This window comes from Siphateles boraxobius, unplaced genomic scaffold (genome assembly GCF_051911475.1).
Source record: "Siphateles boraxobius isolate OS27281-9 unplaced genomic scaffold, OSU_SipBor_1 8, whole genome shotgun sequence".
Classification (NCBI taxonomy): Eukaryota; Metazoa; Chordata; class Actinopteri; order Cypriniformes; family Leuciscidae; genus Siphateles; species Siphateles boraxobius.
Genome location: NW_027509208.1, coordinates 30,051,935 through 30,196,113, shown reverse-complemented (window position 1 = coordinate 30,196,113; position 144,179 = coordinate 30,051,935). Strand labels below are relative to the sequence as shown.

At 40.3% G+C, this 144,179-nt stretch overlaps 3 protein-coding genes across 4 annotated transcripts; 1 reads left to right on the top strand and 2 right to left on the bottom strand.

Annotated features, from left to right (window-relative positions):
• The first annotated feature begins 33,166 nt into the window (after window positions 1-33,166).
• LOC143728779 (prospero homeobox protein 1-like) lies at window positions 33,167-99,563 on the top strand. 2 transcript variants are annotated; one of them, XM_077219618.1, is made up of 5 exons: window positions 33,167-33,376; window positions 38,989-40,854; window positions 45,530-45,637; window positions 45,706-45,900; window positions 98,295-99,563. In XM_077219618.1, the coding sequence occupies exons 2-5, from the start codon at window positions 39,052-39,054 to the stop codon at window positions 98,478-98,480; spliced, it is 2,292 nt and encodes a 763-aa protein (XP_077075733.1). In that variant the 5' UTR covers window positions 33,167-33,376; window positions 38,989-39,051; the 3' UTR covers window positions 98,481-99,563. The 2 variants fall into 2 exon arrangements, with proteins under 2 accessions (XP_077075733.1, XP_077075732.1); XM_077219617.1 differs by having other exon boundaries at window positions 33,236-33,376; window positions 38,986-40,854.
• An 11,132-nt stretch (window positions 99,564-110,695) lies between these two features.
• Window positions 110,696-111,599, bottom strand: LOC143729381 (uncharacterized). The gene is made up of 3 exons (XM_077220611.1): window positions 111,345-111,599; window positions 111,076-111,230; window positions 110,696-110,960 (listed from the first exon to the last, which is right to left on the bottom strand). The coding sequence occupies exons 1-3, from the start codon at window positions 111,597-111,599 to the stop codon at window positions 110,696-110,698; spliced, it is 675 nt and encodes a 224-aa protein (XP_077076726.1).
• Window positions 111,600-111,611: 12 nt separating this feature from the next.
• LOC143729380 (uncharacterized) lies at window positions 111,612-113,926 on the bottom strand. Its single transcript, XM_077220610.1, has 4 exons — window positions 113,445-113,926; window positions 112,400-112,683; window positions 111,959-112,293; window positions 111,612-111,764 (listed from the first exon to the last, which is right to left on the bottom strand). Exons 1-4 carry the CDS (start codon window positions 113,903-113,905, stop codon window positions 111,612-111,614), a joined length of 1,233 nt encoding a protein of 410 aa, XP_077076725.1. The 5' UTR covers window positions 113,906-113,926.
• Window positions 113,927-144,179: the final 30,253 nt, after the last annotated feature.

Genomic DNA, 144,179 nt, shown 5'->3' with positions numbered 1-144,179 from the left:
TACATACTAAAGTATTTTAATTATTTTGATTGCTAATGATTTATGATTGCTTTTAAACGTAAAAATATAAAAATATAATTCTTTGTGTCTTTGAAAAATAATTGAGGTGATCACATGTGTGGATGATTCTTAAATTTCCAGGACCTAAATAAGTAAATTTAAGTCTGCTTTTTAAAACAACGGAGGATGGTTAGTTTGTGACAACAGCAGGAAACTGCATATTCGTGCAGTGTGTGCACGGCAAAAGATTAAAATAGATTTTAAGCTTGTGACTTTTAAATGCACATCAATCCGATGACTTAGCATTCATGTAAAAACTATGTTCAGATTCATCAATCAGAATGATTTCATTCTGATCAAAACAAAAAAGATCCATGTAAAGTGGCTACTGACAGCGCCGACGCAGATATAAATGTTCACTGTGATCTTACTTGACAAAGGTTTAAGACAAATTGTTGTCATTTAGGAAAATATTGCGTGGGTATTTGATCAAGATCAAAATCTTTCAACAACTGCAGCTCTAATTTCTGATAATATGTGGCTCTGTATATTTCTGATATGTAGAGATAGAGAAACATTAATGCAACGTGCTGTTGATATTTATGCTACACCATGATGCACTACGCTACTTCTGACGTCACAAGTTGCGCTATATATGCAAGTAGACTGCGAATGGCCGTTTGGCCGGAAGCTAGTTATTTTACTTTATAAAGTTTTAAATCTGGATATTTTTCTTACACAAACTCACCCGGAGCCGGATGGAGTTTGTTTATGATGGATGGATGCACTTTTTGGAGCTTCAATCTGATGGTTGCAATCCACTGCCATTATAAAGCTCGGAAGCGTCAGGGTGTTTATTAATATAACTCTGATTGTATTCGTCTGAAAGAAGAAAGTCATATACACTTAGGATGCCTTGAGGGTGAGTAAATCATGGGCTAATTTTCATTTTTAAAGTGAACTACTCTAAGTAAATTATGTAAATTCTAATGTTTTAAATTTTATTAAATTAAGTAAATTCAAAACACCTCACACATAACAAAAGGTCAATGGATCCATACCAGAAGTGACAGTGCAGTGTAGCAGATAAAGAACAATCATCCACCGCATTGCCAGAAATCATCTGGATCCTTGGTCAATCTGGAATGGGGTGGAGTGGAGTGGGCTGATAAGTCCTTAAAAAGAGTGATTTAATTTGTACCGTTACTTTAAACAATATTAAACAAATCGTATTTAAATTTTACAAACATTTGCCATTATAAAACATTCAGACAACATGAACAAATGGTCCCCAATAGCTCCCTAGGTGCAGCAGAAAAAACAGCTGCCCACTGCTCCCGGTGTGTGTTCAATACTCACTGTTGTGTGTGTTTGTGTGTGTGTGTGTGTGTGTGTGTGTGCACTTGAATGGGTGAAATGAAGAGCACAAATTCCGAGTATGGGGACCACATACTTGGCTACGTCACATCATTTCACACAATTGTAGCTTTAAAAAAGCTAATTGGTACACCAAAATCAAACAAACAATTACAATTAATAATTTTACCAGTAGCCACATTTATCCTGTATTGACACGTCTGAGGATCTTTCCCTTGATGTTCTTCAGTGAACTAAATAAAGGACTGATGATGGTGACATGTTCTCCTTTGTCACTTTATAGGAAGAAAGACAAAAGGATAAAAAGTTACTCAGATTTGTCACTGGTAGAGGAAATTACTTTTGATGATGAGAATGATACTTTTAACTAAATAATATATTAATCCCAATGTGAGGTTTAGAAGCAATTGTTAAAATTGACTTGAATTAAAATTAATTCTTGAAAACTTGAAGGGTGTTGGTTTATTTGTATAGGTTGTATAGTATTTACAGTCATTACGTTCCTGTGTATAGTGCGTGAATGACGGGATGTTGGGCAGATATTGTGTTTTGCGGTAGGTGGTATGCCATACGGAACCGTTGCCACTGAAACTGCATATTAACGCACCAGTGGGGCTCGACAGCCTTAGTCAAACGGGTTGGCGCGTATGGTTGGGTTGCGGAGAGATTGTGGTTAGGTCTCAGCAGCAAGAGGGAAGTAGAGGTCAGTAAGCTGGGCTGAGTTGAGTGGGGGACGGAGGGGGGTGACTCTGGGACGCCAGAGTCACTGTCGAGCCCTCTTGAGGTGTCGTGGGCTAGTCGACGAAACACTGAGGACGGAAGGTGCCCACTTGAAGACCCTAGAGATGTTCCCTACTCCGCTCAATCCAGAGGGTTGTTATGGGGGGACCGCACTGCGGTTGCAGCCGTTGTGTGTGCTGAAGCGCAAATACACTATTAACACCAGACAGAAGGAGATTCACGTCACCAGATGGAAAGAAGCGTAAATGGATGGAGAAGCATATGTTACTGTAAAGCTACGTCTCAGTTGGTGCTTATCTTGGCGAAAGCCGAGTACAAATCAGCATGAAGTTTTAACATCTACTCTCGTGTAATGGAAATCACGACTAACATCTTACTGAAGTTGATAATAATGGTGGATTTGTCTCTCTGTTGGGTGCCTGTTTTCGCCAAAAAATCTTCTTCCAGTGCTTGATTATATATATATATACTCAGAAACTGGTATCTACAAAAACATAAGAGATTTAGACCAATAATATTTCTTAACTCTTCTGTAGATTCCAGTGTTTCAGAGTGTAAATGACTGTTTTATCAGTCACTTTACTCATTCGGATGCTTCTTCCCTAGTAAAAAATAAAGTAAATAACAAACCTATGCAAAAATATATTTAAAACACATTTATTTTATACTTATTATACTTCAAATACATTAACATGTTTATTGACACATCACCTAAGACTTATATTGAATTTATAATTAAACTTTATTTGGAGCATTTCTTTAGTACACAATGCACATTTTTTTTTTATATTAAGACAAATATTTTTTTAAATAGGCCTATCACTGTTAATAAAGAGTAGCCTACCTAAAGTATACTTGCAATAGTTTCACTTTAGTAATCAAATACACTTAATCTCAGCACTACTTCCAGATAACTAGAGTGCATTAAGTACATTTGTTGTTCTTATTGACTTTAAGTATATAATTTAGGATACCAAAGTACAATTGCAGGGTATTTATATTAAGTACATAAATATGTAAATGTCTTTGTAGTAAACTTAGCATAAAATAAATGTTTCAAATATATTTTAGTATTTTTCTTCACCAGGGTTTTCATGTGTTTGAATTTTAAACTAGCTGACAACATTGACATCAGATGCTACAACACTAAATATGTGCTAATAGGCTAATCGCGATTAGCATCTTACTATAATCAAAGGTGTGCTTTGATGAAGCACACCTTTAACGTTACTGTCAATGGTGTACACACACACACACACAGCTGCATGTTGTAGTAAGTTATGTCCGTTATAAAACTCTCGTGTGTAGCTGCTACACAGAACATTTCTGGGAAATTAATGAACTCCATTAACACAAAATTTGTTTATCTGTATTATATATTCTACCTTGAACTATATTAACACTCTCATCCACTTATTGTAATACCTAATCGTTTAAATAGGAATTGATCTATGTTTGTCTAAAATTATAGTGAAAAATGTTTATCTTACCTGATATGCCAATATGTTTGCAGGACCTCACACATCCAGTCCGAGTCCGACCTTCCTCTGTGTTCACATTTCAGCTTCTGTTCTCCTCCGTTTACATTTCACAACGCAAATTATTTCAAAATAAGAATTTTACAGCATAAGGATTAAGGAAAGACTGGGTAATCTTGCCGAGCAGTAGCTCACACACGTCGTCATCAACTCAAACGTATTTTCAAAAATGACCAGTAAAAAGGCGCGCACAGTTGTCATTGGCCAGTTACGTAGATGACAGTCAGATTAACCAATCATGACCAAAGAAGGTGAAACAACCAATATCAATTGTTTCAGCGTGGTAATGGAAAAGTTTACTTTTCTTCTTTTCTTTCTATTTTTTTTTTATTTTTTAAGAAATGTGTGTTTAGTTTTATATGCAGACTATGTTATTTGATTAGTTGGTCAAATAGTGTTTTGATGACAGTGTGTGAATAAAAATGCAATCCTGCACTTTAGGCACACACAAAATTGTATATCCAAACAAAATCACACAGAGCAAAAAAGTTTCTGCTGCACTTCTCTCTTGAGATTGAAATTATATCCATTATTATTATTATTGTTAATAATATGATTATATTTTCACATAAATTTAGATTTTTGAAGTGGTGTTTTGAGCAAAATATCATACAATGCTAAAATAATAACAAAATAATAATTAGAAATAATAATAATTCAAAGGTTATTTATTTCTTGAAGGCATGACATTGAAAAAGATATTAAGCATTAAACGTTATATTAAACGTTACACCGTGTCAACGTTAAAAAAACCCAACTGACATTATTTCAACCATATTTTAACTTTGAGGGTCAGTCATGTGCCAACTACGACTGAAAAGAAAAGTCTGTACTGTTGACCTCAAAAGAAAACTGAACACAAAACACAATATGCTAAATGAATGAAACTGCACTTTATTCTGTATTCCTGTAGGCTATATGCTGCAAATATGATTACTTGTGCTATTTCATCATCTGAACTGATGTGTCCCTTTTAATAATCAAACCCTAACCCTAACCCTAACTCCAATATTCAAAATCTCTAGAATTACATTGTCACTAACCGACTGACCAGAAAACTCTGGAGTATCTCCATTGAATAAGGGCATATGGCTGTTGTGGGGTTTGATTTCTTCTACCCATCTCTAAGCCATTATATTTCCATTATTTTGATAGATAATTAGCTTCTGTAACCCGTTCTTCATATTGTACAGTGACCATTTTCTGGATATTTTGAACCATTTGTATAGATTTTAAAATAACTATATGGAGATAAGCATTTTGCAGTAACTGACAAAATCAGACAACTAAAAGTTGACACTGAATATTTAATGTCAATGACTAGGGTTGGAACTAATGTCTGCTGAACACCAACACTCCAGGACTGGATTTGAAGAGCCATGGCCTATACTGTACCCACATACACTATATTGCCAAAAGTATTGGGACACCCGTCCAAAACAGTGAATTCTGGTGTTTCAGTCACTTCCATGGCCACAGTTGTATAAAATCAAGCACCTCGGCATGCAGACGCTTCTACAAACATTTGTGAAAGAATAGGTTGCTTTGAGGAGCTCAGTGAATTCAAGCATAGTACCAGGTTTCCTCCTGTGTAATAAGTCCATTTGTGAAATTTCCTCACTACTTGTTTTAATGATTGTACAGAGATGTTATTTACAAGTGTATAGTTTATGATGTAATTTACAGATGCACAATTTATATTTATAACATAATTCATTATTATATTCACAATTATACTTGTATGTATTTCCCCATTCAGGACCCATATAGAGATTACCTATGTGGGTACTACCTTGGGCCAATGTAGGCAGCCTATATGGGACTGATTGTGTTTGTCCTTGTCTGACCCATATGGTTTATCAAAGTGGGGCCCATTTGTTTTTCCCATTCATAACCCATATAGAGATTACCTATGTGGGTACTACCTTGGGCCAATGTAGACAGCCTATATGGGACTGATTGTGTTTGGCCATGTCTGACCCATATGGTTTATCAAAGTGGGCCCCATATGTTTTCCCACTCATAACCCATATAGAGATTACCTATGTGGTTACTACCTTGGGCCCATGTAGACAGCCTATATGGGACTGATTGTGTTTGCCCATGTCTGACCCATATGGTTTGTTCAAGCGGGCCCCATATATTTTTCCCATTCATAACCCATATAAAGATTACCTATGTGGGTACTAGCTTGAAGGCAGCCTATTATGGGACTGATTGTGTTTGCCCATGTCTGAACCATATTGTTTATCAAAGTGGGCCCCATATGTTTTCCCCATTTATAACCCATGTAGAGATTACCTATGTGGGTACTACCTTGGGCCCATGTAGACAGCCTATATGGGACTGATTGTGTTTGCCCATGTATGACCCATATGGTTTGGCCAATCGGGCCCCATATGTATTTCCCCATTCAGATCCCATATATAGATTACCTATGTGGCTACCACCTTGGGCTCATGTAGACAGCCTATATAGGACTGATTGTGTTTGCCCATGTCTGAGCCATACGGTTTATCAAAGTGGGACCCATACGTTATTCCCATTCATAAGCCATATAGAGATTACATGTGTGGTTGATACCTTGGGCCCATGTAGGTAGCCTATATGGGACTAATTGTGTTTGCCCTTGTCTGACCCATATAGTTTATCAAAGTGGGCCCCATATTTTTTTCCAAGTTATAACCCATATAGAGATTACCTATGTGGGTACCACCTTGGGGTCATGTAGGCAGCCTATATGGGACTGATTGTGTTTGCCCATGTCTGACCCATATTGTTTATCAAAGTGGGCCCCATATGTTTTTCCAAGTCATAATCCATATAGACATTACCTGTGGGTACTACCTTGGGCCCATGTATGCAGCCTATATGGGAGTGATTGTGTTTGCCCATGTCTGACCCATATGGTTTATCAAAGTGGGCACCATATGTTTCCCCCATTCATAACCCATATATAGATTACCTATGTGGGTACTACCTTGGGCCCACGTAGGCAGCCTATATGGAACTGAATGTGTTTGCCCATGTTTGCCCCATATGGTTTGGCCAAGCGGGCCCCATATGTATTTCCCCATTCAGAACCTATATATAGATTTATACCTATGTGGCTACCACCTTGGGCCCATGTAGGCAGCCTATATGGGACTGATAGTGTTTGCCAATGTCTGACCCATATGGTTTGGTCAAGAGGGCCACGTATGTTTTCCCCATTCATAACCCATATAGAGATTACCTATCTGGGTACTAGCTTGGGCCCATGTAGGTAGCCTATATGGGACTGATTGTGTTTGCCAATATCTAACCCATTTGATGAACCCAAATGGGCCCCACTTGTGTTGCCCATTTTGAGCCCATGCACTCATTTCCCATTAGTGACCCAACTAGGACCCATATAGGGAGCCCACCTGTTTTTGCCCATGTGGGACCTTCTTAGCTGACCCAAGTGGGCCCCAGATAAGAATAAACCATGTGGGGCCCACAAATACATGTTGGCTGGGTTATAATCTACCAACTAGATAATGGCTCATTTTTCATGTTACCACCATGAATGAAACTAAGAATTGTGCATCTTTAGAGTGAATTTGACCTAACGTTGCTATAATTAAAAAATGGTTAGACTAAAAACATGAATGAAGTGAGTGATAATCATGTTTTTTTTAAAATCATGAAATAACATTTGAATGTCTGAGGTCCCCTTATGAAAAGAAAATATATTTCCCTATAAATGAATGATTAATATATAAAATGGTTTAACAGCTCACAGGCATAAATGGTTTAAAATATACAGAATAATATATGGTGTTAATATATTACAATATATTGAATAATACATAAGGAATTTTCATATAGTAAAAAATATATAATGTATGTAAATTTTATATTCATTAATACACTTCATCATACAGGGATTAAAGTTATCATAATTTCCGTCAATATCAGGGTTCCCCCCTGTCCTTGTGTCTTAAATTCACTTTTCATAATTTTAAGGCCGTAAATATGCTTATTTCTCAAATAGTGTAATAAATGTCTTAATTTTAGTTTGAATGGGAAGGACGAGGTGTTCACTCTGCTGAGGGGGATGTGGTAAAGCCTGGAGTGGAGCAAAAGCCCGTTCCTCTCTGCACTCTAAGCGTGCTGTCATCACTCCGCTCCCGATCCACTACGGGTTTTCCAGTCCCACTCGCGGGAAAAACTGCTCCATGTTTACACAACTTTAAAAGTTATTCTAATATGTTTATTTTTGTATATCACAAACGTCTGAATATATAATACTATATGTAACGGTTTGGAAAGTATTCTACACGTTTAATAAATGTTCCAGCTGCCCTTGCTTGCACAAGTAAACAGCAGACCTGGCAAAGCGCACCCAGGAAAAAAGGGAAAGAAAGTTACAGAAAACAACTTCTACAAACAATTTTTAATTTCCAACCGTTAATAATAATAAATAAAAGTGCATGACGTGCAAATCGGATAACAATCAAGTGCAATATAAACATGTTTTGTCAGGGCATCACTCCCGAACCCCGGCATCAAGACTCAATTTCAATATCTGCTTCCTCCTTTACACGTGTCTGGCGTGATTTAACTTCTCCCCAGTTGTTCCATGAAAACACGGAAAGCTGTTAAGTGATAAATAGGGTTGTTTCTTCTTTGGGTTGAAAGATAAAAAGGTACGCAACAGGACGGACCGCCTTTAGTCTCCACATTTGTCCTCCGACTGCAACTGCTAGCGATTTCACCGGAAAAGAGTTTACCCTACTTCCGGTCTTGGCGGCCATTTTTGTGAAATAGGCCTATGCCGTTGAAACGCTGCTGTTATTTTTATCTTGATTGCAAGTCCGCTTTGTTCAGCCTTCATAGGGACGAGAGAGTTAGGGATCAATGGTTAAAATTTATTTTTAACTTGGTCCCTGATAATTATGACCCAAATCTCACTCTCTGTGCTGCACATGTTATGGAGGAAAGCTTCCACAATCGTGGCGAGTTCGATGCAGGATTCGCACATCGGCTTGTCCTGAAAGATGGAGCAGTTCCAACTTTAAAAACAGAAGCTTTTGTTTACGAGCCACAACCTGTAAGTATGATTTATTTTTCGTTGATGTGTTTTCCTGTAATAGTTCGTATTGTTAATTGTAGTTTGTAGCAAGGAGGTAAACAGATGACAACGCTGTTTGGCTCTGCTGGTTTGTTAAATGCTCATTCATACTTAACGTTATCTAACAAACACCTAACGTTACAAACTTTTTTTAATCTCAACAGTAAACTTGGAATTAGTGTAAATTATTCTTTGATTAGAGCTTTTATGTTTATCTACATGCTTGTTTATCTACAGGCATGCTAAAATGTTTCTGTGTTTGATTTGGCAGCCGATGTTTAGTGTTCGTTTTGGGTTAATAGTTCTGTAGAGAGATATTTGTCTACAATTGTTCTAAAAATACAAAAGTAACGGTGGCATACAGTCAGAAACGATCACTATAGATCCGCAGTCTTTACTCAAAAAAATCCCTTTGAGGACTGTTGTATAATTTGTTAGAACGATTATATGAAATTCTTGTTTATGTAGCTTCTTTTTTTTGTAATTCTATAATAATTAGTACAATTAAATAACAGCATATCTAAGAAGTAATGAGAGAACAACAAAAAACAAACCATTCTGAAACGTCGTTTAACAGCCGTTCTTGAACAGGTTCTGCTCGATCATCTTCACTAACTTTTCCCCGGGTCCGATTGGTTTTATTGCCATTGTTTATAATACACCAAAGCACAAACTAACATAGCAAACTACCTGTAAAGGTACGGGGCGTGACGTTTCCGGGAGACGTGCACTAGACGGTTAGCGAATCACAACACGCTGGGCCAGCTAACCAATCTGAGCCCATTGCGTAGTTTTGAGGGACTGGCTTCACAGAACCAGAAAACCATCAGACCGTTTTTACAAGGAGGGGAAGAGCAGTGTAGAATAAAGGTTAAATATATGAAAAATAATGTAACTTTTAAAAAACGAAGCATGAAAACATGTTACAGTGCACCCCACAAACACAATCAAGCCTTCGAAAAAATGCGTTTTACCAACCCTTTAAAATTTTTTTGAGATTTTGACTGGAAACAACAAGACAAAAAGGCTAAAATCATTTTTTTTGCGGTGCAGTACATTCATTCATTGCGCATTTTTCTATATAACATCGGAGATAGCACATTAGTAAGGCCACTGTATCAGAGCGGGAAGGAAAGTGTGCCTCGCTCTCACGCATTTTCTGAGAGTTTTTGTGTTGTTTCCTTGACACAAACCCGTGAGATCCATCAAAGAGGAATTTCACAGGATTGCAGGTTAGTGGTGGAGAAGTCGGTTTAAATGAGGATAATCTGATAAATGACATTCACTTGATAGCATCTTGCTGCGACCTCTGTAAGTAACCTAATAATTAGAATTTCCTTTTAGGATTTCCAGTGTGGTCGGATGTAATGATGACACACATAATCCCATCATCACACCTTCCGAAAATGAACCAGATAACTGAATGGGAGGATGCCAGATAGAAGGATAGATATATGCCGTAACCACCACAGCTGTTAAATACACACATTTTTCACAATTTATTTGGTCATCTTAATGTCCTTCGAATACAAAAGCAACAGTCATTCTTTTTCCTGTTGGATTTGAATATTCTTCCAGTATTGTGTATCTCCCCTTCATCTATCAGAGATGGTGCAGGTCCAGCCTATGCCTTCTTGCTGTTGGCCCAGTAGAAGTCAAATGTTAATTTCATTATTATAATTACAAAATGTAACAGGGTGGATTAGAGAACATTTAATTATGTTAAAAGAGCATTATACAACATGGAAATGTGCGGCACGTTGAAATAGACACTGAATTATATTTAATTTAATATGTCAAATGTCTGTAAAGTCCTACAGCCATGAACCTTTTATGCTTAAAGATTTAACTGACTGAATTATGCTTTTATTGTTAATTTTTAGTCACATTCTTTTTTCTTTTTGCCTGTGGGATACCATGAAAATGAGTATTAGTTCAATAACTTACCTTTCTGTCAGTTTTCACCAGATAATATAACAGTGATTGAGAATTATACTTGTGAATTAACTCGAAAGTATGCAGATGTCTTTTTGTCAGGTGCTGTTGCCATGGTGAATCATCATTTCGGAGCACCATTGATCATGGCTTTTCATAATCATGGTGCATGCGGTTAACTCAGGGTCAACCTCTTTAGTATATTAAACTAACTCAATTCAGCTATTCTAAAACCGAAAACTCAAGAGTTTCTCATTTGAGAGTAAATCACCTCAGAGTTGTTTGAATCTTCTTATTGAAACAGGCCCCTGATCAACTTCCTCTTGACTTTTTCTTAAAATAACAAATGTGCTTTATAAACTCACAACTACAGCAGACAGAGAAAAACTTATAGTAAGAAGTCAAGAGCTTAAATCAACTAATGCAAATACTGATCTACATCATGGTGACTACAAACTTTAATATATTCAATAAAACATCATCAACTAAATATCTGTTAATTCTCAACAAGAACTTTTGTACATGTATGACATAAATAATGTTAAACTGGTTTGTAAACTGTTTTCACACTCTGTGGCTGGAAGTCAGTTGTAGTCCTTGTGTTGCCTTTCAGTGATTGTGCTTATCAGGTGTTCATCTGTGTCTGAATTCACTCACTTCTTTTCATTCACTCTGTCAAGTGGACTATATCAGTGAACTAATGTGAGGAATAGTGAATGAGGGTATAGGGTGTGATTTGGAACACAGCCTCTGAGTGTCGCCTTTGAGCGCTGTTAATTCACAGTACTATATTTCTGTAGGCAACTTTCTCAAAAATGACAAAATATCACCCATGAGAGATATCAACCGCATCAACGGGTGAAATGGAGCCTTAAAAAAGATGCTCTCCACCAGTGCTTTGCTCTTTTAGCTGCATTGTAAAAAAAAAAAAGAGTATTATTTGACAGTAAATTACAGTAGTCAGAAATTGAGTCTTTTTTTTTTTTTTTTTTTTTTTACAAATTTCTGTTTATTAACAGATTTATGCTGACATCACAGTAATTTACTGCTCTTGTTTTACTGCGAATTTACATTATAAACTTGTCTTTAACCATGCCATTGTAAGAAATTATATTTAGTACTATAATTGTTTTGAAGTCACCATAATGGTGATTTGTTTTCATAGTCAAATTTCTGATCTTAGAATGTGACAAATAAAAACATTTGTTATAACAATGACAAGCTCAAATAATAAAATAAGCCAATTGGCTGATTTTAAGTTAGTTAAACTATTCTATTATTAGAGTTAATTCGTCATAAAGATTTACCAATATTTTATTTCAAATTCATAATTCTTTATAGATAAAGTAAGGCTGCATGCTCTGTAAAGCAGCTGCTACGTTATTATAGCTAATGCATTTTTAAATATGGATCTTTTTCTTACAAAATCCCACCGCTTCGCTCCAGAATGCCTTTATTTACTGGATTCTTTTTTATCATGGATAGATGAATTTTTGGGGGGGCTTCAAAATCTCACCCCCCATTTATTACCATTATAAAGCTTGGAAGAGCCAGGATAATTTTAAATATATCTAGTAAGATAGTCATGTACACCTTGGATGGCTTGAGGGTGAGTAAATCAGGGGATAATTTTCATTTTTGGTTGAACCATCCCTTTTAACACTTCTAAAACCAAAGAGATGCACATACATTTCAGGAAAGAGCCCAAACGCCTTGCTACTATTACTTTTTTTTTTTTTTTTGCTTTGTTTGTTTAGCACAGTACAGAGTTGACAAGAAACTATGTAGGAGAGAGAGGGGATTGGAAAGTACTCAAACTCAGGTCACCTGTGATGTGCCGGAGAGTTGACCACAAGGCTATTATTTCACCCATAAATTCTGAACAGCCATTAAAATCTCATGACATATGTTCTTTATCTAATGTCCCAGATTTGGAACATTTCCTTTGCAGGGCCACAATTAAAATCTCGCATTGACCATTACAGTGGGTCTGGCACACGACAGGAAATGGGTGTTTGCATCCTCCACTTAAAGACAGACTTTCCTCCATTATGACATCACAGGGAACAGGAAGTCATTGGAATGGAAAAAAAACCCCTCTTTAAAGCCCTGAGCAGAGGACAGCCGTGAACCACACAATATACAAACAGATGCCAGGTGCCCGAGGAAAGACTGAGAGATGACTGAAAGGGAAGGAGACGCGACCTGCCCCAGTTCAGAGCGCTGACGGTGGGCCACATGCTTCGTTCAGGGCCTCTGGAGTGCTGCAAAAAGCAGGATGTTTTGGTTTATTTAGAGCTTAATGTGGGTGTTTCCGACAAGGTGTGCAGTGCCCTCCTCACTACAAAGAAATAGACTAATGAGAACGAAGACTGGTGGCACGGGGCTAAAGTGAGGTAGAATCGGACCTGTGCTACTGTTATGCCTAAAAGTGAAACAGAATACATTTGAGACACATTTGTTTAAACTGGTACATATAAAACATATGACAAAAAAAGCATTTATCTGATTCCTTTTATAAAGAATATAGCTTAGGTCTGTACTCAGTCTGTTTTGCAGCCTCTGGACACTATTTTTAATTTTATATAAAAGTACATCAAAAACAAATGTTGAACTTAGTTACATATTGCTTAAAGTCCAGTGAATTAAAAATAGACAAAAAAGAAAAAACGTTTCAGATGCACTTTTTCATATATATATATATATATATCAAATGTGTTTTATATCTATCTATCTATCTATCTATCTATCTATAAACACAAATAAGTTGGCAAAACAAAAAAATTTAGGTAATCAGTTACATAAAAACTTTTAAGTTAAGAAATTTTAAGTTTAAGTAAGCAGAACTGGCTGATTTTTATTTTCTACTCATAAATTTTAACTACTCTTAACTTGAAATATTTGAGTAAGCTAATTCATACATTTAACTTAAAATGATCATGTAATCTTAAAGGTTAGGGTGTTTCTAAAACGCCAAATTTGTTTAAACTTTTTTTATATATACCAATACATATCTAAAATGTAAGTACTCTGGGTTTCGCAGGACTTGAGTCCTATCAGGTACAGTACGCTAATTGTATGTACTGTACCATGTATGGGAGGGGGGGATTTTTTGGTGGTATAAATATATTTATTCTGAAGCAATATTTTCAGATTTTACATACTTAAATCTTATTTGTGATATTTACACCAGAGTGTTATTTATTTTTATAAAGATAATTTTTATTACCTTATTAAATGTATGCATCATCTTTCATGTCAAATTTCTTACATTTGATCAATAAATTATAATAATAATAAGACACTATAGGGCTGTTACCCATCAAATTAAATAATTTGCACTGCAAAATTCAAACTGGAATAAATAATGTTATGAGATTGATGTTTAAAATAAATGTTTGAATATACAAATAAAAAAAATATGCAACACTTAAACATGAAACTAAACTGCCAATTGGTGGCGGCAAGTGACTGCCTTAATTAGTGAATCATTGAGTCATTCATACAAAAGATTTGTTCAAAACGCTGAATCATTCAGTAACAAAACACGCGCTGCTGTTGCTTTCCTTTGGAAATATTTTCGTCGGTGAAATGGAACAAAAGCAAAACGACGTTGTTCCCAGAAATACACTACCCATTATCAATCGCTGTTTACATTGAATGTAATATAAAATCACAATCATTCTTGCGTTTCGATGCTTCTCGATGCAGGTCTGGGATGGTTATTTTTTGTCACTATAGTTAAGCTACTTGTCCGGTCAGGCAAGTAAAATTATCTTTTAGGCCTACTTGCACTTTCAAAAATTCCCCTTGTCATTCCCCTTCCCCTTGTCCCCGGACAAGCGTTAATGTCGAGCCCTGAGTTCATTCATGGTTTTTTGTGGTGCTATAAAGCGGAACAGGTGATCGGTGCTACAGTCACTGTAATTTCTTGAACAAGAACATGTGGACATCAAAACATGTAAAAAGATGGCCGTCAACGGGTTTCGCCTCCGGAGTTTCATCGGATTTCGCCTCCGACGCGCGTAAATTTCGCTTCAAACTTTTGTTTTTTACGCGTGTCAATTTCGCTCTTGAAATGTAATGGATTCAAAGTGGTCAAGCGTATAACTAGACGAGTTAGGCGCGAATTTGACGCGCTATTCGCGTCCGGTGTGAATGCAGCATAATGGTGCGTTCACACCGGATGCGAATAGAGCGTCTAGCGCGAGTGATTTCAATGTTAAGTCAATGCAAAGACGCGTTAAGCACGTAAAAAATTCCTGCGGCGTGAATGAGGCGTAGAGCGCGGCGCGGTACACGCGAATTCGCCTCATTCGCGCGTCAAGTTCACGCGAATGGCGCGAATAGCACGAATTGAGCGTCTGGGGCGTTCCGCGAGAATGATTTATTTAGTGCTTTTTGTGCATTCACGCATTTGACGCGAATTCTGAACTTCAGAAAAATCTGAACTTCTGCGTCAAATTCGCGCCGCGTTAACCAATCAGGAGCCAGCTTGCAGCTGTCACGTGGTGAAGTAAATATTTTACAACATAAAAACTTGATTTTAATATATGAGACATTAATTTTGTATGATATTTATTCCATATCTAATCTAGATGATATGACACATTATTATTATTCTAATGTAAAGAGAACCAACATACTTTAGTGCAAGAACATTGTTAATCGTGTCTGTGTTGTGTGAGGGGAAAAAACACAGGACAGTTTAATCACTTTTGTAGTAGCCTAGGCTGGCTCCATTTATCCTCAAAACAAAAATAAATTACAGATTAGGTGGGTGAGGGCGAGGGTGATCCTCGCTCCGATGCGGGACAGAATCAATCTGGGCGCGGGACAGGCGGAAGTACCGCTGAAAGCGGCCGTCATCCAGGCACAGCTCCTGGAGCAAATGGTGAAACTCGCCGAACTGGGTTCGCCTCCGAAGGGTCTGGTGGACCCAAATACGGCGATGATGATACCTACGCCACTGCTCCCATCTGCTCTCCAGAGCAAATACAGAGCGATGACTCTCTGAATAAATGACCCATCAACAACAGACATCTTGTAAAAAGATGGCCGCCAACGGGGTTCGAAACTTTTGAAACTTTCGCCTAAATTTTGCTTCTAACTTTTGTTTTTACGCGCGTCAGTTTCACTCTTGTCACGCGAATTAACACAAAGTGGTCAAGCGTCACACTAGACGCGGTAGACGAATTTGACGCGCTATTCGCGTCCGGTGTGAACGCACAGTTAGAGCGCCAAAAAAAGATCACAACAGCTCGAAAGACTTTACTCCCCCGATTGGCCCAGAGAAATGTCAATTATAAGAATTATCCAATAATGTTTTCGCCGAAAAGCGACAAGTTTGCAGGTCTGAGGTAAAAAAAAAACACAATATATTGACCCGCTTAGTGTTTTCTGTCATGCGCCGTGCACGTTTGCGATGACTAAGATGCACACAAACGTTGTTTTAGGGAGATAACCAAGGTACAGCTATGAAATATGACAAGACCAGAGTGTTAAGTCCAGTTAATTCATTAATTCATCCTGATCGCGCAATTCCAACTCCTGACGCGCTCGCTACGGTGGTTTTGATGAAACAAGATGGTTTTTTTACTGCCATGGGCGTAGCTCGTACCAAGGGCATGGTGAGCTGGAACCTGCTTACGTCACCTGCCACCGCTTACGTCGAGATCTTACTGCAGAACCGCATACGTCATTGCAGTGTGAGGACTACAGCGCGAGCCTAACAGTCTGATGCCGGAAGTGGGCTCGGCAAGGCATTGCGCTACTTTGGTGTTTTTGGAACGTTTTACCAACAATTTTTTTCATAGACCATACACAACAATTATATGATGAAATGTGAAATATGACGGGAAAAAGGAAACTCTCAGTTCCTGTGCTTCAGAGTGTATAACTCCAACCTACCCAAACTTATCCCTGTTGTGTGTTTAAATGTTTAATTGGATGCCTTCATATATATGAAATATTATTATAACAAAATACAAATACACAAATATATATATATATATATATATATATATATATATATATATATATATATATATATATATATATATATATATATATATAATTGTTTGTGTTTTGTGAGCTTAAGTTTCAGTGTGCATTGTTTGTGTAACCTTTAGAGAGGGAACGAGTATTGCGTAAGTTTAGCTTACGCTACGGGAAAGATTCATCTTCTCGAGATACTGAAGCCAAAAAATTATCCTTAATTTTGTATACCTTGTCAACGCAGTGCAGCAGCTAGCAGACCTAGAGCAGGCCATCTCGCGTGCTCATTGGCTGCCCTGCGGGCAACTGTTGCAGCCTACCAGTGAGCCCGGCGTGACGTCACGCCCAATGAAGGGCGTCACAGCCCGCCAAATAGGCGTGGCTTAGCGTATAAAATAGGGGCTGTAGGCTGAATTCTCTGGTTTTTCGACGACTGAAGCGAAGTCGCTCGTGGCGCGAGCACGGCCGGTTACGCAATACTCGTTCCCTCTCTAGAGAGAACCGAGGTTACGTTAGTAACCGAGTATCGTTCTCATACGAGAGGTTCTCTCGTATTGCGAAAGTTTAGCTTACGCTACGGGAACACTTTGTCAACGCCGTGCGCGCCAAGCATCCACATGAGACCCTGAGCTTGAGGGGAACCCCATAAGTGGAAAAAATAAGGTGGCCAGCCACGCGGGCCATCACTTGTACATAAGCACACATAGGGAATACAGAGCAGCGTGCCGGTCTGTATAGTCATATGGCACATACCCTACTTAGTCCAGCTCAACCAGGAGAGCTGAGTCATGAAAGTGATCTGAGCAGGAGATCTGGGCAGAATACACCTCTTTTTCAGACTGACAACAGTTTAGCCTGCAAGGCAGGAACTTCTAGGTTATAAAACCTGACAAAGGTAGATGGGGAGCTCCAGCCCGCCGCTACACATATGTCATGGATAGAAATTCCACTGGACCATGCCCACGACGAGGCCACGCCTCTCGTGGAATGAGCCCTGATGCCCAGAGGGCATTGCAGACCTTTTGACGCGTAAGCTGCCGCTATAGCGTCCACTATCCATCTGGACAGGCTCTGTTTCGAGGAGGCGAGACCCTTGGCGCGCCCACCAAACGAAACGAAAAGCTGTTCCGAACGCCTGAAGGAGGCGGAGCGCGCAATGTAAAATCTCAGCGCTCTGACAGGGCAGAGGAGATTCACATCACTTTCGCTGTCAGATGCTGGGAGAGCTGACAGCGAAATAACTTGCGCTCTGAATGGAGTGCCCATCACTTTAGGGACATAACCATTTCTAGGTCTGAGGATGACTTTAGAGTCATTTGGTCCGAACTCAAGACACGACGCGCTGACAGACAGCGCGTGCAGATCCCCTACACGTTTTACTGACGACAGTGCAGTCAGAAAAACGGTTTTTAGTGATAGATATTTCAACCCCACAGAGTCTAGTGGTTCAAATGGAAAAGCTTTCAGGGCCTCGAGGACCAATGAAAGATCCCACATGGGAACCGACGGCGGGCGCGGCGGATTCATCCTTCTAGCTCCTCTAAGGAAGCGGATGACCAACTCATGTCTTCCCAGTGACTGGCCGTGCGTCGATTCCGCGAACGCTGCCACGGCCGCCACTTATACTTTGAGCATGGATGGGGACCTTCCCTTATCCAACAGCTCTTGTAGGAAGGTGAGCAGCTGCGCCACCCCGCATGTCCGCGGGTCCAGACCTCTGTCGGTGCACCATCCAGAGAACACCGACCATTTAGACACGTAGAGCCTTCTCGTGGAAGGGGCTCTAGACTGCGTGATCCTGTTCATCACTCCTTCTGGCAGGGCAACCAGTACCCGTTGATCAACCATGCATGCAGAGACCAGCGCTCTGGATGGGGATGCCAGATCGTGCCGCGAGCCTGAGAGAGGAGATCTGCCCTCACCGGAATCGGCCATGGAGCTGTATGTGACAGCCGTGCCAGTTCCGGGAACCAAGTCTGATTCTCCCAACGCGGGGCTATGAGGAGCACCGAGTGGCGCGTTTCCCTGATCCTCTTGATCACCTGTGGCAACAGAGAGACCGGAGGGAAAGCATATAGCGGGAGGCTGGGCCAAACCTGGGCCAGCGCGTCCTCGTCCTTCGAGAAGAACGTCGGGCATTGAGCGTTATCTTTTGACGCAAACAGGTCGACTTCCGCTCTGCCGAATAGGCGCCACAGTTTCTGGACCGTTTGGGGGTGCAGGGACTATTCCCCTGGGGGAACATTGTCCCTGGACAGTTTGTCTGGGCCGTCGTTCAAATGGCCAGGCACATGCGCCGCCCTCAGCGAGCGCAGGTTCATCTGTGACCAAATAAGGAGGCGTTCCGTCAGATTGCAGAGATTTCTGGATCTGACACTGCCCTGACAGTTTACATAGGATACCACAGATGTGTTGTCCGAGCGGACAAGAACATGCTGGTCCTGTATGAACGGGAGGAAGCACTTCAGCGCGTTCTCGACCGCTATCATTTCCAGACAGTTTATGTGAAAACCCTTCTCCCGGTCTGCCCTTGAACAGCGCGCCCCAACCCGAGTTGGACGCGTCTGTCGAGATGACCTTCCGATAAGAGATGCTTCCCATCATTACTCCCTGCTGGTACCAGTCGGCCACTAACCAGGGCTGCAGAGCTGTTATGCAGGTCTGAGTCACTCTGATTTTCTGGCCGCCAGACACCCAGGCTCGGCGAGGCGCGCGAGCGTTCAACCAGCGTTGGAGCGGGCGCATGCGCAGTAGGCCCAGCTGGAGCACCGCTGCAGCTGATGCCATACAGCCCAATATCCTTTGAAAAGTTTTCAAAGGGAGAAAGCTGCCCTTCTGGAAAGATGCGGCTAGGTGGCGAACACGGCGCGCGCGCTGTGTCGATAAACGAGCCGTCATGGTCACCGAGTCCAGTTCTATTCCTAAAAAGGAAATTGACTGGCTGGGCAGTAATGAGCTCTTGGTCCAGTTGACCGTGAGACCCAAGCTTTCCAGATGACTGAGAAGCACTGTTCTGTGAGATAGTAGTTCTGTCTCTGACTGTGCCAATATCAGCCAATCGTCCAGATAGTTCATTATGCGCAGCCCCTGACTTCTCAGGGGGGCGAGCGCCGCGTCCATGCACTTTGTAAATGTACGGGGTGCCAGGGACAGGCCGAACAGCAGGACGGTGTATTTATATGCCTGACCGTCGAAGGCGAATCTCAAAAATTGCCTGTGACGGGGTACTATCTGAATCTGAAAATAGGCATCCTTCAGATCTAGAGAAATAAACCAGTCCCTCGGGCGAACGTGCGCGAGGATTTTCCTGGTCGTAAGCATTTTGAACGGTCTTTTTGCAAGCACTTTGTTCAAATATCTCAGATCTAGGATAGGTCTGAAGGCTCCGTCCTTCTTGGGTACGAGAAAATATCGTCTGTAAAAGCCTGACTCGCTCAGAGAAGGCGGTACCTTTTCTATAGCCCCTTTGCACAGCAGCTTTGCTATTTCTGCGTGAAGTAGGTGTGCTACTTCCGCATTCACTATCGTCGCGGTCCGGGCTTGAAAGCGCGGGGGACGAATGAATTGAAGTGTATAGCCCTGCTTTATTGTGCTCAACACCCATTCTGAAATCCCTGGGATAGTTTCCCAGGCAGCTATGTGAGCCGCTAGGGGGCGAATGGCCTCCGGGTTCAGACCGCCGCCATTTGCGGGCTTGTGAAACTGAACCGGAGCCGAGAGCGCGGCGCGCGCGCTCTCGGTTCTGGGCAATGGGCGCTCGCTGACAGCCGAAACCGGCTGACTTATGTGAGATGTCCCGATCATAAGGGATGGGGAACATACTTTTACCACACTTTGACGCGCGAGCAGCGCTCTGGGCGGAAGAGCTCTCTGTAAGCGTGAGCGCGCGCACGCGGGCACGAGACTTACAACTGTATCTGACGCCTCGATCATAATAGATGGGGAGCGCTTTATTAACGCCCTGTGTATTGTGATAACACTTAAACGCGCAGGCTTGGCCCGGGGGGAGGTTTGTGTTAGCAAGCGTGAGCGCTCTCTGGCGGGCACGAGACTTACGTTCATAACCTGCTTCTTTGATCGTGTAACAGAGCGGGCAGATAGTGGGCACAGACCTGTGGACACATTTCTTACATTCAACACTCGAGCGGCTTTTCTGCGCTTTATGAGAGTGTGCTCTGTGAGTGACACGGGATTTGGGGTGCTTATTTGTAGGGGTGAACACTTGGGCGTGGGCACATTCACTACACTTAAAACACTGACGGCGTGAGCCGGACCAGACATTATACTCTTTTTGAGATTTCGGGACACGCGCGTCTTTTCTCTCTCGCTGTTAGGAGGGCTTCGCGTGCTCGGACTTCAGCGTGATTCTTTGCCGAGGCCCTCTGGGGGGCAGCGGGTTGTGACGGCTGTCTGAGCGCGATCTAGGGCGGCCGCCCTGACGTCGCTGCGAAGGCTGAGGCTGAGGCTGTGCTGGACGCTGGGTGCTGGTTCGCACAGGAGGCTGGCTTTGTCTCTCGCGAGAGCGGCCTGTGGCGGAACTCGAGCGTCGCGGCAGGAAGAGGTTCATGGCCTGCGTGGTCTTTTGTACCACAGAGAAGCGGTCAACAATCCCGTTCACCGCTGGAACGAAGAGACCGGTGGGGGAAAGCGGCGCGTTCAGAAAGGTGGCTCGCTCAGTTTCCCTCATATCCGCAAGCGTTAACCAGAGGTGCCTCTCCGTCACGGTCAACGCAGCCATGGCTCGTCCGATGGCTTGGGCTGCGGCTTTGGTGGCGCGGAGAGAGAGATCCGTCGCGCTTCTCAAATCCGTAACCGCAGCTGGGTCCCGGCCCTTCTCATCCCATTCACGGAGGAGGTCGGCTTGCAGGATCTGAAGCACAGCCATCGAGTGTAGAGCAGACGCGGCCTGGCCGGAAGCGGCATAAGCGCGGCCGACCAAGGCGGAAGTGGCTCTGCAGGCTTTAGACGGGAGCGCTGACCGTGACCGCCATCTCGCGGAGGGCGGGCAAAGGTGCGCTGCGACCGCCTCTTCCACAGGGGGAATCGCTGTGTACCCTTTCTCGGCGGCGCCGTCCACTCGGGAGAGCGACGCGGAGGCCTGTGACTGAAGTCTAGCAAAAAACGGTGTATTCCATGACTTCGTCAGCTCCACATGAAGTTCCGGCAGGAATGGAGCGGGCCTAGTTTCTGAAACTGCGCGGCGGCGACTTTGAAGGAAGCAGCCGTCGAGCCTGTTCGGCGCGGGTTCCTTCGGCAGCGACCACTCGAGCCCGAGACGGTCAACAGCTTGCGTCAGCAGGCGCATAATTCCGCGTCAGCTCCAGCGCGGGTACGGGTGGATTCCTGGATTGACGAGGAGGCGGAGTGAAGCGACCATTCCTCGCTGTCTGATGCCAGGATAGAGCAGTAGTCTTTTGTGACGTGTCCCTCGGACTCATCCTCCGAAGCGACGGCAGTGAGGCTCGCAAGCGGCAGCTGCGCGTCGGTGAGGAGGAGAGGTGGGGAAGGCGAGAGCGAGGCTCGAGGGAGGTTCTCCGGCGAGCGCGTCGCTGTGGCCACAGGTTCCGGCTGTCTCAGGGAACGGCGCTTCTTTCTGCGCGGTCCCACAGGGGGCGGAGTGACTGCTGTGGTGTTGAAAGCTTCGAGTCGAGCCCGCAGGGTCGACAGCGGAAGCTCCTCACAGAGCTCGCAGCCCCCGGACGCGAGGGCGAGCTCTGCGTGTTCCAGGCCCAGGCAGAGAGCGCAGATCAGGTGGCGGTCTCCGGCGCTGAGCGGGGCTTTACACGAGCCACAGGAAGTGCGAGGCATCTTTAAAAAGACGCTCGCTGCTCTTTTAGAATAATATGCAAAAAAGGATACGTCGCCGGATAGCGTAGCTCGCACGGATGGCTGAAGGTGGCGAAGACGGCCGGCTTCCTCAGCGCTGTCCTAGGCTGGCTGTTCGCTGTTCGACGGCGGCGGTGGCTTCTCTCAAATCCAGCGATGCGAAGAGCTCGCTGAAGAGTCGAAAAATCAGAGAATTCAGCCTACAGCCCCTATTTTATACGCTAAGCCACGCCTATTTGGCGGGCTGTGACGCTATAAAGGCGCGGGCGCCCTTCATTGGGCGTGACGTCACGCCGGGCTCACTGGTAGGCTGCAGCAGTTGCCCGCAGGGTAGCCAATGAGCACGCGAGATGGCCTGCTCTAGGTCTGCTAGCTGCTGCACTGCGTTGACAAGGTATACAAAATTAAGGATAATTTTTTGGCTTCAGTATCTCGAGAAGATGAATCTTTCCCGTAGCGTAAGCTAAACTTACGCAATACGAGAGAACCTCTCGTAAGAGAACCATCTAATTCCAAAGGCCTACCTTGAAATGCAATGTATGTCACTTTTTATAAAAGTATCTGCCAAATGCATACATGTAAAGTAATATCTATTGCCACTGTAAATTAAAAAATAACTCCAGATGTTCATTCCTCCATGAACAACAGCCTTTTTAAAGTGGAATTTAATGTGATTATTCAATTTGTCCCATCTTGTCAGTTTAAAAATACTGCTATCACAAAAAGGGCAGTGAGTATTTCTGCAGCATGTCGTGCATTGCTCCAAAGTTGGTAGTGCTGAACCTCTCTGAATCGTTATTTGCTGCTATAGGTGAAATAAAATACAATTAATGCAATTCTCATGGTCAGAAAATTTAACAAATGCTGTAAAATACAACGCCAACAACAAATTAAATCACAAATCATTAATATGTAACCTAACAAAGTGATACAATCCAACTGTAAAATAACAATACATGATCAAGTGCCTCTGTCACAATTCTCACTTAGTCACATTTATTATAGCACTTTTTACAATACAGATTGTTTCAAAGCAGCTTTACAGGGATAATAGGAAAATAGTGCAACAAAGTTTGTCTCTGCAGATCTAGAATAAAATAGTGTCGTACAGCTTAAGTAAGTTCAGTGTTGATTTATTTATGTTGTAAAAAAGTTATTAATTCAGTTAATTAATCTATATAGCCATTCTGGAGAAAACAGTGATGTCATCATCCAGCTCAGTTCAGTTCTCTATAAGGGTGTCAATGACAAATTTAGTTAGTTAGTTAAGTTTTAATTGGGTCAACTTCAAAGGAAAAGGGAAAAAAGAAAAACAATTTACAAACAAACATGTTCAAAAGATCAATCGTATTGTTGAATATTAACTTACAAAATACTTAGAGCCGTTTTGTAAACGTAGGCTATAACGTTAAGTAGCCTACCGTAATTCCTCAAATAAAAACCGGGGCCTTTATTTACCTGAACTGCGGAATGTAACCGGCTTTTATTTGAAGCAGGCTTTTATAAGAGGCAGGCCTTTATTTCTAATTCCATCTTTTTCATTAATAATAGAATTGGACCGATAGACGATGCAATCATCTATCGCGATGGCTGACAGACATCACTATGTTGAGACTGCATCGCGATCCCCCCGCCCGCCCTGTTTCCATGGTGACGCGTCATGCTTGACACGCACGTGATTCACCACAGCCAAATAGCGCTGTATGGCAGATGCAGCAATTTTTCTAAATATTAACAAACTTGCTTAAACTTCCAAACTCCGATTCTCAAATACATGTAAGAGAGTTTGTTGTGTCGTTTACAAACCTTTAACGTTATAAATTGTCTTGATCTGTAACGTGAGATGTTTGTTTGGCCCGCAGTTCAGAGATTCCTGTCTGCTGGATTTATTACAGCACGTGAATTCATCAGTTTCTCACGACATACATTAAAGTAAGTGGCCGGTGAACTGGGAGAAGAACGAGTAAACTTAATAGTTACTTGCACTGTGATATGAATAAAACACCTCGGCAAATATAGGCTATTTGAATGAATTGTTATTGACGCTTCCATAGACACTATTGTGTATTTTACAAACTATAAATGTATTGTTCTTCTATAAATGATATGTATATAAATGTCTGAAACTTAAAATAAGCATGATGTGGTTAAAAACACTGAATAGTTCTGATATACGGTCAGGGCCGGTGTTCTGACGATTCATGCTACCCATCGAGATGTGCTACTTACTGGTTATGCGCATGTGCAGACTAATTTTTCTTCTGCTTACCACGCCCAAAAATCTATGCATCCTTGCTGTGGAGACTTGTAGGAAACTTTGACAGGTCAAAGATTAATATTTGATGATAATTTTTTACTTTTCACACCGTTTTAAAAAATAAAAACAGTACAGTATACTGCACTCTTAACTTCGAATTTTATTAATGTCATTTTCACTTGTTATATCAAAAGTGATAATTGCTAGTTCATTTAAAACATCAAAATATGCTCCCCATACACCTACCCTGATTTAAATGAAATAACGATGTCATAATATTTTGAGATTTACACAATTATGGAAACAATAGGGAATTAATCAAGATTCTCTGTGATCGATTCGCGCTCGGGTAGCATTTTTTTGCGAAGGCAGCACAAATCGACAGACTCTGCTATCGATTCGCGCTACGGTAGCATTTTTCGACAAGGCAGCACACATCGTCAGAACACCTGTTCTAGCCCTTTGGTTGCCCTAGGCGAGATAGATTTTTGCCCCCCACCCCCCCATTTTAGCATTGTGATGGGCTACAATACTACAAAGAACGTTCAAGGATATTTCAATCATCCTACATAGTTGCATTGTACAAATACATTTTATTTGACCATGTAACTTGTAGTAGATAAATGACCATTACCACCACTACTATTATTACTAATCTAGGCTGCTACAAGGCTACGGGGGTTGAAAATTTTGTGCATTTTAATTTTAAATTCATCAATCTGGTGCACTTTGAGAGTTCAAAATTAAAAGCTCCAACCCGTATTCAGTGTTCAAATTAAACAAATAAAAATTCAAACCTCTTTTAGTTAGTGTCTGTCTACATTACAAAATAATAGTTATAATATTAATCCCATGATAATACCCATATATTGTAAAACAACGCACTGAAAAATAAAGGAAACTTTCATAAGTTTTTTACTAATTCCTATATATTAAAGGAGTATTTTTCTATACTTCACATTACAGATGTGATTGGGCCAGCCCAGTGTCAATCAAGAAAACAACCAATGGGCCGCTGATCTACACGTTTCATGCGGTGTCAGAAAAAAAGCTAACGCTGACTTTTTTTTGACCAATGCATTACACCAGCACTAACCCAGCGCCGCCGATTAAGCAAAACAAAACAAAACAAAATGAATGGGCTATTTCTATTTTAGCCCCAGGCCGCTTTTTTGCTTTATCCATCTTTTTGAGGGTGCCTACTCCTCATAAATCTTATGAGGGCGCCTACTCCGCTACACATACCGGTATACCCACTTTTTGCGCCACTGCCAGGCTTATGTGCCGGCCCGGCCCGGGGCTGAGCCCCTGAGAGCCCCGGCCCAATTTAACCACTGGCTGTGAGCTTGATGATATAGTCTACATACCTCTGCTTTGGGCCCGTTTTTCTTCCTCCTCCTTCCTTCGTTTTCGGAAAGCCGATCCCGATGGCTTGGATGTTCTTTTCATAATAAAAGATTATATAATATATGATCATTTATAGCCTACAACCGCCAAGGGGCGTTTAAAGCGCATTTAAAGCGCTAAAACCAGCTGTCAGATGTTTTCGCGCCACTCCCGGTTGCTGAGCAACGCGCGTGAGTTTGACAGCTGCCTGTCAGAGTGACTCAGTCGTTTTTTAGGATTGTATAATCTAGTAAAAGAAATGGACAAATACAAGCAGTGTGTGGACAGTGCACAGTAAAAGTGTACAGCGTGTGCACAGCTTTCATAATACGATACATACATTTAATTTTTTTTTTTTTAACTCTGCAATTTTGCGCCCCGTCCAGCAGATGGCGCGCGGTATGACATGTATACGGTATGACAAGCGCTGAAAGTCCGTCTTTAGCTCAGCGTGAAAGCACAGTTTGAATGTGGCAGTTATGTCGCGTCAGAGCGGGCCGAAATCAATGATGAGATATAGAGGAAAATATCTAGTGGAAAATGAGTATGTTACGTTATGTAATTATATGAAAGGCACAGGAGATTGCCTATCAACACTAAATTTTCCCCGGCCTTAATTTGAGACCGGCCTTTATTTGTCTGTGTTGACCCCGCCCCCGGCCACTATCAGAGGCCCGGCGTTTAATTGACTACCGGTTTTTATTTTAGGAATTGTTGCATCAATCAAAGATAGAACAACTTTCTGCTTCGCCATAGTTAAACATGAACTCCGCCCACCTCCGGCATCAGACTGTTAGGCTGGAGCTGTCGTCCTCACACTGCTATGACGTATGGTTCTGCGGTTCTGCAGTTGGTTATTATTGCTCACGTCACCTGCCACCCCAAACATCCAATAGGAGAATTCAAGTCCAGTAGCCACCGTTCAACCTGAAGAGGGCAGCACTCAGACGTTTTTACACCATATATTGTAGAATTAAAACACTTTATACCCACATGTCATAAAAGTTACTCGAATCAATGAACAGCTCTAATAAAGCCCCATTCTTACAGATCATTAACTAAAAAAAGTTGGTTTAGGGTTCAGTTACCCTTTAATCTCTCACTTAACATTAATCTCGCATAAAAACTTAATATAAAAAAAACTTATATAACACTTAATTTTAGCATTTAATCTCCCTTTTGAGTGTCAAGGCAAAGCATGCTGGGAAATAGAAACCAGTTTCTGTTAAATTTAAGTTTGTCTAAATTAAAAGGAACAAGTAATTATATGACAAATAAATTATACTTATAATGTGTCAGTTTTGTGAACTCAAAAGTAAAAGTACTAAAAATATCATAAAAGTTAATTTGATTGAACTAATTTGTTTTATTTAAGTTTATACCCTACTTAAACTATTTAATTACAGTGATCTATCTATCTATCTATCTATCTATCTATCTATCTATCTATCTATCTATCTATCTATCTATCTATCTATCTAATCATAATAAATCTGTATTACAAAAAAAAACAGCTTGACTTCTTAGTTTCTATATTCAGCATGCGAAGAGTGACTAATATTTACTTAATGGAAAAGAGCCATCTAAACAGTCTGCATGAACTCTCCTTTTGTGAAGATGGAAAGTCATGCAGGTTACAGATTACAAATTTGACATTTTTGACCGAACTAACCATGTATTCATAGCAGTGTTATTTTGGAGCTAATCTATTTTCCAGAGTCTAATCTTGATGTGTAACTGTCAAAAAGTTTTATATTTGTAGATTTTGGCAAAGCTTGAATTGATTCTCACCTGTGGTTGTTATTGTTAAGATATTGTTTTACTTTCTTGCATAGACAGCAAAATGAAAGAGAGACAATTTAACCCTGAGGCACCATGAGGTCAACTATAATTACTGCATGTGTACTACAAACGCACCGCTCTTATCTATGTTATTCCACAGTCTCATATCATTTAAAGCTGGAGTAGCCTACTGTTTGAAGTAGACTGTCAGGTGACCTTCTGTCACACAATCAGAAGGTCAATAGAGAACATCAAGCACAGGAGTAGGGCACTCGTAACATGAAAAAAAATAAACAGGAGATAGATAGATAGATATATATATAGATAGATAGATAGATAGATAGATAGATAGATAGATAGATAGATAGATAGATAGATAGATAGATAGATACCCATCATTACAGAACATATTGTGTTATATATTACAATATATTGAATAATTCTTAAGGAATTGCCCCTTTGTGTGTATTGAAAAATATATTTTCAATATATTTACACAGTAAAATGTAATTAGATGAAAACAGAAAACTATTGCCTTATATTTGCTAATACAAAGACATAATTAGTGGTATTTTATAATCATCATAAAACATCCTAAGCCACTGATCTCATCCCAATATTTATCACTGATCAAAAGTGTTAGATCATTAAATGCATTTAACAATTGTATTATACACACTGTGACACTATAATAACAGCGCTGTTGTGGTAATAAGATACTTTTATTAACACATTGCACACTAAATGTTTTTAATATGCCATGTTTAAACACATGAATCTCACCAATAGTGGCATCTTTCATGCTGTAATGTATGTTGAGAAACCATAGATGAGTTTTATAACATAATAACATCAATACAAACCCAACAGATAATCCAAAGATTTGTTTAGCCATGATGACTATGTTGAATGACAGAGAAACCTTATGCTAAAAAGTCAAGAGCCTAACTAAAGCAAACACTGATAACCACAATGGTGAGTGCAATCTTTATTATTTTCAATAATCATCAACATCTTAACCTCTGTTAATTCTCAATAAGAACTTCTGTAGACGTATGACAGAAATCAAGTCAAACTGTTATTAATAAGTGAGGCATGTAATGCTGTTTTTGTTGATTAACCCTCCTCTGCAGAGATCTTGAGAGATCTGTTAGTGTGTAAGGTTCTGTTGGGATTTAAAGGGTTTCTGTTGTCTGAGTTTTGTGGGTCACCATTGTGTTGAAGAATAGAGTCTGTGCTTCAGTCCAGCAGAAGACCAAGAAACACTGATGTTATTGACATGGGTGATGAATTTTGAACAGGGAGGAACTTGAAATTGAACCCTGGTTTCCCGCGGAAAGTGCTTCCGGCGGGGGACCGATGAGATTGCCGGTTCTGGGTGTATGCAGAGAATGTCTAATAAGGGGAGAACTTTCCCTCGCGGTAAACTTCCAGCTTCTGAACTGGTTGCAGTTCCACTCTGGTTCCATATGAGGTCGCTCACAGGACGAGTGCAGAATGAATGGAGGTCTAATGGAGCTATACCCCTTAAAATCCACTTTTTTCCGGATATACATTTTTGTCTAGTAATTTGAATGTTGTATTCGAAAGTATATTCAAAGAAATTACTCATTGCTGGGTGTTAGATTTTTAGAGTCACTTATTTGCTTTAAAAAGTATTTTAAAATGTCAATGACGTCATACACATCGTACCACCAGAGATACTGCTTTACGGCAATCCTTCAGTCACTTTGGTGCTTTCGCGCTTTGCACTTTCTTTTCTCTCGAGGCATCGACAACACAGCTGACACAGGTAAATACACGTGCTAGAAGAGTTTTTATTTTGTTGTTTTTAAACACCACACCGAAAATACACACACACACATTCGGATGTCACAATGCCATCAAGCAGTATCTCAGGTCGTAATCAGTCCTTCACTGACTAATCAGCGTTCATTAGCAGAATGCTAGCATGTAATGGGCAACAACAACTCAACCTGTAAGAAATCAAAAGGATATAAGTACTCGTTCATTCAACTTTCGACTTATAACCATGTTGAACTTGCAAAACCTACAATCAAATCTGAGATTTCTCAACGGCAATCGGGTGAAAGAGACAAATTTAGCCGTCTAGCTCCATAGACTCCCATTCATTTTGCACTCAGGGTGATCGCCCCCCAATGGAACTTTGGTGGAACTACAACCTGTACAACCACAGCTAAAAGCTGTGAAAGCCCGTTGATGTGGTTGAAAATACTCATCTCTCTCTCTGTTTGAATACAGTTGCAGAAGACGCTAAAAGCTGTGAAAGCCCGTTGATGTGGTTGAAAATACTCATCTCTCTCTCTGTTTGAATCCAGTTGCAGAAGGCGCTAAAAGCTGTGAAAGCCTGTTGATGTGGTTGAAAATACTCATCTCTCTCTCTGTTTGAATCCAGTTGCAGAAGACTCTAAAACCTGTGAAAGCCCGTTGATGTGGTTGAAAATACTCATCTCTCTCTTTGTTTGAATACAGTTGCAGAAGATGCTAAAAGCTGTGAAAGTCCATTGATGTGGTTGAAAATTCTCATCTCTCTCTCTGTTTGAATCCAGTTGCAGAAAACGCTAAAAGCTGTGAAATCCCGTTGATTTGGTTGAAAATACTCACCTTCCTTCTCTCTGCCTGAGTCCTGCGAAGAGCCGCTAAAGCTGTGAAGTGTACTCACCTTCCTTCTCTCGGCCTGAGTCCAGTGAAGAGCCGCTAAAGCTGCAGAGTGTACTCAACTTCCTTCTCTCTGCCTGAGTCCTGCGAAGAGCCTGCTAAACCTGTGAAGTGTACTCACCTTCCTTCTCTCTGCCTGAGTCCAGTGAAGAGCGTGCTAAAGCTGTGAAGTGTACTCCCCTTCCTTCTCTCTGCCTGAGTCCTGCGAAGACCCCGCTAAAGCTGTGAAGTGTACTCACATCCCTTCTCTCTGCCTGAGTCCAGTGAAGAGCCGCTAAAGCTGCAGAGTGTACTCAACTTCCTTCTCTCTGCCTGAGTCCTGCAAAGAAACCGCTAAAGCTGTGAAGTGTACTCACCTTCCTTCTCTCTGCCTGAGTCCTGCGAAGACCTCGCTAAAGCTGTGAAGTGTACTCACCTCCCTTCTCTCTACCTGACTCCAGTGAAGAGCCGCTAAAGCTGCGAAGTGTACTCACCTCCCTTCTCTCTGCCTGAGTCCTGCGAAGAGCCTGCTAAAGCTGTGAAGTGTACTCACCTTCCTTCTGTCTGCTTGAGTCTGCGAAGAGCCCGCTAAAGCTGTGAAGTGTACTCCCCTTCCTTCTCTCTGCCTGAGTCCTGCGAAGACCCCGCTAAAGCTGTGAAGTGTACTCACCTTCCTTCTGTCTGCTTGAGTCCAGTGAAGAGCCGCTAAAGCTGTGAAGTGTACTCCCCTTCCTTCTGTCTGCTTGAGTCCAGTGAAGAGCCGCTAAAGCTGTGAAGTGTACTCACCTTCCTTCTCTCTGCCTGAGTCCTTCGAAGACCTCGCTAAAGCTGTGAAGTGTACTCCCCTCCCTTCTCTCTACCTGAGTCCAGTGAAGAGCCTGCTAAAGCTGCGAATTGTACTCACCTCCCTTCTCTATACCTGAATCCAGGGAAGAGCCTGCTAAAGCTGTGAAGTGTACTCCCCTCCCTTCTCTCTACCTGAGTACAGTGAAGAGCCTGCTAAAGCTGCGAAGTGTACTCTTACATCTTTGTATTTACAACTTTGAGTAAAACATCCTTGATAAGTTTAAGGCAATAGTTTTCCATGTTTTTACATTGTAAATATACAGTATTGTAAATACTTAATTTTTAATATATTTTTCAAAATATGAAAAGTGAGAATTCCTTATGTATTATTCAATATGTAAGGGATAATGTACATCCAGCCAGTTGTTATCTGAGTATAAACCCCCGACAGGGTGATGAGGACATTGATGCGAAGCATTGATAGATAGATAGATAGATAGATAGATAGATAGATAGATAGATAGATAGATAGATAGATAGATAGATAGATAGATAGATAGATAGATAGATATGACATACATACATACATACATACATACATACATACATACATACATACATACATACATACATACATACATACATGCATGCATACATACATGCATGCATAGATACATAGATACATGCATAGATACATAGATACATATAGCCTGCCTACTTAGATAGATAGAATCACAGTGACTGTACTTTGACAGGGTCACTATAATCCTGAGTAATCAATGCTATGTGACCCTCTCAGATTAGTGGCCTGCATGTCATTGCACTCCAGTAGTGTTTGCTAGTTGGCCATTAAGTGTGCTGCACATCAGACTCTCTGTTTTTCTCTCTCACACAGTATTTTCTCATGTAATGATAGTGTTTTCTCGTGTAATGAGAAAAGTGATAGGGCCGGGGTGGCTGGTAGCCTCCCTTGGGGCAAATCTGGCATGATTACCAGCTGTTTGTTCCAAAGGCCTTTTCTCCATGTTCAAAATGACCTAATGATCTATATTTAAAATAAATATTTTTCCTCTATGAACACAGTTATTCTGTCTGATTATACAAGCTTTTCATAACAGAACTTGGATTTGTCAGAACTTGATATGATTATTCTGAGCAATCATTTTGAACCTGGAACTTAATTTATTTTTAAATAGTTAATTTGTATGATATGGAATAATTACACATCGCTAGCAAAACAACATGAAGAAAAAAAGATGACAATAAAAGATCAGCAAGGACAAATATGATTGCCTGTTAGTCTGAACACTCATGTGGAGTTTAATTTCAAAGGTGTGTCCTTTAAAAAAAAAAATCAATTTAAAGTTGTGTTTTGATTATCTTGACATGTAGCCTACTGTGAAATGTTATCATCCCTCATATTTTTGTCTTTCACCAGATAAAGATTTTAGATTAAAGATCAATTATTTTATTCATGAACACACCATGGTGCAGATAAATAGTAGAGGAACTTGATAAGGGAGCAGTTTACCATGCATGGAATGTATGGTCTTATAAGCTGTTATGCCTTACATGTTCTTTAAGTCATGATAAATCAGTAAATCATTAACTTGTCTTAAACTCATTAACATAGGTTAAGTAATTTCAAAGTTTTAGATCAGCTTACTAGATTCAACTCATTTTTAAAAAGTTAGTTATTTCAGGTGAAATGACTTATTTAGTCAATTGAATACAAAATTGGAATATCCCGCTGGGTTCATTGCTCTTATTGGTAGGTTCGGGGTTACATCACACTGATTTAATGACGCGGAGTCTCTGTTTGCTTCATCCGTGTCTATAAGCGCTTCTATAGCTGGAGGAGAGCTTGCACAACTCTTCCGTCATTATCGCTCATTTTCTGCTTCAACCATATCTTCGCCCTACTAGAAGATTTGATATCATATTCTGTTTGCCATCTCACAAACCACAGCACCTTTTTCTCCAGTCATATGCAAGGTAAGTGACCTTTTTGTCCTGTATGACAATGAATGAGTTGCAATCTACTGACGTTCACATTTTTGTTGAGAGTCCTCTGAAAGCACGCACCGTCTTCTCTCACTTCATACTTTTAAACTGATTTTTCTTTTGGATTTTTACGCGATTGTTGTTTTCTTTTTTACAAGCTCTGTTTATTTTAAAGATATTTCAAGTTTGGGATGCTGAAAATTGTAGGCTAAATTATATTTCTTTTCTTATTTTCTTTTTTCTTTTTTTTAGAGTTTGGAAACGTAATAGCATATACGCGCAATGTTTGTGTCTATTTGACCAGAGGTTTAGTAGCCTAATACTTTTTCTCGTTGTCCTCATCTGCGGAATTTAAAGAGAGCAGTTTGATGTTTCATCAGAAACATTTGATTTTGATATGGTTGTAGTTTTGCTCATTTGGAAACATGCGGTGTAGGCTATTTAAGATGAATTGTTCTGTATTTATATGAATTGATAATGTGACAACGGTGTAAAATTAACTCATACACATAAACAATGATAGGTCAATGAAGTGAAGATTTTTTTCTAATAGATCAAATCCCTCATGTATTATTTTATTGAAAAGGGCTTTAAAGCAGTTTTGGACGTGAATTCCCTAGGCTATGAACATGTTTTTAAGTAAAAAAGTTCATTCTTAAGAGGAAAGCCTTTTGGCATAATGTTTCATTATTATTTCTTAAATTATTATTTTTTTTAAAAAGGTAACAGTTTATTTTGATAGTCCACTTTAGACATTCAACTAACCATAAGTAACTTTGCATCATGTCAACTGTCATTAGAGTATTAGACTGTCTGCTTAATATCTGCTAACACTTTATTTTGTTGGTCCCCCAACTGATAGTCTACTCACTATAAGTAACTTAGCAACTACAAGTCAACTTGTTCTCCTAACCCGAACCCTCACCTAACCATAACTCTGGGAGTACACTTCCTCAGATCACAGATAGAATTAAGTTGACAAAACTTAAATAGATTAAGTAAGAAGAACTTGATGTAATTAAGGTATGCTTACTTAAAGGACAATTTCGGTATTTTACACTTAAAGCCCTGTTTTAAGATCGTTTCTGATGAAATAGAATGGTTAAGATTGAAATTTGGACAAATGCTGCTGTCCCGAGAATTTTCGGTTTCTGTATTAGCACAGGTTGCTACCACAGAAAACCGACCGGCTTTAAGTGTAAAATACCGAACTTACAATTTAATTAAATTAAGGCAACGAGTTTGCACAATTTAATTAAATAAACTGAACTAATTCGTTTTTACGGTGTAATACTCTAATTACAGTTAGTTGTAATGTAGTTGAAAAGTTACTTATAGTTGGTAGAATGTCTATGACTATCGAAATAAAGTGTAACCTTTACAAATTATTAAGCTGTGTACACTCACACATATTTAAGGAATAATTGACGACAGGCCGTTGAATTCTTAGAAAAATAATGCACACCCGAGGGGGATGCATTATTTTTCTATTATACTACAGGGCTGTTAAATTCTTGATTCTGATTGGTTGAGAACGTTCTAAGGTGTGCAATTATTTTCAGGGAAACGCACGGCTAAAGTAGTTTCAGGCAGGTTTGACTGCATTACAGTTCCATATCACTGCGCGTAGTTAACTGTAATAACCGAAAATAGGATACAATTCATAACAAGAAAAAACATGCAGCCCCAGGCATGCGCTTGATCTGCAATTTTCGATGTCTAACTTCACAATCAATGGACACACACATACAGTTTAATTTTAATAAATAAAGTACATAGGCCTATCTATAAAAAATATGAAATTAAACTGAATATATATATAAATTGATAGTCCTGCTGCACGGGTTTTCGTAATTATTCCAGATAATATAACAAATAAATAATTATTGATATGCCTAGGTTCTTGTTAAAAGGGCTTTGTGTGTTTCATTCATTAGGTTATCTACTGTCAATAATAGAAAAAAAGAATGAACGAATTAATTAAAACGAATTGAATTAATAAATAAATAAAAATATTGATCCTCGAGGCACATGCTTTTCTGTCTCATTATTGCAATAATTATAATATGCCAATTTGCTGCTCAAGAAACATATTATTAGCATTTTATTATTTATCATTGAGCTTCAAATCATCTTATTAGAATGATTTCTGAAGGATCATGTGACACTGAAGACTGGAGTAATGATGCTGAAAATTCAGCTTTACCAACACAGAAATAAACTGGATTGTAAAATATTTTCAAATAGAAAAGTTATTTTAAATTGTACAAATATTTCACAATATTACTGTTTTTTTCTGTATTTTGGATGAAATAAATTAAGCCTTGGTGAGCATAAGAGACTTAAAACATAAAAAAAAAATATCCACAAAGCATTGACAAGGGAGGACATAGTGAACAGAAACAGAGAGAACTTACATACTGGTGATAATGAGGGGCACACAACTGAACCAAATGACAAATCAATTAACATCCAGGACAACAAACTAAGGGAATTGGTGCAAACTGAAAATCAAGTCCAAACAGTTTTAGTGTGAATATATATATATATATATATATATATATATATACACTCACCTAAAGGATTATTAGGAACACCTGTTCAATTTCTCATTAATGCAATTATCTAATCAACCAATCACATGGCAGTTGCTTCAATGCATTTAGGGGTGTGGTCCTGGTTAAGACAATCTCCTGAACTCCAAACTGAATGTCAGAATGGGAAAGAAAGGTGATTTAGGCAATTTTGAGCGTGACATGGTTGTTGGTGCCAGACGGGCCGGTCTGAGTATTTCACAATCTGCTCAGTTACTGGGATTTTCATGCACAACCATTTCTAGGGTTTACAAAGAATGGTGTGAAAAGGGAAAAACATCCAGTATGCGGCAGTCCTGTGGGAGAGAAAATGCCTTGTTGATGCTAGAGGTCAGAGGGGAATGGGCCGACTGATTCAAGCTGATAAGAGCAACTTTGACTGAAATAACCACTCGTTACAACCGAGGTATGCAGCAAGACCCCACCGGGTACCACTCATCTCCACTACAAATAGGAAAAAGAGGCTACAATTTGCAAGAGCTCACCAAAATTGGACAGTTGAAGACTGAAAAAATGTTGCCTGGTCTGATGAGTATCGATTTCTGTTGAGACATAAAGATGGTAGAGTCAGAATATGGCGTAAACAGAATGAGAACATGGATCCATCATGCCTTGTTACCACTGTGCAGGCTGGTGGTGCTGGTGTAATGGTGTGGGGGATGTTTTCTTGGCACACTTTAGGCCCCTTATTACCATTGGTCATTGTATAAATGCCAAGGCCTACCTGAGCATTGTTTCTGACCATGTCCATCCCTTTATGGCCACCATATAACCATCCTCTGATGGCTACTTCCAGCAGGATAATGCACCATGTCACAAAGCTCAAATAATTTCAAATTGGTTTCTTAAACATGACAATGAGTTCACTGTACTAAAATGGCCCCCACAGTCACCAGATCTCAACCCAATAGAGCATCTATGGGATTTGGTGGAACGGGAGCTTCGTGCCCTGGATGTGCATCCAACAAATCTCCATCAACTGCAAGATGCTATCCTATCAATATGGGCCAACATTTCTAAAGAATGCTTTCAGCACCTTGTTGAATCAATGCCACGTAGAATTAAGGCAGTTCTGAAGGCGAAAGGGGGTCAAACACAGCATTAGTATGGTGTTCCTAATAATCCTTTAGGTGAGTGTATATATATAAAACTTTATTTCTTTTGAAATCAAATAACAGTGATTTCTTGTTTCATCAATTGGAAGAAATTAGATTAATATAAATGTTCCAAGTGCCCAACCATGTGGAACAAAAACTAACACTAAAACGTTTTAGGAAAATCTACATAGATTTATGAAGTTTATGTTAAAATTTTACAGTTATATTGACAATTGAAAATTCAGATGACTTTGGGAAATGAGTGCAACTAGAGAAAGATAACTGCAGAAGTGGAAGAAAAATAGGTGGCCAAATCGGAAGATTGAAGTCACATTTACTCTGGCTAAACAAAGCACAAAGTACAGAAAGATGATGACGAGGGAAAAAACTGTACTGTTGTACTGGCCTGGCCTAGCCTGTAATGCTAACTCCTAATTATTGCTAAATGTATACATTCTCTTCCCTTCCTAATAGTGTTTATATTAAAGGGGTCATATAATGCCATTTTCATACAAGTTGATTTGATTCTTTAGGGTCTAAATGAAAAGATTGTAATATACTTTAATTAAAAATTTTTGTTAGTATTATAAGAAAACACAAATTTTACCTTGTCAAAAACAGCTCTATTTTCAGCACGCTATTTCAGTGCATATGCCTTTAAATGATAATGAGCTTCGCTCACTCCGCCCCTCTGTTCTACGGGCGTTCATAACAGCGTTATGACCACACCGCACGTGGAGTGTTTCCTTGACAACAGTTGAGGGTATAAGAAAAAAATGGCAGCGGGAGTCTCTGAGGACGACACATCTGTGCCACCGTGTCAGTTTGAACCGGAGTCGGAACAAGATGACGGCCCGAAGAAGTTCAACCATTAAGGCTCGAACATGACCTTTCTGAATGGTTGGTTATTATATTGTCACTTTGATCTATCTTTGTGTACTGGCAGGGTAGAGTAACTTAGTGAGATGTACGAACGCTATGTGTTTACTGATGTAAGTTATACGCACTCAGTTTGTAATAACACGATAACCATAACGTGTTGTTCATTATAAACGTGGGATTATGAATTATATTGAGAACGTCGTACATAGAAAACATGCCGTATGTACCCTGAGTGTAAACCTTAGCCGCATTCATTGTGAAGCGATTTGCAAAGATTAATATAAAGGTTAATAAAATTTTACACTTACTTTTTCTGGAGGTTCAGCAGGGAGACATGAATAGTTGGTAACGATTCTTTTTTCAGGAGCAGCTTCTTATCAAAATCAGCTTTATAAGTTACTTCCTTTGTTAATAAAGCATCTGGTGAGAAAAGATTTGCGAATCGCGCAAACATGAAAGCATTGACGTTGCTCGTGTGGAATATTCCCTTCGAAAACAAAACTCAGCCACTGTGTCTTCAGCGGTTCGGATTTAGGAACATCAAAATTACTGCTGTGTTCGTTATTACACCCAAGAACAGAACACCACAATCGCTTAGACGCCATACTGCTCCAGCGTATCAACAATGACGGACTATGATGACTGACAGCAGGCTCAGGGCAGGGATCTGTTGAAACGCTGCTGCATTCAGTGACGTCACAAAATCGAACGGCTCAATTTGAGGCAGGGGAAAACATATAAGGAGATTAAAACAAAAAGACTAGATAGATTTTTATCATTATATGATGGTTGTGTACAGGCACTACCAACACACATTTCAGCACAAACAACTTGAAAAAGTGCATACCATTATATGACCCCTTTAAATATAATGAGCCATATTATATATTTTTTCAAATATTTGTTTTTGAATTTTTTATATTTGGACATTTTATCGCACAAACAATAAATTAAGAATATTCTAGTTTTATGATTCCACTACAAAAAAAAAAAAATGTTTGTCTCACTTGTTCTGTTTTTCTGTCAGTAGGTGGCTGTGATAATGGTTTGATAGTTCAGGCTTGTGGGAAATGGGTCAACGGCAGTACCATATATGCCAGCCCATGACACAGAGTTCCATCTAAATCTACAGACCAAGAGAAGACGAGTGGTCATTGGGGTGAAGAGGATTAGCTCAGCAGCCACATCAACACATACAGCTTCTGCTGTCACCACTGTCACTCGTGCAGCCAAATCTTCTGTCAACTTTGATGCCATGAACTCCCATCATAGTAGGAAGCAGGATGTGCTTGAATGCCAAGGGGCTCATCTCAAGCATCGGGACTCAGGTGAGGCTAAGTCAAATGTTCTCCGCAAACTGCTTAAAAGGGCCAGCTCATATGAAGACAACATGATACCCTTTTCTGGTGCTACTATCATCACCAAGCTACTGAACAGCAATAAGGCAACGAGAGGAACAGGAGGCAGGGAGCCAATGTTACCCAGGAAAGCAGAACCTGAAACACCACAGGAGGACACTTGCAGCAGCTCATCCCAGGGTAGTGCTAAAGAGTGTCACTCACCATTTGGACATATCGCAGGGACTCACTTGGACTCGGAGCGGCTAGATGAAGAGCACCTTCAGGCCAAGCGTGCACGTGTCGAGAACATAATTCGTGGAATGAACCACTCACCAAAGGCGATGACACCCTCTATTCCCAGTGAAAAAGATTGTGAACGGGATAGAGAGGGAGAAAACGAGGTTCCTGCTCAGTTCTTCAGCCCACGAGAAGGCTATCGTGAGAACAAGAGGAAACAAAAATTACCTCAGCAGCAGCAGCAGACCTTTCAGCAGCTGGTTTCCACACATAACGAGCAGAAGGTTGAAGAACGCAAGCAGTTGAAACTACAGCTGGAAGACCTGCAGAAACAGCTGAGACAGCTTCAGGAGAAATTTTTCCAGATCTATGACAGCACAGATTCTGAAGCAGATGGAGGGAATCTCTCAGAAGACAGTGCACGATCTGATGCAATGCTTGGTCATGGCGGTATCGGTGAACACCTCATTCAAAGTTATGTGGCTGATCGAACTGATAATGTAATGGCGGACTTGGATCCGGAATGCGTTCCAGATGAGGCAAGGGTCCTGGTCAGTGAACAAGTATTTCTAGATGGAGAGATGGCCAAACGGGAGAGTTCTTTGAGGAGCAAAGGTCTGATGTCTATGCACGAAGTAGGCAAGCATCTGGCAGAAACCCTGAAGCAGGAGCTAAACTCTGCCATGTCTCAAGTGATAGACACCGTGGTGAATGTTTTTTCAAAACCTCCACGGCCACTGTTACAAGTATTCCCATCACTTCCAGCAACCCAGGACCACTTTGTTTTTAACGGGGACAACTTCCACACTGCTAATCAGAGGCTGAAGTCTTTTGGTGATGTTATCTTTCCCAGCCCATTTGACTCCTTTGTTGGAGTCCCTCTTCCTAGTGCCAATGACCAGACGGAGGCACTACCACTGGTGGTACAAAAGTCTGTATCTGAACAACACCAGTCCACAGATCTTGGAGCTCAAAGTGGCCACCCACATCCCTGCCTACACACTTCTTCTCTTTCTGGAAACACAGGCGTAATCTCCTCATCATTCCGTCATCCATTTCCGCTTCCTCTCATGGGTTACTCCTTTCAGAGCACTCTTGGTGCTTCATCAAAAGGATACTCTAGTAAAGAATCTCCTGATTTGATGGATCTGTCAAGGGAGACCACCAGCTTACGGAAAAGAATGACTTCCAGTCACCATCTAATGCATAACCGTTCCTGCTCACCAGTTTACTCAGAAAGCACTGCTGAAGGGCTTTCACTCATCAAGTCTGAATGTAGGGAACTCATTCCAGACATCTCGCCCCTTTCAGAGAGTATAATATCCTTTTCATAGTAGTGAAAGCTAATTTCTTTGGTGATTTAGATTGTACCAATCACTTTTTCTCATGCTTCTATTGTTTACAAGTGTAACCATAGTATTTCATTTAGTGTAAAGGACCATCTGCCCCAAATACCTTTCTAGTTCAAGACAATTTTAAAGCAGTTAGTTTTGAAATCAACATGTTAGGTCTTGAAGTCAACATTACATAACAATTGACTTTAGTGAATATGTATGTCTTAAACAATCAAAATGTACTTACTCACTCCATCTCTGAAATTACTATGCTTTTTGCCTGATGTCAGCCATGTTAATGTTAATCAGTAGCCAAGTAGCATAGAAGTAAATGTACTTTTCTTTTCATGGATATTTTGGTTTTTTGAACAATAGAAAGAATGGCTTCAGATTTGGGTGTAGAATTTTGGGATTGGATTGTGTCCAAATGGGACAATGCAGTTGAATGAGCTGATAATGAGCTGATGAGTTGAATCAGGTGTGTTTGATTAGGGAGACAAAGAAAACGTGCAGTGTTGGGGGTCCTTCAGGAGCAGGGTTGAGAAACACTGACTTAGGCCCTGTTTACACGAGAACGCTCGCGGTTGAAAACGTAAAAATATTTATCAGATGTGCCTTTCGTTTACACAGCGACGGCGTTTTAGGGGCTTAAAAATGCAAAAAAGTGAAACCACCCTCCAGAGTGGAAATCTTAAAAACGCTCCCCCGTCGCGTTCCCGTCTAAAGGGTAAAAACGCAAATCTGCTCACGGTGGCTCTCGTCACGTACGTGTTTGCGTCACGGGCATGCGCCAGTACAGGTAAATAACAACCAAAATGTCGGATTATTTCCTTACGTCGGACCTTCAAGTTGCCCTAGCAGCTCTGATAAATGTTCATGAGTCTTTTTGCTGTTCGCTTCACCAAGTTATGATTTTGCGCTACTAGGGAGAGAAGTAGAAGGAAGGTTGTATGCAGGCGCACGGACTTGGTGTTGTTGTGTGGCAGTGCTTCAACTTGCCACCTAGCCACCTGAAGTGCATACTACATTGAATTTCACACACTTTTGTGTCACCATATGCACGCATATCCCCCCCCCCCCCCCATAACGCTCGTCTAAACGCAGAATAAAAAGTGATAACGCAACGCCACTTTTGCGTTTTCTCTTTAGATCGTTTCCGTGTAAACATAGCCTTAGACAATGTACTTCATGTGGTAATATCTACAATAACTGGTTTTGTTGAAATGAAATAATGATTTAAGATTACTGATTATAACTAAATTCAACCAACCTGAAAAAAACAACAACAAGGTTTACCGTAAAGTTTTACTGAAGAATAACTGTCAGTAGATATAACCTGATTCTCCAGCTAGGTCAAATTACTTAATAAGTTTGATATAATATTTTTTGTTTTATATGATGTAAGTCTTTTTCCACCTTGATGTAAATACACTCAGAAAATAATTAATTAACCTTACTCAATTTAATTGAAATCATCCTTACACACAATTTATTTTAGTTAGTTACAAATAAACCAGTTTAGTTGGGTCTATACAATTTAGTTGGTTTAGGTCACATTAATTTACACACATTTTTTTAATGTTGGTTATAACTAACTTGTAAAAATCATTTGTAAAATTGATTTCTAAAATGTAATTTTCCAGTAATTATTGTTATTTATTAACATGATCAATACATTTGAACACCAAATAGAAGTAGATAGGTATAAGTAGTATCAACGTAACGATTGTTTGAGTGTCCACAGCCTAAGCAGCAGCGTTGCTCTGCAGCACAATGGTGACCACAACATTCAATAACAGAAACTCCTCTAAATGTCCAACTGAACATTAAACATTAACATAAACTACCAACATCTTTCCCTTTACTGAAAAACACATACAATAACCCTTTTAAAAAAATGAAGCCCTACGTTTACTCTCCGAATGTTGTTCCTTGCAAAGCATGTTGGGAACTACAGATCCACCAGGGCTGCATTTCTTAAAAGCATTGTGAGCTAAGTTGATCGTAGAGACCATTGGTGGCAAAGGCTTTACGATCTACGATCAAAGGCAGTGAATCTGCAGTTCCCAGTATGCTTTGCAAGGTACTGCATTAGGAGAGTACATTTAGGTATTAAGTGTTATTTTATGTGTTTTTCAGTAAAGGGAAAGATGTTGGTAGTTTATGTTAATGCTTATATTTCAGTTGGACATTTAGAGGAATTTCTGTTATTGAATGTTGTGGTCACCATTGTGCTGCAAAGTAGCGCTGTCAAATGTGATTTTCACTATGATGCAACTTGTGTATAGAAACTTTTAATCATGATTATTTCATAAGCAAATTATGTTTATCAGCAAGGAGCAGTTAAACACAACCCTTTTCATCTTCTTTGTCCTTCAGAGTAGATATCCTATAGCAGACATGAGTCATGATTTTATTGCTCTATGTAGGTGTGTTGCAGGTGTACATCTTGAGCTGCATTGGAAGTTGTATTTTGGGTCAATGTAACTCAATTAAGTTAAAAAAAGCATTCCCTTATGTTACTTTACATGATCCTGACTAAATTAGTTTACAAAAAAAAAATTATAGGTTGAAACACCTCCTTAAAGAAACAACTGCACATGTTCACTTTTATTATTGATAAAGTTGTGGGGCAGCTCTGACAAGTTTCTGTGTGAGTGTGAGTGTGTGCGTGAGAGAGAGAGAGAGCAAGAGAAAGATATATTGTGCTTTACATAGGTAATTAAAAAGTTATTTTGTCTAAAAAATGGATATAGTTTGCCATTTTTTTATTCTATTGTTTGTCATATTTATTTGCTTGGCTGATGTCTTTGTGGTTTTGGTTCTAGCAGCCTCTTTGAAATAACTGAAGTAACTTGGCAAAGTGATATGGATCTGTGAGGTTGACAGATTTGGAACCACTTCATAGCTGTGCGTTTACTGAAAAATATTTGCACGCCTTAGAATGTCTGTCAACCAATCAGAATCAAGTATTCAACAGCATTTATTTATATACACTGTAAAAAGTGAACATGTACAGACGTTGCTTTAAGGAAGAATTTCTACCTGATTCAAATTTTGTTGTTGTAACCTATACTTCAATCAGGCCTTAGTAAAGGGAATGCTGTTTTAACTTAATTGAGTTACATTGATCCGGCACACAATTTCCAATAAAGCTCAGAATGGACACATTCAACACATACGCATCTGCTGCTCTGATGATCGGCCAATTTTGCTTCAGTAAGAAATTATGATTTAATACAATACACATTCAGTTACATCAAAGTTAAAATCGCAATTGACAGCGCTACTCTTCAGCATAATGGTAACCACAACATGGTAGCTCACAATGCTTTTGATTCAAAACAGAGGTCTGGGACTGGGACATGTACAAATTAATTTTGCAGGCTCAAACTGTGACTTTGAAATTTAGTTTGCCCAATTATACAGATTAATTAGGTGGATTGGATTGGTAATATTAAGTTCTGAATCAGATAAACGTAAACAACATGGATTTGCTTGCTGTTGGCTTTTTTTTGAAAGCTCCTCTGTTTGTCCACTGTTCTATTGGCAGAGGTTGAGGTTTTTTTGTTTAACAGTCACACAAAATGCTTTGCGCTGATGTCAGAGCTCAGAGAGGCCTTAAAGGAGGCAGCTCGGCCCTCTTTTTCTGTAGAATTTGTCCAGTCAGCAATTTCGTTGTCTGGCAGAGGTCAGTGCAGGACAACAGCAGGAGTGTCACACGCAGTACAGTTTGAACTTTCAATGTGTTCTTATCTTGATTATTGGTGGATGCTGAAAGTATGGAGGGAAATCTGCAGTGTTGGCAGAAAGATCAGACAGTTAGCCAGACTGTTTGTTTCCCTTCAAACATCTAACATGGTAGACCTTGGTAGATTTATAATATATTTAATAACATCATGCATCGGAAATTTTCATTAGTAAATAAAATAAAAAACTTTGATTTGAACTTAATTTAGGTTACTATTTACGTCTTAAAACATGTTTTGAATCAGTGTGCCTTAGTTCCCAGTTAATAAATGTTAACTTTACAAACATACAATAACTTAATAATTTATTAATAGTAATAAATTATTAATTAAAATTTAACTGGAATGTACTTACTCGCTCAGACTCTGAAATTCAACAAATTTCAATAATGAGTATAAAAAAGCCTTAGCCCGATTCACTACTGCAATCTGTACTTCACAGTCCTCTTCTATATGTACACACAATGCACTAGCAATTACAATAAATGGGTAATAACCTATACTTGATTGGGTAAGTTTAACCGTAATCTTCATTTATTTTTAAGAGTTTCGGGTCAGATTATTGTCACCTATGGAAAACATTCCTATGCCATGCCCAAAAGATCCTCCCAAAGCCCTTACCGCTATATTTGTGTTCTGTCCCTGGTAAAATGAAGGTTACAAACACATTTGAAGGTGATATGCAAATACTATATTTATCTCTTTGGCTTCTGGAGGTTTGGGTTCAGGGCATAGGGAAAGACGTTGCTCGCTTTGCCTGTAAAATGAGTTTCTGATGTAAAATATGTTGGTGTGGTGTTTTTCATGTTTTACTGAACGTGACGAGCCGACACCTTGAGTGATGAGACGATAATGTCAAGCAAATCTTGTGCCTTAGCATTCGGCTTATTTTCCTTCACTGCTGGTCTCACATCCAGGAGGGCTTGTCCCCAAGTCACCTGAAGAAGGCTAAACTGATGTTCTTCTACACCAGGTACCCAAGCTCCAGCATGCTCAAGATGTACTTCTCAGATGTGAAGGTGAGTGCAGACGGATAGATTCTTTAAAAGCTAATGTAACTCATTATTTAACATTATGTGTGTCTTAGTTTAACAGGTGCATCACATCTCAGCTGATAAAGTGGTTCAGTAACTTCAGAGAGTTCTACTACATCCAGATTGAGAAGTTTGCCCGACAGGCCATAAATGACGGTGTGGTGGCAGCGGTTGACATCAGTGTGAGCTGTGATTCGGCGCTCTACAAAGTGCTGAACATGCACTACAATAAGGCCAACGATTTTGAGGTATGTGCCCACTTACAAACACATACACAGGCTCATCACAATGATGATCATTGTGATGTTTATAAACTCTTTCCCCGCCAGCGTTTAAAAAAAATTGTCGCCAGCCAGCGCCAGCATTTTTGATCATTTTCACACAATTTTCATGGCCCCCAGAATAATTGCTTATGCATATCTGAACATGCAATATATCAACATAAACATTTAACAGAACCTCTGCATTTAAACTAAAAACATTTTATTCTCGTTTCATTCATTCTTTTTATATCAACACTTGAATGTGGGTGATTTGAAAGATAAAAAAATCTTCTTTTGGTCTAAGACTTCATCCAGAAAACATAGATGGAGTAGATCGAGTCCATCAACACCCCCAAAACTTGCATAGTCCTATAGCTTGTCCTGGGTCGACATTTCATTGGGTAACGTTAGGCAGTTCTGATTTGTATGCTGTTTAATGTTAGATGATTGTATTATTTTACATGCGTAAGCAATGCTTCAAACGCTTGTTTCTGCTTCTTCTTCGCCTGTGTTATGATCAGGAGATTCTGTCCTCTTTCAGAAGATGCATAATAGTGCCTCCTACCATAACAGTGAAAACATGGATTACCGTAAAAAAGTTTGGTCTACTTTTGTAATGTTGAGAGTCAAATAAGGAAAATAATTATTCAAATAAAATTTCCTGAAGAGTGTAATGTGGCTTTGTTGTGCTTTTAAAACATTGCTTCAAAATGCAATTTTGTGCTCAAATTCGCACGCTTGCACATTTTGTGCAGTTTTGATTTGCAATTGCAATATACTGAATGGATTTATTGTATCAAAAAAGTGTATTTTATCTTGAATCGCTCAACCCCTTCTAAGTGTATATAAAAAAAATATTTGTTTTGTTCTCATACATCTCACTCATAAAGACACAGACGCTATTTAGGGATTTATGGACACAGCCCTTCAATAGAGTAAAAAAATAACTTTTTATTACACAAAACTAAAGTCTTCATAAGAAATGATCCAATACAAACCCAGCAGGCACAGGATATAGACTACAACGTCGGCCAGACGTTGGATTTTGGTTGAAAATGAAAGTCGGGTTGACGTCTAAATCCAATGTTTGTTTTACGTCAGGCTCCAACGTTGGGCAGTCGTTGAATTTTGGTTGGAATAAACCAAACAAAAAGGTGAAATGCATGGCCGTACACTTATTACCAGCTTCACTTAAAACTAACCAGATTTACTTTTTTTAATTTCAATTTGAATGAAATCAATAGTTGTATTTTAAAGTCACCATGATGGTGGTGAGCATTTGCTTTAGTTGTGCTCTTGACCCTTAACTCTTTAATATAAAAGTTTCTCTGGCTGCTATAATTGTGTGTTTACAAAGCACAATGGTTGTAGCTAAAAAAAGTCATGAGATCAGGTGATGTTGGCTGTTTATTGCTGATGATGATATCATCATGTAATTTCCTGAATCCCTGATCTTTTTCAGTGTCTAATGCATTGATTAAATGGGACTTGTGGTTTTAATATTGCTTTATTCATAATAGAAATCATTTGATTCTACAGCATATCTAGCAGTGTTGTTTATCATAGAATATACTTGTTTTTTAAAAACGATATAGTGCACAAAAACCTTTAATCTATGGCATTACTTAGACGCACACAGACATCAAGAAACAGTGTATGAATCTCAACAATGGTGACAATCAAACAAAATATCCAGATATTCAGATCAACTCAAAAAATCCTGCATAATTTATTAATGCCGCAGTGCATGCTGGGAGATATGGGTGAGTTTTGATTGGTGGTACCCAGCATGCACTGCAGCATGAAGCATTTAATTTAATGTCACCATTGTTGAGAATCATCCACTGATTCTTGATGTCTAAGTAATAATGTTGAAGAAAATGTTTAATGCACTAAATGTTTTTACAATCCTTTTATATTATTTGATATAACGTTGCTTTCATACTGTAAAATAAAATGGGTTCTGTTTTAAAACAACATTAAAAACACAAGTACAAAGTTTTCAAAACTTTCAGGCAATTATATGATGATGACTTCATCATCAATAAACATCCATCATCACCTAATCTAATTTTCTCTAGGCTTTTTTGCCACAATTAATGTGCTTCATAAAAACACACAATTATAGCAGCCAGAGAATATTTACACTAAAGAGTCAAGGGCCAAGAGTCCAACTAAAGCAAACACTTATGAAACACTAAATGAAATAAAGTGAGTCTGGTTAGTAATATGTAAAGCTGGTAATGCTGTTTGAGATGTTCACTCTTCCTCTGCTGAGATCTTCACAGATTTAATGCGCTGCCATACATGTCACATTTTTTTGCAGTGTTTATTCCAACCAAAATTCAACATCTCTGTGACGTTGAAGCTTGACGTCAAACAAACGTGGGGTTTAGACGTCAACCTGATTTTCATTTTCAACCAAAATATGACGTCTGACTGACGTTGGATTAGTTGGAGTCCAATGTCTGCCTGACGTCACATTGACGTACTGTGCCTGCTGGGAAAAGGAGCGAAACATGTAACCGGAGCTTTTGGACTCATATTGCCAACATAATTAGCTTTTTTATAAAAAAACAATGGAAAGTCTTTGCTGGAGAATGCAGAAGACGTAATTTGTGGAGCAGAAGTGCTGCGAAAGGGTTTGTTTGAGTGTGTTTATAGGGGAAGGTGACCTGCCAATGCTGAGTGTTCCTATGGCAGGAGTCCTGCCATGACTCCTGGAGTCATGTGATAGAAATCTACCCTCTTCTTCTCACTGTAACAAAATTTCTCCATCTATCATGCTCTTTTGTCAACTTAGAGTAGGCACATATCAAGTATATCATATTAAAGATACAATATATAAAATGATCTCAGTGACCTGTTGATGCGCCCACACACACACACACACACACACAAACACACGCACACAAACACACACACACACACACACACACACACACACACACACACACACACACACACACACACACACACACACACACACACACACACACACACATACACACACACACACACACACACACACACACACACACACACACACACACACACACACACACACACACACACACACACACGCACACACACACACACACACACACTGTTCTGGTTCCAGGAACTGCATCAATACTGTTATTTACATAAATAAATAAGGACTTTGCAAATAGTGCAGAGATCAGTGTACAAATCTACTGTTAGCTCCGTCGCATGCTTCATGTGTGTGTATATGTGTGAAGACATGGAAGGGAACATGTTTTGCATGTTAAGGATTTTCTCAGTAGGTGTCTAAGAGATGTGACGGTTGATTAACTTTGCTTAGGGAAAGTGTGCCAAGCCATGCAAATGTCACACACAAATCAACCGCCTTGACTTTTACCTTTGCACGTGTGTGTGTGTGTGGTTATGAGTCTGTGTTTATCCACTGAAATGGAAAATCATGCTACTTGTGAACTTGAATCTTACATCATCAACTGAAACCAGACCCATGCCATACTATCAGCACACACTCGAGGATGCATACGAAATCACATACTCTCTTGAGTTGGTACTTATTTTGAATAAGTACTTACATTGCAAGTGCTAAGAAAGAATGTTTCTATTTAGAATGAATGTGTGTAGTATAAATGTAATGCCATGTTGTCACTGTCATATGACCTACCAGCATCAGTTGTGTTGCTCCACAGTCATTCACAAATCCTCTCCCATTGCCTCATGGGATATTAAATTGTCCATCGTATGCACACTTCAGAATCATGCCGGAAGTTGTAGGTCATCCGGATACTTTTGCCTATAAAGTACTGTGAATTCAGACATACTTCTTTTGTCACATAGTGTTTTTCACCTACTATATAGTGGGGAAGAATGTGATTTCTGATGCAGCCTTACACGTCTACAGATCCGCAGCTTTGGGAATCTATTTTCTGACTTATGCTAATGTGATTTGTTGTCTCACTCACATATTTGTCTGGCTTGCTGATGGCATGACTTACACAAACAGCATATAGTGTTGATTCATATTTATCGCTTAAAACTAATTTTTGATCACCAAAATCTCATATTTGAAATGTTTTCCCTTGGTTTTTTTTTTTCATGCCTTAAAATAGCTTGAATGTAACTCTACACCCTTGGCTCAGTTAGTATATGTGGTTCTATGAATATGCAAATGAGCCCCGCCTCTACTCACTCACAGCAGCTCAGAGATCTACTTGTTGACAATCACACGTTGATCTAATTGGTTACATGGTAGTTTGTGATGTCAGAAACACCAGCGATTTCAAACCGTGTTTTTGAGACTGTCTTTGGTTCACTGGAGTTTTAAGGAGAAAACACTTTGCACATGGTTTGATTTAAAGCATATTAAAGGGACAATGTGTAGTTTTTCAGGTATTTTATTATCTAAAACCAATATTTTTATTCATAAATATCTCCTCAATGGTGTACAAATACCTCTGCCAATTATCTGGCTTATCCTTGTAAACAAAGAATTTATTATCTTTATATACATGTGATGGGTAGGTCCACAAAGACTTCCATGTCATTCCGCCATCTTGAAAAACTATAATAGCAGAGAGGGTCAAAAAGTACTAGGCCAATGCGTTTCCACAACACGTTTTCGTTCAGAACCAGCGTCACGTAACTGAAAGCAGCAGAAACGGAGGAGCAGAGCAGTGAGAGGCGCTTGTCACTGCCCCGGCAAGTTTAAAAGGCTGCATTGCACTGTTATTGTTCATACTGTAACATTCGTTTGTTCGTTGTGTCAAGTTGCAGTTTGTTTGAAATAACAAACCTGTTCACCCGAAGGAAAACTCGACGAAGTGCTATTAGAAGACATCCCTTCAAAGCTTGTTGGTACATAACAGCTGCCGTAAATGCAACAGGCATTTGAAAAAGCGAGGTTCTGGAGAGCACAATTTGTTTAAATGCAAAATACAATTTCACCGCTAGATGGGAGATATTCCTACACAATGTCCCTTTAAAAACACCACATACAGGGTGGCCGCGGGTCCTTAAAAAGTCTTAATATGTCTTAAATAAAGTTTTCCTAATAAAAGGCCTTAAAAAGTATTAAAATGTCTTAAATTCAGATTCTATGGGTCTTAAATATTTCTGGTGAAATTACCGCTAAAATTTCTCCAGTCTGACGGACAAAATGTCCGTCAAATAACCAGTGAAGCATCGAATCGTGAGAATGATTCTGATTTTATTACATAAACAGCGATTGATAATGATAATGCAGGACTCGACATTAATGCTTGTCCGCTTGTCCGGGACAAGTGGATTTTTTGAAGGGACAAGTAAATTTTACTTGCCCGACCGGACAAGTAGCCTGATGAGAACATTAACAAAAACAAAAATAACTAGGGAATGACTAAACCGAGAGAATGATTCTGATTTTATTACATTTATTGTAAGTTGCGATCGATTGTGGATAATAAATGCATTACTGACGGTAAGGTTGCGCTGTTGACGCTCACGCAGATCTCGAGGAGAAATCTACACAAATGAGCGCAACACACACACACTCATTTAACAACATACAGCCAATAATAAATCTAAATGTGCAGTTTTATATGTTTAACATATGTGGAGCAAACTCAATTATTTTTCCTGAATACCATTACGATTGAAAATGTGACATTGATTTCCTACAACAGTTCAATAAACAGTTAAAATTAAGTCACTTACATTTTAGATGCAATATTGGCTGTTTTTGTTCTGTTTCAGCAGCAAAAATAGTTCCAAACAAAAATCACAGCAGAACCACGGCGCATCTCACAGGAACACTCAACCTGTTTTCATTACTGAATGATTCAGCATTTTGAACGAATCAGTGTCACATTGTTGGGTTTGTGTACCCCTGATGTCCACTAGATGTCCTCCTTTCCCACGGTGTCCTTCACTTATGAACTACATTTCCCACGATCCTTTGTCTCATCATTGCACTCAGCTGTTCCTTATCACAGATCATTGCACTCAGCCCATTCCCCATTATCATTGTCGATTCCCTGTGTATATAACCCTGTCTGTTTCAGTATGTGTCACGGAGTCCTTGTATGTATCACGCTACTTCTGTCATCCAGTTTCCTTGATTCTTGTTTTGTTCCTGTTCCTGTTCATGTTGGATTGCCTTTTGGATTTTGACCCTTGCTTTGGACTGGTTTACGATTTTGGATTATCCCTAATAAAACTGCTGCTTTTGGATTTAACCCCTGTTTCCTGTGTGTGGATCGTGACAGAAGGACTCCGTCACACCCTAAATCCAGCGGTATGTTTTCAAACTTCTCTTCCCCAGCCACTGAGCGGGAGAGGAGAGATTATTTTCAGGGAACCCGCCTAGTCATTTTCCCTGGGACCCGGGGAGGTCGCAGAGGAGGAGGTGGTCGAGAAGAAGTTCAACACCACTCTCCACCCTGGCCCCCCTTCGACCCTGGGCCAGTGAGGGACAGCTCAGAGCCAACATCTCACCGTCACGGACGGAAAAGGGGGAGGAAACGCATGTCTGCCCAGTCAGAGACTGTTCCCGTTCCGTCTGCCCAGTCAGAGACTGTTCACGTCACGTCTGCCCAGTCAGAGACTGTTCATGTCACGTCTGCCCAGTCAGAGACTTTTCACGTTCCGTCTGCCCAGTCAGAGACTGTTCACGTTCCGTCTGCCCAGTCAGAGACTGTTCACGTCATGTCTGCCCAGTCAGAGACTGTTCATGTTCTGTCTGCCCAGTCAGAGACTGTTCACGTTCCGTCTGCCTTCATGGACCTGGACTATCTGGAGCGTCTGGCTCTGATCCTGGACATGCCCGTGTCTCCTGTTCCAGAGCCGGAGCCAGTGTCTGCCGTTCCAGAGCCGGAGGCTGAGCCAGTACCCGCTCCAGAGCCGGAGGCAGAGCCAGTGCCGTCTGCCTTCATGGACCTGGACTATCTGGAGCGTCTGGCTCGGATCCTGGACATGCCCGTGTCTGCTGTTTCAGAGCCGGAGCCAGTGTCTGCCGTTCCAGAGCCGGAGGCAGAGCCAGTACCTGTTCCAGAGCCGGAGGCAGAGCCAGTGCCGTCTGACATCATGGACCTGGACAATCTGGAGTGTCTGGCTCGGATCCTGGACATGCCCGTGTCTGCTGTTTCAGAGCCGGAGCCAGTGTCTCCTGTTCCAGGGCCGGAGCCAGTGTCTGTTCCAGGGCCGGAGCCATTGCCCGTTCCAGAGCCGGAGGCAGAGCCATTGCCCGTTCCAGAGCCGGAGGCAGAGCCATTGCCCGTTCCAGAGCCGGAGGCAGAGCCAATGCCCGTTCCAGAGCCGGAGGCAGAGCCAATGCCCGTTCCAGAGCCGGAGGCAGAGCCAATGCCCGTTCCAGAGCCGGAGGCAGAGCCAATGCCCGTTCCAGAGCCGGAGGCAGAGCCAATGCCCGTTCCAGAGCCGGAGGCAGAGCCAATGCCCGTTCCAGAGCCGGAGGCAGAGCCAATGCCCGTTCCAGAGCCGGAGGCAGAGCCAATGCCCGTTCCAGAGCCGGAGGCAGAGCCAATGCCCGTTCCAGAGCCAGAGGCATAGCCAGTGCCCGTTCCAGAGCTGTAGCCGATGTCTGTTCCAGAGCCAGTGCTTGTTCCAGAGCCAATGCCCGTTCCGGAGCCAGAGGCATAGCCAGTGCCTGTTCCAGAGCTGGAGCCGATGTCTGTTCCAGAGTCAGTGCTTGTTCCAGCGCCAGAGCCAGTGTTTGTTTCTGTTCTTGTGACTGTTACAGTTCTTGTGTCTGTTCCTGAGCCAGTGTCTGTTCCTGAGCCGGTGTCTGCTGTTCCTGAGCCGGTGTCTGCTGTTCCTGAGCCGGTGTCTGCTGTTCCTGAGCCGGTGTCTGCTGTTCCTGAGCCGGTGTCTGCTGTACCTGAGCCGGTGTCTGCTGTACCTGAGCCGGTGTCTGCTGTACCTGAGCCGGTGTCTGCTGTACCTGAGCCGGTGTCTGCTGTACCTGAGCCGGTGTCTGCTGTACCTGAGCCGGTGTCTGCTGTACCTGAGCCGGTGTCTGCTGTACCTGAGCCGGTGTCTGCTGTACCTGAGCCGGTGTCTGCTGTACCTGAGCCGGTGTCTGCTGTACCTGAGCTGGTGTCTGCTGTCTGCTGTACCTGGGCCGCCCGAGGGGTCTGCTCCGCCCTGGCCGCCCGAGGGGTCTGCTCCGCCCTGGCCGCCCGAGGGGTCTGCTCCGCCCTGGCCGCCCGAGGGGTCTGCTCCGCCCTGGCCGCCCGAGGGGTCTGCTCCGCCCTGGCCGCCCGAGGGGTCTGCTCCGCCCTGGCCGCCCGAGGGGTCTGCTCCGCCCTGGCCGCCCGAGGGGTCGTCACCGCCCTGGCCTCCCGAGAGGTCTTATTCGCCCTGGCCGCCCGATGGACTTTGCGTCTCGCCCTGGCCTCCCGATGAATTGTGTGTTTCGCCCTGGCCTCCCGATGGACTTTGTGTTTCCCACTGGATGCCCGATAGATTTTTTGTTTTGCCCTGGTCCCCGGTTAAACCCTCACCCCTTGTTCCTGTCTCCCTTCATGGACCTGGCCCACCTTCCCTCCCCCTGATCCTCCACCGTTCCACCTCCCTCCTGAACCTCTTGTATTGTGTTGTGGTTTCTGTGTTTTTTGTTGTTGTCGTGGCCGCTCCGTAGAGGGGGGGGGGGGGGTTATGTCACAGTGTTGGGTTTGTGTTTCCCTGATGTCCACTAGATGTTTTCCTTTCCCACGGTGTCCTTCACTTATGAACTACATTTCCCACGATCCTTTGTCTCATCATTGCACTCAGCTGTTTCTTATCACTGATCATTGCACTCAGCCCATTCCCCATTATCATTGTCGATTCCCTGGGTATATAACCCGGTCTGTTTGTGTCACGGAGTCCTTGTATGGAGTATCCACGGAGTATGTATCACGCTACTTCTGTCATCCAGTTTCCTTGATTCTTGTTTTGTTCCTGTTCATGTTGGATTGCCTTTTGGATTTTGACCCTTGCTTTGGACTGGTTTACGATTTTGGATTATCCCTAATAAAACTACTACTTTTGGATTTAACCCCTGTTTCCAGTGTGTGGATCGTGACAATCGGTTGAGTCAAAGATTCAATGACCCATTCATAAACATCTGTCTCATTCTTGAATGAATCAGCCATTTGAACGAATCGTTTGAATTAATCTATGACTCACTCATTAAGACGGTCGCCTGCCACCACCTACTGGCGGTTTAGTGTTATGTTTAAAACATAGGTTTAAAAGTAGTATCATTCTTGTTTCTTATTTGTATATTTAAATCGATTTCATAACATTATTTTATGCAATTGTAATTTTTCAGTGTAAATTATTTAATTTGATCAGCCATACCTAGGGTAACATCCCTATATTGTCTTATTATTCTAAATAATTTAATTTAGTGATCAAATTTAGGAATTTAAAATTTGCCCTTTAAAGGTGCAGATATTACAATATGCCGATTTAAATATCAAAGCTGATTGAACACTGATGAGAATATTGCTTCAGAATAAATTAACACAAAAAAAATAAAATCCTGACAAAGCAACTTTTTTACTCGGACAAGTGAATTGTCAAAAGGACAAGCACATGAAAAGGCTTAATGTCGAGCTTTGCATGTATTTCTGCAGCGCTGTTGAGACTCAGGCTGCCTGTCTCTGTGAGAGATTTTAAAGTGAGAAATCAAAACTAATGTGCATAACAGCACACAAAAAAACTCAAAGAAGAAACATACTGAGGTAAAAATTAAAAATGTGGATTTTTTTATTTTTATCATATGATATAGTTAAGTAACATGACAGGAGCTATTTTGCTGAATATTCTTACGATTGCAAATGTTACATTGATTTTAGTTCAATAAACAAGTAGTTAATATTAAATTACTTCAATTGCTTAGGTTAAACATTAAATATTACATATACGTATGTAATATAATGTGAACTTCCATCACATGTTTGGTCTTAAATTTCATTCAAAGTGGCATTAAAAAGGTCTTAAAAAGTCTTAAATTTAACTTGTAGACACCCTGCACATAGGCATATAAAAATTAAACGCTTGATATTAATTGTTTAATTACTGTCTTTTCCAATTGTTCATGTTTTCTTTGTTGTTTTTATCAGGATGGGTCATTAATACCCTAGAAATTCACACTACAGAGAAAATGTAAATTTTACAGTGTTTATTTACTGCAAACATTGTGCAATGAAGAGATTTGGAACAAAACAACTGACCTATGCACAAAGCCTTTTAATGTGGCGTTTATACGACACGGTTTTCAAATAAAATCGGAAAACTTTTTTTGCGTTTTGGCCATTCATTTATGCGACAACAGCGTTTTGAAAACGCAATTGAAGATGGAGGAATAAATATATATTTAAATGCTTTTGCATTCACTCACAAAATGTTTGCGTTCCCCTGTGAAACTTTTTTATTCTCGGGGGAACACAAAACATTTTGTGAGCAAATGCAAAACATTTGCGAGACAAAAAAAAAACGGACATATAACTTTTACTCCCATCTCATATCTTTTTTTACATAATCATGCCCCTTTAGGGCCACCGCACTTGTATGAATAAATAATAATAAGGAACAAGACCTCATTAATAGACCCTTTTCACATTTCCAGGGGTCTCAGAAGTGGAAGTCGTCATAGTTGGGTACATTTAAATGGTGAAAGGGAGATGACAGCAACTTTGTGTATTCCAATTTGCTTCTATAGCAAGAAATAAAAACCAGTGATAGTGTTTCCACAGTCTTCTGAAAGAGGGGAAAAATATAGAGAGTCAGAAGTGAGAATGACTCCCTCAGCCGTTGAATTAGACACACTCACGCAAATATATATATATATATATATATATATATAATTATAATTATAATTATAATTATAATTTTAATTTTTTTTAGAATGAAAATATGAAATATTTTTATTATTTAATATGATACTAGGGACAGTTCACACAAAAAAAGATACAATTCTGTCATCATTTACTCACCTGGCTGTAGAAAGGAGGAGATGGTAATAGATACAATGGAACGGGGAGTATTGTGCATATTGTGTCTACACTTTGTTTGTTAACGAGAGGATTCACAAGCACTCAGAACTCAGCACTGAAAAAAAACTATGATTCCCCTGCAGTATAGCTGCAGACCCCCAGTTAAAGGTTATATCAGCGATTGTGGGTGAAGTCACTTCTGTTTGTGTTTGAATCGAGATCCCAAACAAACCAAGTTTGCTCGCCCCTCCCTCAACGAATTCCAATTCGTCAGAATCAACTCGCTCACTAGCATGCCAATCTCAAACACTAAATCCCTACAATCTGATATTCGCTAGAGCTATCCGAGTTTAGTCGAGCTTCACTCATATTTTTTAATGAATTATATTTCCACACACAGTTCACATACAAAAAAGTCAGCAGTTACGAGCGCAAAAACAAACAACACCCGCCCCTGTTGGTTACTGGTTAGAACACTGTTTATTTTGATTTTGAGTGGTGGTTGTACCCATTTGTTTTTGTGTGCAGATCTCAGAGCCTAGGCTGCCTACAGAGACGCGTTTTTTTGACAGCCTGCTTATGGGGCGGGCAGCTAGTGGATCGTTAGGAAAGATTAGATGAATGTGATCATTTTTGTTTGGGCCTGAAATCGCTGATACAACCTTTAAAGAGCCTTGGTTTCTGGGTGAAATATACCTTTAAGTTATAGGTTTTATCATAGTCACAATGTGGTAAAACATATCTAGCAGTTATTGAAAAGTGTCAAGCTTGCTGACCTTCCTTTTTCAGTGTTTGTTCCGTTTTCAGTGATGAATTGTGCTGAATTCAGGATTCAGATTTCTAAAGTGATATCAATGTGTTCTTTTAATTGTTCTACACTTTTATCTGAGGGTGAAACACAGTCTTTGGGATATCCACACCTCTGACCTTGAGCAATCAAGGTCTCTGTGGTGCAATGAAAAACAACACGTTTCAGTTTCAGAGGTGTGATTGAGTTTAGCCATGCTCCAAGATCCCTTAGGATCCTCATTTGAACACAGTCTCAGTCATTGCTAGAGATGATCACATATCACCACGTATATATGAGGACCATACTGTATACTCATCCAACAGAGGACTGATAAAGACATTTTGGATCTACTTCAGTGTACCTTTGCATGTTTTTGTGGAAACATTTTAATAATAATAATAATAATTCATCACATTTATATAGCGCTTTTCTGGACACTCAAAGCGCTTCACATAGAAGGGGGAATCTCCTCAACCACCACCAATGTGCAGCATCCACCTGGATGATGCGACGGCAGCCATATTGCGCCAGAACGCCCACCACACACCAGCTTACTGGTGGAGAGGAGACAGAGTGATGAAGCCAATTGGTATATATATACATGGGGATGATTAGGAGGCCATGATGGACAGAGGCCACTGGGCAAATTTGGCCAGGATGCCGGGGTTACACCCCTACTCTTTCGAAAGACATCCTGGGATTTTTTGTGACCACAGAGAGTCAGGACCTTGGTTTAACGTCTCATCCGAAGGACAGTGCTCAATTGACAGCATAGTGTCCCCATTACCATACTGGGGCGTTAGGACCCACACAGACCACAGGGTGAGCACCCCCTGCTGGCCTCACTAACACCTCTTCCAGCAGCAACCTGGTTTTCTCAGAAGGTCTCCCATCCAGGTACTAACCAGGCTCAGCCCTGCTTAGCTTTAGTGGGCAACCAGTCTTGGGCTACAGGGTGATATGGCTGCTGGCATATCGTATTTTATTACGATAGTCTACAAACTATAAGGAACTTTCAACTTGATTGTCTGCTTAATATCTGCTAACTATTTATTACGATGATCCTCCAACAGACATCCTACTGACTATATAAGTTACTTTGCATGTACCTACATATAATCTTTTTCTACTAATCCTAACCCCTAACCTAATAGTCTACTAATACTCTATTGAGAGTTAGTTGACATGCAGTTGCAAGTTATTGAATTAGTTGACATGCAGTTGCAAAATTACTTTTAGTTAAAGTGTAACCGTTTTTACTTCTCTTTCCATCTTCTTCCGCCTATCTGGGGCCGGGTTGCGGGGGCAGAAATCTAAGCAGAGACGCCCAGACTTCCCTCTCCCTAGACACTTCCTCCAATACCGAGGCGTTCCCAGGCCAGCCGGGGATAATCTTATAAACATAATCCCTCCAGCGTGTCCTAGGTCTTTCTTGTGGTCTCCTCCCTGTGGGATGTGCCCGGAACACCTCCCACCACCTCAGCTGGCTCCTTTCGATGTGGAGGAGCAGTGGCACTACTCTGAGCTCCTCCTGAATTACCGAGGTCCCCACCCTATCTCTAAGGGAGCGCCCAGCCTCCCTGCGGAGAAAGCTCATTTCGGCCACCTGTATCCGGGATCTTGTCCTTTCGGTCATGACCCACAGCTCATGACCATAGGTGTCAGTAGGAACGTAGATCGACCGGTAAATCGAGAGCTTCCTCTCCAGTACCCTGGCATAGACTTTCCTGGGTAGGCTGAGAAGTACCGAACTCCTCCCAGGCCCGATTTTTTGCCTCCACAACCACCCGGGCTGCAGTCCGCTTGGCCTGCCGGTACTCGTCAGCTGCCTTAGGAGTTCCACAAGCCAGCCAGGCCTGATAGGACTCCTTCTTCAGCTTGACGGCATCCCTTACTTCCGGTGTCCACCACCGGGTTCGGGGATTGCCACCTCGACAGGCACCGGAGACCTTACGGCCACAGCTCCGAATGGCCGCGTTGACAATGGAAGTGGAGAACATGGTCCACTCGGACTCAATAACTCCAGACTCCCTCTGGATCCGGTCAAATCTCTGCTGGAGGTCAGAGTTGAAGATCTCTCTGACAGAGGACTTGGCCAAACATTCCCAACCGACTCTCACAGTACGTTTGGGTCTGCCGAGTCTGTCCAGCTTCCTCCCCCACAATCGGATCCAACTCACCACCAGGTGGTGATCAGTTGACAGAGACCCCCCTCTCTTCACCCGAGTGTCCAAGACACATGGCCAGAGGTCGGATGAAACAACTACAAAGTCAATCATCGACCTCCGGCCTAGGGCGTCCTGGAGCCACGTGCACTGATGGACACCCTTATGCTTGAACATGGTGTTCGTTATGGACAAGCTGTGACTATAACAGAAGTCCAATAATATAACACCCCTGGGGTTCAGATCAGGGGGGCTTTTCCTCCCAATCACACCCCTCTAGGTGTCACTGTCGCTCCCCACATGGGCGTTGAAGTCCCCCAGTAGATGGACTGGGGACCAGTCCAAGCACTTTCCAGCACCCCTCCCACAGACTCCAAGAGGGCAGGGTACTCTGCACTGCCGTTCGGTCTGTAGGCACAGACGACGGTGATAGACCTGTCCCCAACCCGAAGGCGCAGGGAAGTGACCCTCTCGTTCACCGGGGTGAAATCCAACAAATGGCGGCTGAGCTGGGTGGCTATAACCAAACCCACACCAGCCCACCGCCTCTCACCATGGGCAACTCCAGAGTGGTAGAGAGTCCAACGTCTCTCAAGGAGTGTGGCTCCAGAGCCCAAGCTGTGCGTGGAGGTGATCCCGCACAGGCCTGGCTCCAGGGTGGGGCCCCGGGCAATGCCGGGCAACGCTGGGCATGGCGGGCAACGTCTCGGTCCTTGATTTTTTATTCTTCATAATGGGCTTTTGAACCGCTCTTAGTCTGACGCATCACCTAGGACCTGTTTGCCTTGGGAGACCCTACCAGGGGCATATAGCCCCGGACAACATTGCTCTTAGGATAATTCAGGTACTCAAACCCCTCCACCACGATAAGGTGGCAGTTCAAGGAGAGACTTCTCTTTCCACTTTTCTCATGTTCTCACCTATGAGAACAGTCACTTAAAACCCTAACGCTCGAAATAATTAATTGTTTTGAGTTGGGCCAACTTACATTATTAAAATTAGTTCAATTAAGTATTAGTGTATTTAGATTTCTTTTTCTTTTGAGTTACCATTACGGTGATGAGTGGAGCATGAGCTTGGTTTGAGAACAGTGTTTGATAAATTATTTAAACTGCTTTAGTGATTCATCAAGTGCTATGCTATGCAAAAGTTATCAAAGTATTGTATCACCAATTAGCAAGGTAGTATTTTTTGATTTGGCTTGTTAAAGCTAACCAAGTTTCCACTACTAAAAATATTTAAGTTGAGATTTCATGTTAATTTTAAGTTTTGTAGGAATTAGCTTACTCATATTTCAGGGTAAGAACAATAGAAATGTATGATTACAAAATAAAAATCTGCAAGTTCTGCTTACTTAAACGTTACATTTCTTAACTTAAAAATGTGATGTAACTGATTACCTCAAATTATTTGAGTTTTGCCAACTTATTTGGGTTTACATCTAAGTTGTAAGATGTATATATTTGAGTAGAAGAAAATTCAATCAGTTGCCACAAAATATTTAAGTAAAATTGCTACTACAATTTAAGTTATATGAAATTATATAATTTAATCTAATAAAATTTAAAGTGATTTAAAATTTTGATATGTATAAAAATTATATTTTAAGTTCCATAAGTGAAGTAATTAAAGTTGTCAGTACATAAAACTTTGATTTGCGTTAAATTAAGATGAACAAAATACTAAATATATATTTCGATTTAATTTCATTTGTAATTTACAGTTACTCAAAAAAATTTGCTATGCGTACTGATGATATTTAAGTTTGCAAACTTAAAAAAATAGAGGCAACTAGTTGCCTCAATTTGTTTGAGTTAGTGAACTTTTATCCGGGTTTACAGTGATACTTGTCGTTTCTCTCTATGTCTTTTCATCATTTAGTCTCTGCAATGATCATGTTAAAAAACTGCTAAAAACTGCTGTTTGAGAATTTTTTTTTTTACTTTTATTAAAAAAAACTGTTTGAGTGTTGTGAGACACTCCAAAAGCAACACTTCTCAATACTTTTTGGATTGGATTTCGTTTATACTTTATTTAGGTAATTTTTATTAAATGTTACCGATACGTTTATTATTATGACTATTTAATTGTAATTATTTTATTTTTAATTATTTCATTAATTCATTTAAAAAGGTAACTGTTGAACTATTTAGTAATCATATCTGATTAGTAACAATGTACCAGAGGCCAAACCACCAGACACTGAGAGGCCGCCACAACGGGATGCGATAGTCAGATTAGTGGTAAACAAATGTTGTTGTTTGTCAGCAATGTACTTTTAATTTACAGCTTTTTTTACAGTATGTTACCGTATAAATACCATGGAAGGTAGCTCATATAATTTGGGAAACCGATTGCTTCAAACATTTCGAGTTTAAAAACAAGTATTTATACTGATAGTACTGTAAACTTAATTCATTTGAGTCCACTGGAAATTAATATCTCTTAGTATAAAACTGCAAACACCTAATGTGTTATAGTGCATTGATTAAAAACATGACTTTAACTAAAAATCTTTGCAGTTCGCATTTAGCAAACATGTATGTGCTAAAGTACTTTTTTTATTTTTTATCCAATACATACAAGTAACTGACACAACAAAAAACATAAAGGTCTCATACATAAACATCAACATGTAAACATGAAAATAACATACGTAAACGTGTGTGTGTGTGTGTGTGTGTGTGTGTGTGTGTGTGTGTGTGTGTGTGTGTGTGTGTGTGTGTGTGTGTGTGTGTGTGTGTGTGTGTGTGCATGTATTACTGGGTATGTAAGTGGAAATAACTTAACAGAAGACAATCTTACAGATACAACAGAGATGATAAAAATGAACTAAATAGTAATAATAATAATAATAATAAAAAGATTTAATTAAATTTAAAAAAGAAGAAAAAATAAAATAAATAGATAAATAAATAAAAAGAATTAAGGCTAATATGGTAAAAAAATATATATAATAATAATAATACAAAAGATGTCTCTGATCTTCCCTTGGCCAAGACACACTACTAAAGTGCTAAAAGTACTTAACAAGGAGATTGTCACTGCATCAGCAATTTCAGAGTTACTGCTTTTAAATAAAGCAACAGGCAGTATTCCACTAGTATTCCTCTCCATCACAATGCTGACCCATACAACTAATTAATTAAACTAACAGATCTCTCCTGTATCATCTTACAAAAATACATAAAACACTTCAGTTTAAAATGTACTTTCCTTATCAGTTATTGACTTTGCATAACTTATTTCTATGAACTTTCACTAATATTTTAGAGAAATTAACTTCTTTCATTTAGTAAATCTGACTGTTACATTTTACAGTATATTACTGTTTTTCCTTGATTTTACGGCCAGTAAATTGCTGTTTTTCTACAGTTTTATGCTGTAAATTAATTTACATTTGATTACCATTAAATTACACTTCACTCTGTTTTTATTTTTTATTTGACACATTTAACCCTTTTAACCCCACTGCAAAATCTTCAGTTTTAAATGAGTGTTGGAGTAATTCAGTGATTAATTAACTGATGTTTGAGCATTAGTGATGAACACCTGATGTTAACAAGCAGAATCACTGAAGGACAGAGGAACAACAAGAACAACAACTGACTTCCACCCACTGAAGACATTCAATCTCTCAAGATCTCACCAGAGGAGGATTAAGCAACTTCAAAAAATTGCATTACCAGCTTCACTTACTAACCAGATATACTTTTTTTATTTTTTTATACGTTTACAGAAATTCCTATTGAGAATAAACAGAGATTTAGATGTTGTTTTGTTTCATTTGATATTAATATTATGGAGATCAGCGCTTGACTAGTTTTTTTTTTTTTTGCTGTTGTAACTGTGTGTTTTTAAGACAAAAACAAAGCCAACAAAAGTGACATCTAGTGATGTGTCGTTCATGAACGATTCGTTCATTTTGAACGAATCTTTAATATGACTCGGGACTACCGAGTTGTCTCAGAGAGTGATTCGTTCATTTTGCGTTGACCGCGCATGGGCATTGCGCAACATATGGGTTCCTGAATCTGTACTGGAAACATGAATGGTTAGTTAATCTCTCTGGAGTCTTCTGGTTCGGGACGGGTCCGAGTCTTTCGTTCTTCCTGTCAGTCCCATTCGGACTATGCTGTCAGTACCGGAAAGAGAAATGATTAGTTCATCTTTCGAGTCTCGAGTTCGGGTTTAGCCGGGTCCGAGTCTTTCGTTCTTCCTGTCATTCTTATAGAGGCTATGCTGTCAGTACCGGAAAGAGAAATGATTAGTTCGTCTGGTTCGGGTTCGGCCGGGTCCGCGTCTTTCGTTCTTCCTGTCAGTCCCATATAGGCTATGCTGTCAGTACCGGAAAGAGAAATGATTAGTTAATTTTTTCGAGTCTTCGGGTTTGAGTCCTTAGTTCTTTTGTCCCGTGACTTGTAAACGTATTGAATAGCCTACTAATTCACAACCTTTTTACAAACAAGCACGTAGTTAATGTATAATATAATAGTAGTTAATTAATGTATAATATATAATAAAACACACCACAGATGCACAAGAAACATTTAGAAAAGAGACGGACAGGGACAATAGGCTAATAAGATGGAACTTATATTTTTCAGGTAATGTTTAATTTTCGTAAGTACTAGATGTGTTGGGATTTTTAACTTGCTATTTTAATTATATTATGCTGAAATGAACGAAATGACTCGAAAAAAGATTCGTTCATTTTGCTGAACGAGTCTCAAAGATCCGAGTCACTAAAATTATCCGAACTTCCCACTACTAATGACATCAGGTGTTGCTGGCAGTTTTTACAACATACATAATAATTTTTAAACTCACAAAAAAATTTTGCACTTCAATTTCAGTTAGACACACACAGACATCAAAAATCAGCCAATGAATCTCAACAATGGTGACAATCAACAAAAAAGATAACATCAATCTGAACATAACAAAACCCACTACTAAAAGTCAACACAAAACCAACAGCAAAAATAAAAGCAAAAACTACAAATTAAAGAAAATAACCAGAAAACTCAGCTGCTAAATTATTCTTGCTGCAATGCATGCACATTTTGTTGCTACTGGGCTGGTACCCAACATGCATTGCAGCATGAAACTTTTTTGATTATCACCATTTTTGAGATTCAGACGCCGATTCTTGATGTCTGTGTGTGTCTGGCTGATATAGATTTTCAAACTGCACTAAGCATTAACTTTTTAAAGTCCTTCATATTTTCTAATAGTTAAAACTTCAATATATTTTGAGCTGTAAAAGCACGGTTATCCGTGTACAGAGCATCACTCATATAAACACAAATATATGAGATCAGTGTGTAGCGACAAATGACCATCTTGTCACTCAGAGGTGTTTGTAGGGATATCTGACGCGTGGCTCCAAAACAGACGCACTTCAGTCCAGTACTGTATGTATATACTTTATTTGGTTTCAGTTTGGATGCTCAAACAGATTGCCATCACCAGTTATCATGTCCTCTCTTGTTCTTGACACGGTCAAAAATTGTTTGCTTCCCATTACACCTGGTGTCTCTTACTCGTTGGCTACCTTTATACCAAATGAAACCCATACTCCACCCAGTGTTCACCGGTGGAACTACAATAGACATTAAGTGAGCATAATGGCTCTTACACACCGGCCCCTAATTGTACATGACAGGTAGACATTACAATTCAATACAATAGTTATGCAAAGAGCCATTAAAGTCCAAAGCGACAATATATAACATTGTATTTAAACAATCTTCTGTTGGTTAGAACATATAGTCTTTGCAATCAGTCTTTACTTTTCCAGGCTGTTATACAATAGACAAAGCTTGGTCACAGGTCTCTCAAGTACACTGGTTTTAGTTCGTACTCGCATAGAACGTACAAGTCCATTTTTATCCAGGAAATCCAAGTCCAGGAAACACTTCCAAGACTCGTCCCATCAACCAGGATCCACGTGGGGCTGTAGAGTCCACAATGACTACAATATCACCAGGAGCAAAGCTCCTCCTTTCCTTGTTCCATTTCTGTCGTTCTTGAAGCAAAGGCAAATATTCATTTGTCCATCTTCTCCAGAATAAGTCGCACATATATTGGACCTGTTTCCATCTCCTCTTGCTGTATAACTCTGATTGGCCAAAGAGTCCAGGTGGTAGAACTGGTTTGCCTTTCATTTGAAGAAGGTGATTTGGAGTAAGTGGCTCCAGGTCATTAGGATCATCTGACAGCTTTGTTATTGGACGATCATTTAAAATGGCCTCAATTTCACATAACACAGTATGAAATCCCTCATCATCCAGAGGTTGTTGATGTAAGATGGAACTCAAAATTTTCTTAACCATTTTGATCATACGCTCCCACACTCCTCCAAAGTGTGAGCCTCCTGGAGGATTGAAACTCCACTGAACGCCTTCCTGAAGCATTGCCTTTTGAATCTGGCTCTTATTCCATGAATTAAGTGCTTCTCTTAACTCTCTTTCTGCTCCAATAAAGTTGGTACCATTATCTGATCTTATTTGAACAACTTGTCCTCGTCTGCAAATAAATCTGCGTAGAGAATTAATGCATGCATCAGTGTCCAAGGAATAGGCGACTTCCAGATGAATTGCTCTACTTGCCATGCAAGTAAAGATGACCCCATAACGCTTCACCATGGAGCATCCTCTTTTGACCTCTACAGGACCAAAATAATCCACTCCTACATTCGTAAATGGAGGAAGGTCGGGAATGAGTCTCTCTTTTGGCAAGTCTGCCATCTTCTGCTCACCAGCTTTAACTCCATGACGTCTACAATGACCACAACTAGATATGATTTTCTTAGCAGCTGCATTACCTTTAATGATCCAATATTTCTTTCTCAGTTTGAAAAGCATATGATTTATTCTGCTGTGACCCAATTGTTGATGAATATGCCGCAAAATGAGTGTGGCACAGTGCTGATCTTTATAAAGAATAATAGGATGCTTCCTTTCCTCAGGCATAGCAGCATTCCTCAGTCGTCCTCCAACTCTTAGTAGCCCATCTTGAAAGACAGGATCCAACTTATACAACTTGCTGTCTCATTTTTCCCTTAAATCAGATGAAGCTGATAAGGCAGTAATTTCCTTTCCAAACTGTTGCTGTCGACTAAATGCAACAATAGCGGTTTCCGCTTCAGTCAGGTCCTCCAAAGTTAAGTTCCTTGTAGTCGTTGAGAATGTTAGCTTTTGAAGCTCATTCTCTATTTTCTTGGAAGATGGCAATACACCCAAGTAATCTAAAGAGGTTTTGATTTCTTTTCGCCTTTGACTCCGTTGCCTAAGAACTTTCTTTAGCTTCAAAAACCAGGCAACAGCAACTTTCATCTTTATCCAGTCTGAGAAGTGTACAATCAGTCTATGAGTAGCGTTTGTTGCACTTGACACTTCATTTACACCAATGGTGTTCACACTCATGTTCCTCTTTACCTCAGGATCATTGACCTTAAGAGTAGAATCAACTATTTGTACTTGCCACTCTTCCTGTGGTTCCATAGAAAGTGTGGTCCACTGATCCATTCTTCACTTGATAACAGCTGGTCTGCTTTCATACCTCTTGAACAACAGTCGGCAGGATTTTGAGATGTAGATATGTACCTCCACTGCGACGGTCTTGTAACTTCTCTTATAAAAGAGATCCTGTTGGCCACAAAGGTCAGAAAGCGTTTGTCCTCATTTTTTATGTATTTTAGCACAGATGTACTATCTGTCCAAAATACTGATTCCACCAATGGAAACTGTAGCTCTGCCCTCAACATTTTGTCCACTCGAGCTGCAAGTACAGCGTCTGTCAATTCAAGACGTAGAATTGTCACATGCTTCAATGGTGCTACTCTTGATTTGCCAAGTAGGAAACGAACATGGACATCCTTGTTTGTCTCCATCCTAAGATATGTTACAGTACCATATCCAAGTGTACTTGCATCAGAGAAATGATGCAACTGAATGTTGGCAAGTTGGTCCAATCCTGTGGGCTTTAAACATCTATCCACCTTAAAGTCTGCAATCCTCTCGAGCTCTTTTAACCATAAAGACCATTGTCTTTGAAGATTTGAGGGTAGCGGATCATCCCATCCAGATCTTGTCCTACACAGTTCTTGCAGAAGAAATTTTGCTGTAAGAGTGAATGGTGCCAAGAATCCTAAAGGATCATACACAGAGCATACAATCGACAAAACACCACGTCTGGTGCAAGGATTGTCTTTGATGTTCATTTTAAACTTGAAAGTATCCGATTCAACACACCACAACAAACCAAGAGCTCTCTCCACTGGTTGTTGATCCTGGTCCAAATCCATAATTTTTATGCCATGTGCTCAGTGTTCTTCAGGTACAGTTTGTAGCAAAGCACGGCTATTACTGACCCATTTGGTCAATTGGAAACCTCCGGTTAAACACACAGCTGTGAGATCTTTGATCATCAAAATGGCCTCTTCCTCTGAAGCTACACTTTTCAGACAATCGTCCATGTAGAAGTTGGCATGAATTGTGTCAATGACCTTTTCTGGAAAATTGGACTTATTGTCTTCTGCTGTCCTACGTAGTGCAAAACAAGGACAACTTGGGGATGACACAGCTCCAAACAAATGCACGTTCATCCTGTATTCCACAGGTTCTTGCTTCAAGTCACCATCTGGCCACCACAAGAAACAAAGAAAATTTGTATCCTCTGTGGCAACTTTGACCTGATGAAACATTGCTTTCACATCAGCCATAAATGCAATAGGCTCTTGTCGAAACCTCACAAGAACCCCCAAAAGTGAATTTGTCAGATAAGGGCCCTGCATCAATTGATCATTAAGCGATGTACCTTTGAAAGCAGCTCCACAGTCAAATACCACTCTTAACGTTCCTTTCTTGGGGTGATAGACCCCGTGGTGGGGGATATACCAAACCTTCCCTTTGTCCTGTTTCAACTGATGCAATGGTACTATTTCAGCATAACCTTGCTTGATGACCTCATCCAAGAAAGTATTATATTCTTGATGAAACGTCTTATTTCTGTCCAATCTCCTCTTTAATCCCATGATTCGCTGTTTAGCCACACAAAGGTTATTTGGCAACATGGGATTTTCCATTTTAAATGGAAGATTCAATTTGTAGTGTCCATCCTGAAGCTTAATTGACCCATTTACCTTTTCCATAAATGCATGATCTTCTCTTGACATTTCTTTGTTTTCAGAAGCGATCTCATTAAAGTCGTGGTTATACTGTTGATTGCGCATCTCCTCCAGCTTGTCAACAGAAATCCTATTAACAGTAACATCCGGACATTCACTTGTGTTTCCATTGTCCTTTCTTCCTTGGAGAGGTCCATTCACAACCCATCCCAGTAGGGTTCTAACTGCATAAGGTCCTTCTCCATCACTGTTTTTAACCTCCCAGGGCTCAATTACCTTGGAAGCATTTGCTCCAATTAGCAAATCCACATCAGCAGGAATTTGAGGGATCTTAACACCTTTCAGGTATGGCCATCTATGCAAATCCCCTTTAGTGACAATGTTATCTTTGGACACAGGCATTTTCTCCTGAGTGAAGACTTCTGGAAGACTGTAAAAAATGTCATCATAAAGGCTAGACACTTCCAATCCAGTCAAAATAGAACTACTAACAGATCTTTGATTGCCCATTGTTTTCAAAAGAATATTAGTCTTCTTTCCTTTTAATTTCAAACAATGCATTAAGTGCTCTGAACAAAACGTAGCAGAACTACCAGGATCAAGGAATGCATATGTTTGAATTACCTTTTGTCCTTTACAGGATGTAACTTGAACTGGTACAATTGATAATGCACATTCTCCATCACCGGCCCCTGTTTGACCATACGCTTGAAGAGCACTTTGGACAAAGGCATTACCTAGTGATGGAAGGTTCTGTCCTTGATTGCACACTCTCTCCTTTTGTTGAATATGCAGAATGCTGGGATGCCTTTGGGCACATACTGTGCAAGTCAAGCGCTTATCGCAGTCTCTGCTCATGTGTCCAACACAAAGACAGCCAAAGCAAATACCTTTCTCCTTTATGCCGTGCGTACACCAAAGGATTTTCACAGTCCCAGACTAAAGACCGGCAGTCTTTAGGAATCTTACTGGAGTCTCGGCGGCGCTCCCGTCGTCTCCATCGTTAAATGTGGGTTGATAATCTGCAGTCGGTGACCCGATTTATGCCAGTCTTTCTCTAGTCTTTCATATCAAACATGTTTGATATTATCACAAGTCTTTAGTCTGAGACTAAAAACTGTGAATCCTAGTCTTTAGATGTGAGCTGATAATCTTATAAAGTCTTTTCTAAATCTTTTCAAAGTCTTCAGGTGTACAGAAAGCATTAGAAAGTTCAGCTTTTCATTGTGCATCTTGTTTTCCATTTGTGTACACTGCTCCAATAAGTGATCACGTTTGTAGTACAAACATAAAACTTGGGAATTTGATCTGAAATCAGACACACAACACTGACTTGATTTGTTGTTGGTAACAACCGTTGTTGCAAAGCTGTTTCTAATTGTATTCCTAGGTTGAGGTTTCTGCTGCACAGTTTGAGTACTCTGGATATCACCAAAAAATGGATCAGTTGACATTTTGACTTGACGTTCAACAAATGTTACAATATCCCTGAACTGCGCTCTTCGATTGTGCCTTTCCAATAGTTCAAAAGCAACAGTTCTCCAATTTTCCCTTAATTTATAAGGCAGCTTCATGATGACTGTTTTCAAATTACTTGGCATCTCCAGCTCCTTCATATACTCAATTTCTTCCATTGCATTACAGCATCAACGCAAAAAGAGAGCATAACTCTGCAATGAACTTACATCCTCTGATTTTACTGAAGGCCATCCAAGTACTTTCTCTATATATGCAGCAGCTATTTTGAACTCATTGCCAAAATGTTCCTTTAAAAATGCTTTAGCTTGCACATATCCTCTTTGTGCATCCATGTGCTGGCAACTGCGCACAAGTTCCTTAGGTTGACCTTGTGTATGTTGTTCCAGAAAGTACAAACGATCTCGATTATTGCTGGTTTTGTCCTCTATTCCATGTTCAAAAGCTCTGATGAAAGTTCTATATTGCAAAGGATTACCATCAAACACATGAATTTCTATTTGAGGCAGTGTGCTGGCTTGTTGTTGTTGTACAAGAAGAGCAGTAATCTCATTTTGCTTTTGCATAATACTGTAGATGTTTGAAGTTGATATTCCATTGCTGTTCTGTATTACACTTGAAGTTTAAATTTGTGAAACAGAATGAAGATCAGATTGTAGTGCGCTGTGAGTTTGCTGAATAACATTCCTTGTTCTTGCTTGCTGAGAATAATTCTTTAGCGTATATTCCTCAACATGAGGGTTAAGAGTAACTTCTTTGCCGCTCATTGTAGTTCCTTTATCATAATATGCATTCATACCATCAGAAAGGGTTTTAGGATGCTGATTATCAGAGTTGTTTAAAACCGCAATTTAGCAGTAGCAGCAGCGATTTCTGCATCAATATCCATTTGCTCTTGTCTTTGCCTCAATTGTTCCTGTTGTACCTCCACGGCATGTTTCTCCTTTAAAGCAGTTGCACGTGCAATTAATGCAGCTTTTTCTGCCTCTGCTATAATTCGTGCTGAAGAAGCAGAAGATCTCCCAGTACGCACACTGCTAGAACTTTTTCTACTGGATGGTTTCCTTGACCCTCGTGAGGGAATGTTTGAAACACTATCATTTGGTTGAATGTCATCTTGACAAGCATTACCATCGACACCGGAACATGAAACTTGACTTTCAGTACTCAACCATTTTTGAACATCATCTCTAAACCCATTGTAAATTAACATCTTTCCATTGAACCATGTTTGTTGCTTTTCCTTTTCGGCATTGGGCAAAATAACCATCACAGAATTGTGCATTTCTCTTGCTTCATCACACAGTCTTATGAATTTCCCAAAGGACCATTGCACTTCCTTTTCATACTCTCGGTTAAGCATAAAATCTTTTATAATCACCATCAAGTTGTTTGCTTGGTTGACTTTAGTCTTTCTTGTTTTCTGCAATGATTCCAATTTTTCTAGTAATGCCTTTGGAGTAAGTTTGATACACCATTTTTCTTTCACAGACTCCATCTCAATCTTTTCAACTGGCACACTTGTCTCTGTTTGTTTACCAACAGCCATAACATCTTCAACACCATTATTCACACTCATTTTCACAGAGTGTTAAGTTCATTTCCCTTGTCAGTAACTATAACTTAAGCAACCAATGCATTGGATTTACGCTATTAAAGGTGTGCACACAAGAATCCTTCATAGGTAGCGCTACACATACCTTGAATCCATTAGCTCGCTTCGTCGCAACTGGTCCTTAAATCATACGTCCAATTAATCCAAAACCACATCGGAATCCGTAGAAAGTTCAAAAAGTTCCAAAGCGATGCGTGATAATCCACAAAGAAACCACATTTTTGACAAAATGTAGCGACAAATGACCATCTTGTCACTCAGAGGTGTTTGTAGGGATATCTGACGCGTGGCTCCAAAACAGACGCACTTCAGTCCAGTACTGTATGTATATACTTTATTTGGTTTCAGTTTGGATGCTCAAACAGATTGCCATCACCAGTTATCGTGTCCTATCATGTTCTTGACACGGTCAAAATTTTTTTCCTACCCATTACACCTGGTGTCTCTTACTCGTTGGCTACCTTTATACCAAATGAAACCCATACTCCACGCAGTGTTCACCGGTGGAACTACAATAGACATTAAGTGAGCATAATGGCTCTTACACAGTGAATCAGGCTGCTATTTAATGATTGCAACCATTAACAAATAGTAACGGTCATATGATCTTGTTCTCTTTCAGCTTTTTTGCAATAGCATGTCTATTTTAGAAACGCAACCAAAATAAATAAATAAGTCAATGTGCAAGGGTCAAGAGCCCAATTAAAGCAAACACTAATCACCATCATGGTAACATAAAATGAAAATACAATGACATCTTGTTACGGTGAGGCAAGGACGAAGCGGAGAGAGAATCCAAATGCAAGCACTATTTTTAATGAAACAAACAGGTCATCCAGGGCAAAACAAAAGAATATCATTCTGTCACCTTTTAATAAGAACTTCTGTAAAAATCTGACAGAAATAAAGTCATCCTATCCTACAAATTAAAGAAAATAACCAGAAAATTCAGCTGCATAAATTATTCATGCTGCAATGCATGCACATTTTTTTGGTACTAGGCTGGTACCCAACATGCATTGCAGCATAAAACTTTTTTGATTATCACCATTGTTGAGATTCAGACGCCGATTCTTGATGTCTGTGTGTGTCTGGCTGATATAGATTTTCAAACTGCACTAAGCATTAACTTTTTAAAGTCCTTCATATTTTCTAATAGTTAAAACTTCAATATATTTTGATCTTTAAAAGCACGGTTATCCGTGTACAAAACATCACTCATATAAGCACAAATATATAAGATCAGTGAATCAGGCCGCTATTTAATGATTGCAACCATTAACAAATAGTAACTGTCATCTGATCTTGTTTTCTTTCAGCTTTTTTACAATAGCATATCTATTTTAGAGACGCAACCAAAACATTTTTTATCAATGTGCAAGGGGCAAGAGCCCAATTAAAGCAAACACTGATCACCATCATGGTAACATAAAATGAAAATACAATGACATCTTGTTACGGTGAGGCAAGGACGAAGCGGAGAGAGAATCCAAATGCAAGCACTATTTTTAACGAAACAAACTGGTCATCCAGGGCAAAACAAAGGAACTCAAAACAGGAGCATGGCGAAAGCTACAAGCAACAGCAAACAACAACAACTGAAGCACAGAGATTTAAATACACAGGCAAACAAGCTAAACAAGATAACAAGGGGGCGTGGCTAATAAGAAACACCTGGGCAGACTAATCAACATAACAGGTAACTGCTAACATGGGACAAGACAGGGGAACACAGACGTGAATCATGACACATCTAAATATCTGTCACCTTTTAATAAGAACTTCTGTAAACGTCTGACAGAAATAAAGTCAATCTGGTTAATATTAAGTGAAGCTGGTAATGCTGTTTGTGGAGTTGTTTAATCCTCCTCTGGTGAGATCTTCAGAAATGTAATGTCTTTTGTCTTCAGTTGATTTCATATTTTTTTCTGTTCTTCTTGTTCCTCTTTCCTTCAGTGATTCTGCTTGTTAACAGCCGGTGTTCATCAGTGTCTGAATTAACTCTCTTGTTTTTATTCACTCAGTCAAGTGGACTATATTAGTGAACTAATGTAGGGAATAGTAAATGAGGGAATAGGGCAGGGATGGGCAAACTCTGTCCTGGAGGACCACTGTCCTGCAGAGTTTAGCCCCAACCCTGATAAACTCTTGCCTGTAGCTTTCTAGTAATCCTGAAGACATTGATTAGCTGGTTCAGGTGTGTTTGATTAGGGTCCCAGATAGATAGCAACCATAGAAACATTGGTTTTAAGATTTCATCAAAAAATCGTTGGTAATGGCATTGAATCATTGTTACAAAGTTATGTTGATTCAACATCATGTTTACACTCTCAGAAAATAAAACACAACAGCTATAACTGACTTAAAGCCACAAAAATCACCATATGTATCTCAACAATGGTGACATGCTTCATGCTGCAATGCATGTTGGGAGCCACCATAGTATGAAACCAGCATGCATTACAGCAAGGAGCTTGTCATCATTGTTGAGATTTGTATGCTGATTCTTGATGTCTGTGTGTCTAAAAATTCCCACTATGTATTTAAAAATCAAAATTTGGAATATTTGATCTGTTGCAAGAAAGTATTGACAGTGAATATGATAACAGATTTGTTAGATAACAGAATAGATTTGTTTTCTATTGATAACAAATAATTTTTGCTCAGGTGTAAAAATAGTAAACTATTCTACTTTTAATGTTGCTGAATATTGTTTTACCTGATTATTTCTGTTTCTGGCTTTCGTTATAACAAATTATATGTTTTGATAAACACTGTTACAAAGACCAGAGACACCCATAAAAGCCAAGAGTCAAACTGTCCAACCATCACCATAATGGTGAAAAAATATTTTCAATAAAACATCAACTACTTTAAAAACCTCTAAAACATCAACTACTCAACCTCTGTTGAGATCTTGAGAGATTTATTGTCTTATATATTTGCAGTTGATTTCAGGCTGTATGACTTTAAGTTAGTTGTAATTGTTGTCTTTCATTTTCTGAGAGTGCAAGTATAATGTTGAACCAACAACACATTGTAACATTGACTCAATGACATTACCATTGATTTATGGATGAATTTTAAACATTTTTTCAATGCAGTTAACATTGACACATTAATCATTATTTTGAGGTTGCTATTTATCTGGGACCCTAATCAAACACACCTGAACCAGATAATCAATGTCTTCAGAATTACTAGAAAGCTACAGGCAGGAGAGTTTATCAGGGTTGGAGCTAAATTCTGAAGAACTGTGGCCCTCCAGGACCGAGTTTGCCGCATGACTTCAATGTCACCACCACTAAATTTCTACTAGTTGTTACATTATTGTTACATAGATCATTTTAAGCAATTAACATCCCTCAGTGCCTAAACCTAACCACCTCTCAACAATTTAGAAAAAAATAACAGTTAGTACCCTTACGGAACCAAAATATATTTCCATATATTTATGAGCAATATAATAAATAGTGTAAATATACTGAAAAATATATGAAATAATATATTGCGTTAATACAGTCTATTGTGTTATATATTACAATATATTGAATAATACATAAGAAATTGCCGCTTTTCATAAATATAAAAAATATATTTACAATATATTCACACAGTAGAATGTAATTAAATGAGTGTACTTTGAAAATGTGGAAAACATTTGCCTTAAATTTCTCAATGAAGTTTTACTCAAAGTAGTAAGTTTATAATATATAAACATACAAAAGAGTGTTGAGACAATGATAGACTATGCATTTAATTGTATTTATTAAACATCAACTTTAAAGAAGTTAACAAACTTCATTGCAATAGATTAATGTGTTTTTAATAAAGCAGCAACATGCTCAATGTTTCTTGGGCTTCCCTTGCTGTAAAAAAGGCCAAATTCTGACAATATCATACCATTTTCAATTAAAAGAGTAATATACCGTAGAAAACAAAAATAGCCTACAGGAATATACTGTAAATTGACAGTGCTCAAAATCGACACTCAGAGGCTGTTTTCCAAATCACACCCTATACCCTCATTCACTATTCCCTACATTAGTTCACTAATATAGTCCACTTGACAGAGTGAATGAAAAGAAATGAGTGAATTGAGACACTGAGGAACACCTGATAAGCAGAATCACTGAAGTACAGAGAAACAAGAACAGAAAAAAGAGAAACACAAGATCTACAACTGACTTCCAGCCACACTGAGTGTGAAACCAGTTTACAAACCAGTTTAACATTATTTCTTTCATGCATGTACAAAAGTTCTTATTGAGAATTAACAGATATTTAGTTGTTGATGTTTTATAGAAAATAATACAATTTGTAGTCACCATGATGGAGATGAGTATTTGCTTTAGTTGGATTCTTGACTTTTTAATGTTAGTTTTTCTTTGGTTGTTGTAACTGTAAGTTTTTAAAACACATTTTTTATGACGCGAAACAGCCAAGAGAAAAGTGATTTGATGATTTTGCTTTTGTTATGATGCCTAGTCATTAGTGATGGCTGGTTCATGAATGAATCGTTCTTTTGAACTGTTTTTTTTTAGTAAACCGGTCGAACCAGTACACTAAATCGGACTGAATTGTTTGAAATAGTTCGCGTCTTGCATCAGTGTTGATCCACAAGTTACTAAAGTTACTCACTTTTAGACATGCCTGACAGTCCCTCTGACTCAAAATAAACCAATATACCAGAGTATATTTTACTCCAGTAACTCCAACAGTTCACTGAATTGAGACATGTTGGTGCTGAGAGAAGTGATGAGCATGAGCAGCTGATACTGCGCATGCCCGTACTACCGAACACACAGGTACAGCGGTTCTCGGATCACCAGTACAGAACCGAGAACCGAGAATTTTTTTTTCTGAGGGACGAAATGTACGTCTCTTAAAGGAGCTGTATGTAAGAAATTTATTTCAATTAATCATAAAATGGGCCTGATATGTCACTAGACATAAAGAAATCATGTTCATTTCAAATACTCATATCACTTACAACAGTATTTCGGCCAGGATATTGTCATTTAAAAAATGAAGTTGCAGCCCTCAACTGATGTTTATGTTGTCATGTTGTGTTTTGGTCTGATGCGCCACCCTCCACCTATCTACCAATCACGAAGTCAGTAGTGTTGCGGCATCAGGATTGCCAGCTCTGCTCTAGTTACCACAGCTGCAGCTACAAACGTGTCGGAATCGGATAAAAAATGTCTAACGTTGCGAAACCAAAAAAACCTTGTTATGAATCCAAAATACTTTGTGACAAAGTCCGAAATAAAACAAGGATCTGTATAGGAGATGCCTTTGAAAGATGGAGATGGCTGAAAACGGATAAGAATTTCTGGACAGGTAAGATTCATCTATGTTTGGCTAACTTACTTGATGTAAATGGACATTTCAAATATTCATGACAGTTGAACAAAGTTATGCATGTTCGTGCAAAGTAACGTTACGTTAGCTCATATGGAGGAGGTGGGTCATCGAATTGAAAAGGCAAGGAATTGTTTGGGTAATAAAAACGGCGAGTCGTCATTGCTAACATTAGCAATGCATTATCAGAGCCCGTTTCTCTGTCATTATGCTGAGACGCTGAGGAAAACAACATTAGCACGCCCATTATTGTTTATCATGCAAGTTCTACAGCCAAAAAAATAGAATGACATGTAATCTTTCACATCACATATTTTAGCGTCATGGACGTGTACTGCAGGGTAAGTTAAAAAATACAGCTGGTCGCTTTCACTTATAGCTTCAGCTAAATGAATAGCTGTATCTTTGAAATCGGTTACACACAGTGACAGAGGCTTGTGCTTGTACTTACGTTAATGACAGATACCTACCGTTACAATTTAGACTAACAGCTACTGTTCTAACAATGTACTGTCACATACAAGCGTACATCTTTACGATTATATTTGGCTATTCGCCATTAGTACATTTTTGCGATATATAATTACTTTGCAAAACATTTCTCATTTGAAGCATAAACATAATTAACAGAAAAGGCTTCTTGTAGCAGCCTGTATACGTTCCTGCTGGATCCTGCAGCCTATCTGGCAAGCTCGAGTCAGGGAGGAGGGGGAGGGGATACACTGCTCTACAGTAATTTGAATGGGATCGCAGTACAGTTTTGGCCACAATCTTGCATACGGCTCCTTTAAGTATTTAGTTGAACATCAGTAGGCTAAGTGTAACAAAATAAAACATGTTGGAAACATGTTGATCACATAATTACTTTATTATTACTGTATTATTTTAAAGTTTGGAAACACAATAAATGGATTGTAAAACTGTCAAACTAAACATTTATTATTATACTAAAATAATATTTTCAGGAACAGCTATTTAATTTCTAAGTAAGTTGACATAAATCTTTGATGTAAACTCTTGCCAAGGTTTTAATGGTGCACTGCTTAGTAAATGTTTATAATGCGTTAAAACATAATGTATAAAACATTCTGGAGACATGCATCGATGGCCTATGCTACGGTTCTGGAGTCAAGAACTGGTTGTTGCGGTTCTTGAATCACCAGTACAGAACCGAAAACTGATTCTTTTGGACATGTTCGATACAGAGAACCGATGAGCTGGAGATACTGCGCATGTGTGATAGCACCGTCTCTAAACATAACTTTCTTTCGGCCAACTGATGATGTGCTGATACATGAGCACGCAGCACGAGTGAACCGAGGACTTAAATGAGGGGCCAAATTCGGCGAAATATAAGTTTATTTAATAACAAATAAAATGATGAAGACCATTTATGCACTTTATATCTATAAGACATGTAAAACATCCACGTTTGCAAATCGCCTGTAGGCTACAGGGTTCGTTTGCAAAACGTAAAAGTAAGAAACATATCCAAGATGATTATGACGATGAGTACTATTATTTAACTGAAGCTAAGATTACAAAGGCCTTTAATTTAAAGTATTTTGTATCTGCCGGGATGATAGAATTGACGTCATTACGTGATGAAGTAAAAGAACTGGTGAACCGTTTTTTTGAACCAGTTCATTGAAACGAACTGTGCGAAAGAACCGATTCACGGAAAAGAACTGGACTTCCCATCACTAATGGTCATCCTGGACATGATGCACTGTCTGATGCACTGATTTCATTCTGTGAACAAGTTTTGAATTTATGGGTATTTCATATTTATTAATCAATCTGTGAATCTACAACATGACATCCAGCAATATTTATGTAAACAGTTATTCTGAAGGATATTGAAATCATATAGTGTATTAAAACATTTTGAGACAAACACATACATCAACAATCAGCATATGAATCTCAACAATGGTGACAATCAAAAGTTTCATGTCGCAATGCATGCTGGGTTCCAGGATAGTATAAAACTCCCAGCATGCACTGCTGCATGAATAAATATAAATATAAATATATATATATATATATATATACCACCATTGTTGAGATTCATGATTCATGTGCTGATTTTTGATATCTCTATGTTCCTACAAGATAGTGTAGCTTTGTTAATTTGGTTGTACATGACGTGTTAAAATTAATCTTTGTATCCATTGTATTCATAGGAGTGGTCATATAACACTTTTGATACAGAACTAAACTCTGAATGAGATTAATGAATGAACAGATTATATGACGACTTGTCATCATAAGCAATTGAACAAACTACTTTCACAAAATAAGTATTATTTGCAAAACTCCAATTCAAGCAAGAGAAAAAATAATGTTAAAAAGTCAAGGGTCAGCAACCCAAGTAAAGCAAACACTGATCTCTATAATGGTAACTTCAAACCAAACATTTTCAATTAAAGATAACAACTTCTGTAGATGTATGACACATAAAGTCATACTAGTTAATATTAAGTGTCATAATGTGTAATGGCTGGAAGTCAGTTGTAGTTCTTGTGTTTCTCTATTTTCTGTTCTTATGTTCATCTTTCCTTCAGTGATTCTGCTTGTTAACACCAGGCGTTCATCACAGGCTCAACAAACACTTACATATTCACTTGATTATCTCACTGCAACACTGCGTCAATGTTACCTTTTACTCTTTGTAGTGCTGATTTTCCTGTGGGGTTGAAAGGGTTAACATTGTAAGATTAAAATATAAAAATAACTGTAAGTTATAAAACAGGTGTATATACTGGCAACACTGTTGCCGGGAGTTTAATGTAAAATTTAGTTTTTTGGGTCACCATTGTGCTGAAGAGTAGAGCCTGTCCTTCAGTCCAGGAAAAGATCTACAAGCATTGATGATATGCTGCATGTTGCTTTATTTAACAGGCAGTGACTGTGTAATTGTCGGTCCAGTGAAAATCTCTTTATTTACATTTTTTTTTTTTTACTTTGTTCACATTATTAATGTGTTATACATTTTAGTTAATGCAACTGAAATGACAGTTGGTCAATTTAAGACAGTCGGTTTCTGCAAGTGAAATTAGTTGTGGGCCTATTGATTTTTAAAATTGAAATTTTTTTTTAATTAGTGCATGGTATTTTTACAGTAACATACTGTAGATTACAGTACAGAACTGTACAATTAACAGTAAATTACTGGCAACAGTGATGCCAGTATTTTACTGTAAAAAAACCTGGTAAAGTATAACAGTGTACAATACAATATGTTGATCATAAATATATGGGAACATATTTTCATTTTGTAAGGGCTAATATTTAACCTTGTGATACGGAACCGCTTCATCACACGCACCCTGAAAAACATGGCATCATGACACTGTGTGAAAGTCAAACGCAAGGCTCGACTCAAGGCCAGAGTTCAATGTGTTTACTTACCGTTCATCAAGGCTGCTCAGTTTGAAGCCTTGCTTTCAGAGAGACCTTTTCTGAGCCCTCGAAACAACCAGAGAGATTGCAGTATACCTTTACAGTTCCCAGCCGACATGGGAAGTGTTCTGAACTGCATTCCCATGTTGGTTGGTTATGGATTAGACAGAGCAGTTTAGAGTGAGTGTGAGTGAGTGAGTGAGTGAGTGAGTGAGTGAGTGAGTGAGTGAGTGAGTGTGTGTGTGTGTGTGTGTGTGTGTGTGTGTGTGTGTGTGTGTGTGTGTGTGTGTGTGTGTGTGTGTGTGTGTGTGTGTGTGTGTGTGTGTGTGTGTGTGTGTGAGAGTGTGAGTGTGAGTGTGTGTGTGGTTCATGGATCCTTCAAGTATATCGCTTCCTCTATCTCTCATGGTCAGTGTGTGTTTGGGGAGTGCAGATCAAATAAAAACATGTTCCCAGAAGACTGAGTCAAAAAAATGTTCTATGTACTCTTGACAAGGTCAACTCCAGAGTTTTGTCAACTATTCTTAAATTAACAATTTACCCAAAAATGACAATTCTGACATAATTGACTCAAATAAACATAAATATCATCAGTCATTAAAATTCCTTTCCAAACAAAAATGTCCCCTTTCTATGTAAATTTAATTAGGCTCATTATAGATTGCGCTTTATTCACAAAATACAGCTGGATTCATTTGCATGTATTGGGTCTATATGTCAGCTTGGTGAACGTGATTTCGCCAAGAACATCTTTGTTGATCCTGGAACAACATTCCAATTGACCAATCAGATTTGAGGGACAATTTTACAGTTTATTTCAAGTTTTGGTTTACCAGGCTCTCTCAGACCAGAAAGGATAGCCTTCGTTGCCCATGTGCATTGATAAGCCTTGGCCACCCAACAACCAGTCACCGGTTTGTGGTTTATCCCTCCCCTGACCACTGTTGGTAAATTCTCACCACTGCTGACCGGGAGAAACACACAAGCCTTGCCGTTTCAGAGATACTCTAATTCAGTTACTTTGTCATAACACAGTTTCATTAACACTGTTCAGTGTTTATGGCTGTTACAGAGGCCAGTTAGTGAGAGCTGTGCAGTTAAGACTATGTCTTGCATTAATCTAGCTACATTTGAAAACTGCTTTTTCATCTCAGAATGCTCTTTGTCAACATTACTGTTTTCAAGCATTTTCCAAAAGTTTCTTGTCCACACTGAAACATTGGAAAACACTAAAGTCACCTGACTGTGCATGTGTAAATCGGCATAAAAGCTCACAGAGATGATACAGATGGAACAAGACATAAATTTATCATGCAATTCTTTTGGCAGGATAATTTTATTTAGCAAAATATCTCACCATTCACTGATGCATCCAGGTTCACTCACTCACCACTATATGTTTGTTCTAAAACGCAACTGCTTTAATGTATTGGCACAGGACAGCAAATGTGAGTAAATTATCCGTCATATGTGCAGGACTGTTATATGAAGACTGTAAAAAGTAACATATTTTAGTAACTGTGTAAAAGTGAATATCACATAACAGACATGCGTCATAATTTTCAAATGCCTATGTTTTCACGGTCCACATTACAACGCGAAAATGCAGTTTTAAAATTTTCCAAATGTACACTGTGAACCCAGCTTTAGATTATTAAGTGATAACCATTAGTGAGGACACATAATATTAACAAACAGAATCTTTTTTTTTTTAACATTGTGTTTATTGGGTTTTTTTATTAAAAAACAAAAAACAAATAAAAAAAAACAGGGAAAAAACATTACTTTGCCAATGATCTCTGAGACCCCTTCCCAATATACCTCAAGATCAGGACAAGACCACAACATGTGTAAAAGTGTCCCTGTCTGCACTTTACATCTTGGACATAGCTCTGAATAGTTACTTTTAAAGGCGTTTAGTCTTACTGGGGTATAATAGACTCTGTGTATCACATTAAATTGAATGAGTTTATGGCGGCTATTTCTGTCTGAGCTTTCTCACATATAGTTTCCCATTCATCATCACTGAATGAGCACTCCAGGTCTTTTCCCCATTTAGATTTAACATTGTGAAGATTGCCAGCCATCAACTGGGACAGCTTACCACAAATAAATGATATAAGACTTTTAGGGTCCTTTTTTTAGATAAGATGTCCTCCATGGGGAAATGGGAAAGGTTAGATAGGCGACCACCCTGCTGAGTCTGAATGTAGTGTCTAACTTGTAGGTATTTGAAGAAAAATTTAGAAGGGAGGCAAAATTTCTGTTGTAGCTGCTCGAAAGACATGAGTGTGTCCCCATAATAAAGTTCTTCGAAAGTTTGAATACCACAATCATACCATTGTTTGGTTATGCCATCTTTAAGAGCTGAGGGTAGGAAAACATTATAATAAAAAGGCAGTGGATCTGAACAAAGTTTGTGGCATTTCATCTTTTTCCTGAGGTCTATACAAATTTTACACGTACCAATGATCAGAGGTTTAGAAGTCAATTTCTTTAAGCAATTCAGAGGGGCAAAATGTGTTGCAGCAAGAGCTATACCCTGTACTTGTGCTTCCTCTAATTGTCGCCACGCCGGCGGAGAGGTGCATTTTGATCGCCAAATCCAAATTGAGCGCAGCTGAGCTGCACAGTAATACAAATAAAAATTGGGCAACTTTAATCCACCGTTCCTGAATGTCATAGATAGTGAATTTAGCTTGACCCGTGGCACTTTTCTTTTCCATAGAAACCTCGAAATAATACTATTAAGTTCCCTAAAAAGAAACTTTGGCAAAACAGGGAGGAGCGCCTGAAACAAATATAAAAACTTTGGTAGTATAGTCATTTTGATAGAGATAGACCCGGCCAATTAACGAAATAGGGAGGGACTTCCACCTGTCTAAATCCCGTTTTTGGTCCCCAGAGGATTAAGGGGCATAGAGACACTCTTGTTTACATTAATTTTATAGCCAGATATGACTCCATAATCTTGTAGTAGAGTCGTCAATGCTGGAATAGTAGAGTTTACATTAATCAAATACAACATGATATCGTCTGCGTATAATGAGATTATATGCCGAGATTAAAGGGTTGTAAAACAACTAATGACGTCATGCGAGCGAATTGCAATAGCTAAAGGCTCTATTGCTAGCGCGAATAAAAGGGGAGACAGAGGGCAACCCTGTCTCGTGCCCCGCAAAGAGAATGCAGTCGAGATTTTACCAGTGGTCTGAATGACTGCTGTTGGATGGTTATAAAGCATCTTAACCATATTAATAAATTCAGGGCCAAAATTCATCTTTTGGAGGACCGAAAGCAGATATAGCCACTCAACTCGATCAAAGGCCTTTTTGGCATCTAAAGAAACGGCAATAACAGGGTAGTCCACCTGAGAGGTGGCAAAAATTACATTTAGTAGCCTATGAACGTTGTCAAAAAGGCATTGATTTTGAATAAATCCTGTCTGATCCATATGTACTACCTGTGAGATTACTTTTTCCAATCTTAAGGCAATAATTTTGGCAAACACCTTGTAATTTGAGTTGAGTAATGAGATTGGCCTATACGAGCCACACAAACAAGGGTCTTTACCAGGCTTAAGTAGAAGAGTTATCATAGCCTGTTCGAGAGAGTCTGGTAAACGTTGAGACTCTATAGCTTGCATATACATATCCTGCATTGGCTTAATTAATTTGGGTATAAAAGTTTTTAAAAAATCTATAGAGAAACCATCCAAACCAGGTGATTTGCCAGCAGTTAGGCATGATATGGCCTCTTGTATTTCGACCCTAGTAATGTCCCCCTCCAAATTGTCCCTGGAAACTTTAGTAAGAGATGGTATGTCCAATTTATCCAGAAAGGTATGTGTTTTCGTCATATCGGTACCTTGGGAGGTACATAACAATTTATAGAATCGCATAAATTCCTGATTAAGAGTAGGATCTCTGATAACAGTATTGTCAGCTTGACATATTGCGTTAATGGACCTCACTGCATCTTCTTTTCGTATTTGCCAGGCCAACAATTTGCCAATTTTGTCCCCATGCTCGTAATATCGCTGTTTAGATCTAAGGAGGACACACTCTGCTTCTTTAGTGGACAGCATATCGTACTTAAGCCGCAGTGAGCTTAGTTTCTGAAACATATTTTCAACTCCACGGATAGAACAGTCATGTTCCAATTTTTTGATGTCTTTAGAAAGTACGTTCAGATGAATCTGATATTTTTTTCTTTTTACCAGATGAGTATGATAAAAATTATTCCCCTTAGATAAGCCTTTAATGACTCCCAAACCACCCCTGGAGGAGCAGATCCCACATTAAAGTTAAAAAAAAACATTCTATATTGTTTTTAAAAAAAGCTATAAAGTCAAGGTCATTGAGGAGATAGTTACTAAATCGCCATCTTCTAAGATGTGTTCCGGTAGTAGGAGCATTAATCGTAAGGAATAGTGGGGAGTGATCCGATAAAGTCCGTGTAAGGTATTCACATGAGTCAACTAAATATTCCTGTGTTTTGTGCAAAAGAAAACAATCTATTCTGGAAAAACATTTATGTGGCCGGGAATAAAAGGAGAAATATTGTTGAGTCTTATGTAAAGCCTTCCAAATATCTATCAGCTCTAATTCAGACATCATGTGTTTCACAGCTCTTGCTGATGATGTCAAGGCAGAACATTTAGCAGGTGATCTGTCTGAAGGGTCTAGGACCAAATTAAAGTCACCTCCAATGATTGTACAAGGCAAAAAAGTTTGAAATGTAAATTATGGTAAAATTGAGGTTCATCTTGATTGGGGGCATAAACATTTGCTATTGTGATACTTTCAGATGCAATATACCCTTTAAGTACAATATATCTCCCGCAGTTGTCTTTGACCACATGTTCCAAGACAAAAGGCACTCTGCGGTTTATCAGAATGGCAACCCCTCTTGAGTGAGAACTATATGAAGCAAAAAAGACTTGACCAGGCCATTGATGTGATAGCTTACAATGATCCTCCTCAATCAGATGGGTCTCTTGCAAAAGAGCATTGTCTATCTTATTTTTCTTTAAAAATAACAGTATTTTCTTTCTCTTTAAATTGTTATTAATCCCATTAACATTCCAGGACAAATATTTATATTTATCTCGTTCAGTTATAGGTCAAAGTAAAATAAAAGCAACACAAAAAGATTGAGAGCAAAGAAGAAAAAAAAAAGAACAAGAAAGTGGCACCCCCCAACATCCCCCCTCCCCTCCCCCGAAAAAACAACAACACGCGTAACGTTGCATATTGAACATGCGCAACTTCAAGCTAAAGCTACCCACATACATCCACAGAGTAAACGCAGACTACGCCATCTACTGGGCAACGAAAGTTAGTAAACTGGGCAGAACTATTTCAGAGAACAGCTTATAGGATAGACAATTGAACAGGTTCCTTATTGTCCCTTCTTACAGCTATTCGGAGCTCACATATCCATAGACACAATTACTATTTACAATGTACCTACAGTCTTACTCCGAACTCGTTGCCAACAGAACTGTTGGGTGATGAGTTTTCAAATAAGCCTCTGCAGTGTCTTTCGAGTTGAAAGATCACACACCCTCTGGCAGACCCACTCTCAACGTGGCAGGCAGGGGCGACGCTATGGTGGGGCATTCGAGGGCCGTGCCCCCCGTAGCGGTCATTGATGCCCCTCCTACCACTGGCCATGGCGTGGCCCAATAAAATATCCCTTTTAGTTATTTTTTTAATATTAAATAGTGGCATAACTTTGCTTTAAAAAGTGGGTGGGACAGCAATCGGTTTAAATAGTACATTGTGTTTAATTTGTCTTTTAATGAGATCTAATATTTGTTGGTGGCAAGAATTTTTACGTGAAGAAATACATAAATCTGATCCGACTAATTTTTGTTTGTATTTCAATGGTTTGTATTTCCTCATTAAAACCGATTATGTTTATAAGTGGTTGTATATAGCAAACAGGGTTTGTGTGCTATATGTATTATATATATCTATATTTAGGTGTATTTTACTTTGTGATATCACCGGAACGAATAGAGAGTCTCCGCACAAGCCACAAGAGAACAATGTATCCACACCAATCGCAGCGGCAACGAGCACTTTGATCACTTGATTTCAAAAACAACTTATTTCAGCGTGCTAGATCGCATTTTATTTAACAAACGAACGAAATGAATGCTCTGCTAGTTAACTGGAGATGTTTTATTTATTTGTATTATTTGTTTATTAGTATTTGTTACATCCGTGGCGCGAGATGTTTCAAAAGTAGGCTAGCTCAGATTTCTGATTGCTTAAAAAATAAAATAATAGCTTAGGGGGCAAAATATTTTTTAGTGATTATGTGAATTACACTGCGCAAACCAAAGTAAGAAGGGTTGGCTCTCAGTCTCCACAGTACATAAAATATTCATTTTATTTTATTTTTCGTGTTTATGAGGAAAAAACAATGTTACGGACGTGTTCTCCGTTACGGACGTGAGCTCTCTGAAAGCGGCACTAAAAGATGCTTTAAAACTTTCACAGAGACATCAAACAGAAAGCACAAAACCTTTCTTTAACCTGAATTTCGTTTTGTATTAATTTTATCTTAATTTTAATCAATGTTTCATCAACCAATTGCCTGGATTTAATAAATAAGAAGTAAATATAGAAGACGATAGATAAGAAACGGAGGCGCCGGCGCGTGAACTGGAGCTCGTCTCATAGCCTAAATGAACCGAAACTCAGAATAGGCCTGTATATATAAAATTCTGGCTATATATATATATAATATAGCCCCCTCATTTAAAGACAGGACCCCCCAAAAATAAAATTCTGGCTACGCCCCTGGCTGGGACAATATCGACCCATGGCAAAAAGTGGTGGGGACATGACCCACCCGCAAATTACGCCTATGATTAAATGTTTTTATAGCATTTCTGCTGTGTTGGACTATGATGTCGCCACTGCGTCAAAATATTTCTCAAACGGCTGTGCCCCCCCCGCCGATGACCCAATGCCCCTCCAGTAGATCTGCTGTGGCGCCGACTCTGGTGGCAGGGTATTGGATGCTGTATGAGATACTATGATCCAGGAGCCGTCTTCTAAGAGTGGCAAACGCCTGTTTCTTCTTGTAGAGGGTCGCTGACATGTCCCGGAAGATCATGATTTTTGAATTGCCATATGTAAGCTCTTTTTTTCCCGTGCAGCATTCAATATTGAGACTGTATCTCTGAACCGAAGCAATTTAATCACAATGGCCTGTGGTCTTTCGTATTCTGCCGGCCGGTGCGGAAGCGTACGGTGAGCTTTCAGAGTAAGTATTTCATGCTCTGCGTGCTTTTTACCGTCCACAATGTCCTCACGCAGACTCACAATGGCTTCATCAAATCCGTCTTGGTGTGATTCGAGTTTGCACAGTTTTTGCCTCGTTTCTTGAAGGCCGCTTTGTCTACTGAGCGGGGCCGGATATAGGCATGGGCAAGGAGGGGCAATGCCCCCCCAAATGCCGTGACTGCCCCCCCAAACGTGATGGCATGCAAAGATCCCAAATTTAAAAAAGATTTCAAGAAAAATGGTCAGAGTGAGCGCTCTCTGCTCTCTATCCCTCATTCAAAGTAGCTACTGATTGGTAGATGCATAGGGAGGGCGTGGCCGCTTCTCCGGCTTGTGGTGAACCTGCTGAGCTTCACGTCTCAGTCAGTCACTGCAGAGCGGAGCACGCAGACACACTGTGACAGTGACAAACTTTCCAATGAGATTCTTGTTGCAAAAATTATGTTGGAAAAATAATTTAAAAAGACTAATGATGATGAGAACGTAGAGTTTGTAGACCTCTCCACCATTTGCACATATCTACACGGGTATAAGAATGCCTTTCCTCAGCTCCATCGCATGTATGTGACCTCACTTGTGATTGGAATATCATCTGCATCATGCGAGGGCTCTTTCTCCACTTTGTCTCGTGTTCTTACCCCCTTCCGCCGCACTATGCTACATCAGAGAAAAAGAAATTTAGTTATTCTGGCTCACGAGAAGGCCATAACAACCGGACGTATTTGTTAGGACTTTTGCACAGAAAAGCAGACGACTGATGCTATAATGACTGATATAAGCCATGCGGTGTACAGAGCTAAAGAAATGAAAAAAATAAATAAAAAAAAATTAAAAAAGATTGAAATAAAAAACGAAAGGACAGACAAGACAGACAGACAGATAAAAAAAAAACAAATTTAAAAAAAAAAGATAAATGCAGCCTCAACAGGGCACAAGCCAGTGTCCTATTTGTGCCGGTCCCAAGCCCGTGTAAATGCAGAGGGTAGTGTCAGGAAGGGCATCCAACATAAAACCTATAAGACAAATCAAATGCTGATAGCTGATAGCTTTGAGCTGATTGATTAGAGCTGGGCGATATAGGATTTTTTCATTTCACAATATATTTTTTCATTTCTGGCCATATCGATATATATCACAATATAAATCAAATCACTATATTTATCAAATTTAAATGTTCCGTTAAATGACTTGCCCCCCCTGATATTCTACCTGCACCCCCTAGTGGGGCTTCCTGAATCCGGCCCTGCTACTGAGTCACGTATTTCGCACAGACCGCCGTATAGCATGACTTGAATTTTCACGAAACCTTCTCCAGTTCTGACTGGAACCATTCAGGAGGTGACGCCAAGTTAACCGTCATTACTGAAGGGCTGTCTTCGGTGGCGTTAGTTGTTTCCTTCTTGTCTCGATGGTTTTTTTTGGAGGCATCCTGAAACGTTGCCAAAAGAGGTGTACACAGTTTAAATTAAAGAAAATACAAGCGTAGCCGTGTTTTGTTCAAGTTAATGCAATATAAGCAGGATTTTCTGTGGGAGCGATGCTTTCCGCATCTTACTTTATGGCGGCCATAACCGGAAGCCCAACAAACAGAATCACTGAAGGAAAGATAATCAAACATTTGAGGTCACCATTGTGGTGATTAGTGTTTGCCTTAGTTGGACACTTGACCCTCCTATTCTTTTGTCAGCTTTTTTTCTCTGGATGTATTGGCATGTGTTTAGTAAATGTTTAATGTGGAAAAATAAAAGTAGATTCAGAATGACATCAGCTGTTGTTGTCTGTATTTAATAGTAACATGATGAGGTGTCTTGACTTCGCTGAAAATGTCTGAATAAGTGATGGGCCAACGAAGATTTGGTATAGCACTGAACCACTTAGAAGAATTGTTTTGAAAATGGGTTCATTACTCCAAGCTTCATTAACAGCGACCTCGCCTGGTGAAGTACCAGGGCTGCATCTAAATTATCCCAGCTAGATAGTGGACAGGAGGCCAAGTTAAATAAATTTAGTGCACACACCTAATCACTAATCAGAATTAATCAGTGTTTTATCGTTAGTAAACCTAATATTGTGCTACTGACCATGTTGTACTATAGAGTGATATCCAGCAATGTTGTGACCATCAGATATTCTGAAAAATGTTGAAATTGTGTTGTGAGCAAGAAGCTATTAACTACGGAGTTATTTAGACAAACAGACGTCAATCACAATCAGCATATGAATCTCAATGGTGACGTGTTTCATGCTGCAGTGCATTCATGACTCCAGAAACTCCAGTTATGCAGCCGAATTATCTTATTTATCTATGAATATTTTTTTATGATTGTCTCCATTGTTGGTGTTTGATGAGTGTTGATGTTTAAATGTTTCTCAATTTTTACAAGAAAGATGAAGCATTTTTGGAAGATCAAACAGACCTTGAAGGCTGAATTTGTTTGGCTACATTTTCCCCCTATTCATTAATGCTCCAACATCATAATTATTTAATTAAATCTCAAAACTAGAGGAAAACCAGATCGTTGAATCACTTGGATGAACTCATTTCACTGTCATTAATAAACACGTCAACCTGCTTTTCCATTATATCTCTCCTTATTATATTCTCTGAAAACACTATTACAATTGCACAATGCAATTGCAATTGCTGAAACAGTTAAGGGCCCAAGTGCACAACTAAAGGAAACACTAATCTCCATAATGGTGACATTAAATAAAACATTCAATAAAACATCATCTAAACTTCCGTTGATTCTCAATAACAAAGTCTGTAGACAGTTGGCAGAAATAAAGTTAAATTAAATGCAATCGCTTCATTGCTACTTTAACACTTTAGATTGGACCCATACAGACAATTGAGTAGTGTTAATTGACTGAGGATTTTGCTGTGTATCACATCTCTATAACAATCTCCATTGTATTAAGTAACGTTTTTGAGGACTTTACTGTGTAGGATGTTGAGTTGTTAATATTAATTAAGTTGAAAAATATTTCAGGAACATCATACTAACCTTAAAAAAACATTCCACTAACATTGAGCAAACGTTCACATAAACGAAACAGAATGTTAAGGAAAACATTCTTAGAACAATTATAGCTGGGCACTGCTGGTGTGTGTACGCTCATAGAAAACAATGTGTTTGAATTTTAATTATGCGATGTGATGTGGTGTGGTGTGGCGTGGCATGCAGTGTATTACGCATTACTGCTTGTACTTCATTCAAAGTCTTCTCCAGCCATATAATAACCGTGAGGAACATGGTGAAACTTAAGGTTTCTTAAAATCTTGCTGCTCTGTGATTGCTGTCTCTTCACATTTAAACAACTCCACAAACAGCATTACCAGCTTCACTTATTACTAACCAGATTGACTTTATTTCTGTCATGTGTAGAAAAGTTATTATTGAGATTAACAGAAGTTTAGATGTTGATCATTTATTTAAATTAATAGTTTGGTTTGATGTCACCATTATGGTGCTACAGAAAACATTAGAAGAAAAACATAATGCTCTCAAAACATTCATAGAACAATAACATTTCTTGCCGGGATGAGCTCATATTGTGGCCATTGTATGAGCACACAGTGAGTGAGCTGTGAGGTTACACTTTTAGCTCACTGTGACCTCACATTGCTGACGTTGTGACCACATGATGAAATCACTGTGAGATCAAAGTGTTGACAGGGCTGGGCATGTCATTGAAGCCTCTGACAGGAAAACGCTTTTAAACAATTTACTTTTGATGTTGTTGTGTCTTGTTTTTATATATTAGTACTTTATATGTAAAATAGTTAACCTGTAAATAATACAACTATATAAGAAGCTTGCCTGCCAAAAGTCTTTGAATTCTATAAAAGTGAGCTGATCAGAACACAGAGAAGTCTTCTGATCTATGGATTGTGAGTATGAACATTCAAATGCTTATGATTTAGGACAGATTCGACTTACTTTACCTAAGGTTAAAGGAGTCTAGAAATACGCACCATACAAACTTATGGGCTTAAATCCTATTTTTTCCACCACAAACTGTTCATGTGTTATTGCTGATTACTCCAGGTAGGGCTCGCTGCATCTTTTGAGAAGCATCTCGCTGCAGCCTGCAGTGGACATCCAACCCGGCCCATCCAACTGTGATGTCAGAAGCCACACTCATATCCATAGGTCATGTCAATCACAGTACTGATTGCCTACACCAAACACTGATCCCTAAACCTACCCATCACTGTAACCTAACACCCAAAAAAAACTTTTCATCTAGAACCTACATACTGAAACCCACCTAAAACCTACCCTACCTATTGGACATGGGAGTGGCTTCTGACATCACACTTTGATGTGGGTGGGGTTGGATGTCCACCGCAGGATGCAAGTACGGCTCGCTGGACAAAGCCACAAAATCTGTGTTTATTAAATATGGAGTCATCCCAGCCTTCCTAAGCCTGTTAACAAGCAGAATCACTGAAGGAAAGAAGAGAACACAAAAAGAGAGGAGCAGAAACACATGCACCACAACTGACTTCCGGCCACAGTCTTAGATGAAAACAACTGAAGATAAAAGAAGACATTAAATCTCTCAAGGTCTCAGCAGAGGAGGATTAAACAACTCCACAAACAGCATTACCAGCTTCACTTATTACTAACCAGACTGACTTTATTTCTGTCAAACGTCTACAGAATTTGTAATTCAGAATTAAAAGGGGTTAATTCTAGTTTCATTTGAAATCACCATAACAGTTATTAGTGTTTCCAGTAGTTGGGCTCTTAACTCTTTATATATATTTTATCTTTGTTGCCTGCTGTGACGATGTGTTTGTCAAACATCTCTGCAGCAGCAAAGAAAACTAAAGTGAAATGAAATCAGGTGGTGATGGTTACCTGTTGATGGTCACCATAATCCCCCTTGGTGAGATTCATGTGCTGATTCTTGATGTCTGCGTGTTTTATCTTAGATTAACTTTTCTTGCTCATTATTATAATTTTGCTGGATTTCATGCTGCAGTTGCGCAGGATTAGTGGTGTGAATATGTTAATCATACAACACAATTGTTGGATTCAAAAGACATCAGTGAATCAATCTATTTCATATTGATTATAAAGCCATCAACAGATAACCATCATCATCTGATATCGTTTCACTTTAGCTTTCTTTGCTACTACAAATGTGATTGACAAACACACTGTCACACTGTTTGATTATTTTAGCCTCGCCTGAAATGTAGTCGAGAGTAGGCGGCTGCAGTGAGAGGAGGAGTGAAAAAAGCGCAGGCAAGCCAGACAGTTCTCGCTTCTCGCAGTGGATCTGACACCTGCGAGATCGATGCATATCGCGGGATTCACGCTTGTGCACAGTGTTGCTAATAAACTGGATGTAATTTAAGTTCTGTAGCCTTTATATGAAAATAAATTTAATGAACAAGACCATAACAAGTACTTGCTATTTAATTCCATTCCAAATAAGTGTTTATCAATAATTTTTTCTTTAATACAGACATAGATAATGTTTTTTTTTTATGTGTGTGTGTGTTCTTTTTATTTTTTTATAATAAATTGACATTGCATAACTCATAGAAATCGCACTGTCCGAGAGTACATACACGCATAAAACATGATATCCGAATTTTAAAATCAAACATTTTAAAAGAGAACAATACATCACGGTTGTTTAAACCAATCAACATTAAGCTGTGTGGTCAGCAAGTCGTTTCCCATCATGCTTTTGATCAGCGCAGTCGGTGGAGAGCAACTGCGCACGACTGCAGAATCCGAGACGTGCGCCTTGCGTTCGGGAGTGTTTTTTGACACACGTCAGCATGACATCAGAGGAAAGCGGACCACATTCAGACACATTTCTAACCAGCATGCATTACGCGCTAATCACCGGTGATCGGTTCTGTGCAGATTTTGCTCATCTCAAACAGGCCTAGTGCTACTGCCTGCTTGTGGCCCAGATCTGGCAAACAGGAGTGAGCCACCCAAGGGCCTACAAGAGGGAGACTACAACGGACAGTCCAGACTGCGGAGATATTGGTGCCCCCCTGCCAAACCTCCAGGACCTGTACTCTTCCAGAATGAGGAAGAGAGCAGGTAAAATGATCACAGACTCCGCTCACCCTGGACACCACCTGTTTGAACTGTTACCGTCAAGACGGCGACTCAGATCACTGGCCACAAGAACATCTCGGCACAGGAACAGTTTCTTCCCACAGGCCATTTCCCTCCTGAACAGTTAACACTCCTCCCAAGGCATATGCCTTAAGTGCAATACTCCCACTGTTTAGTTCAATACCCTACAACTCAGGTGATACTTATATGTAGATTTATTTATTTATAATATTCAAAACACTATAAATATGTTCATAATCTGTAAATCTGAAAATGTCTATTCTGACTAAACCCAACTGTGATACTTATATTCTCATATATTTTTATTTTGTATTCTTATAATTTGTAGTATTATGTTTCTTGTTGTATTTGTATATGTCCACTGGAAGCCTCAGTACCAAAACAAATTCCTTGTGTGTGCAAGCAAACTTGGCAATAAAGCTCTTTCTGATTCTGATGCTACTATTCAGAATTATATTTTAATGAAGTTGGAGCCACAGTGAGTGAACTTTGCGATTACACTTTTAGCTCACTGTGACGTCACATTGTGGAGAGATCACTGTGAGATCAACGTGTTGACTGGGTAGTAGGGCTGGGCGAAATATCGCATCACATTGTTACGCGCATCTCATTGTTACGCGCATCTCATCAGTAAAGCCGGTTCCTTAATTAGTAGTAAATCCCCTTCACCTGCTTTCAGATGGAGCAGCATTTACTACAAAGAGCTGTAGTTAACTGACAAGCTGAGCAGTGGTGGACAGTAACGAAGTAAATGTAATCCGTTACTGTATTTAAGTAGCTTTTTTGCGTATCTGTACTTTACTGATGTATTTAAATTTGGGGAGACTTTTACTTTAACTCCACTACATTTCAGTGTCAAATATCTTACTTTTTACTCTACTACATTTTCAAAACCAATCGTTCCTTTTTCTTTATGAGTGGATAAAAACGTAACTGGTCAAACGAGCCACCAATCACAGTACAGCGCGCACGCTTTGTTTTGAACTTGAATTGGCGGTATCTACTAGTTGCGAACCAGAGCTGTTATGAGAATTGCGAACATAGACGGTTGCGACACATTAGCTGTTAGCTGTAATTACAAATTATAATAGTAGGACATTATAGCCATACAAAAATCATAGTACTTGGATACTTAAGTACATTTGAAGGCAATTACTTTTGTACTTTTACTCAAGTGAATGTTTAAACGTAGCACTTCTACTTTTACTTGAGTAATATTTTACCTTAAGTATCTTTACTTTAACTCAAGTACATGGTATGTGTACTTCGTCCACCACTGGCTTAGCCATATCGCATTAATATCGCGGACGTATCTCTAGCGATAATTAATGCGATATGGCTCAGCTTGTCAGTGAACTAATGGCGAGTTCAGACTGCACGATTTTAGCCCCGATTTTGGCTCGCCGACAGGTTTTGAGAAATCGCAGACAAATGCCCGAAATCACAGGCAAATCGGTGCTTGTTCACGGGAGTGACAATCACGCAGTGTGAATGAGCAAAGACGCGATCTGAGAGAATCGCAGAAGAGTCACCGACGCCTGTGAGATATTTGGCATGCTAAATATCTGGACCTGTCGGCGATTCACAATCCTGCTGTGTGAAAAGTGTTCTGACTGAAAACTACATCAGCGATGACCGACAGCCAATGAGAGAGCAAGATACAGGACAGCAGGATGTTCAGGGAGGACTTATAGACCAGAATATCAGTATTTTAATAGATAGGCCTATATTTACAATTATATCAAACAGAAACAAAGCACAAACATTTGCATGACCAGCAGCAACAGCAGGACATTTGTAAAATGATTTATTTACCCCCAACTCTCTTTGCAAAACACAGTCCTTGCTCCCCTCGTCTTCCCAACCATTTCCTCCTGCCTAAACTGTTTATTTTTCTCATTTTCGCTGCAAATCAGTGCACAGACAATTTGGATCGCAATCTTCTTGTAGGCTATCATTTTTAATTACAAATTCAGTGTCGCGCGAGAACTCCGGTCTCACGCACGCGTGATCTTCCGTTATTTCCTTACCACTTCTCGCGTTTGTTTGGTTGAAACGTAGTTTGCGGACCAGGGAGAAGTTGTCGGCGATTCTTTCTTTTGTAAAGTCATGCAGCGTGAAACCTCCTGTCGCCGATCCATCGTGCAGTGTGAACACACCAGCAACTGAATGTTACCCCAGATAGTCACGCAGTGGGAAAACAACAGTGACACAATTATTTAGAAAATCAGGCCTGCCTATCTATTAAAATACTGATATTCTGGTCTATAACTCCTCCCTGAACATCCTGCTGTCCTGTATCTTGCTCTCTCATTGGCTGTCGGTCATCGCCGATGTAGTTTTCAGTCAGAACACTTTTCACACAGCAGGATTGTGAATCGCCGTCAGGTCCAGATATTTAGCATGCCAAATATTTCACGGGCGTCGGTGACTCGTCGGCGATTCTCTCAGATCGCGTCTTTGCTCATTCACACTGCGTGATTGTCACTCGCGTGAACGAGCACCGATTTGCCTGTGATTTCGGGCATTTGTCTGCGATTTCTCAAAACCTGTCGGCGAGCCAAAATCGGGGCTAATATCGTGCAGTCTGAACTGGGCATAAAGCAAACACGGATCGCCATAACGGTGGCTTACAAACTGTGATTTTCTCCTTCAGTGATTCTGCTTGTTAACATCAGGTGTCTTCAATAATGCTCAATCATCACTAAATTAATCACTTAACTATCTCATCAACTTCAACACTCTTGAGTGTTAATTTAACACTCATATCTGCATCATATCTTCCATATGAAAGCAGGTGAAGGTGATTTACTACTAATCAAGGAACCGGCTTTACTGAGGAGATGCGCATAACAATGTGATGCGATATATCGCCCAGCCCTAATTGGTAGCATCTAACACTGGAGAGGCCATTTCTAAGAATCAGCGTCTGCCTTCATCTTCTCCTTTTAGCCTTTTATAGACCATCTGTATTCTTGAGGTTGTCATCTTTGGAAATCCCCTCATAATTCATTAGTCTTTATCAAAGTCTTGAACTGTCATAAATTCTGGACATTCCTTTCGGAGCGGTCTATATAAAGCCTTTCGACTCTTTGTCCTTATTCTGACTTTTTAACACATCCAACGGAAATGCTTGCATGGTTCTTCTTTCTTTAGCAAGGCTCTTTCTAATACATGTTTTGTTTCTCACTTTACTTTTTAATGAATGCTTAAAACATTAAGTGTGGTATGCTTCCTTGTGTGATAAGTGTGGTATTTTCTCTTTTTATGTTCTCTTCTTTCCTTCAGTGATACTGCTTGTTAACAGGCTTATTAAGGCTGAGATGACTCCATACTTAATACACACAGACTTTGGGGCTCCGATAAGGTCCAGTCCTGGTTTATTTCTTTGCTCTGGCTGACATGTGGCATTGCTATGGCCTGCTTTTGGCCCAGATCTGGCATACAGGAGCGGTCCGCCCAAGGGCCGTCATTCCACGCTGCATGTGGGCCAGATCAGTATTCCAAAAGTGCCAGATGTGGGCCGGATATGGGCCGAAACAATGTTGCTATCTGGGTTTTCTATTTATAACATATTTCTCAATAAACCATTTTACAATAACAATTGCAGTGTTATCCTTTCTAAACCATTTTCTTAATAAACAAGTTAGAATGACTCCTGTGTAGTTTTTCTTCATAAACCACTTTCTTAATAAATAAATTTCAAGTGTGGTTGATTGCAATACAGAAGTGTTCTACAGACAAAAAAAGGCATACTTGTAACAGGACAATTGCATATTTTCCATAACACTGTGTAATGTGATTAAAATCATGGTGCTCTACATATCTTATTGATGTTATGTTTACTCTGATTATGAGCATAATCACATTAACCTAATTGCAGTATTCTGTTTACACTAAAGTTTAAATCACAGCATTGCCTTAATTGGATTATACAGGAATTGCATTATGAAGGTGCATATAAACAATATTTGACTAAAAATCAACGCTTTAATTTCATCTTTAGCTTCATCTCCCCTTGTGTTTCTGCAGGTCCCTGAACGTTTCTTGGAGGTAACTCAGATTGCGCTACGTGAGTTCTTCAATGCCATAGTGGCCTGTAGAGATGCGGATCCATCATGGAAGAAGGCCATTTATAAAGTCATCTGCAAACTGGACTCTGAGGTTCCAGATATATTTAAATCATCCAGTCATCTTCAGGAACTTCTACATGAGTAACATGTTACAAAATATCACTAAAATGCTTTTCTAACTTTTTTTTAAATGTATATTAATAATTTGAGTTGCAGGATTTTACCTGATTGTTTTTTTATTGTATTTTTCTGGCTTTTCACAATTGAACGTATTATATAAAGAAGCATTTTATTTATTAATGTTATCATTTGGTAACCTTTAAAGTGTAACTCTAGTCCATGCAGCCTATTATTGTGGACCAGTCTCACAGTCATGGTTTGAGAAATTCAAATTTTGTAGTGTGTATATTTCATTGAATGTGAAGGGTGAACGGAATTAAGGTGAAATAATTTTTATCATTAATTTTATGTACCTTTTGTATTCCTGCTCTAAGGTTTTCTATTTGTTCTGTGGTAACCAAAACATGGATTATTATTTCAAAATATAGAACTCAATATGCAAATGTATACTACTGAAAGATCAGTAAAAGCGGCGTTTTTCTAAAGAGCAAGTTTAATTTTTTTCTTTCCCTTCTTTTGCGGTTTGTTGGGGCGCAGCTTAATATGCTAAACAGAGTAGTCTTGCCCCCTTGTCTGTGCTTGCTTTACAGCACTATACCTCACAACATGGAAAACATTGTGCACACTGTTTGAAATAAAAAGGCTGACACAGCTGGAAATGCCTCTGCTATCAGCAAATTCATCAGCATATTCCTCAATCAGACTGTGTGTGTACTTGGCCCTTGTGCAGCTTTATCAGGATGTCTCACTAAACCAGATGTAAGCAGAGTGGAGTCACTCCTAAGTGTCTTAAGTCCCTCCTGGATGACTGTAGCATAGTTAAAAAATGTCATCTCAAAAAGCCAACAAGAGCAAATGGAAGTGTCTGTTATTGCTGATCCCAACCATTTTGTGAGAGGGTTTTGTAATCTTATATGTCTGAAATTGAAAAAGACATATTGAAACTGAAAATGGCTCCAGCTTGTGTGGTTGATCTCTTATTTTAATTCCTTCTTGTTAAGTTACTGACAAGATAAAAAAATAAAAAAAATAATTAACTTTAAAAGGATAAAGTTAGAATTTGTATCTGTGCTGCAAACTAAAGTTATGACACCGATTTTGTAATAAAGATTTAAAAAGCTTGTTTGCCTTGTTTCAATCTGGTTTTACAGAATAAACCTAAAAATCACTTAAGCTATAAATCAGGCGACAGGCGAAACGGTTGGGAGTTATCTATGTTCCCTTAGTCTTATTTTGCCAGTGTAACCATACATTCCTGTTACCCTACATCAGGGGTGCCAAATCATGGAGGACCAATGTCTTGCAGAGTTAAGCTGCAAGCTCCCAGCTGACAACATTAAAAGACTTTTTTAATGTTAGTATGCTGTTCCTAAAACATTCCTTTAACTTAATTTTTCCTCTGGTACTTGTTTTCTAAGTAAGCCACGCTGGTGATTCAGTTCCGGCCAGTCCAGACTCTCAACGTCTGCCGGGTCAACTCCGTGAGTGCTCAGCTCAAAACCTTTTTGTTTTCTGTCCCTGACTGAACTTCGCAGTGGTTGAATCGCTTCAGTTGTTGAATCACAAGCAAGTTATGCTATCTGGATACTAATTTTAGATCGGGGGAACACGCTTTTTAAATAGTTTCTGTACAAATGATTTGCCGTTCATTAACGCGATGCTTCCTTGTGGCGTAAACTCACATGTAAACAGTAGGTCGCACATTACGTGCAGATTGCACACAGAATCATTAAGAACCTTTCATTAACACTGTCCTGCAATTTATTTACAAAAATCGCTTTGAAACTTAGTTATAGCATAAATGTATTTTTATTTTCGAAGTAGGTAATTTAAACCCACAGCTTCACTATTGTTTTTTTCTGATTCAGAACAAACAAATCGACAGGGAATGTGACCCATAGAAATGATGAAAATAAACTGAGAAAATAAGAACATTTTCAAACGTTTAATAATCGATCTCTCAGCCCCGCACAGTTTCTGCTGAGCTTGGGATTCCAATTGCACTGGTTAAAACCATGGGTTCAGCCTCGTCCATTTGAATTCTGGGCATTAACTTGGATACAGTTGATTTCCAGGCCTCACTGCACAAGAAAAAATCAATAGGATATTTCTGATCTCATCCACCTTCCCAGGCAGTCTAAACTGTTCTAAACGCGAACTGCTATCTTTGCTCGGCCAATTAAACTTCAGATGTGCATAATACTGCAAGGATTTAATCTGATGTCTCCTCTGCTCCCGCAGGAGCTCTGTTTCTCTGGCTAATTTTCTCCACTGCCGCAGCAGTGATGTCTCCTCTGCTCCCGCAGAACCTTTGTTTCTCTGGCTAATTTTCTTCACTGCCGCAGCAGTGATTGTCTCTACTGCTCCCGCTGGAGCTCCCCAGGATCATTCTTCCTACGCCGGACATCGCACCTGAGCCACAGGCATTCTTCGCGCGGCCTTACGCCTGCCAGAACAGCCCTGCGCTCTCCAAGACGTCGAGGCCAGTCTTTGCCCTCCCCCCGGCAAGACTTTCATCTTCCTCCCCAACCTCCTCCTACCACTCGGCTGCCCCGACGATCCCACCTATCGGGAAGTGGACCGTAACAGGATTGAGGCAAGCACTGGGTAATTTGGTTATACAGGCTTCGCGGATAATGAACAAGCGGAACTGTATGATATGTACGTTACCTTACAGTCAGACAATCTCTCCCCAAAGTCCACAACTCCCAAAACGGTTCAGAGGCAGAGCAAAAGCTGCCTCCCCAGACACCACCGTCATCTTCCGGCTCAAAATCCGGGTCGCTTCGCCCTTCGAGTCGCAGCAACAGGCCTTCAGCGAGCCTGGGCCGCGCCCCTGATTTCGCCGCGGCACGTCCACTCCCACCTCTCGACGAGGCCCAGCCCTTCACCACGGTTTCTGCGGCCGCAGCGCCGCATGCAGGCCAGCGGCCTGCCCACAGCCTCTCAGTTTTATACTTCCGCCATTCATAACCCTTTTTTTTTCAGTGCCTTCCAGCTCCCGCAGACACTAGCGCGAGGCTATAGCCGCTAGCAGCACGGGCCCAACCATTTCAAAAGTTTTACCCAACAGGTTATAACCCCACCCACTTCCCGTGGCCTGCAGCTCCAGTAGCTCAAACAAGCTCGAGCCTGCTTTCGCTTGCAGCACAAGCCCACACTTCATTCTATCATCCTTTCTTTCCTTTTTATCCTCCAACAAATTTTCCTTTCCAAGCCACACAGGGCACACTAAGCGTGAGGCCGCCACCGACATTCGCAGCCACAGCCTCTCTCATTCAAACTAAACCACAACATTCTCTCTTCACAGCAACACCGATGCTCGTTCCGTCCAACGCCGTCGCCATGGAACCACCACCAGCATCTCAAAGCATCCGTGCTCAGATCCCCTCAGAAATTCAGGACGCTGGCACCAGAGGTGGACCAATTCCCAACTCCAGTTCCTCGCTATTCAGAACTGATATTCCCATAACCCACCCGTTAAAACCCCTCCTCGACGCTTCCTTTTCAGTGGCTTTCAGCACCCATTCTAGATGCTAGCGTGAGGCTGCCTCAGCTAGCAACAGAGGCCCAATCATTCCAACCTTTTTCGCAACAACTACTAACCCCTCCTCTTTTCGGTGGCCTGCAGCTCCGACAGCTCAAGCTAGCGTGAGGCTGCCTCCGCTAGCAACAGAGGCTCAATCATTCCAACCTTTTTCGCAACAGCTACTAACTCCTCCTCTTTTCAGTGGCCTGCAGCTCAAGCCAGCGTGAGGCTGCCTCCACTAGCAACAGAGGCCCAATCATTCCAACCTTTTTCGCAACAGTTACTAACCCCTCTTCTTTTCAGTGGCCTGCAGCTCCAGCTGCTCAAGCTAGCGTGAGGCTGCATCCGCTAGCAACAGAGGCCCAATCATTCCAACCTTTTTCACAACAGCTACTAATCCCTCCTCTTTTCAGTGGTCTGCAGCTCAAGCTAGCGTGAGGCTGCCTCCGCTAGCAACAGAGGCCCAATCATTCCAACATTTTTCGCAACAGCTACTAACCCCTCCTCTTTTCAGAGGCCTGCAGCTCCAGCAGCTCAAGCTAGCGTGAGGCTGCCTCCGCTTGCAGCACAAGCCCACTCTTCTAATTTTTCAACCTTTCCTTCTCATGCTTCTTTTCAATCTACCTCCCAGCGGATGTAGCATCCATCTAGGTTTCCTATTTCTCCGTCCAGCAAGCATTGGTCTCCCAGCGGACAAAGCATGCATTTGTTTTTCTTTCTCTGTCCAGCGAGCATTGGTCTCCCAGCGGACGTAGCATTCATCTAGGTTTCCTCTTTCTCCGTCCAGCGAGCATTGGTCTCTCAGCGGACAAAGCATGCATCTGTTTTTCTTTCTCTGTCCAGTGAGCATTGGTCTCCCAGCGGACGTAGCATGCATCCCTTTTTCTTTCTCTGTCCAGCGAGCATTGGTCTCCCAGTGGACGTAGCATGCATCTGTTTTGCTTTCTCTGTCCAGCGAGCATTGGTCTCCCAGCGGACGTGGCATGCATCTAGGTTTCTTCTTCTCTGTCCAGCGAGCATTGGTCTCCCAGCGGACGTAAAATGCATCTGTTTTTCTTTCTCTGTCCAGCGAGCATTGGTCTCCCAGCGGACGTAGGATGCATCTGTTTTTCTTTCTCTGTCCAGCAAACATTGGTCGCCCAGTGGATGTAGCAAGCATGTAGGTTTCCTCTTTCTCTGTCCAGCGAGCATTGGTCTCACAGTGGACAAAGCATGCGTCTGTTTTTCTTTCTCTATCCAGCGAGCATTGGTCTCCCAGCAGACGTAGCATGCATCTAGGTTTCTTTTTTCTCTGTCCAGCGAGCATTGGTCTCCCAGCGGACAAAGCATGCATCTCTTTTTCTCTCTCTGTCCAGCGAGCATTGGTCTCCCAGCGGACATATTATTCATCTATGTTTCCTCTTTCCAATCCAGCAGGTATCGATTTCCCAGCGGATACACAAAATCTCCCAGCCGGGCTTCCAAAATGTGTTACTCTGCCATCGGCCGGTAGGGCTCTCCAGCCCGAAGCCATGAGCTGCTCCCATCGGAAGCTCACCCGTCTGACACCGTGAACTATTCCCATCCAGTCGCGACGTGAGCACAATGATCGGGCATTCCCAAATCTTGCTGCTCCTCATTATTCAGCCAGTACCGCCACTCTGCCTAGCGCAGTGAGCTGCTCCTGCCAAGAAATGGCAACACGGGCCCTCCTGGTCAGGCATAAATCACGGTGTTCCTCTTTTTTTTCGGCCGGTAGGGCTCGCCCATGGGACCCCGCTACCTGCTCCCGTCCAGAAACGGAGCGAGCCCTCCCGACTGGCTGTTCCAATTACGACTGCTCCCCATTCGTGAGCCAGCAGGCCCTCCTGGTGAAGCAATCAGGCTTATTCTCCAAACGCTAGCCTGCCAAATCTCTGTGTTTTGGGGGTCTTTAGTCTGGCGGCTGTCCTTGTTCTTTTTGCTTTTGGGGGAGTACTCTGGGTTTGGGCAAATATTCCAAGCTCGGAGCCCTCGCCCCGGACAGCACGCCAAATACGCATAATCTTTACTCTGTTTAATTGATGTAAGGGTGAACTCGTGAAATTATCCTATAAACTCCAACACTGCTTGAGGGGGCTTTTACACTGGGCTCGTTTGCTGCGGTCCGAGGTCGAGCGCGATTGTTCCCGGCGCCCCCCGCAACGTTGGTCTGGTTTCAAACTCAACTTGATTCTATCGAACTCTGGTGCATTTGCGTACATCTTACATCATAGCAAACGTGCACAGCGCATGATAGAAAACATGACGCGGGTCAATATTTTGTGTTTTTTATTAATTTGGTGCTATCATGCATAGCTGAGTAAACAACACATGTTAACTGTGTGTGTGTGTGTGTGTGTGTGTGTGTGTGTGTGTGTCGCATAAGCTGTCTTTCCGCTGCTTGCAAATGGACTCTTTTGAAGAGAAAGTGGATTTCCATACATTTGTTTCCCTGATTGGAAACAAATGTTTCCAATCAGGAAATCTTTTTTACATCCAAGATGGCGCCGCGGATGGCTGCCTCGGTGTGGAGCTCTCCAGCTATTGTGTTGTTTTTGTTCGTTTGTTCTGCGTTTAGTCATTCTTTTCCTATCAGTTTCACCAAAGACGAACTACTGGACATTAGGAAACAGACACCAGAAACCTTTTCTACAGTTTTTGATTATTCGGACGTTTTGCTGGACATTCTCGTTGGAGGTGCAGCGTTGTTGTTCAAACGCGCGTTCAGACGCAAACGCGGGAAGCGAGCCGGCGCGCTGGTTAAACTCCGCGAGCGCGGCCTGCGCACTGCACTCCCCAGTATTCATCTCGCGAATCTCCGATCCCTTCCTAACAAAACGGATGAACTTCTTCTCCTCACCCACACTAACAAGGATTTTTTTAAACTCTGCTGCTTTGTGCTTCACTGAAACCTGGCTGAGTGAAGCCATACCGGACAACGCAATACATCTGCCGGGCTTCCAGCTGTTCCGAGCGGATCGCATCGCGGAGCTAACGGGGAAAACGAGAGGTGGTGGATTGTGTTTCTACATTAACGAAAGTTGGTGTTCAGATGTAACAACACTGAAGAAGATGTGCTCTCCTAATTTAGAGGCACATTTCATAAACTGTAAACCCTTCTACTCGCCTCGGGAATTTTCCTCTTTCATTCTCGTGAATGTTTACATCCCTCCAGACGCGTGCGTGAGCGCGGCGCTACAACAGCTGGCTGAACAAATATCTGAAACGGAACAAAGGTACCCAGACTCTCTTTTAATCATTCTTGGGGATTTTAACAAAGCAAATCTTTCCCGTGAACTACCAAAATACAGACAGCACGTTACATGTCCCACCAGAGACAGTAATATACTGGACCACTGTTACACCACAATAAGAAATGCGTATCACTCCGTCCCACGGGCAGCTTTGGGGCTCTCTGATCACTGTTTGGTTCATCTCATACCGACCTACAGGCAGAAACTGAAATCAGCTAAACCTGGAATAAGGACTGTAAAAAGATGGACTAATGAAGCAGAGCAGAATCTACAGGCCTGCTTCGATTGCACTGATTGGACTGTTTTTGAAGCTGCTACCAATGATCTGGATGAGCTCACAGATACTGTAACATCATATATAAGTTTCTGTGAGGATACATGCATTCCTACCAGGACATTCTTATCATTCACTAATGATAAACCATGGTTTACTGGGAAACTCAAACACCTTCGTCATGCCAAAGAGGATGCTTACAGAAGTGGGGATAAAATCTTGTATAACCAGGCCAGAAACAGATTGACAAAGGAGATCAGAGTTGCTAAAAGGAACTACTCTGATAAACTGAAAAAACAGTTTTCATCCAACGACCCATCATCAGTCTGGAATGGCCTGAGGAACATCACCAACTACAAGTCACCATCCCCTCGATCTGTGGACAATCAACACCTGGCTGACGATTTAAATTCATTTTACTGCCGGTTTGAAAAGCCCTCATTCACACCACACACCCGGTCTGATCTGCACTTCACACTTTCACCATCACCTCCTGCACTCCAATTATCACTCCCCCCTCCTGCCATCCAACCTGAGCTTAAGGTCTGTGTGGAGGACGTGAGCCGAGTCTTCAAAAAACAGAAGACTAGGAAAGCCTCAGGCCCAGACGGCATCTCATCTGCTTGTTTAAAAGCCTGCGCTGACCAACTGGCCCCGGTCTTCACGCAGATCTTCAACAGATCATTGGAGCAGTGTGAAGTTCCCTGCTGCTTCAAACGCTCCACTATCATTCCTGTCCCCAAAAAACCCAAAATCACTGGACTTAATGACTACAGACCTGTCGCTCTCACGTCTGTGGTCATGAAGTCGTTTGAAAGACTGGTGCTGGCCCACCTGAAGGACCTCACTGGACCTTTGCTGGATCCCTTTCAGTTTGCTTACAGAGCAAACAGGTCTGTGGATGATGCAGTCAACATGGGACTGCATTATATCCTGCAACATCTCGACAGACCAGGGACTTATGCAAGGATCCTCTTTGTGGACTTCAGTTCGGCCTTCAATACCATCATGCCTGGTCTTCTCACAGCCAAACTGACCCAGCTCTCCATACCATCCTCGATCTGTCAGTGGATCACCAGCTTCCTGACGGACCGGCAGCAGCGAGTGAGACTGGGGAAACACACATCCAGGACTCTCACCACCAGCACTGGCGCCCCAAGGCATATGCCTGTAAGTGCAATACTCCCACTGTTTAGTGCAATATCCTACAACGCAGGTGATACTTATATGTAGATTTATTTATTTATAATATTCAAAACACTGTATATAGGTTCATAATCTGTAAATCTGAAAATGTCTATTCTGACTAAACCCAACTGTGATAGTTTTATTCTCATATATTTATATATTTTTTTTAATTTTATTCTTATAATTTGTAGTATTATGTTTCATGTTGTATCTGTATTTGTATATGTCCACTGGAAGCCTCAGTATCAAAACAAATTCCTTGTGTGTGCAAGCACACTTGGCAATAAAGCTCTTTCTGATTCTGATTCTGATTCTGATTGCACGCACTATGCATGAATACATTGCAGACTCACTCTTGCTCGTATCCAAGGTAAATCTTCATCCCATAAGTGTGTTCTGTTTAACTAAATACATCTGAATCGGCTAAAACGCATGCACAGGATACTTTACTCCCTGAAGCACCCGAGTCCGTGTTGCTTTCACATACACTCGAACCGCAGCACGGTTCAGGGGCAACCGAATTCAGACCACCTCCTCTAGGTAGTCTCGGGTTCGATACCCGGGTCCCATGACAGCGTTCACATTAGCGATTTTTCATGCAAACCGTGCCCCGTTCCGAACTAAACTGCCGAACTAAAAGCACGCTCAGTTTCAGGGGCTGTTTACACCACACCGTTTAAAAAAAAAACAACTAAAACCAAACTCGATCTGCTTTGCAAAGGAAAACTCGACTCGCAAACAAACAGTAAGCAATGTTCAAGTACAAAGGTCAATTTGAGCGAAAATGCAGTGGAGTAACAAATATGTATTATGTTTTACAAATATAAATAAATGAGCCTAGATAATATTTCACAAATAAATACAAACCATCCAACAAATTGCATACACACACACACACACACACACACACGCACACACACACACACACACACACACACACACACACACACACACACACACACACACACACACACACACACACACACACACTAACCCGGCTCCATAAAATTAACTAATCTCTATTTTTAAATTAAATGATTATAAATAAAGTATATAACTCAATGAATAATAACAGGTATGTTACTAAAATGAATTCAAACAATTTAAACATAGTTTTAGCTAAATGAATGTATATATAAATAAAAAAGTATATAAATATAAAAATACCTTACATTTCCACAGTGCTGAAGATGTAGTTCTTTATGCAATGATAAAAACAGTCCAAAGTCATAAACTAAACCCTCCTGGTTCATTCAGTGATAAACTATAGGGTGAAATGAAGCTTCACACCCTCACAGAGACGAGAGGAGTTACAGGACAGATGAGCCTCTGGGATGTGCCAATGTCATAGCATATGTAAAGTTAGTCTGCTTTCCAGAGTTTTATTCATATTAAATTCATTTCAAAATCTTAAAAGTTAAAATTAGATCTTTTAAAATTAAAAGACTGTTTAAATCAAATCTTTAATGTTTTATTAAAATCGTATCTTCTATTTATCTTCTTAGAAAACATCTGTAGGATATAAATGATTTTACATAAATTTAACCTAAGGTATTATTTTTACTAAACAGTTTAAAGCAATTTTAAAATTGTAAATCAAAAACTGCTTTGGCATCTTAGATCTTATACAAAATTATTTCAAACTGTATTTTTTTCCATGCCGCATGAAACATGTTGTCAAAGTTTGTCACAATGTTTTTTGTTTTTTGTAGTTGTTGTTTTTGTTTTTAAGAAATCCCAGGACTCTACATTGCTCTTATTAAGTTGTATCATTTAGAAAACCACCGCACATTTTCAGAGACGTGATGTACCTTTTTGGTCCATCACACAGCATATTTAATTTTACTCATCTTAATTCAAAGCATGATCTTATATGATCTATTGCACATATAAGATGTGCATATATATTTTACTTTTCTTGTATCTCGCGAACTATCCTTAATCAGTGTGGAAACACACAGGGTGAAACCCTTTACTGAGAATATACTATCGGTTATCTACTCTAAATATACAGTATATGTAGAACTTTAAAATGTTAGCATTTGTTGATGCGACAGTTCGTCTGTTGGAACAGACTTTGGGGGGGCTGATGATACTATATAGCAGGAGGCATGCCCTTTGACCTCCTCCACTTTGGAGGCTTTTTGTCAAATACCTTACAACTTAGTCCTTAAGCGGCTATAGTAATTTATTGTCATGTGTAACCTAAAAAAAAACAAGAGGTGATAAAAAATGTTAACGATGACCTACATGGACCTCATGGCTACGGCTGTGAGAGGACTCCATTCCCTACTGAAAGAACATTGTGGACACACAGCTCTGACGTTTTCCAAGAGTATTTTGCCCAGCCTCTTCTGTATAAATAGTCAAGACAAATCATTTCTGGACCAAAAACTTTTGCACCCTCACTCCTCTTACCACCTCATCAAAAGACATGTCTAAAAGTGAGTATTGTCTCTATAATTAATTTATGCTAAAGTGTTTTATTTAAAAAGATTGTTTATACATAAGGAAAAGACGGTATAATTCATTAGTGTTTTAAACGTGCTATTGCTGTTTAGCTTATCCTCTAGCATGCTTTGTTGCTCTTACACATTGTTATATGTTCTATATCAAATGTGTTGGCGTCATATACGTTTCAGAAAAAAAAACATATATATATATATATATATATATATATATATATATATATATATATATATATATATATATATATATATATATGTGACCGATCACGGAAAGTAGGGACACAAGTCGGTTTTGGGGCATTTTGAGTTATTCACAGATTCTGAAAGTGTAGTCTCAAAGCTTTCCAACGATGTGTAACACATGGAAATCTGATAATATTTGGAGATGTTGTGGCCATTTGAAGGTAGGCACACAAAAAAGCTAAAAGGGGAGAAAACAGCCTCAAAAGATTGTGCAGTTCTCACCTCTCTCTGCTGCTGGGAGTGACAATAGGGCTCATTTACATCTCATTTAGATAAGCCATACCCCCTGTAAAGCTCCCCCTGTAAAGCTGTAAAGCACAGGGGGGAGCAAAAAGGTCAGGAAAATGTGCCATCAAAGAAAAAAAAAAGTTTGCAAACAGGTAATAAATAAATGTCTCTTAGCATCTACCGATAAAACTGTATAGGCAACTCTTATGTACACTGAATAAAAAATAAGATAAACTCTAGAGAATGTTAAAATCAGAAACAGGATGTGCTATGTGATTTTATATATATATATATATATATATATATATATATATATATATATATATATATATATGCTGGGCAGTAGCTAATATTAAGAAATATGTTGTGCTTTTACTTTTAAAAATGTTGGTAACGTTACAGTTAATGCTTACAAACATTGAAGATTTTGAATACAGAAGTTACATTTGTAATGGTGTATTTTCATTTAGATGTGGTATTATTATTTGTGCAGTAGCTAAGATTAATTACTGCATAAATTAATTAAGATTATTAAGTAATAAATTCATTTTAAGACAGCATGGAATAGATTGTAGAATATGCTGTTAGCTATAATTTGGATGGTATAGTACCATGAGCCACAATTAAAGTCTTGTGACACTCATGGCAGGCGTTATTGTTGTTGTTGTCGAGTTTCTGCGCGCCGATTGCTTTGGGCCGGGCCTAGTCAAAGTCCAGGGCTGTTTTTTAGTCCCCGTCCGTCCCTACATACAGTATAGGAGTATGCATCAGAATAGATTTTATTGCCATTGTCAATGAAAGGTTTTACAGACTAGGAATTTTCTTCGGTGTACTCATGCAACATGAAACACAAACTTTTGCTAATGATAAAAAATAAGCAATAAACTGGTTGATTGATATATTCTTTTTTTATTTTCCATAAGCAAATCAATCAAACATTGTTTAGAGTGCTTTTCATACAAGAATGTAAAACTAAATTCAGGTGGTTGGTTGATAAAGTGACATTGCAGGTGTTGTAAACAAGAAAAAAGGTCTTTGTGACACAGTCCAAAGAAATTACATTCGCATCCTCTTCTGTGGACTCTTTTGTGTTGTGACCCTTGGCGCTGGGCATGTGATGTCTCTTGCCTCGTCAGCACAGAATGGCCTGATTTTTTCATATAGATAGTTCTGCCTGTCAATTTTCAGTCCAGGTGGGGCCAGGACAGGAAGACCGTCGACAGGGGGCAGATCTGCTCCGTCGCGCAGTAGCTGATATTCGACAGGTTGTGCATCACGGTGACTTTTTGCAAGCACCACACCTGGTCTCTTGGCTTCAAAGCTGTGACAGAAAAAGACATTTTAAACATGGCAAAGTATTTTCTTATAAAAAAACTGTCATGTGTATGTTGTTGCTATGTTATATTGTATGTACACAATGTGAAAGTTTCAATTACCTGAAGTGCTGATAACTCTTGATCTGTGGGAGTCTACGGAAGTGGCGAGTCAGATGCTGCTGCCAGTCGAAGGTCTGGACTAAAACTTTGCCCTCTGCCGTTCCAACAAGCTGTGGGATATTGAGGCGACTCACAGGAGAGCTGTTTTCCACAACCTGATGACAAAAAAGAGAAGAGAGGAAGAAAAAAAAAATCTTCAGTTAAATGTTTCATTGAAGCAGAACAGAAAACAGCACTGAAGTCATTAAAGCAAAGTAAAGTTAAAGTACCTCAGCGATGTCTGCCAAAGTGTTGACTCTTGTCTTCATGTAGGCTTGCTTGATGAGTCCAAAGCCACAGTCAGGGGAAAACTTGGTGTGGCCAGCAATAAGGAAGTGGATTTCAATTTTATCGTGAAGCTTGTGTCCAACCCGCCAGGCAAGGTACCAGAGCATGAAGTTGTTCTTGTTCTGCCCACTGCAGTTGTCACAATGAAGATCCACCTCTGTTTCTCCAACTCCAAAGTTGCAGAAGAAATGATGCATGTAGCTGATGACTTAATTGCTTCCCTTAGTAGATGACATGCCTTCATCAATCAGGTAATTCACCTGTTTCTGCAGCCCTTCACATGAAACACCAAATAGGCCACATTTCCGTGGGGTCAGGAAGTACATTGGTCCTGGCTGGAGAGGGTTTGAGGGAAAGTGTAACTGTAGGAGACAGAGGGAGAGAGGGAACTTGGATTAGATTAAATTAAATTTGCATCTATTCATAATTGTCTAATAAAGATAAACCTTACTATATTGATGCTATTCTGCATTTGCACTATTTATTCTCATGCACCAAATCGCCCTTTAAGGGACATTAATGAAGTAAAGTGAAGTAAATGTGTGTGAAATATTACCTGCTGAGCAAAATCAAAACTGTAATGCATCCTAATCTTCTTGCTTGCTGGTAGGGATGGTCCAAAAGACAGGTTAGAGCCAGAGCAAATCTTTCTGCAGGCAGCAGTCATGTCGTTGTACACAGCCCTCTCTTTCTGCACAAGGGAAAGATGATCTTGTTGCTTCTTTACTGCTTCAGACTTTCTATCATCTGGGAGGTTTGCACTTCGTATCAGCTGCTCGTTATTGCTTTGGCACTGCCAGCAGAGATCTGTGCGTGGCCGGCAACTTTTGATGTGTGGGAGAAGTCGGTTCCACAGTGCTTTGAAGCTGGTTTTACAAACTGCACGCTCACCTGAAAAACAGATATTGCTTATGGTTAATTGTATTGTAATTGCTAATAGTGCTCCGCATTATTTCACTTTATAAGCACTCAATTTTAAATCAATGTTTACACATACCAAGCTCCTTAGCAGACTTCACGTAGAGACGCCACACTGAGGCCTTGGACACATGAGTTGGCAGCAACTTCACATGCCAATCCTTATGCCCAGGCTGTCGGCCAGGCAGCATGATGGCATTGTCTTCTGCATAGTTTTTTATGAAGTCCACAACTCTGTTGATATCCTCAGGGCTGATGAACCTGGCTGGTGGACGTGGCAGTGAGTGCTTCTTCCTCAAACGTGGTCTTGCCCCATTCTCCTCATAGTGTTTGACTATATCAGCCAGGGTGTCTCTGCCAATGCTGAAAAAAGGGGGGAAAAAAGAAAAAACGTTTAACATCATGGTCTTGCTAACAGGCATCTTGTCACCTATATCAAAATGTATTGTACAAATTATAGGTACTTTTACTTTACTGAAGTAAATTTTATGATGAATACTTTTTACTTTTACTTACTTTAGAGCTTGTATCTGTACTTCCTGGTTTAGTCTTGTTTTAGTCCTGGTTTAGACCTCACAGTTAGTGGTTAGACCTGGTTCGAGTCAAAGGATTAAAAAAATCCTGTACATTAAACTCTTCATAAATACTTTTACTTTTGACTTATAATGCACATTTTACGGCTACGTATACTTTATACTTTTACTTAAGTAGGAATTTAATCTGATACATTTACGATTACGTTAGTAAATCCTTGGTAAGAATATTAAGTAGTACTTCCTCCACCACTGGCTAAAATTATTAGCATCACAATCAATTCAAGAATGCTAACAGGCAGGTTTACCTGGGATAAGTTAAGTCATTAACACCAGTCAATTCAAGCAATTGAAGCATTATTCAAATTAATAGCAGAAGCTCACATTACCATCTTAAAGCTCATTATAGTAATGGGGGTTTTGGCAAGTGATATGGTGCTAACGATTAGCAGCTAACGTTACAACTAAAACGACAGTCCTGAGCTAGCTAAAAACAATAGGTAGGTATTGGAAGGTCTAAACATGGACTAAACATGAGCTGAACTTAGAATGAACTTAAAACGACAAACTTTGATGTTTATGGAAACTCACCCCATAAGAAACAGAAAAGTATTCTTGCAGATCTCGTTGCCTCCAATGAAATAAGTCGTTCGGGCACACTTTCTCTTTGTCGGGGTCTTCTTTGTGGATGTAACCATCTCCGAAGTTTGCACTGTGCGTCTGTTTGCCTCTAAATGTCCAATAATTCGCATGTCCTGCCACTCTTTTTCCGCAGCTAAAGAATCCAGCCGTATGTTGTACATAATGTCTGGAGAAAGCTTCTGGCTACAAGACTGTCTCCCATGCAGAGAGTTCTCTTTTCTCCTCGTGTAACATTTACAGTCAAAGTTACGGATTTTCCCCATTTCTCTATCTATATCCCCATCAAATGTTACTATCGATATAGCCTCTGATATCTTACGGTCCAACTCGTCTGACGCCAGTCCGATACATTCTTCCTCGTCTTCATCTTCGCTCAGTTGTAGATTAGGGATATTATTCAGTCTTATCATGCCACTTTCATCGTCGCTCAGATCGTCTTCAGAATCAGTGAACGCTTGTTCATAAGCATCCGGCTTGTCGAAGAAGTACTTCAAAACATTTTCATTGTAACGGCCACGGTTCAGCTCGTCTGCGACATTCTTTGCGGCGTCCATCTTCATTGAATTTTGATATCAGATAGAGCCGGCTAGAGCGCTGCATAATTAAGTAGCCACGCTGTTGGGGGGCGGGGGCAAAAGCGCCGGCGGCTATTCAGTATGGAAATACACACAGACAATGACACGCCCCTACTGCATGCTAGAATCTCCGAAAAACAAGCCGATTTCAACCTCAAAATGTACGCTTTTGAATATACCAATACTGTTATCTCAAACATGGAGAGGCTTCTTCATGATCTCAACTAACAGATTCTGCAAAAAAGCGGAAATCACCAATTTTGGAAAAAAACGCTTGTTTCTCATTTTGCTCGCAAGTTGTGCTGCCGACTTGTGTCACTGCTTTCCGTGACGGGTCACATATTTCCCCCCATCCAATCACAGTTTACTATACTTGGCAGCTGTGGGATTTCCATAAAGGACTTTAAAATAAATGTTTTGGTTTTTATTCAGTTTTAAATCTTATTTAGATTATTTGAGTCAAACATGGTTATATGTGCATAGGCCTATTTAATTATTTAATCTGTATTTTATTCCTCTTCAGTTACTTTTTAAATTTCCGTAGGCTACTTTTTAATTCTTCCTTTACTTTGTCTTTGATATTAACTTTTAGCACTTTGCATGATAAAATTGTTTAAAATGTAAGCTATAAATATGAATGGCACAATTTGATAACCAAAATATATATGTAAACTTCATCATTGTACTGTAATGAACTGCGTTACTGCCTATAGGATGACTGCATGATTTTTTCCATTTAAAATAACATGGTCTTCCCTTTTCTCTCTCTCTCTCTCTAGAGACAGCAAACACTGCAGGACAACCGGACATCCAAGTAACATGTTAGTCTGGTTTATATTTATTTTTAATGAGAAACATTATAGAGTGCAACAGGCGTTTTCTGGAAGTAAAAACACTTCCGGTAACCAGCAACTGTGAAAAAGGGGGCAGGTACTCTATTGGGTGTATAATGAACAATTGACAGATGGACTGACAGATATTTTATGTAAACAGGCAAAATTTCTTCATCTGATGGTGGCCATGTGTTTTCGCCTATCATAACTGGTTTAACTCATGGCTCCTCCATTGACATCAAATGACATCAAATGACATCTGGCGAATCAAATGTACCGGCAAATTGTAAGTGTAATAAAACAGTTTCGCCTATGTGATGTATTAAATTAATCTTAATTAAGCAGTCCGAGTTAACTATTTGGGACCAATTGGAAATTTACATTCTGATCTAACAGCGTCATGTACAAATTTGTCATGCTCCTGGATTATTTTACTATACTACATTACTATAGCCTTTTATTTACTGCTGATTTTATCAAAGCCACGAATTAACTCAATTCATTGTTCCAATAATAAAATAAATGAACAATTGACAGATGAACTGACAGATATTTTTATGTAAACAGGCAAAATCTCTGCATCTGATGGTGACCATGTGTTTTCGCCCATAATCATAACTGGTTTAACTCATGGCTCCCCCTTTGAGATCAACATGACTTCTGCCAAATCAAATGTAGCGGCAAATTGTAAGTGTGATGCATGAGAAACTATTAAAACAGTTTTTCGCCTATGTAATGTATAACATTAATCTTAATTAAGCAGTCGGAGTTAACTATTTGGGACCAATTTTAAGGAAAGTTACATTCTGATCTAACCGCGTCATGTACAAATTTGAAATATTTTTGGTACTATTGAACCAGGTTTTGTAGAATAAGCCATGATGAATTTATCTTATCTGGTGTCATGCTCCTGGATTATTCAGAAATGTAACTATAGCCTTTTATTTTACGACACTTATTTATTTTACTACAGATTTTATCAAAGCCAAATACTGTCCAAAAGGGGCAACTGGGAAAGAAGAGAAACAGGTCAATACAAGGTTAGATTCAATCTTTATATTCTTTCCCCATTTTGCCTTCATTTTCATTTTCCTTTTCCTGTTTTAATTTTTAAATTTTTATATTCTCAGATCATCAAGGGTTTCCTGAAGCAAACACCAGTCAGTTGGTTGAAAATATGAAGAACACTGATCCAATCATTGACGATTTTGACTTGCACAATGTATCAGTTGCAAATGTGCGAGCGAATCCAACACGCCGGATGAAGATGAGGGAACTGCTGGACTGTGTGATGAAGATGAGGGAACTGCTTGACTGTGTGAATTGTGAAAGCATTGCCAAGGACCTGGTCAATGCTTTGTGCAAGCCCATCATCAAAATGTTTTAACATATCGTAAATTCCAATTGTTTGATAAATTATCTAACGATTATACCTAACTATCAACATTTATATGTGAAACGAGCTCAGTCGCATTAGAGATGGATTCTTGTTTATATTGAACATTGTTATTGAACCGCATGTTTAACAGCTCTAGGGTTCTTAAACTGTTTACCGCGGTTTCATTTTGAACAACACTATCGTAACACTTATCGTATTGCCGGGTGTGATTGTAATGTTTTGTATGGTGTTTTTCTTTACACTTTCCCCCTGGATATCTGGTTCCTACAGTTAGCGGTAATGTTAGTCAACTCTATGTCTTCTCTTTGTTCATATTTGACAGTTTCGCATGAATTGGCGTGATTTAATAAAATGACGGTTTAAACCATCATCTCGCTTGAGACATTTACATTATATTATACCATCCTAGTTTTAAATAGCGCTTAAATGTATATTTTACCCCTTTATGCGTCTACAGAATACCGCACAAGGATCTCTGAAATATTTTTTGTGTAAAACATCTATGTAGATCTATCTATGTGTGGCAGGAGGGAAAACCGCACTAGACTGGCACTAAGGCCTAACTACTTATATTAGAATAAATGCAGCTTTAAGAAACCGACTACACCACTCTGATATCACACAGAGAATGATTGATAACCTTTATCCAAAAGGCACGCAAGTTGGTTGCACTCGTAAGGATCAGAGACGTGAATGTCGTACAAAAAGGGTTCTTTATTACTAAAAACTCATTAAAATAAACAGAGCATCCCAGGCAAGACACACCGCAACATCTGACAATAAAAAGGGGTTGTTATGTGGTCAGAAGAAATAGTCATTCACAAGTCAGTCACTACAAAACAAATATAATAACATTACACTCAGAAGCTTTTTGGCTGAGGGCTAAAGAACAAGGAATAGTACCACACACACTTTGGAGTAAACTCTTATCACTCACACAAAATCCGTGCGTCTCACTGCACACAGCACCCAGTGTTCAAACCACCACCAGCACGTGGAGAAAACCAGGGAGGATTCCTGGCTGAAGCCCTCAGCATCTAGAAGAAGTTACAATTGCTCATGCACACACAAACAACAAAAATCAAAATACCATTGGGTTATAAATCAAAACAATATAAACACAGAAGACAGTCAATAATAATAATAAATCAAGAAAACACTAGAATTCCCATCACAAATAATCTAAAAACAAATAAACAAATTAATCAGTCGTTCAACTCACATATAATGAACCATGCAAATCAAACTAAATAACACACAAACACGTAGGTGTTAGGACAACGGGGATTCCTCGCATTATATACTGGCAAAAGGCAAAGAAAGATCTCGAACTCCTTAGAAGGGAAACACAATGGTTAAACGCCACACGAATGCCCAATGTTCTCAACCCAATCAGGAAGAGACTTACCCGATGATAGAATCGCGTCAGTCTCAATCACAAACCACCGTTTGTTAATTAGTGTTGATCCTGAAGCGCCGCACTGAACTGGTTCGCCTATGCCTGAAATGAGCTAAAAATCACACACACTTTCCCAATCGATGCCTAAAGACACAGTACCTGTAACTTCCTATGATGACGACTTACCCGACAATAGAATCAGTCAATCACTCTGAACAGTCAATCTTTTAGATCGCTTGGTCTCGTTTTGATCCTGCAGCGTCGCATAAACGGATTTACATATGCCTGAAACAAGCTAAAATCATACCCACTCGTCAGATTAATGCCCAAACACAATTTCCACAACTTACTGCAGTAACAGCTTACCAAAAGAAAAATCGCCGTTTCAGGAGCAAGCGAAAGCTGGTGTACAGCCGCAGTCAAATCCGCACGTTGGAAACGATTGGGAACCCCCGGGTCAGTCGGAAATTACGCGTCTCGACAGGAATAGAAACAGGCTATTTATAGCCGATCGGAAATGACGTGTCAACGATTAAAGAAAATTTGTTGGCGGCGAGCTCTAATTAACTTATTAATAGACAACATGGGAGGAGAGCAACCGGTCACATATGTTTTTAAAAATACACCAAAACAAAGAATGAAGACATCTTTCTATAAGTGTCCCTCAACATCTGTGCATACAACAAAACACAGTGCATCCGTGTACGATGATTTATCAGAAAATTACTTTTGTCGCTTTTTCTGAATAATCTCACCAAGTGCGGGTGCTTGATAACTATTGAACAACACTGAATTCGGTTACTCAATAAAAAAACTCAATAATGCGCTAAAGGTCTATAACTGAACATCTTAATAGTTGGTAAAAGTTCACTTAAAGTCTGCGCAAAATAAAATACATCCTAGCTACTTTCTAAACGCTTGTTACGGAGCTTATCGCGATCCATTCACCCATCCATATGTTTTGAACGTTTAATGTTTAATCAACATTTTGTTGGAAAACATATGGTGGATTTACTCAACTTTTTATGTCAACAGGTTCTGCATAGCGGGATAATGTCGCATTTAATTAACATTGTTTATTTCAGTAAACTTAAGTTTATTACATAAGATTAATTCAATGCCATTTAGTTGAATCAGGCTAACATTCTTAATTTAGTCCAAAACTATTAAGTTCAAATAATCCAATTGTTTCGCTTATTTAGGGATTGTGTTCAACAACCTTTACAAATATATCTAATAAGATAAACTTTTACAAAATCTTTACTCGGTAAAGACTCTTTATTTGTTTTGTCGCATCCAATGCATCCCCAAAGTAGTTGTTTTTATAATAATTAAAACTGCTTTAATTAATAATATCATGGTCTACACTTTATGGTAAAACACTAACATATCAGAAACTCTTTTAAATATAAACATTAACAAGTCAACAACATTTTATCTTGCTGTTAAAACACATAAATAACGTTTTATTTCAAATTGTACACCCCTATCCAGCATGATGGGAAGTGGAAATCCATAGGATCTCTGAAATATTTCATCTCTTAAATATTCTCATCTAGTATTTATTCATTAAATTATTAATGCGCAAGAATCAAGACTTATAATACCATTTTATTATAAAATTGTGAAACTCCAAAGCTCCGACACGGTTGCAAAGAATGAGTTAAGCGGTACAATCAAGTATTTTTCTTTACAAAATGATGATAGACCGGCATTACATAAAGTAGACAATATCTCCATTTATTTGTGATCCAACCAGAATAGAAAGTCTCGGCACGCTACCATGTCTTGGTCTAGGGTATAGTTGATGAGGCCTTGAATTATTTCGCCAAGATCTGTTTTGGCATTTTTTGACACCAGTGACACACAGAGATCTGTTACAAACGTACACATAACGAGTAGTTCATCGACTGCGAATTCGTGACTAGATGCACACATCACATCCACAACTTTTCTGAGGATTACACCGGTCGGCTCTATGGTGTTAAAAAACATGGGCGTCTCATGTCCCCACCAACCCTCTTATGACATCAATTTCTGTTTTTGAGATTTGTGACATGTTTGGTATCCCGCTCACAATCGATTTTCCTATCGCACGCAGCATCGATGATCCTGTCCATCAAGTAAACCATATGGTCTCTAAAATGGTCTTTAAACATAGAGTCTAGCGTGGCCCTTAACTTTTGACTAATGGGTGTTGTTGCCTAGAGTTTTTGCTTCAAAATTATCTGAAAATCATCCTGCCTAATCATTTACACAAAACAATAGATTGATTTAAATTTTATAAGACACCTTTTGTTTGGAAAGGCAAAATGCGTGGAGGCGTGTTCACACCTGAGAAGACAAAGGCCGGATAATGTGCCACATATATAATGAGCTGCATATTAATTAGCCTTTCACACAGGAGTGTCACAGGGTCCCAAAGAACGCAAGGACAAAAGAAATTATCTATATATACATATTTTACAATTAGAAATTGTAAACCAATTACAAATAGGTTACAATTACAACAACAATTACAATTTTAACAATATTTCAAGTGTATTATTTCTTTGTAAAAAGTATACATTTTATCATACGTATTAAAAAAGGTAAGGATTCATTAGTTTGAATATTGGAACAAACACTATAATAACATCTTAGTTGATAATTCAATATACCTACTTTATTTTTGACAAAACATCATACTATAGTATATTTAACAAGCAGAAATTGGTGAACAAAAGCTTAACTATTTAATGTGACAGTAGTCTTTTTGTACAGTCAAAACGTTCTAATCTATCCAAAACTAATCACAAAATCTTGTCTAAACATTCATATTTAGTCTGTATAATATTGTGTATGATACATTAGCATATACATGTTAATTTGCAGTTTGTTGCTTATACAGACATTTTATTTAAACATATTTCAGTCTATTTTTACTCATCTTAGTAGGCTATAGCAATATAGTTTGGATGTGTTCATGTAAATTTAATAACATGTTTACTAATGTAGATGCGAGAGTGAATGAACGGCACAGACACACGCTGTATAACTGTAGTAAACAAAGCGCGCGCGCCTGTGCCGTTCATTCATCATTTAGCCTACACACAGACACGCAATTCATATTTAAACAGTCTTTTTGCGGTTTATAGAAATTATTCAATATCGCGATTAGAACAAAGCACTTAAGAATAAATTACTTACTACATCAGCTGGATCCGTTGCTCCTTGAAATGAAACTGCCAGCACTTCTGATACATTTTCCAGGGTTATTAGATAGTATTATTCCTCACAGGGTAGGGATACACAGCGTTAGTAAGAAATTTACTAAACATGATGTGTTTTATAATCCAGCTGGTGGGCGTTAGCGTGTTTGCATGGCTTGCCTTAGATCATTTGCGTTTGAATACCACACGCTCTCCGTTAACGCGTAATTAGGTATAATGAGCTGGAAAGAAAACGTCTCGGTTACGTATGTAACCCTCGTTCCCTGAGTACAGGGAACGGAGACGTGTCGTCGGGGGAGTTCCCTGACGAATTGGGATCTAGGGAGACCAATTGCCTTCGAGTGAATTAAAACAAGCCAATGAAAATTGGCACGCAAGATTTGCATTCCGCGACCCGCCTACCAGCGCGAGTATAAAAGGCGGAAGCAAACATTGCGCAATGCTTTTCGCTGAGGAGCCGAACGGTGTCCAGTCCTCCGCGAAGGTACAGCAACATGGCGAAGGGAACGAGGGTTACATACGTAACCGAGACGTTCCCTTTCGTCCTGGGAACTCCGACGTGTCCCAGCAGGACATCGATCTCTTTCCTCAAGACAGGGGCGTCCACCGACCGCTCACGGGTGAAGTGGACGCCCCTGAACCTGGGAGGCCGGCGTGCAAACTAAATTGCATAGCCGAACCGGACGGTGCGGATGAGCCATCAGGACGGACCCGGAAGCGCAAGCCAGGCTTCCAGATAGTGTCGCAATGAACCCACCCGAACCACCGGCGTACCCGTGGAGGGGCAGCGAGGTGGAAGACAGGGACCCGGCTCTGGTGCCGTTGTAGCGACCGAGAGCGGGGGTCTGGGTGCGCCTGACACCAACCTGCTTCCACCGAGGGGCAGGCGGCAGAGAAGGCTCCTGGGCGTTCTGCTGCGGACTGCCCGGTGGCGAGGGGAGGGGGAGAGACGAGGAACGAGGCCCTGACTCCTCGTATGCTGGTCTCTGCGCCTCCGGGCCCAGCTGCAGACCGGAGCGACGCAGCCGAGGCTGCGTCACTGCTATTCGCAAGCTGGGGAGAGGGGAACGGGAGTGGTGCAGCTCGGGGGCGGCACGCACTGCCATTCTGACCCTCTCGGACGGAGGAAACGGGTCTTATTATACTGCCAGTCTCCACCATGAGGGGAACGAGGGACGAGGCCCGGGGGCATCGAGTCCTGGTTTCCCCTCACCCAGCGAGAGACGAGAGTGACAAGGCCGTAGCCCTCACTGCCATCTGAGCGCTGGGGCCCGTGAACGACTCAGAGGAAGTGGACTGCTCAAACTTTGGGTACCGCTGATACAGCGGCGGAACAGAAAAGAAAAATTCTCCACCCGGCCCTCCCCCGGGGGAAGGAGTGGTGATGACACGCACTCCCAGAGAGCAGATCGTCACACACTCTGGGTCGCTCATCTCAGGGTTGCTTCCCTTCGCTGGGGGAAACAAACTCTGAGCGGGCTGGTTTTGAGGCGCTTCTGGACCACCAGTGTGGACATCGTCTAACAGAGGGCCAGCGCTGTGACTAATCACGGTCAGTCACTAAGCACAGCTCAACCCCGAGTTAGAATTACGCACGTGCAGTGGTAGTGAGAGAGGAAAAACTTCTGCAGATTTAGGCATGTTTGGCTTGCCATATTGGCACCAAAATGCTTGCATACTGCCAAAATTCTTCACACACATCCATGCACTTTAGAACAGCCCAGGAAAGTGTGGCTGTTAAGTCTGAATCTTCAGCATGAGAACACACCATTATAGTAGGAACTCAGCATCATTTCAGAGTATAACAGCCCTCTCTCCGATGTAGCGATCGACATCTGTCCTCCCTGGGGCCCGAATGAAATGCTTGGTCCCTCATGAGAAGGACCAGATTCTCATCCGAAAGCCTCAACGGCACACGGCACGCTGAGCGGGTCAACCTTTACGAGAAAGGGGAGACGAACAACGTGCCGACGTGGTCATGCACTCCTGAGAGAACATGAACCACCCACGAACGCAGTCTCAACACACTGATTAGGCATGTGAAACCGTCATCGTGGCCGTCAACCAGGCATGCAAGATAGTGAACGTGGCCATCGCTTCGATGACACACGGCACGCTGGGCGCTCAAGCCTTCAGGCAGGCAACAACGTGCCGACGTGGTCATGCTCTCATAAGAAAGCATAAACCACCCACGAACACAGTCTCAGCATGTTTGCGATGCGCTAGAGGAGTGAGTGGTTCGTGCTCACTGAAACCCTCAGATCACCAATGTTATTCACCAAAGTAGCCCTCCTCTGGTGCACCAGAAGAGAAACTAGATCGGGAAATAAGCAAAGGGACTCACCTCATAGAGGCACGCGAGTCTTGATCTTGACCGCGCATCTTGAGCGCCGAATGACGCGCGCTGGGTTGCCGTGACAACCCGCACTGTCAGCCGGCGCTCGACGGCACACGGCACGCTGAGCGGCTCAAGCCTTTACGAGAAAGAGGAGACGAACAACGAGCCGACGTGGTCATGCACTCCTGAGAGAACATGAACCACCCACGAACGTAGTCTCACACACTGATTAGGCATGTGAAACAATGAACATGGCCGTCAAATAAGGACAGGAAACGATCGCATCCAGAAACACACGAGTGAAACGTCATCCTGAAAAGGACGCGATCTTCACTCGTGTTGCTCTTTCAGGAAGAAAGTACTCTCTCTATCATGCTGAAGCACACAGGGACCCAACGCGGCAACACAGCGGGGAAACTGCAAGCCCGCTGTGCGCACTCAACCGTTTAACAGCTGTGAAAACAGCTTTTGAATCAACAGCATATAGACGCAGCCGGCAGACAGGAAACCGTGCGGTCGCTGAAACGCCATCTCACCAACACAGAGAGATCCCCTCCCGAAACAGCAGACTCGTAGCCGTAAGAAAAATACAATCTTAAAGCTCACTCACTCAGAGAGGACACAATCGGTCGGCTCCGAAGCTAAAAGCATTGCGCAATGTTTACTTCCGCCTTTTATACCCGCGCTGGTAGGCGGGTCGCGGAATGCAAATCTTGCATGCCAATTTTAATTGGCTCGTTTTAATTCACTCGAAGGCAATTGGTCTCCCTAGCGTGATCCCAATTCGTCAGGGAACTCCCAAGAGTTTATTTACAATGATTCAAGTGACAAGGTGAATAGGCAAGGTTCAGGTGAAGGTGCGGTGACGATCACTACGTGCAGAGTGGATTCCAGGTGAGCAGATCCTCCTTTAGTTAGCTTGGCGTGAGCAGACACTGTTCATTGATACGTCTCCTTTTCTATTTCAGATACAGTAGCGGACACGGAGATCTCGGCGGGAACGTGGGACACTCAGACGAATCTCCAGGACTCGGGGAACATGGGACCAGGCAGGACTTCTGGGAACAGTGGGACAAGGATACGAAGGTGAGTATTTCAAAGGTGAGTATTACATGGTGGTTTTCAGGTTGACTTGGAGACTTCAGGAGACAGAGGGTTATGGTCTATTCCTGTTGGAGGCTTGACAAAGACTGAAGTGTGCATGGGTGTTTTGTAGAGCTGGGTGATGAGGTAATTGATGGTGCACAGGTGTGAGTGGTTAGTATTCCGGGGAGAGTGATCGGAATACGGTGGTTTTCTAAATGATACAACTTAACCCTTTAGGCGCCAGAGGTTTTTTCCTAAAACGTTTGATTTTGACATCTTAATTTCAAAAGGCTATATCTTAAAAATGATAAAAGTTAGAGACTTTCTGTAAATTAGAGAAATATTAAGGATGACCCAAAGTTTATGTAGGGATTACACTTTCCCATCTAATTTGCATATTATGAAGTCTTATGGTGGCGGCCATCTTGGATTATATAATTTTCATGAAAAGTCGCATATTTAAATGATAAAATGCAGCACTTCTTTCCCCCCAAAATGTACATCCCCTTCTGTATCCTATATTGCACAATACTGAATGCTCATGTAAATAGAAAGTAGTAAATAAACAGTGTAAATCATTACTAATAAATGGTAGAAACAAACCAAATGCATGGTTGGCCTTTTGCTGTAGAGATTTTCCATTTATTATATACAGTATTCTATGTATGGGGCACATATATATTATTCATATGACACACAAACACAAGTAAACAAGACCTGTTTAGTTCAAAAGCTCATTTGCCACGGCAAGGCACAGATCATGAGTGCGATGACAAGACAAGACGAGAGACAGTTGAGACAAGACGAGAGACAATGTTAGTATTTTTTGTTCTTTTTGTGGTTTTTGTTGATGTTTTTTTTGTTTTGTTTTTTTTAGCTGACAAAGACCCACACATCACAAGGACATGAACACACAAAATAGAACACATATTGTACACTACTAAATGGTCAGGGAAATAGATAGTAAATCAACAGTGTAAATCATTACTAATAAATGGCAGACAAAAAAAAAGAATTTATGTAGCAGGCCTTTTGCTGTAGAGATAAGACTCTCTATCCATCCAGGTGACATTTCTTGTAGTGTTTCATGGTGTGGTACCCATCATTGCAAGGCACAACACAAAGACCCACCCCACACTGCCTGCACATGTATTTTGTCTGACGGCGGCCTTTAGGGCGGGTCCGATCAGAACAAACTACACAATCTGGGTAACCATCAGCCTGGCAGATAAAGTGGCGCTCAGTGAGTCTCTGTGGCAAGTCTCCCAGTGTGGACGACTTTCGGCCTTTGTTGCTCTCTTTCTTAGAAAAGCCTTCCAGTAAAGCAGTGATGACATCCTGCACGAAGACTTTCAGGGGCTTGTGAGGAGCAGCAGTGCAGCGGCAGTAAATGATGTGGGCATTCACCATGCTTACACTGAGAATGGCATTGAAAATTCTGTGGTACCATTTCCTTGACCTATGGGGTAAGAGGTAGGTCTTCATTCTCTGGTCTGCTGTGTCGACACCCCCCATGAACGAACTGTAGTCATCAACACAAACAGGCCTATTTATCTCCCTATAGCCACTATCAGTGTGTTTGGTCCTGATGTGCTTTCTGACACATGTGTTGGAATGCAGTGTAGAGAGCATTGTGAGGCGCTTTGTATCATGCCACGCTGAAGCTAGCATTTTCCCCTTCCTCATGAAGACTGGGTCATCTCCCTTGCTCAACGGTAACTGTTCACTAGTGAGGCCCTTTGGCATCCCCTTCCTCTTACTGCTGACAGTCCCACACAAACTCGAATCATTGCTTGCCAGCTCATCTGCTATGGCTGGCGAGGTGTAATAGCTGTCCATGTACACCTCATGTCCTTTCCCTGTATACGGGGCCATCAGCTCACGGACAATAAGGTGTGTAGCACCGAAATCGCTTGCATTAGGCCTACTTTGTCCAGTGTACATGGACCACCTCAGCACATAGCCTGACTTGGCTTCACTCAGAACAAATACTTTGTAGCCATATTTGTCTGGTTTGTTTGGGTTGTACATTTTTAGTGTTGATTTCCCTTTGAACGCAATGGTCATTTCATCCAATGACAGCTGCTTGGATGGACCATACATTTCTGAAAACCGGGGGATGACCAAATTGATGATTGGGCGGATTTTGAATAGCCTGTCATACCCTGGCTGACCCCTGTCAACACACTCCTCATTATTGGTGAAGTGAAGGAAAGACAAAATCATCTCAAATCTATTCCTAGACATCACCTTGCCAAATCCAGGTGTTGCTGTTGGCCAATATTCAGCCCAATAATCCTCGAACTCTGACTTCTCTATCAGACCCATACTCAAATGCAGAGAAAAGAAGGCTTTCATTTCACTAACAGTTACGTCAGACCATTGATGAAATCTGGAGTGTGGATGGAGTTGATGAAGACTTTCAGGGGCTTGTGAGGAGCAGCAGTGCAGCGGCAGTAAATGATGTGGGCATTCACCATGCTTACACTGAGAATGGCATTGAAAATTCTGTGGTACCATTTCCTTGACCTATGGGGTAAGAGGTAGGTCTTCATTCTCTGGTCTGCTGTGTCGACACCCCCCATGAACGAACTGTAGTCATCAACACAAACAGGCCTATTTATCTCCCTATAGCCACTATCAGTGTGTTTGGTCCTGATGTGCTTTCTGACACATGTGTTGGAATGCAGTGTAGAGAGCATTGTGAGGCGCTTTGTATCATGCCACGCTGAAGCTAGCATTTTCCCCTTCCTCATGAAGACGGGGTCATCTCCCTTGCTCAACGGTAACTGTTCACTAGTGAGGCCCTTTGGCATCCCCTTCCTCTTACTGCTGACAGTCCCACACAAACTCGAATCATTGTTTGCCAGCTCATCTGCTATGGCTGGCGAGGTGTAATAGCTGTCCATGTACACCTCATGCCCTTTCCCTGTATACGGGGCCATCAGCTCACGGACAATAAGGTGTGTAGCACCGAAATCGCTTGCATTAGGCCTACTTTGTCCAGTGTACATGGACCACCTCAGCACATAGCCTGACTTGGCTTCACTCAGAACAAATACTTTGTAGCCATATTTGTCTGGTTTGTTTGGGTTGTACATTTTTAGTGTTGATTTCCCTTTGAACGCAATGGTCATTTCATCCAATGACAGCTGCTTGGATGGACCATACATTTCTGAAAACCGGGGGATGACCAAATTGATGATTGGGCGGATTTTGAATAGCCTGTCATACCCTGGCTGACCCCTGTCAACACACTCCTCATTATTGGTGAAGTGAAGGAAAGACAAAATCATCTCAAATCTATTCCTAGACATCACCTTGCCAAATCCAGGTGTTGCTGTTGGCCAATATTCAGCCCAATAATCCTCGAACTCTGACTTCTCTATCAGACCCATACTCAAATGCAGAGAAAAGAAGGCTTTCATTTCACTAACAGTTACGTCAGACCATTGATGAAATCTGGAGTGTGGATGGAGTTGATGGGAGGCTAAAAACTGATGGGCGTAGCGATTCGTCTCATTTACAAGTAAATTCCAGAAATCATCAGAGAGAAAGAGTGATAGAAAATCTAGGGGCGAATTGGCATTGGAGAGGTCTCTTTCCCCCAGATATCCATTTGGCTGATCAAAGGGCGTGATCCAACTTTGGTACTCATCCTCACTGGTCAAGTACTCAAAGCCGGCATTCCCATCAGCTTGCGATAGACTATGCATAATAGCCCCTCTGCCCCGTGTCACACCGCCTCTGCTCCTGCTACGAGCAGCGCGGCCAGATCTGCCTCGCGCGCGCGCCGAGTGTGCACCGCTCGGACTACTGTCATTGTCATTTCGACTTCCCACCCTGCCTCCAGGTTGCCCCCTAACTGTCCTATGGTTACTTCGACCTCGTCTAACATATCCAGTGGCATTAGACAAAGTCTTCACCACAATACTGTCGCCGCGTTTTTCGGGGAGGCACACGGTCAGAAGACAAAGCTACATGGCTAGCGCGGTAAAAATCTCCCGCCTCATTCCCCACAACACTAACACGGCTGCTAACTTTGCGATGAACACTCCGACCCCGGGAAACATTGTTCCCACCACTGACATTGGGCAAAGGACCATCTAAATTGGGCAAAGGATTCACCGTTTGTGCTTGGTGTAGGGCTATAGTTTCACTTTCAGAATCAACGTCATCTTCTGAAGGCAAATATTCCCCTTCAGAATCAGGGTCCGCGAATAAAAGACCCAACACATCATTGCGGGTAAGCTTTATTGATGCCATTAGATAATAATAATTATAATAATAATAATAATAATTATTATAATAATAATAATATTCTAATGCAAATACTCGCTGACTTTGACAATATTGCTCTGATAAAATGTCTCACTCTCACACTAGCTCCGCTTTTGTTCGCACTGATTCAATGCGCTCTAGCTCGAATATTTTGTATAGAAGCATGATGTTTTTTTGAGTCGGGATGAAGTATGACATGTCTGCCATCTAGTGCAGGGGAGGTCGAACGAAATTTGACACCCTATTTGACAAAATCGGCCGTTTTATTCAGTGCCGCATCTTGTCGAGTAAACTCGCCCGTGGCGCCTAGAGGGTTAATAAGAGCAATGTAGAGTCCTGGGATTTCTTAAAAACAAAAACAACAACTACAAAAAAACAAAAAACATTGTGACAAACTTTGACAACATGTTTCATGCGGCATGGACAAAAATACTGTTTGAAATAATTTTGTATAAGATCTAAGATGCCAAAGCAGTTTTTGCTTTACAATTTTAAAATTGCTTTAAACTGTTTAGTAAAAATAATACCTTAGGTTAAATTTATGTAAAATCATTTATATCATACAGATGTTTTCTAAGAAGATAAATAGAAGATACGATTTTAATAAAACGTTAAAGATTTGATTTAAACAGTCTTTTAATTTTAAAAGATCAAATTTTAACTTTCAATATTTTGAAATGAATTTAGTATGAATACAACTCTGGAAAGCAGACTAACTTTACATATGCTATGACATTGGCACATCCCAGAGGCTCATCTGTCCTGTAACTCCTCTCGTCTCTGTGAGGGTGTGAAGCTTCATTTCACCCTGTAGTTTATCACTGAATGAACCAGGAGGGTTTTGTTTATGACTTTGGGCTGTTTTTATCATTGCATAAAGAACTACATCTTCAGCACTGTGGAAATGTAAGGTATTTTTATATTTATATACTTTTTTATTTATATATAAATTCATTTAGCTAAAACTATGTTTAAATTGTTTGAATTCATTTTAGTAACATACCTGTTATTATTCATTGAGTTATATACTTTATTTATAATCATTTAATTTAAAAATAGAGATTAGTTAATTTTATGGAGCCGGGTTAGTGTGTGTGTGTGTGTGTGTGTGTGTGTGTGTGTGTGTGTGTGTGTGTGTGTGTGTGTGTGTGTGTGTGTGTGTGTGTGTGTGTGTGTGTGTGTGTGTGTGTGTGTGTGCAAAACAGTATGTAAAAACAATGTAAAGATGCAGTTTTCTGTGAATTTTAAAAGATCATATTTAAACTTTTAAGATTATACTTTGAAATAAATACTAGAAAAAACATTCACAATGTCACATCCTGAACACTGAACACTCACCCCTCCCCTCTGAATCAGAGACTGTGTGAGAGAGAGAAACGCATGCAGGATCTTTTTTCATCCCGGTGAAATAGTTGAAAAAGTTGATTTTATTTCTGATCATCCGTTCATAACTGTATAGCTTCTTCAACAGTCTAAAATGTGAGATGATTTTATTTTTGTTTTGAAAATATGTGACCCGTCACAGAAACCAGGGACACAAGTCGGCAGCACAACTTTCGAGCAAAATGAGAAAGAAGAGTTTTTTTTCAAAATTGGTGATTTTCAATTTTTTGGAGAATCTGTTAATTGAAATCACGAAGAAGCCTCTCCATGTTTGAGATAGCAGTATTGGTATATTTAAAAGCTTACATTTTGAGGTTGAAATCGGCTTGTTTTCGGAGATTCTAGCATGCAGTAGGGGCGTGGCGTGTCATTGTCTGTGTGTATTTCCATACTGAATAACCCGGCGCTTTTGCCCCCGCCCTCCAAGTCAACCACATGGCTACTTATTATGCTGTGCTCTGGCCATCTCTCTCTGATATCAAAATTCAATGAAGATGGATGCCGCAAAGATTGTCGCAGACGAGATGAACCGTCTGGCAGTTACACCGAAAATGTTTTCGCCGCACTTCGTGGGCTCGGGAAACTGAACCGGAGGTATGGGCGCAGCGCGCTCGCCCTCAGTGCTTCAATACGGCGGCTCGGCTCGCTGACAGCGGTGGCTGGCTGTTTCATATGTGACGGAGAATCGAAATAGAGGATGCAGTTAAGACCTTTGCTGCTGCGATGAAGGCCTGCCGTGCGTGTTTCTGAAATGTAAGTTAAGCTTCATTTGCTCTTTAGTCGTTATTTAAGATGCTGAACCTGCTGATGATATAATGTGCTTGCGGACATTTCATTTGTGTGTGTATACGCACATAAGAAAGTGGTGTAAAGAGATTTGCAACAGTAATTTGAGGAGGTGAAATGTGATTATTTGGAAAATTGCAGAAATGACTGCTTAAAGAAAAATGCCAGCAGGCATTTGCCTCCTACATAAACTTTAATATTGTTGACATTTTGGGCACACGAGTGTTGCGTACTATTTGCGCTATAGATATGTAGGCCTATGGCTTATTGGTCTTTGTTTGTTGTTGTTGGTTTTGCGTTATATGTATATGGCATATTGGTCTTTGTGTGTTGTTGCTGGTTTTGCGTTATACTGTATGTATATGGCATATTGGCCTTTGTGTGTTGTTGCTGGTTTTGCGTTATATGCAGGCTATATGGCATATTGGTCTTTGTGTGTTGTTGCTGGTTTTGCGTTATATGTATATGGCATATTGGTCTTTATGTGTTGTTGCTGGTTTCGCGTTATATGCAGGCTATATGGCATTATTGGTCTTTGTGTGTTGTTGCTGGTACGTTGCAAATAGAGGGGCAGCACAATTGTTTTTCGCCTAGTGCGGCAGAAGTGCACTCATTCGAAGTGTAAAAAAAGCTGTAAAGCACATGGAGGAGCTTTACAGGGGGTATGGCTTATCTAAATGAGATGTAAATGAGCCCTATTGTCACCCCCAGCAGCAGAGACAGGTGAGAACTGCACAATCTTTAGCTCGTTTTCTCCTCTTTGAGCTTTTTTAAGTGCCTACTTTAAAATGGCCACAACTTCTCCAAATATTATCAGATTTCCACATGTTACACATCGTTGGAAAGCTTGAATATTACACTCTCAGAATCTATGAATAACTCAAAATGCCCCAGAACCGACTTGTGTCCCTAGTTTCCGTGACTGGTCACATATATTTGATACACTTTTAAAAGATCAATGTTTTTCAACTTTAGTTAGTGCGAAATATTATATTTGTAAATGTAGGCTACATGCTTTTCAACTTTAGTGTGAGATATTTGGCATTATTAGAAAAACTCTTTTTCTCACTATCCCCATTTATATAGCGTGCTCAGGAATGCCAGGATAGCGGGTGTCATGCACACACATTTAGCTCAGAGACTGTCAAAATGCAAGGGGTGAGAGAGAAACGCACGCAGGGTCTTTTTTTCACCATAGTGAAAAGGTAAGATGATTTTTTTTTTTAAATAATTGGTTCAGTAAGATATTTATTTTAAAGGAATGAATGTTTTTCAACTTAAACCCAATTCTTCAGTACTCTGAAACGGTAAGATGATTTTATTTTTGTTTTGAAAAGATAATTCTAATCTATATACGGCATTAGAAAAATTATTTTCTCACTAACCCCCGACACGGCTGGCATGGAGGGAATTTCCCACACCAAGAAGTTATTTTCCCCCGGGGGTCAATAGACCAAAATCAATGGGGAAAACTAAATGTCAAAATCATCCATCATAATACAGATCAAAGACAACTGTCAAACCCGGATCAAAGACAACTGTCAACTTGACGTATAATACAAAGGTCAATAGGGCAAAGACAACTGTCAAAATAAATGAGTATACCCCCAGATCAAAGACAACTGTCATACCCAGGATCAAAGACAACTGTCAACTTGATTGATCGATAGGTCAAAGGTTAATCCCTAGATCAAAGGGACCTCCGGAACATCCTCCGGAAGGTCAAAAGTTAGCCCCGCCCACCTGTCAATCATAGGGTCATAAATCATTTTGACATAAGCGTAGCGTTAGAACTACTTGTGTGACTATTATGTATGGTATGTACCCTAAAATACCACCAACTAACGATCAATGTAACCTCACCTGTATCATGCCTCCTACCTAATTAATCCTCATTTAATGACTCACACTTTAATCTACATCACCTTCTTCTAGAATGCAGTGTGGATGTGTTATAGCTATCTGAGCATTAATGAAGGTATAAACACGCTTCGGACAAAGACTCGTATATCAACTAAGAGCCATTTTCCCTCTCAGACATGTCACCGTTCTTATTGGTCGAGTTCAACCCTTGGGGGTGGATCATTTCCAGCCTTTATTAGAGACAGTCCACACGTGACCTCCCTCTCTTAGTTCTTTCATCCAGCCGCAACACTGTTCTGGTGATACTGGGGAACCCCCTCCCCCTCCACGGGGGCCCCAGGGCCCAGCAGGCCTCAATCCAACCAGTATGGGCTTAGGCAGGAGAGAGAAGACTCTCTCACAAAGAACCAAGGACAATCTCAGGAGTTTTGGAACAAAGACTCCAATCAACAACGACTCCAATCACCCACTCTTCCGACTTCCTATCTGCTCCTGGGTGCTCGGTGTGGCCTCAACCAGGCCTCAGGTCTTGAACAAACCAGCCTTGCGTTCCTGGAGAAAGAGAACTCTCAACCAACTTCCACTTGACACTGCCGGAACCATCAACGACTTAAATTTTCAACAACTTCAAGAATTGTTCCCACTACAAATGCAAGTATTCAATCCAATGAAATGTGAAAATGAAATTCTGATAGTTCTTCTCATAGTCCCTTTTTCCGGTTTCCAATTTAATCCTATCACTAACCTATTTCTGTATTTCTGTGTGTTTAGTTTATTTATGTTTATGATTTAGTTAATAAAACATATGCACTTTATGTATTTGGTTCTGATTTGCTTGCAATACAAAGTCCCTTTACGTTTTTTGTTCTTGCTACAGGCTCAAAACGCTGTACATACTAAGAAATAATTATTCTTCTGTGGCCAGGGAAGATACCCTTTTCTTAGAATAAATTAATTATCAAAAGACTTCGTTGGACAAACTGATTAATTGATTGTAATATTAATTTAGCCATGTCACGTTAATCCAATTAACTGACCCAAATATTCATAATTAATCATAAGTTATTTTTGATGATTAATATTTCATATAGCTAGGTGCCTAACATATATGGTGGAGACTGCGGGCATCATATTAAACATTGTATGCAAGCAGACAGTAATCAATCATATGTTGTCCCATAAGTTTTTATTAACATTGCATACATGCACGTACAAGTTTCTGAGTAAATCAGCAAAACTATAGCTTGAATATGCCTTCCTACGAATGGCAGAAAGTTTCACAAATGCTATAATGCATTTTTAAATCGTACGATAAGAAACTCCTGATATTAGCTAAGAAAGACTAATTTCAGATATAAATCGAGCATAAGCCTTCTCTGACGAAGAAATCTCAGATTAGCCGCGCGTATAAATGGTACCAGAAAAAATGTACCTGATATGGATGAAGAAATCTCCATTTTCAGCATTTTTGAATGTGATCTGAGCGATGTTCCTCAATCACCGATTAATGCCTTATTATTCGTTACGTCATTGTATTCATGTTAAACCGCTGAAGCGCTCATATGAAACAATCGCGTCGGATTAGTGGTATAAATTCTAGCCCAGCTAACTAGTAATTTGCCATTGTCTGTGAAAGAACGGTGCTGTTTAATTTTGTTAAAAAGACTCACTCACACGCAACGTCGTGTCAAAGTGAGAGCCTCAGTGCAAACTGTCGGCACAGCTCGCTGCTCCGGCCAATCTGTGTTGTTGGTTGGCATTGTGTCGAAATGCGTGCAGGCATTTGTACTTAGTATTTATCAGAGAACAGCACCAATCTCACAGACCCTCGTGTAAACAAGTGACTGTTGTAGCCAAAGTTAGCTCCCTCAATCCTAATTTACAAGCATACAAGTAAAACCCTCTAACTCGAGTGATAGTTTAGCGCCGCCTAAAGCTTGGAAACGCTAGAGCGTAAAGTGTAACCTTTAAACCAAAGACTATAGCTTTGGGTCAGTGGCCCTTGCGAACCAAGGGATAACTGAGTGATTTGAACACGGGTAATGAAAGTCAACGCTCCTCGAAGCTTTGACCATGAGTCAACTGCGTCACAAATTATTCTTTGTTTTGAAACGCCCTTACTGGCGACCCCTGCTGGTCGGAACAGTGTAAAAGTAGCGAAAACAATGAAACACCTTTTAACCAATCGCAAAGGTTTTATCAAAAGGTGTAAACAGGTAGTGGCAATCCGCAAACTACCTACCTTTTAATATGAGGTGTCTTTCAAGGCACAATATCTTAGTAAACTGTAGGGTTTGTTTTATGAAAGCTTGGATAATCAGATCCTTTATCAAATGTGTCATTAAATGTGTACGAATCTATAAAGTGATACGAGATCACATAAAGAACAGATACACACTGGTTCACGAACCGTTGAAATTTAAAACAATTTCGAAACAGCTATGACGCGCAACGAAGCCCCGTTTACGGAAATCACGTGACCTCAGCAGTGATACATGCTCCGCACCCCTGATTTGAGACACACGAATCACACGTTTCAGAGCTTCACGAAGCATGTCTCAAAGCTACCCATCAGTGGGTTAAGCCACTCTCTTCTCTCTCTCTCTTGCTTGATTCCCTGCCTTTTGGTTTCACTTTCAATTGAAACCCAGATACTTTGGGTTTTTATTTGTGATTCTTTTATTTTGACTTAAAGGTGCAGTGTGTGACTTTTAGCGACATCTAGCGGTTCGGTTGCAAGTTAACACTAAGGGCTCAGCCCACCGCTCACCCCTCCCTTTCGAAGAAGCTACGGTGGCTAAAACGGGATAAACATCGTCGTCTGAGACGGCAGAGAATAGCCAGAGTAAACCAAGTTTCTGTACCACAGTCCATTATAAACCACATCATGGATAAAGTTTACAAAGCCATAGTCAGGTGAGGATCAAGGGTCTTAATACGTAATATAATAATAGTAATTAGTTGATTGTCTCACGAACGTAACCAGCACATTTCTCCCCACATAGCAAACCCATAATACAGCGAGGGAGAAGAACCACATGAAACTATGCAACTGTATATTTTTTCTAACAGGGTAGTAAAAGTTTAGCTGGCTAATATGAGCTGTTACTGTGGCTGAGCTGGTTAAAGCGTTAAGCCTTGTTTATACTGGACGCGTCCGCATGAGCCCAAAGGTGCGTGCGGCAAAAATAACGTGATTGTAACAGCGCGCGCGCCTCCACATCCCCTAGACACCATTTACTACACACAATAGGCTTTTTTTCTCTGATTTTGGAAACTCGATCGACTTAAATTGCTTCCAAGATCGACGGGTTGGTGATTCCTGTAATTGTTTTACGGTCAATGACAAGAGTACTAATCAGCTGTCTCACGAACGTAACCAGCACATTTATCCCCACATAGCAAAGCCATAACACAGCGAGAGAGGAGAATTAAGTTACATGAAACAATCCAACTACATATTTTACACCACTGACAAGGGAAAAGTCACTACTCACGGTGTTTATGGCTAGCTTCTAGCTTTCTGCGGCTTCTCTTTCAAGGTAGTGACGAAACACGCTCTGTAACGCTGTTTGTTCGCTGTCGGCTACGGTAGAAACATGACGTCACAATATGCCGACCTTCATAGAAGGGGATTCCCGCGCCTATGTAGATATAAATGCCTCATTCTAAGGTAATAAAAACATTACGGTTTATTAAGTAAGTTCTTTATACACCACTGAACACATAGTTATGGATGTCATATTGCATTTCTGTTAATAGATACTCAAAATTTTTACACATTGCACCTTTAAGTCTACCCCAATTTTATTTTGTGTATTTACACCTGTTGAGCCTGAATAGTCAGTTAAGTGGAATTTAATTAAATTGGGAATTTAATCAAATCAATTTGCTTATTCAAGTTCCCCTCTAGTTACCAGAGCTATGAGAACACGCAATGTTAACATTACATTTTTTTTTCACTTTATTTATTTACTTTTGTTTCAGCCTAAATTTCTTATATTCAGTATAAAAAAAACTTAACTAAATTTGAAATTTAATTAAATTACTTGATACATTTACCTTTCCTTTTAGTTTTCTTAGAGCTATAAGGACGTTCTAACTTTACCTTTACCATATTTTAGATCACTAGTCACTATCCTCATCTCTCTCTCTATAGGATTACAATATCTAGTGACTGTTGTTTCCATAGCGAGTCACACAGGTCATTAATATCCTACTCCCTGTCTGTGTTTTACCCATCCTCACTCCTTAGCACCTAGCTAAGTACCTGAAGTACGGCTAAACACAAACGCACAGTAGGCCCTAGACAGAACTGGAAACTCTTCCCATTGTTTCTTCTTGTTCTTTTGGACCTTGAGATGTTTGATGTGTCCCTGGTAGCTTATTCTAACAGCAGCATATCCCAGAAGTGACTCCTGTTTACCTATGTCTCCTAGCTAAATCTAAATAGGTAAAACCCTCCTTTCTTCCTCTTCTTTTCTGTTACTCTCGTAGCACAACATGTGAGAAGAACCATCAGTATTTTTGAGTAATAGGTTATGACATGTAAGAGGCCAGTCATCAGTTGATGCTGCTTAAAGCAGGTCAACTGAGTTACTCAAAACCTTTTTTTGTTGTATGTGCTCACCAACACTAAATTTTAGCTGCTCCACATAGCCGTTCTCCCACACAGATAGCTCACCACCTCTGTAGAAACTTGCATCTGCCTTTGCCATTTCTCTCTCGTGTTCCCACAAGTGTGCCTGTAGGCCTCAGACACCCAGGCCTGCCACCAGGACCACCTGAAGCCCGGCAGAGCAGTGTCATGGACATCCTCCAGCCTGAAGCAGGCAACGACCTGCCACGGCAGAGGAAGGAACAGTTAGGCAACAACAAAAGCAGACGTCTGACACCCAGCCTGAGCCACCAAGAGCTGACCAGCATCATCTTCTCCTTGGCTATGCTCCTGCAGACCTCAAACAGGAGGTAAATGAACTAATGCTGCCAGCCACAGGACTCCACAGAGAACGAACCCTGCTCAACGGGAGAAGGCACAGGACAGATGCAGGGACCCTGACAGCGTGGAGCAACTGAAAGAGATCACCAGTTTTCAAACGGCTCTGACAGCTGCTGAGCACCTTTCAACAGACGAGAGAGGAACTGGTTGAACTCAAAGAGAGAGACGCTAAAGCCATCAACGTGCAGCTGAAGTCCGAACACTGACTTAGCGATGCTGTAACATTATGGGCGAACTCCATGTGGTCCAAAGATAACTGCAACAGTCCAACCAACTACAAATGGACCCCACAAGAAAGATGTACCCTGCTGAACATCACAACAGCAGCGTAAGCTTCCCCAGCCCTGCGCAAAGGGGGGAGGAGCCAAAGTCCTCGGCTTGACACTTCACCAGTCAGTGTTAAGCCAAGAGCCCTGCAGCCGCAGGAGGAAAAGGATTAATTCAGCCAAACCCTGAATCCACACATGAAGTGACACTCAAAGATCTCGAGCGAATGTTCAGAAACATCCCTGAATTGACGTCAGAGCTTGCAGGAGACAACGACGTCCCTACCAACCGAGAAATTGGTTTTCACCTGCAGCCTTCGACCGGTGTGACACACCAAGACAGACTCTTGCTTCTAAATGCTAACTTAGAAAAAATATCATCTTGGCTGACCTCATCTTGTTTAACCTTAAACACCAAAAAAACAAACTCTGTCTGCTTTTCAATTAAAAAACTACCTCTAACACAACTTTTGAAAGTAAAAATTAATGGGGAACTTATTGTTCAAGTACCTGAAGTGAAGTACCTCGGAATAATTTTGGACTATCAGTTGAACTTTAAAAGTCATATTAAGAAAATCTGTAAAACCATTAAGGCCAACTTGAGCTGTTTTATGATGATAAGAAACTGCTTGACTCTTGACTGTGCTTTTATTTTTTTTTAATTCTATGATTCTAACATGCATATCTTATGGCTTAACCACATGGTCTCAAGCTCATCAGTCATCAATCAAAACCATAGAGTGTCTTTATAACCGTGCCTTGAAAGTTTTGGACAAGAAGCGAATAAGGTACCATCACTGCCAAATTCAAAGCAAATATAAGATTTTAAGTTTTGCTAATTTTATTTCCTTGCATCTGGTTAAACTGGTCTTCAAATGCTTGAATGACGCTGCTCCACCACCGCTTTGCAAAACAATAACAAGACAGCAAAGTACTAGATCAATCACCCGTTCAGTGTCAAAAGGCAACTGTAGGATCCCTTTTCGAAGAACATCATTTGCCCAGGCTGCTTTTTCAGTTAAAGGGGCAAAATTATGGAATTCTTTGCCAGACCATTTGAAATGTATCCCAACACTAGCCTCCTTCAAAAAAAATACAAAATCGTGGTTAATTCAGCAACAATATTGCTCTCATACTTAGTATTTATACTTTGCTATCTCTGTATATTTGAGTCCCTGTCCTTTTTTATTTAATTTCTTTTTTCTTTTTTTTATTATTGTAATTTTCTTCTCATCCTTTTAATAATGTTAAACTGTATTTTTTATCAAAAAGCCCTACTAGGGACAAGTGTCGTGAATTAGCTTTAGCTAAAAATGATACATACATCAGATGACTGTTAAAGTTGATCTATGTTTTTTGTGTCTGTCCCTATCTAAATAAACTATAAAAAAAAAAAAAAAAAAAAACTCTATCTGCTCTGAGCCACATCCTGCCCAGGCTGGTGACACTTCCTGGCTTTGGCGGTGGCACTACCAGCAGCTGGAACAAGCCATCATAACAGGATTCTCAGACTCAGAGTCTGAATGCAGACTGGGCGCGGTCCCAGACACCAACCAAGTTAACCCTGAAAGTCCCTGTGCTACTACCACAGACAACAAGCAAGCTACCTCGGAGCGTGCAACGAACCTGTGACGGAGGAAGACACCAGCTTCAAGAACCTTTTGACTCTGAACTTCAAAACCCAAAAGACACACGGCATAACCACAATGCAAGACTCTGCTACAAAGTTCCTAGTCAGCATAGGACATAAAACTTTTAAAGTAGATGAAAATGTGTGCTCAAAAAGAAGCAAGAGTTTGCATTAGTAAAATTAGAATTTTACTGATTTAAAGAAAATCTTGAATGCAGGTGTAAGCCTCACGTGCCAACAGACTATGCACTGCTTTTTGAAACATACAGACATTGTGCCACCCGCTGGTTGAAATATACATGGCTGCACATTAGTTTCTATGACAATTACTTGTTACAGGAAATACTAACTCCAAATAGAGCATTCGTCACCCTAATGCCAGATAGTAAGCAAACCACCTGAGCTGGGAAAACTAGCATGACCTAGAGCCCCTTCGTAAACTACTGTTATCCTAAAAGTGTTCATTTGATCATTCCGATCCAAATGGGACACGATATGCGATACACATTTTGATCACTAGCTGCTGGCTTGTCTAAATGCAGATAAAACGATAACTGAAATTGACATCTCTACTTAAAATAATAATAATAATTAAAAAAAAGGGTCTAACCGGTATTGGTAATTTCAGCATTAAAGCGTAGTAAGTCTGTTTGACAAAGGAATCTCATCTCAGCGGCATGTAAACCGTACCAGTATTTATTATTCTGCTTTGGTTGAAGGAATCAAAATTGCAGTATTGTTTAATCTGTTTCTGACGAAGGAATCTCAGTAAAGTGTTATACGTAGACTTGGGTGATGCTCCCCTTTCTACAAAGTAAAGACCTTACAAATTATTGTGAGATTGATGTAACGCACCTAAATTTTGTCTCCATCTACCAGCAGAGAGCTACCTAGCGATCAAAACTGTTCACTCGCTAAAAAGTCAGTATTTATGCATGAGATGGACATAACTATATAGGATTAGACAAGCTTTGACTTACAGCAAATCTATTTCCTTACTCTGTAAACAAATAAAATAAGTTGTGTAAAGTAAAGAGGAGAGTTCCATGAAATTTGCAAATGCCAAACTACATTTGCATTTTACTGAATGCAACATCAAGTTCTTGAAAGACTTAAAGTATAGGCGCCTCCTTTTAACCCGTTTAAACATGCATAACTCATTTAAAATGTGCAGACATTCTTTATGGACTGTTGAATTTTTTTTTTTTTTACTTTCTCTTTCCTTACTTTCAGTTCTTCTCAGCTGAATTTCACCTTTACTAGTTTAGGCATAGTCCTCGCTGAGTGCTGTCGGCAAAATTTGCAGTTACCATGTTAATTATACCTAAAATTATTTGCATGTAACTGTGTTGCTAGAGAAGATCTGTTATATTAATGAGAATTTTCATCAGCATGTTGATTGAACCTTTGGAGGGACACACAGTGGGGTCTGAAACACGCAGCAGCTGAAACCCACTATGGGGTGTTGGTCCAAGCAAATCTAAAGGTTAGTCAGTAGTGCTATTGATTACACCCAATTCCAGATCATTCCTGCTGTTTTGATCACTTATTTAAGTCCTTTTTATTTTATTTTATTTTGATAATAATAGCAGTCAGCTATTCACTTGTCTATTCTTTCATCTATATTCGTTACTTACATTTCCCCTTTTGTTTTCTAATGTGGTTCCATTTCCCATAGGGCCTAGAAAGGAACCAGATACACCTTTATTTGTGATTTTGTTTATTTTCAACAAGTACACTAATTTTTATAAACCCGCAACACAAGTAATCTCAACGATTACTAGGGCATAACTATAGTCCTGAGGATTGATAATAAGCATAATCTGAATAGGAAAGCTGTCCTTTTCCCTCCTATCCTTCAGTTCGTCAAGCCGTCGTGAACCACCAGTTAAGTCCAGATAAATAATTTAGTCATAAGAACCATCTTAAGTCATTTATTTCATCTTGGCTATGCCCTTTCCAGGAAATATTCTTGGAACCACACAAGACTTAGCCTCCTAACATCCATAACTAAGATAATAAGGATGCAAGACACACTTCTCAAGCTAGCTACACACAAAACACCTAGCTTTATGCTACGTACCTAGCTAACCCTTTAAACCTTAGCTCTGAACTCTTAAGGGTCATGCATTAAGGGTCTCTCACCACAAGTGTGCCTAAGTGTCGGAGATGCTCGGTTTAACCTGACCTTAACCAGACAGGAGACCGAAAGGACCTACAAGCCATCGCGAGGAACACTGTTCCACCATGACTGCTGACATCCTACAGCACCAGAGACAAACGTAATTGCACCATGAGAGAAGAGAACCAACGACCCATGACCCAAGCCAGAGTTACAGCCACACTTGGCTGATCAAAATTCTCATCTCCTTACCCCACCTTATGGGTATGAAACAGAAGGTAAACGACCTCACATAACTGATCACAGCGTCCCACAAGGAGCGGACCTGTGCCCAAAAACCTTACAGACCAGCTAGAGACTGAGGTTCGAACCAGATTCAATGCAGCTGGACTGAGCATGCCCAGGACCAGCACAGAACTGTCACCATGGCAACAACCCAGGTACCAGCCAAGCCCCTTGGAGAAGCCATGGAGGACAGCACCCTCAACCTGCAAACACCACAGGAGGACCAACAGCTGTCAACGACATCATCCTCTTCCACACCCTTCACACAGGTGTCAATCTGAGGCACCACAAGGACAGCTGGACGCACCTGCCTCAGACTTACAGGAGCCACTGACACACGCAAAATAGCTCTCTGTACAGGACTCACCCGAGGAGTCCTGTAAAGTAAAAGCTTCCGACTCCTTGCCCACCCCAGCTTAGGCAAGCTTGCGTCGGCACCACCATAAGGACAGAACAACACTGCAATCCTTCAGACCTCTCATGATTGAGAGGCTAACAACCACCTTCTGACCTCCTGCCACCTGCACCAGGTCAGCTTGAAAACCTCTCTATGCTACATAGAGCCCTAACCACTTCATGCAACCACAAGGAAACACCTGCCCCAAAACTAATGAACTTCAGAATGCCCCAACACCTGCTGCCTCAACACCTGCTGCCTCAACACCTGCTGCAGAGACCTGGACTTGGCTACTGTCCACATCACCAGCCGTGGAACGACCACCGCTCCAGAAGACACGAGCAACCAGAGGCCACCATGGCCTTCCAGCCTTCTATGACAAGTGTGTGTCTGATCTCTCTTCGCTTGTGGTTTTCCTTGAGGGTGGACAACAACGATCGAAAGGGGGGATCTGTAGGGTATGGACCAATCAGACACACACTTATTATTCATTATATACAGAGGTTTAAGAAACTCTAAAACTAACAGCCCAAATGAACGAACACAAGGGCAGAAACAGTGTCATGTTACAGGGCATGATAAGGAGATTTTACGACCTCCGAGGAATGTGGCCACATGCACAAGAGAGAGATACAATGGGAACACAGAAACCCTCTTTAAAACAGACTTTGTGCATTAATCATAGACTAACTGATCTATAAATGAACATGCATAAAACTGTGATGACTATTGTGACTATTATGGGACTGTGTGACTATTATGTATGGTATGTACCCTGATATACCACCAACTAACGATCAATGTAACCTCACCTGTATCATGCCTCCTACCTAATTAATCCTCATTTAATGACTCACACTTTGATCTACATCACCTTCTTCTAGAATGCAGTGTGGATGTGTTATAGCTACCTGAGGATTAATGAAGGTATAACCACGCTTCGGACAAAGACTCGTAAATCAACTAAGAGCCATTTTCCCTCTCAGACATGTCACCGTTCTTATTGGTCGAGTTCAAGCCTTGGGGGTGGATCATTTCCAGCCTTTATTAGAGACAGTCCACATGTGACCTCCCTCTCTTAGTTCTTTCATCCAGCCGCAACATACTGGGGATACTGGTGATACTGGGGAACCCCCTCCCCCTCCACGGGGGCCACAGGGCCCAGCAGGCCTCAATCCAACCAGATATGTGCTTAGGCAGGAGAGAGAAGACTCTCTCACAAAGAACCAAGGACAATCTCAGGAGTTTTGGAACAAAGACTCCAACCAACAACGACTCCAATCACCCACTCTTCCGACTTCCTCACTTCTCCTGGGTGCTCGGCGTGGCCTCAACAGGGCCTCAGGCCTTGAACAAACCAGCCATGCGTTCCTGGAGAAAGAGAACTCTCAACCAACTTCCACTTGACACTGCCGGAACCATCAACGACTTAAATTTTCAACAACTTCAAGAATTGTTCCCACTACAAATACAAGTATTCAATTCAATGAAATGTGAAAATGAAATTCTGATGGTTCTTCTCATAGTCCCTTTTTCCGGTTTCCAATTTAATCCTATCACTAACCTATTTCTGTATTTCTGTATATATGTGTGTTTAGTTTATTTATGTTTATGATTTAGTTAATAAAACGTATGCACTTTATGTATTTGGTTCTGATTTGCTTGCAATACGTAGTCCCTTTACGGTTTTTGTTCTTGCTACAGGCTCAAAACGCTGTACATACTAAGAAATAATTATTCTTCTGTGGCCAGGGAAGTTACCCTTTTCTTTGAATAAATTAATAATCAAAAGAGTTTGTTGGACGAACTGATTAATTGATTGTAATATTA

Coding starts and splice junctions, on each gene's coding strand:
- LOC143729380 (XM_077220610.1), bottom strand. CDS start 113,905: ATGATAAGACTGAATAATATCCCTAATCTACAACTGAGCGAAGATGAA. Junction 112,294..112,399: donor GAAGTCTGCTAAGGAGCTTG/GTATGTGTAAAC, acceptor TCTGTTTTTCAG/GTGAGCGTGCAGTTTGTAAA. Junction 111,765..111,958: donor GTTTTGATTTTGCTCAGCAG/GTAATATTTCAC, acceptor TGTCTCCTACAG/TTACACTTTCCCTCAAACCC.
- LOC143728779 (XM_077219618.1), top strand. CDS start 39,052: ATGCCAGCCCATGACACAGAGTTCCATCTAAATCTACAGACCAAGAGA. Junction 40,855..45,529: donor CGCCCCTTTCAGAGAGTATA/ATATCCTTTTCA, acceptor TGCTGGTCTCAC/ATCCAGGAGGGCTTGTCCCC. Junction 45,638..45,705: donor TGTACTTCTCAGATGTGAAG/GTGAGTGCAGAC, acceptor TGTGTGTCTTAG/TTTAACAGGTGCATCACATC.
- LOC143729381 (XM_077220611.1), bottom strand. CDS start 111,599: ATGCATCATTTCTTCTGCAACTTTGGAGTTGGAGAAACAGAGGTGGAT. Junction 111,231..111,344: donor CTTTGGCAGACATCGCTGAG/GTACTTTAACTT, acceptor TTTTGTCATCAG/GTTGTGGAAAACAGCTCTCC. Junction 110,961..111,075: donor AAGAGTTATCAGCACTTCAG/GTAATTGAAACT, acceptor TTTCTGTCACAG/CTTTGAAGCCAAGAGACCAG.